Genomic DNA, 144,179 nt, shown 5'->3' on the forward strand with positions numbered 1-144,179 from the left:
ATCCTAATATCTCCCGGATGGGCTTCAGTAGCCTCCAGGAGATCGAGCCCAATTCTGGGAGACTCCCGGCCAAACTGGGAGGGTTGGCAACCCTAGCTAAGGATCAAGGACCTGCACTATTTATTTTCCCTTTTAAAATTAATGCAATCTTGAAATTGACCCTCTCCAAAGTAAGATAAATAATAATCCTTCATAACTCATCATCATAACAAATGTAATATATTCTCCTTGTTAACCCCCCCACACACACACACACACACAGCAGCATGGTCTGAGACCTTAGGGTTTGGGCCTTTGAGATGCTGGGCACCTTCTACTATTGTTTCGAGCCATTTTTACTTCTGGTTCTCATATCTCAGCAGGATGCTTCAGTATCTGGACTGTAAATACTGTGTGGTCAAATTATTCCTTTGCTTTGTTTACATTTAAATAAAATCTAAATTGGGGCCTAGATTGTCATACTGGAACCCCATTAAGAATCCTAGCTGCTGAAACAAACCCCAATCCTGCACACTGCTACATATAGGGACACCCCTGCACCCAGACTTTATAGGATTGGGGCCGCAGGGCTAATTTATGCAAATGTAATGACATGCTCTGTCATATCTTACTCTCCTTTCTTCCCAAGGAACAAACACAATATTGCAGGAAAAGCCTATTTTTATTAGCATACAAACTGCCCTCTGCCAAGATGATGATGTGCTGTTAGGGGTCTGAAGAAACAGACAGACAGAGTGAGAATGTGCTGTTGCCTCAGGAATAAAGACGAGCAAACATGGACAGCAGCTATGAATACTTACCAGCTGGAGCACAGAAAGAAACTACCACCACTTATGCAATGGCTGCTTTAGTGCTCGGCTCAGCCAAATTTAAAGGGCCACCCCTCTGAAAGTAACACTGGGAAAAGTCCCTATAAAAGGGCAACTCTAGCGTGGGGAGGCCATGGTTATTGTGTGTGACATACCCAGGGTAAAATCTAGAGCAGTGAATAGCTGTGACTGTCACCCCTTTCTTTTAACCTGCAGTGCCCTTTACACGGCTTTACTGTTGTTGCCTCCACTTCAGGACTGCTCACAAGCAGTCTCCAGCATGTAAGTTACTCCCAGCCATGTCTGCCTGTGACTGCAACCTTCCAGCTTGAAGGTGACCCCAACTCCTTCCAGGCCCAGATTTCCCCCAGAAATGTATATCTTGTACTGCCCAGCCCTCCCCTGGAAAGTACAATCTCATATAAAGTCCATCGTTCCATTAATAGAAATTATATGCACAAATCCTGTTATCCCAAATGGAGTTTCCCAAACCCTTCAATCCAAACACACTGGTTTAGATAAAACAATAAAACAAGTTGATTAACTACAATGCAATCTTAAGTGAATACAAGTAATGAGACAGAAAAGTCAGAAATGGTTACAAGAAAAATAAAAATTAAACAACTAGTGTCTAACTTAAACTAGGATATATTCAAAGTGAAGTTTTTCTCATCACATGCTCTCAGTAGTTTTACTGGCCAGGACCCCTTCTTCTGTGCAACAGCTGCTTCCTTTGTTCCTTCTGGTGTAGTGCCTCAACGGACAGAGAGCGAGAAAGGAGGAGAGGTCCTTTGGGGTGTTCCCCCTTTGCTAAGCATCTCCAGCTGAGATCATGGCAACAAGCAGTCTGTAGGGATGGGAACCCCATGCTGTTTCTTTGCTAAAATGTAGACTTTTCACCCACACCCCCTTTCCTGCCAAAGAATGGCTATTTAGCAGATAACGACCCATTGACCATGTTTAAACTGGCTGAGGTGTCAGCTCGCCCTTTGCCTCTGAGGAACTGGTTTGGCCACTCCCCTGACTTGGGACATGTTTTAGTAATATCAGAGTGAAATCTTATAACTCCACATACAATGTTGCTCTACATATTTTACCAGGACAATAATGACTGTGTATTATGAGTTTTCAAATGATACCTCACAGGGCATGCTTTGTACAAAGATTATTACAATGGTGTGCAAGGGGTGAATACAGGGGTAAAATTATTACTATTATTTAATATCTCCTGGAGGAGAGTTTTATAAAGTTTCACACTTAACATCCAGATATGTCCACTCTTAGGCAGTTGCCGAAAATAGCTGTCTTCAGAGACTCATTGTTTTACATAAACGCAAATGTGGATTTATTTTGCTTAGTGTCCCAAGGGTTGCATCCCCCCTTTTGTGTTCTGGCCTATCCAGAGTCCTTCAGCTTATCAGTGTGCTTTGTCTTTAGTTTCATTTCCCTCCCCCCCCCACTTTTGGGTGGTGCCCTGCGCCTACTGGCTTAGGGGTAGGGCCCTACCAAATTCAGGGTCCATTTTTGTCAATTTCATGCTCACAGGATTTTAAAAATAAGAAATTTTATAGTTTCAGATATTTAAATCTGAAATGTCATGGTTTTGTAACCATAGGGGTCCCAACCAAAAAACAAGGTCATGGGGGGTGGGGAGGGGTCACAAGGCGAGTGTAGGGGGGTCACAGTATTGCCACCCTTACTTCTGTGCTGCTGCCTTCAGAGCTGGGCAGCCGAAGGGTAGCTTCTGGCCAGGTGTCCAGCTCTGAAGGCAATGCCACCGCCAGCAGCAGTGCAAAAGTAAGGGCTGCAATACCAAACCACGCCACTCTCACTTCTGTGCTGCTGCCTTCACTGCTGGACTTCCAGCCAACAGCCACAAAACTGCCTGCAGTCGGGGGAGGTTTCCAGAGATGGGTCTGACCCAGCCTCAGTAGCGGCCTGTGCAGAGGAAGAGGAAGTCTGGGACTAGCAGCTGGAGCCCAGCGCACACTAGGAGCCCTCGGCTGGGGCACCATCACCCTGCTCCTCCCCAGCACTTGGTAGTTAAAGGGGCCTTGAGCTGCCTGTGTGTGTTGGGGTGTGTGTGACCACAGCAATCCTCTGACCATGAGGCCCTGGGCAGTTGCCTACTCGCCCACCTGTAAGGCCAGCCCCACCCCTGCCAAAAATTAAAGACCCCCCCCCAAAACCATGCCACCCTCACTTCTGCGCTGCTGCCTTCAGAGCTGGGCTCCCGGCCAGCAGTCGCCGCTCTCTTGCTTCCCAACTCTGTGAAATCTGGTCTCCCCTACAACAGCCAGATTTCATGGGAGAGATCAGATTTCACGTTCCATTGTGCATTTTTCATGGCCATGAATGTGACAGAGCCCTACTTATGAATGATTCATCTGTGGACAGCTGCAGGATCCAGGCCTTAGAGTTGATACTGGAAACACTTACATATGAACGGTGTATTATGCACAGCAAGTAGTACTGCTGAGGTAATAATAAAGAAGTGTCTTATATAATATGTGCCTAGGCTATTTACTGTGCATTGAATGTAAATGTTTTCTTTTCTTCCTGCAGATGTTAAGCACCGAAGTTATTTGTACCACTGTGGAAAGGGGACAAGTTTGGAGGGGTTTGGGGTTAAGGTTCTGGACTAGAATTCAGGGGGTCTGGATTCAGTTCACAGTTGTGTCAAACTCTAAGTGAAAACCTGCCTCTATTGACGTTGATGAGAATTTGAGTTGAATACAACAAGGATTTCATTCAGGGTGTGACCTTGGGTAAGTCACTTCTCTCTCTGTGCCTTAGTTCCCAATCTTCTGCTTGTACGATCTATCCCTTTCTACCAGCCTTTGTTGTGTTGCTTTAGAATATAGATTTTCAGGGCAGAGACTGTCTTAAGATGGGTTTGCATAGTGACTAGCATGATGGAGCTCTCATTTTGGTTGGGGAATGTAGGTGCTTCTGTCTAATAAAGTATTTGAAGGCCATCACTGAAGAGAATGTTCAACACAATTCAGATGTGCCTGTAACGCTGAATGCCCAACTGGTGATGGAACAGGCAGCTCAGGAGACTGATAATGGGATTTACTTCTAGATCAGCACTTTGAATGTTGTCCATGACAGTAGTGATAGAAAGGCACTGACAGTTATTCAGTTGCTTGTTTAAAATGACCTGGTGATCTCAGCCTAATTCTTAGTGGACAGGTGTCCACAGTATAGAAGCCCCCCCCCGGCACTCGTTTTAGAAGTGTCTGGAAACTGTTAACTCTTTGGGGCAGGACTATCTTGTTATGTGTTTGTACACAGAAGCACTAGAACCAAGAGGCGCTATCACACTACAAAAATAGGTTAGGGAAGGAATGGACAGAGACATTAAACTAGCTTCCTCCTGGTTTGGGTAAGTGTGGTGTTTAGATGCTGCTTGTATTATTAGAACTGGGAGCACTGGCTGTTGGGAGTCTGAAAGGACAGGAAACAGGAAGGAGGGGGGAGGAGCCGAGGGGGCTGAGGGAGAGTTACAGTGTGTGCAGCAGCAGCTTGGTAAAGAGATTTCCACTGTAAATAAAGTTCTGTTCAAGTTTGTTAATACCTGGCCTAGGTGATACAACAGTAGGTTAAAGATGAGACTCATTACTGTGGCAGCTCACAGGGCCCCTATGTTTCTCTTCGGTCGATCATTGAGTCCTAAACATCACTTAAAAAATGAAATTCACCTAAAAATAAATAGCAATGGGTCTTTGCAAACGTAAGGCCTTATCCTGCAAACATTTGTGTGTATGAGTAACTTGACTCGTGCGAGTCATCCCATTCAAGGCATACTCGGGCAGCTAAAGTTGCAAGTGTACGTGCTTGCAGGATTGGCCCCTTAGCTGGGAACCAGAGTATGGATAATACTATAGAGCTTTTCACTGTATTGGAACAATGGCATTAAACAGCCTAGAAAATAACCTCTCTCAGAAAACAGTATTGCAACAAAATGCCAACTGCACAGGAGCAAGTGCTCACATCTTTCTGCTACTGAACTATGTTAATTTAAAACCCAGGATTCTCTTGAAAAAAAAATTCACCCTCACATTTTGTAAATCAGAAAGTTTCCCAAGATTGTATCCATTTCTGCATTTGCAAAATATATTTAACTTAGAGGCATCCTCTTTTTTCCCCGACATAATTGCTTACAAGAGGAGAGCTAAAACACAATCTCAAGTGTAGTAAAGGTAATTGCTGCACTTACTGCTCATGTCATGTTGATGTATTACTATGTATCAAAGGTCACAGTTCTGTACTCATACATTATCAAATTTGAAAGAGCAATATTCGGTTCTGACCAACCTTTAAACTGCTCACAATGTGTGTGAAAATGGATGGAAGGCTACCTTGGGTTTAGAAAAAAAATAAATAAACCCATGTTTCGGAAGCTGAGAGGTCAATGAGCCAGACTGACAGGGTTAGATGGCAGTACTATGAATCTAATACTCTCTTAGATTATCAATGAGGTGCAGTGCAATGATCACAAGCTAAAACAGCTACGCTAATGAAAATGAAACAGTCTACAAAAATTAGGTGTTACAGGCCTGTGACATAGGGCAGAACCTTGTGGACAATAATGCAGAAATAAGGACATAAATCACCATTTAGAGACAATAAAACTGATAATACCTACCCTGAAATGTTTACGTGTCTATTGAAAGGAATATCCCAGGACAAAAGCCTGCAGCTTCACAATGCTGTACTTTCTTGGGAAGTTGCACTAAAGGCAGGTGAGGTTCTTGAATATCCCTAACCCCATCGCACACACAAAATTGAGTAGTTATTTGCCATCTTTATCTTAGAGGGTAGGGGGCTGTTCATGCCATGATCCAACAATTGTTTGCTGTACAGATAAATTGGTCTTATTAGAATCTACTCAACCCTGAACAATTTCTGTATTCTGCCTATACCTCCAATGCAATGGTAGAGGTGGGGGATGGGGAAGTCAAGGGGAAATCCCCATAACTGTGTCAATAGCACATATAGTCATTTTAAGAAGACATGAAATCTAATTGTATTTGATCACACACAATTAGAGGAGAATGGATTATTAATAAAGAACCACATCACCCCAGAAAGAGACCACAGATAATGTGAAACCATTGAGAGGAGAACTAAATATATGTGCCTATGAAAAATTTGGGCAAATCCCAAAGCCCTTATTTTGTAGCACAGGTAACTATTAAGCATGTACAGTGCATCAGCTTTGTTTCAACTATAACCATAGTTCAGATCAGATAATAAAACTTTCAATGGCCTTTCCAGAATCATTGTTCCTACAGTAAGATGACAGAAAAGGGAGAACACACATTTACACAGTGGACTAAATAATTTTACCAAGCTAGAGTGTAGGGGTATGTCTACAAAGCAAAGAAAACCCTGTGGCTGGCCCAGGTGAGCCGACTCGGGCTCATGGGGCTCAGACATCCGGGCTGTTTCATTGCTGTGTAGACTTCTGAGCTCAGGGGTCCCAGAGCTCGGGCTCCAGCCCGACCTAGAAGTCTACATAGCAATGGAACAGCCCCACAGCCCGAGCCCCACCAGCCCATGTCTGCTGGCATGGGCATGGGCCAGCCACAGTTTTTTCTTTGCTGTGTAGACAGACCCTAAGGGGGGACTGCTCCGGGCTACTTGTGCCTCATTCAGAGCTTTGTTGGGTCCTGATGGAGGACAGGTGTTCCCTATAGAAAGCCAGAGAGGAACAGGAAATAGGGAAAGTCGGCTAGCTAGATTGAACTGGCTGGTCAGGGGAGATGAAAGTGATAAATTATACTGAAAGCAGGCTAGAAAATGTGGACAGAGAAAGTATTGAGGACAACTCGATGCAAGCAAGGAAAAAGAAAAGGGTAGATTCTTTAGAACCAGCAGAAGGAACAGCAAGTGGGAAGGAAGGAATGGGACAGGCGGAAAGTTATATCATAGTAAAATCCCTAGCTAGGGAATGTCAGCTCCCTGAGGATTGCAGAGTGGTTCAAAAAAATAAAAATAAAAAAAAATTAAAAAAAAAAATTAAAAAGTGTTGGAGATATAATAAAAGCTAGGAAACTTCCTGGTGGAGACTTGTTAACAGAGTTCAAAAACAAAGAAGAAGAAGTAGGGAAGCTCCTTAAAAGAAAGATGCTAGGAAACCTAAAAATAAGCTGTCAGCTATCTATGTTCCTAATTGAAACGAGAGGGGTAGTATATGGTGTGCCACTTGAAATGTCAGAAGAGGACATAATGCCAGGAGTTGGTGAAGATGAGGGGATACATGCTAAGAGGCTAATCAGCAAAAGTGGAGGGGATAGCAAGCCCCCCACAATTATGCTGGTCACATTTAAGACAAGGACATTCTTCAAATTATCTGATACCCTAAAGTTACTAAGATGTATTTACCTCCTCCACTGGAATGCTTTAGGTGTCAAAGGTTTGGTCAAATAGGAAATAATTGCAAAGGGAAATTAAGGTGCAGCAAGTGTAGAGGTAACTATTCATATGATGGATTGTGAGGAAGGGACAGAACAAAAATGTTGTAGCTGTGGAGGAAGACACAGCTCAGCATATGGAGGATGTACTGAGGCAAAGCAAGCTAGAAAAATACAAAAAAACTAAAATCATTAATAACTTCTCATAACAATAACTGCTAGGAAACACCTGAAAAGGAAAAAAAGGAGGAAAAAAGAAAACTCAAGATGAGGACAGGGATTAGAAAGCAACAAATTACTGGAAAGAAGGCAATGAATGACATCAGGGTAAAAGCAGATGACGTGCTACTTACAGAAAAAGAGAGACGTTGCATTTATGACTGAAGTCATAAATTATACTTCTCAGACAGGAAAAAAAAACAGAGAAAATGAGAATTATAAGTAAAGCTGCTGAAAAGTACCTATAGGGGAGCAACCTATCAGCAGAATACTTTCCTAAATGAAGGAAGTATTCAAAGTTAAGAGAATGGGTGTGACTATTTTTTAGCTGGAATGCACATAGCATTATAGCACATGAGCAGGAATTAAAGACTCATATTATTGATATGATGACAAAGCCTGGTATAATATGCATACCAGAGACTTGGCCAATACAAAAAACCATGGATGTGGTATAGATAGATATGACAGAGAAATAGGACAGGGCATGGGTATCTGTACCCTTGTTAAGGAGAACCAGAACTACTTTGAAGTAGATGTTAAAAAGCTAAATCTCAAGTATAATGCTGTTGATACACTGACACAAATCAACTCTGCATCTCTCAGACCACATAATGCTTCTAACCCATGCAGAAAACTAGAGGCTACAAAACTGAAAGAATTAATTGCATATGTCACACTCCCATACATTATCTGCAGTGATCTGAACAGATGCAAAAGATTGTGGGGAAGCAGGACAAATGATAAGAATGGAAAATGTCTAGAGGAATTTTTTGAAGATAATGTAGTAATATTAAATAATGGAACACTTACCAGGTTCAATGCGGTGGATGGAAACCTCTCTTGCCTAGACCTGTGAATAGCTTGTAGTAACATAGCAAGCAAATGCTGCTGGGAAATTTACAAAGAGAAGGGAAAGTGACCACTTCCCAATGTTAATTACATATCCAGGAAAAGGAAATAAATACCACCCTCACCTGGAACCTAAAAAAAGCAAATTGCAAACTCTTTAGACACAAAAATGAAGAATATGTGGGCAAGCAGTGTGTAAGTGAGCATATTGAGGAATTCTGTAGTAATATTACCCAGGGAATTATAAAGAGACAGCCTGGCTATCCCTAGGATACCAACTTTAATTAAAGATAGGAAAAGTGTACCGTAGTGGAACAAGGAATGTGACAAGGTAGTTAAAGAAAGGAACAAGGCTTATAAGAAAGCAAAAAACTACATTAACTGGTGAGGAGTTAATTACATATAAAAAAGTAAGGTAGTTGCACAACGGGCTATAAAAAGGACGAAAAGAAAAGCTGGAGGAAATACTGTGGAAAAATAAATAAAGATACCAATACATCAGAGGTATACAAGCAACTTTGGAAAATGAACGGAATAAAGCGTGAAAGCAACACAGTATCAAGACTTGCGGTGAAAAGCCATGGAGAAAATAAGCACCAGCAAAGAACAAGTGACAGAGAGTCCTGTGGCACCTTTAAGACTAACAGATGTATTGGAGCATAAGCTTTCGTGGGTGAATACACTTCGTCAGACGCATGGAAAAAGTGGAAATTCTGACCACCATGTTTCAAAAAGTCAGTAATGACAAGGATCAGAGGATAGAAATTAGGGAAAGGAAAAGAACATCCCTTAATAATAATTCCGAAATGAAGAGCTGGGAGGCAGATGCGGATCTTATTTGAAATGAAAACTTCAGTGTGAGGGAACTCCAAAAAATGAAAATAAGGAGGAAAAGCACTGCCCCAAGCAAGGACAAAATAAGCTTTGAAATGTTCAAACACGTAGGTGACGAAAGCCTGAGGGGTAGCCGTGTTAGTCTGAATCTGTAAAAAGCAACAGAGGGTCCTGTGGCACCTTTAAGACTAACAGAAGTATTGGGAGCATAAGCTTTCGTGGGTAAGAACCTCACTTCTTCAGATGAAAGCCTGAGGGTAGTACTAAAATTATACAATAGCATATGGAGAAAATTGGAAATACCTGAAACATGTCATTATTGTTTCCGTGAGGAAACCAGGCAAGATGCACTGCAGGCCTGAGACATACAGGCCAACTGCCCTCACAGCACGTTTTGGTAAAATGAAGGAAAAACTGGTGACAGAGATTAGTAGCCTACTTAGAAGGAAACAGGCTCATAGATGGAAGTGGGTTCAGAAGAGGTAGGAGTGCAACTGACCACATTGCAAAGACACACACAGAAGAACAAAGAACACATGATAGTGACCTTCCTGGACATAGGAAAAAAACTACGTGTTATGGAGAGAAGGATTATTATATAAACTGAAAACCATGGGTATTGTAGGAAGAACATACACATGGATCAGAGATTTCCTAAGCAAAAGAACTATGCGAGTCCAAGAAGGGAAAGCCTTTTTCCAATGTATATCCCATTACAAATGGAACTCCATATGGGAGCGTCATTAGCTCATTCTTTTTAACATCATGATAAATGATCTTCTAAAGGGAATGAGTGCAGGAATAGGCATCACATTATTTGCTGATGACTGTGCCATATGGACCAAAAGCTGAAACCTTGAAAATGCCACCAAACAAATCAAGTATGTCCTTCAGGGGAAAACAGAAAGAGGAAGAAAAAGTGGGGCTTCAAGTTCTCCATTGATAAAGTTAAGGGAGTGATCTTCACAACACAGAAGATTCAAAAAGTCATAGATTCATAGATTATAGGACTGGAAGGGACCTCGAGAGGTCATCGAGTCCAGTCCCCTGCCCGCATGGCAGGACCAAATACTGTCTAGACCATCCCTGATAGACATTTATCTAACCTACTCTTAAATATCTCCAGAGACGGAGATTCCACAACCTCCCTAGGCAATTTGTTCCAGTGTTTAACCACCCTGACAGTTAGGAACTTTTTCCTAATGTCCAACCTAGACCTCCCTTGCTGCAGTTTAAACCCATTGTTTCTGGTTCTAACCTTAGAGGCTAAGGTGAACAAGTTCTCTCCCTCCTCCTTATGACACCCTTTTAGATACCTGAAAAATTATATTGATATGACTAGCAGATAAGGATAGTGAAAAAGGACAAATTCCTAGCTAGAATATTTGATAACCAGCCCATTTGGATGGAGCTTATTGAAAATATTATAGATAAGTGCAAAGGAAGAATCAACTTACTTAAAAGTACATCTGAAATCTCCTGGAGAGCAGATAAAAAACAAAACCAGTGATAAGGCTATACAGAGTGCTAATCACAACTATTAGCGAGTATGGCTGCCAGGCCCGTAGGTCAGCATCAAAAACAAATCTGAGAAATCTAGACTCTCTCCAAGTTTAGGCATTGTATATAGCATATAGTGCCTTCATTACTGTGCATGTAATGTCTATCATGTTTAGAATGAAGCTCCTAGACTTACCTTTTATGCCAAAGTACTAGGTAGTAGTGATAACACACCGAGCTAATATATACTGATTGCTGAGAATTAAGTGGAGAACGGGTAGGACAAAAACTCAAAAATCCTCCAGGTAAGTAGGGTAAATAAGTGGATAAAAGGAACTCAGTGAAAAGAAAAGCTTGAAAGAGACCACAATCAATAGCTATGGGAATCCATCCCTCTCCCCTTAGATAGACATGGAATTATATAATAAAAGAAACAAAAACAAGAAAAATTATAACAATACATGATATAGCAAATCAATATATCTGTGTCAGCTGAATACTGTAAGTGTACATACAGTACTGTATGTAATGCTGGTTCCAAACAGGAAGGAACGGGGAGAGTGGGAACAGCTTTGTGTACGCCTGCATTCAGACTCAAGAAAGCTATAAGCTAACAGGGATACTGATGGCACTAATCTGGGCCTTAGATGTGGAGTCAGACAGGACAGCCATGGCAGCTGACTCCTTATCAGGGCTGCACGCACTATACAATGGCAAGTCTGACAGCAGAAACAGTATACTTAATGAAATATTACTGCTAACAACTGAATTAGACCATAGTAAAAGCATGGATCCTGGTGCATATAGGAACAGCTGGCAACGAATTGGCCGACAGGCAAAAAATCCTATTAAGCATGAATGAATTGACCTAGAGATCCCCTGTTTAAACTGGAATTTAAACACTTCATCAAAAATGAGCCAAGGAAGGAATGGAAAGAACTGTGGGCACATGAAATGAGGGGGAAAAAATTCCATTAAATATGCCCAATAGTTGAAAATGTTAATGTTATCCAAAGCCCTGAGAGGAAGAGTGAAGTGGCTTTATTCAGAATTTTAACAGGGCATTGTGGATTAAAGTAGTAATCTATTTCTAATCAACAAGCATAAGGATGGACTATAAGAAACATGTAATGTCCAGGGAATGATAGATCATCTCTTATGGAATTGTGAAGACTGGATCAGTGAAAGGAGATATTCATATGGAAAAAAAACTTAGAAACCTTAAAGTAACATTTTTTTCTTTGTAACACCTATACAAAATACAAGGAAAATGGCTAGTCTGCAATTCTTTAAGAATACTGGGAAATCTACAAAATCCAGTGAATGGTGGTCATAGACTCGGGAAGTGAGTCTGCTGCACCACTCCCAAGAAGAAGGGCCAGGGAGAGGACGTTTAGGAAACTGCAGAGAGTGAGAAAGACTCCTGGAGGGAAGAAACAGCAGGAGAGTTTGGAAGGAAGAGCCAGTAGGCAGAGCTCCAGCCAGGGGAGAGAGACAACTGAGTTCTGTTTTGACAGACTGTTTCCAACCTGAGTGGAATGGGTGAAAGGCAAATCAAAGGGACCAGGGAGAAGAACTGCTCAAGCCCCAGAAGGAGGGCTATGGGTTCCATTAGTCAAGAAGGAAGGGTTTGGGTCTAGTGGGCCACTGGAGACTGTGAGCAAGATTAAATAAGTAGATCCCACCCAGGAGGTGTAATTTTATTTGAAATACTGTGGGCTGTGTAGTTCTTAAGAAGCCTAGACCAGGAGGAAACAAAGGCAAGGTGCTTCTCTGGCCATAAGGAGGCAGCTGACCCTATTACATAGAACAACTGAGCTTTACTGAAATATACCAGATCTCAACAGGTAAGCAAAAGCTTAACATTTTTGCAGATTGCAATCCACAGAAACTAAGAGAGAAAGAGGTATTTCATGGTAAGGCATATCTACCTTGATGATACATTCAGAGCATATGCTGGCAGATCCCTTTACAATTGACTTTACTGGGGGTCCATTTCAGCACAGAGGTTCACTTGTATATGATCCACTTGTATATAAGGACTGGGGGCCATAGCGAATCTGAATTACTTTTCTGTCCAGTTGAAAAACCCCATTTGATTAAAGCTATTGTTTATATAACATATTCTTTGAATGCACAAAACTCATATTAATGCAATGTAAAGGCTATTACAGCAATATGACTGGGCCAAACTATACATATGTTGTATTTTCTATCCCTGTTTCTCTGGTTAGAGATATAGTTCAATAAATAACTGTTTATGTACTAAAGTCCATACCATCCTATATCCAGAATGTGTAACATAGTTGACTTAACATTGCACTAGGAACCTTAACATTTGCATTTCTTGACTTTTTATCCTAAAGCAGGCAACATCATTATAGAAAGAATCAATTACAATTGAATTGTCTTGTTTTATTTAAAAAAGTTAATATGCACAATATTAATAATTAAATGGTTCTAATTAGGCTTTAAATGAATTCACAGCTCATTAATGTGAATGGGAAGAACAACTTTCCTCACTGAGATGAATGGGGTGGGGCAGAAGTCCAGTCTTCACTCTTCCCATTTTACCAGAGAGTTTTCTACAAGTCTAGGTTAGTGGAAGAAATGCACGTCCATTTTCTTTGGAAATGAGACAACCAAATTTCATTTTTAAGTTTAACTTTAACACTTACAGAATGCAACAAAACTGTGGAGAAACCCTAAAAACTTGTGAGATTCTCCAGTTTTTACAACCTCAATTTTCTCTTATCCTGGCTAGTTAGAGAATTTTGCTGGGTATATTTCAGTCAGCCAGTTGCAATCACCCTTGTGAAAGTTGCTTCAGCAACAAAGAACAGCAGCCACTGTCCCACAGTGCCTTTGGGCAAGGCAGGGAAAATGCCTAATGATCTCACAAAAGGGGAAGGCTTTGTTAGGCTGTGCTGGAAAAATATTAGTGACTTCTTACTGAGCATGCTCCCAAACATAGCATGGAAGCTTATAACCATCTAGCCAGATATTAGAAGTTTGCTTATTTCAAATACTGTGCTCACTGTGCCTTGAAAAGGAGAGAGAAATGCATGTGATGGGAATTGTAGGTCAATATTAGTACATTATGTGAACGAGAGGTGTATCGGCTTCTATTAATTCTCTTTGCAGTCCTGCAGAATCTCTTTGCAGTTTTGGTATGTTCTGGAGTAATCCTGAAACATGCTAGTCTTAGGCTTGGTCTACACTACCCCCCTAATTCGAACTAAGGTACGCAACTTCAGCTACGTGAATAACGTAGCTGAAGTTCGAAGTACCTTAGTTCGAATTAGTTCGAACTTACCTTGGTCCACACGCGGCAGGCAGGCTCCCCCGTCGACTCCGCGGTACTCCTCTCGGCGAGCTGGAGTACCGCAGTCGACGGCGAGCACTTCCGGGTTCGACTTATCGCGTCCAGACTAGACGCGATAAGTCGAACCCAGAAGTTCGATTTCCAGCCGTCGAACTAGCGGGTAAGTGTAGCCAAGGCCTTATACTGGTGGCAGGCCTTATGCTGAGTAAAAAGCATGTTAGGATTAGAAATAGTATTTTATTTTTTCTGGATACAAATAAAGAGACTGATTATAAAATGTTGTTATATAACCCAAAGATGATTAAAGTACAATGAAGTGATTTAAGTTTTGCAGTGTTGCCAACTCAGGATTTTATCATGAGTCTTGAGAAACTTCATTTTTTTAAACCGTCCTAATATTCTGGGGTTTATCTGACCTGACTGTGCACAAAAGTGTAAATTAGAATTTTCATGCCAAACCTGTGCACCTTCATACTTTAAGTATTCTTAAACAAGGATGAAATCAATCTTTCCGCATCGGTTTTATCATCCTACCTGCTGTGGTTTTTGTGCAGCAAACAAAGTCACGAAGCAAGTAATGGGCTCAGTTCGACCCCTCAATATTAATCAACAGGGAAAATGAAAGTACTACACTACCAAGGTCTTTGGAGGTCTCTTGGACCCCAAACAAGTACAAAAATTTAAATAAAACACAATAGGCAAACCACTGTCTCTTAGACTCAGACTTTAAGGCCAGATGGGACCATCATGATCATCTAGTTTGATCTCCTGCACATTGCAAGCCACAGATCACCACCTATCCAATCCTGTAATAGGCCCATAATCTCTGGCTGAGTTACTGTAGTCCTCAAATCATGATTTAAAGACTTCAAGTTACAGAGACTCCACCAATTACATTAGTTTAAAGCTGAAAGTGACCCATGCCCCATGGTTCAGAGGAAGGCGAAACCCCTCCGGGATCTCTGCCAATCTGACTTGGGGGAAAATTCCTTCCTGACCCCAAATATGGTGATCAGTTAGACCTTAAGCATGTGGGCAAGACCCACCAGCAAGACCCCAAACACATACAAATATTTAAATAAAACGTAATAGTCAAACCATTTTCTCTTCTTTCTTTAAGTATTCTCAAGCTATGATGAGGACAACCAGTCAGTATTGGTTTTGTCTGTATAGCGGTTGTACTTTTAGTGTAGCAAAAATGTCACTCAAAAGATATTGGTGTCAGTTAGATCCCAAATTAATTACTGTATGTATTCCAGCATCAGATAGAAATGACGACGATAAAAAATATGGTTTTTGTTTTTTTCCAAAATGCACCAAAAGGATCTCAGGGGACTGTGAGATGTCTGAGAACACTTGCCTCATGTATCATACAATTGTTCAGCCAATTGAGTTTCTTTGAAGATAACGTTGTCAAACAATCTCTGGGACACCTATACTTGCTATGAAGAGCTTCTGGGGAAGCCACAATTGTCAGATACGTTTTCTGGCAAGCCCACACTTGACAGCTACTGTTGCGGGGGCAAAGACTCGTTGCACTCTGCATGTCTGAATGCATACCGTGTTTGGATTTTGTTGAATTACACACAGCATAATAAATCCCTGAGTAATAAATCTCAGCGACCTGGATACCAAAATGGTGAAGCCACTGGTGCAGGTAAGGAACATTGCAGCTGTGCCTCAGGGTTCCAGAGAAGCAGCATCTAGTGTGCTGGGTACTGAACAGAGCCTAAGAAACCAGAAGATGTTACGTCTGTTTCAGAGAATGACAGAAAAACACATCAAAAAATGTTCAAAGTAAAACCCCAAACAAAGTAAAACCTGTGTATGTTCAGAACATGTCACCTATTTGCGCCATTTGTTCATAGTAGTAGACCATTTACTGCCACTTTGCTGTGCTACCTAGTTTCATTGTCTAAACCTGGGGTCAATTAGACCTCAACACCTGTATAGTTATAGCATTTTTAAAATGTGTTTGATCATGGGGCCTCTCTCTTTCTCTTCTTAAATCGGGGTTTTCCCTCTTCATGACTTGACCTTCTGGCCAGGTCACTAATATAATCCTCCCCTTCTAGGGTAACAGTCTTTCCAGGCCAGCTGTCCGGTGGCATTTCCAGTGCTCCTGTGCCTGCTAGGGGAACCCCCTGCCTACCACACTGGGTTCCATTCCAGGGACCCCCATAACAAGCAACCAAGATCTGCACAGTCCTACCCCCTACTTCTGTTTCCCTGTGCTTCTTCCTACCTTGCCCTCCGGTTTTCTTTCACCACAACTCTTCTGGGGTTGACCCTTCTTCCAGGGCTAGAACCACAATGCTTATTCTCCCTCTTGGGTTTTCTCCTCCCCTTCTCTCTGCTCCCAGAGAGTTGCTGCAGACTCTCCCCCTGCAGGCCCCTTCCTCTGCAAACACTTCCCAGGCACTTTTGCTGACAGTATGAAGGAATTAATGGGCAAATTATTCAGTGATGCCATTGGGACAGGGGTAAAGTACAGTACCGAAGACACAGGGTATGTCTACACTCTAATTAAACACATGCAGCTGACCCGCGTCAGCAGACTCGGGCTCATGAGGCTCGGGCTGCATAACTGCAGTGTAGACGTTCGGGCTCAGCCTGGAGCCTGGGTTCTGTGACCCCATGAGGGGAGAGGGTCTCAGGAACCTGAGCTCCAGCCTGAGCCCAAACGTCTACACCACAACTTTACAGCCTTGCAGCCCAGGTCAGCTGCAGGTGTTTAATTGCAGCATAGATATACCCAAAGGGCCCCTCTTTTACCCCTGTAAGACACAAAGTAACTTGTAAGGAGGAGTTATTTTAACTTCCGATTTTCTTTCAGGATTCCCATTTTATAGAGATCAGAAATAACTGCATGATGGCAGCAATAGAAATTATATTTTTTATGAAATAAAATATTTAAATTACAAAATAAAGGGGGTACAGAGTCAAAACACATTAAAGGAGAAGCAATTGTGTTTTTTGTACACCTGAAACTTACACCGGAATAACACAGCAATTAGGACTGTCTACTAATTACTTTTGGGTATTGACATTTTTCTTAAAGTTTTCAAACAGCCAAAAGCCATTTTTTTCCAAGCTAAATGTTTGAGCTTGTTTTTTCAATGAAAACCCAAAAACTTTCATTAAAAATTGACATTTCCCTTGCAAATATCAGTTTAGATGAAAAAGACATTTTTCTTAAAAAAAGAAAAAAAATTAATGAAAAATTTCAACCAACTCTACTTTTTATAACTATACCCCCAACCTTCAGTTCCATGGATAGGCTGTGCATGCAGCCCTAACAATTACTATTTTTAAGTGGTTCTAGGACACCAGATAAGTGCTCCATGAGAACAGGCACCTGCAAGAGGCAATTCGCAAAGGAGAATTCTATATAGGAGACCACTTTGCATGCAGGGACCTAAACTCATATCATTTTAACTTCTGAAACACTAACATTCACCTGTTGGCCACTCCACTCACGAGGCTTATAACCAAAGTGCAAACAAAACCTTACTCGTAATAGTGCTAAAGGAGGCTAGAGAAAATGTCTCAACTTGCTTAGTTAATTTGTGATAATACCTTGAGCTTCCTTTCTGAAAAGTAAGCTTTATATATACAAGTCACTGAAATACAAAGGAAAGCAGCAGATATAGGTATGTACTTGTACCAAGATAACACACTTGCGTTTTTAGATCATTTTCAGCCAAATAGTTCCCATAACACTTTACAAAAAATTAATTGATATTTTAGGATGGGAAATTTAGCATGTTGAACATATTTCTAGTAAGATGTATGTGTATCCCCCTTAGCACTTTACTTGTATACTGTATCCCTTTTCTCCTCCCTCTGGTCTGAGACAGTACATTCTTAAGACAGAGACAGTGTGTTTTATTTGGGAGCACATTTTGGATGCCAGCATGGACTAAATCAATATCTGCATATTGTGTGTATATGTGCTAGTGAAATGACGTGAAGCCAGTCATATGACAAACATTGCATTTATTATGCTCTTTTGACTACCTCATCTGCACTCTGCCCACGGGGCCTACTTCTAACAATCCACGAGCATCTTAAGGCAGCTGCAATTAACATGTTCCATAAAAATATTTCCCTGAAATATGGAGCTTCCCCTCAACACAACCCCTAGTCAATGACAGGTTCAAATTTGATATCTTAACCATGAAGGTAAAAAAATAGCATATAATTGAAAACTGAAGATTACCAGCTTTCAAATGAAACTACTTGTGTCCCTCTCACTTGTCAATATATGAAACCTAAAATCATATTTAGCAGGAAAGTACACTGTTTTTTGGGATAATTTAATCTATCCTCCAAAGGTGTACAAATGACTCAAGAGAAACTGGTTTTGCAGACAGAAAGACATGAAAAATGTTGTTTGCAGCATTGTTGTAGCCGTGTCGGCCCCAAGATACGAGAGAGACAAGGTAGGTGAGAGAATAACTTTTATTGAACCCACTTCTGTTGGTGGACAGGACAAGCTTTCAAGCTTCACAGAGCTCTTCCTCAGGTCTGGAGAAGGTAGTAGAGTGTCCAAACTAAATACAAGGTGGGACAGATTGTTAAGCAGAGGTTCTCTCACGTAGGAGACTACTTAAAATGAAGTGGAAAAATGCACCATGAAACTAACAATATAATCAATGATATTTTAATCCAGATGACCTGAACTCCCTCAGACTTCCACCACAACTTCAACCACCACTACCCATCCAATGAACTCTCTGGAATACTCCCACTCTAGCATCAACTTCCTGGACACCACAATCAGCTTCAGCAATGGAACACTACATACAACTATATACAAGAAACCCATGGATCACCATACTAATTGCCACACATCCAGTGACCACCCCAGATACACTAAGATATTTTATGTACAGACAGGCACTCTATTTGCTCCAAAGAGGAAGTCTGGGATACACACCAAAACTCACTAGAAATCACCTCCACCAAACAAGGACTCGCCCACCAGAGAAGTAGATCATATCATGGAATGGCCACCCAAATACCCTGGGAGAACCTGCTTCAATACAGAAAAAAACCCACTGACAGCACACCTCTAAGTTGTCACCCACCACCCCAAACTAAAACCCATACGGGGTATCAAATAATTACAATCCATACTTGATAGGGGCCACTTCCTGAAAGAAATCTTTCCCAAACCTCCTCTTGTAGCCTTCAAACAACTGCACACCAACCTGCCAAGCACATCATCAGAAGCAAGTTTCCCACAAACCAGGACATACCAATTCAAAGTGGAACCAAACCCTACCAGCACAACAGACAAAACCTGCAAGCCTGCACACAAAAACTGCTACGAGTATTAATTACTCCCCCCGCAAAACACACCTTTCAGGATCCATGGGTCCTACACATGCCTATCACAACATGGGGTGTACCTCATTCAGTGTATCAAATACCCCAACAACTACTATGTGGGTGAAACCACACAATCACTAAGCTCTCAAATGAACTCTCTCAGAAAAAATGATAAGAGACATAAAAGACAAAAACACCCCATTACCTGTCGGTGTACACTTTTCACAAAGCAATCACTCCATGTCTGACCTCTCAGTCCTAATCCTCAAAAGAAACCTGCAGAGAGAGCCTGGGAATTTAAATTAATAACTCTGCTGTACTCTAAAAAAACATGGACCTAACGGAGACACTGGCTGTATGACTCATTACAACAATTTGTAACACGCACTACTGCCTGCTAACCCTTAATTACCCACTTCATTCTAAGTTGTCTCCTATAGCATGCATGAACCCCTTATGCCTAACTATCTGTCCCAACTTCTATTTAATTTGGACACATTGGTTACCTTCCCCAGACCTGAAGAAGAGCCTGAAAGCTTGCCCCTTCCACAAACAGAAGTTGGCTCAATAAGAGATATTACCTCATGAAAATATTAATATTTTAACAATACTTGAAAATATTTTTTCTTTGCAACGAGGCACATACAGAGTACATGATGGTGCGGAAGAGGTTTGACTGACAATTATTTGGGATGGTCTGCATTACTCTGTGTCAGACACAAATGGTTTATTCAGGCCATCCCAAACATGTCAATAAGACTTCTAATATAAGAGAATACATAATAGTTATACGTTCGGCATACACAAACCAATGAAATATCACCACCTCGGGGGTGAAATGTGACATCAGCTTAACAGTGTAAAGCAACTAATTAAAACTCCAAGGATAATTTTAGGCAGGTAGAATATAACTAGCCAATATGGAAATTGGTTAGGATGATGTGGATCAAAGTCCCTTCTGCAAGTACTACACGGAATTTTTAAAGACCACCAACTACCAGGATCTCTGTTTTACATGCCACTCTTAGGAGGGCAGCTCCAGCAGTAGAACCACTCAACTGTGCTACAAGGTTTTGTTTTTAAAACATAATGGCAGCTCTACAGTAATCAGCTAAGTGGAAACAACTAAGGCCTTGTCTACACTACCAGGATAAGTTGACCTAAGTTATGCTACTCCAGCTATGACTATGTGAATAATGTAGCTGGAGTTGATGTAGCTTAGGTCGACTTACTGTGGTGTCTACACCACACTGCATTGACAGGAGACACTCTCCTGTCAACTTACCTTATTCTTCTCGGGGAGCTGGAGTACCGGAGTCGACTGGAGAGTGCTCTGTGGTCAATTTAGCAGGTCTTCACTAGACCCTCTAAATCGACCCTGCTGCATCGATTGCAGCAGCATCGATCCCTGGTAAGCGTAGACATGGTCTTAGTAATTCAATGTGCTGTTAACCAAAAAAACTGGAATTGTAAATTAGGCACATTTAGAAAACAGTGGAATGTATTAACATAACTCTACAAAAAGCTTCTAGGTTAATTACCAGCCCAGTTCAATTCTACCAGCGAAGTCACATAAGTACTAAAATACATGCTCTTTATAAAGCAAATTGACATATTCCTTCAAGAGTCTCCATAAACTGTTATAGTTGCTATATAGCACATGAAGTTTTCCCATGATTTCTGGAAAATACAAAGCAAATATTGTTGCTAGATAGTCTTTATTTTCCTTTAACAAAAAACACAAAGGCACAAAATTAACTTATATATTGTCATTATTATACAGGTATAAATAACGCTCAGTATTCAAGTACAGTCAAGTAGAGACTTCCTATACCTTATGTAAACACAAACTAATTTTGTATATCATGTGCCTTCGGCCCATCTGCACACAGGTAATGCCAAAGGAGTTACAATACAGCTTAGTGCTGTTTAACTGCATTCTGTCAAAAAAGTTCAGACAATGACTAAGCTGTTACAGTTATGACCCTTTCACACTGCTTAAGCTGAATGCCTAAAGACATTTTAGCCTGTAAACATCTAGATATTTAAAGTCATTCAATCAATTTTAATGGGTAAACATTAAAAAAAATCCTAAAAGTTCACAAAACCAAAACTCCACTAGATAAGTTGTTGCTAATTACTGCAGCTTATGTTCAATACCTAAAACTTAGTATGCATTTGGTTAAGTGTATGGAAAATAACCCTGTAGGTAAATTTTAGTTTTCAAATATACAAAACTAAGCTAAAGCGACCTGTGATTGTGTTAGACTTCAACCAACTATACATTCTGCAGTGCATTAGCTCACTGAAAGAATACATGCTTAATTTTCAATATCCAGTAGTGCACATAGCTTCGACGTACTGTGGTAGTGAGGCAGTCTGAGCTCAAGAGAGATTTTAATTTGTACCATTTTCAAAAAGCCCACCTGAAGAGTAACAACTGGCATGAACAAAGCTAAGGCACTTGAAGTACTTATTCTGCTTCTGGGACAGACTCATCACTTTGTTCAGTTGGAACAGCGGAATCGATTTTTGTAACTGAAGGTTCAGTTTCATTTGTTGTTTCTTCTTTCACAGCCTCTTCAGATAATTCAACCCCTTGCTGCTCAGTACTCGATGCCTCACCATCTATCTGGTCTGCCTCAATAATATGTGTAATTTGTTCTATGGGTTCTGAGAAAAAAAATGATTAAATTAATCATTTGATCACTTCCAGAAATACTGAATACACAGTTAACGTAAGGAAGTGTGGGACTTAGACTTGAACATTTTCTAAATCACAGGTTTAGGGTACTGTCACTGTATAGAAGTTCTTTATAAATACCAGGACCAACCTGCAGTGGGTTGATATTTCTCTAATGGTAAGGCCAAAAGTAAGAATTTGCAGAGGTTGTTTTTTTTTTGGGGGTGGGGGGGGAGAGAAAAGTAGACAATGGGAGGAAGAGATATTGAAAATTCAAAGCTATCAAGGTAGGCATTTATATATTCTAGCACATTTGATACAAGATTACACACAAGAATGTTATTATAAATTGCGAATTTAAGTGCTCAAAAATTAAGTATCAGAGTTAAGGTTTCCTATGCAACCTTAATTTAGTACCCTTGTGCATATGCATTATGATATAGTCTTTAATTACATATTCACATACCATTTTTTCCACAGGACCCCTGCCTCATTTCATGGACAGGACAGCCCAACTCTGGAACTAAATCAGAGCTGGGCAATGAAGGAGGCTGTTTGTAGGACCCTTTGCAGCTTCTGCAAGAGATGAGGCAGCTCAACTGGAGCTGACTAGGATCTGATTTTTATGTGTTCACATACCATTTTTTCCACAGGACCCCTGCCTCATCTCTTGCAGAAGCTAGGTGGTGTGTAATATTTATAGTACTGGAGGCAGGGGGGTTTAGGCCTGCCTATAACTATAGGCCCAACCCCTCAACAACGGGGGAGGAACCAATGAGCCCAGACTACAGTTGATTTCTGGGGACAACAAATGAAAAAACAGGCATGAGAGTGAGATCAGAGGTAAAGAATAAGAGATCCAGAGGGGGACACAAAGCAGAGAACCCCAGACAGCATCCACTGCTTCTCTAAGGAATTTAGGAAGTCAGTGGACACTGCCCAGAGGAACTCTGCCCAAAGACGTAAGCAGAAAAGGGACCGAAAATAGGCCCCATGGTCACAGAACACCCCTCTGTCTAGCTTCCTCCTCCTGGAATGATGGATGGCCAGCTTGGCCAGCACCAGGAGGAGGTTGATGAGGAGGTCCTGCAACTTTGTTGGGCCCCGGATGCGGTGTGCATAGATCAGGAGGTGTAGGAAAAAATGTGGCCAGAACCGGCTCCTCCAGAGCCTCTTGCTGAGGAAGAGGGGCTGCAACCTGATGTGCACCAGGGTCTCCTCGTTGCAGAAGGGGCAGGCATCAGGGGATTTCGTGAACTGCACCACGTACATGCCTGTGCTCACAGCTCTGTGGAGGAGCCACCAAATGATATCCCTGGCAGGCTGTGGGACCAGACTGAAATATAGACTGGCCTGCCAGGGTTCCTAACCCTCCTCTGGTGGCAGCAGGTCCTGCCACTTGGTGTCAGGGCAGGACACAAAGGTGAGAATGTGGATAGTATGAAGCATGAGCACATACAGATGTTCTCTGGGCAGGGTTCGGAGGCAGACTAGCTGGACGCTGTGCAGTTGGCTCAGGTAGCATGTTGGGAATGGCTGGGGAGGCTTGCAGGATAAGGGTCCAATGATGAGTTTTGGAGGGGCAGAGGTGAAGGATGGGAGGGAAGCACCCTCCTGCAGGACTCGCTCGAGAAAAGCGAGAGAAGCCGGAAGCAAGGCTGCTCTTAGCTCCTGGAGTGCACATCAGGTGATGTGCAGGATGAAAAGCCCCATGCACTGGCCTACGGTTGCAGGGTCCACCTAGCCCCTCTGATCAGAGTCCAGGTGTGTAATGAATGAGGCGGGGATGCAGGAAGAGAAAGGGTGGTGTCTCAGTTAAGAATGCTGCTCTGGAAAACACTGCATTCTATCCCTGCCTCTACACAAAGTTCCTGTGTGGTGCTAGGCAAGTCACTTAAACGAACTTTTCACAGGTGGTTACTAATTTTGTGTGCTTTATTTTCTGTATGCACAACCTGAGATCCAGATTTGAGTCTGATTTGCAAGAAGACTGAGCACTCATAGCTGCAACTGAAGTCACAGCTGTACTCTGATCATATGAACTGTTAAGTACTCTGAAAAATCAGATCCTAGTCAGCTCAAGTTGAGCACTGAAAGTTAAGGTCAGAAGTGTCCACTAATCGCCAAGCTTCCCATCTGTAAAATGGGGATATCACTTCCCTCTCATCTCTCACAGATGTTATGAAGATACATTAATGTTTGTGATGTACACAGATACTACAGTGATGAGCACCACAGAACGGCCCCCCGAGCAAATTAATAATTTTGTCTTCAGAGGAGAGTTTCAATACCGCGCAGTAAAGGCATGGGGACACTAACTGAACAATGAGGAGGAAACAAAATATTTAATACTTCTCATTAGCTGGGCATCATTTAACCTGCACATTGAATGAGGCAGGGGTCCTCTGGAAAAAACTATATGTGATCATATAATAAGGCTTTCACAAGGGAGCAAATTAAAGTTGGACAGACAACCTTAATTTTGGCATTTCCTAACTTCTGAGTGCTCAACTTTGCAACCTTAATATTCTTTTAATGTAGTTTTTTTAAAATATAATTTACTAGGTCTTTAAGAAAGCAAACTATAAAAAACAAATTCCATTATATGGCATCATACTGACACTCATGAGGTTCACCAGCAGCGTTGGAATCTTTAAAGCCACCACACTGATCTCTGCCACTTGAGCAAATGTTGTAAATGGTAGCAGTAGAAGGCTGTCATCCTCTACATGGATCAGCACCAGAGTGGTAAGTCATACTGATGGGGGGTTCACAGATATTTGCTGACCACAAAGGAATGGGGAGATTCAGGCATCTTGGATTCCATTCCAGGGTCTAGAGGGGAGTGTGGTCTAGTGGGCACAGGCTTTTGCACATTCCCTCCAATTTGACTCCTTCTGCTCTGTCCCTCTAACCAGTCCCTGTCTAGTCTCTTCCCCACCCATCTCATCATCCCAGCCTCATCTCATTGTCTAATGAGTCTAAGACTCCACTCCTCAGGCTTCTCATCCCAACCAGTTTCCTGGCCCAGTCTGTTTCATCTCCCAGTTCCTCATTCAATCTGTCTCTCCGCTCCTCCTTGGCCTCTAGTCCTTCCCGCCCGCACTGGTTTCCCAGTCCCAATTATTCTCCCCAGACTCCTCATCTAGTCTGTCTCTCTTATCCCCACCCCACCCCCTGGCTCCTTGTCCCAGTCTCAGTCTCCCAACTCCCAGTCAGATTTTCTTCCATACCTTACTTCAGTCCCTGTCTCAGACTCCTTGTTTCAATCTACTCCTTTCTTTGCCCAGTTCTTATCCTCTCTGCATTCAAGTCAGGTAGCTTTCTCCTCCATGGGCTCTGGCCCCAGGGTGGGTGGGAGTGCCATTGAAAGCACAGGAGAGACACCCTTCCCCTGCTATCAGTTCCAGTGCCCCGCCGCAACGTAGCCTGGAGATTTTAGCAGCGCCACCAAGAAGTCTGAGCACGTGTGAACTGCAATTTTTCAAAAGCTTATAGCAGCCAAATTTGGGTGGATTTTCAAAGGGAAAGCAAAAGGCACATTCTTGATACAGAGACCACTCCCCTGCCAAATTTCAAGCCCCTAAACTGAAGCATAGGGGCACACTAGAGGTCTCAAAAGAAGATTCCAAGCATGTGAAAAGGTAAGTAAAAAGTAAGTTTTTATCATTTAAAAATAATTCTGGCAAAGGGCTGAACTGTTTGGGCTGAAACTTTCAAAAAAAATATTCAACCTGAGGAAACGCTATGCATAAAAAAATTCAGCATAAATGCTTAAAAGTTGGCAAAGTTATATGCAACTAAAAACAGGGTCTTATAACAGCTCCACCTATTATATAACAAACTCTGATGTTTAAAGCTTTCATGTGCAAATACAAGGATTTAATTTTACATTATAACAAATTGGTTATGATTAATGTAAATGTCTAAAGTCATTTAGATCTCAGTAACACAATTTAAATGCTAGTAAAAGCTGTAATTATAGACGGCTAAAACTCTGAAAATGAAATTGAAAAGGACAAAATATTACAATGCAAATATCTTATTTAGTTGAAGTCTTTGAGTATTAGCAATTAGTCTTGATTGATTTAATTGAAGGAAAATACACCTACATATATCGGCCTTCCACACAACTGTTGTAGATTGCTTAAGACAGATTTTAATATGTCAAAGCCATTACCATATTATAGCACTCTTAACAAAAAACCTGATTCCAACAGCCATGCATTTCTTAACATCCTTGCTCAGCGTTTAGTATTAAACAAAAACATGTAAACAGAGCCTTCTTCACAGTCAGCTAATGAAGTCAACTGTCCTACCTTTGTGGTAGGGAATGTTTCCCCCAACAACCAGCGAGCTCACAATATTATGATTTCAGTTTGACTAAGGTGGTAGGCATCTGTTATGAGGGAGTTCACAAAAATCATGTAATAAGTAAATACCAAGTGGAAAGGAATCCCCCTATGACCTAACGTGCAACTAGTTATTTTTTAAGAAGCTGTGGTAGCAACACATGAAACCAGATTCTTAGATTTTGAGTGTGGGGAGGAACAGCCGGAGGAAGGAGAGGGGAAAAAGGAGAGAACAGAGAAACAACCTATTGCCTAGTCTCTCAAATTCTGAAGCAAGAGGCTTTTGTAACACTTCTGCAGCAGTGATGGCATCCAGCCACCTGTAATTCTACACTCAAGGAATCCACCACTAGCAGCAGAATTTCAAGAACTCTGGCTTTTCATAACTCTGTTCACAAAGGCTTAGAAGCAAGGGAATTTAAACCTTTCTGAACTAGAAAAATCAGTATATGATTAAATGGTTTCAAATTCAAAAATTCTCTGAAAACCTGGGTTATCAAAAGTGAAACAAGTTTATTTAATTCAATTCAACCTAGCACTCCACAGGATGTCAATTCTGTATGACAAGAATGGAGCAGCAGAATTACAGTTCAGGGATATACATAAAAGATATGTGAACAAGTTACTGTATACAAAAGCTTTTCTGCATTGTACAGTGCTTTATCTGGTATTAACAGTATTTCACTCTAAATAATAAAGGTCATCCAAAAAGTTTCAAGTTCGAGTCCGGGGATGCATATGTCTAAGGCCTGGTCCACACTAACCCCCCACTTCGGACTAAGGTACGCAAATTCAGCTACGTTAATAATGTAGCTGAATTCGAAGTACCTTAGTCCGAACTTACCGCGGGTCCAGACACGGCAGGCAGGCTCCCCCGTCGATGCCGCGTACTCCTCTCGCTGAGCTGGAGTACCGGCGTTGACGGCAAGCACTTCCGGGATCGATTTATCGCGTCTAGACAAGACTCGATAAATCGATCCCAGAAGATCGACTGCCTGCCGCCGAACCAGGAAATAAGTGTAGACCTACCCTTACTCACTAAGAGTGAAGTGTGACACAGGAAGGTAATATTTTAAAGTTTTCATCTAGTTACACACAAAGCAAAATGTCTATTTTCAACGCAGAATGCCAGGTTTCAGTTTTATAGACCACGTGACATCAGCATTGTGTCATGTAGTCAACTCCATGGTGTCACATTTAGATTGACTGGCAAACCTCATACTACCAAAGTGCACATTTTGGGGAGCTGTATGGAGTCTCTTTATTAAGTGAATTTTAAATGTTCAGAAGAACCAACCACTGGTTAAATAAGGATTACTGGGTTAAATCAACTCTTCAACTCCCAGCTTTAAAGAGTCTCATGCCCTGACTTGCAAACTACAGAACTTCTACTAGTAGTAAAAGCATGAGGGGCAGTGCATGCGTCACCTAGCTTGAAAACATTCTGAAACAGAGGCATAACACTAACACTAACACATACCCCAACCTTCTAATCATTTCTTTAGTAGTTCCTTCCACTGACAGAAGTTATCTCAGAACCTTCATTTGCTCTTTTGCATTGGGCATACTCATTTTTATTTTTATTATTCTTGGTACAATGCAGGATAGCTTAGGAGTTGACAAAAGCAACCAAAGGTCTTAAAGTAACTCAAGTTTTTGACCTTATATGAATTTTCTCAAAGGCTAGGTTTTCTTCTCCACTGTAGCAGACCCAGTGAAATAATCTGACTTTTAAAAATGTGTACTAGTGAGGTTTGCACTTTCCAGTGTCTCAAATACCTGCCTGAGGGATATTTGTCTCACAGGTATTCCGTGTGCATGGCTTTTATACCATGAGGAAGGAAGGAATACATGCATTTTAGTTTTTCTTGAAGGAGAAAGCCTAACATTTACACAGCAATTGCATCCATATGCCCTTTGCGGTTTTGCCAAAGAGGTAGATGAGAGCTCCTCAGCAAGTCAGACTGAACTGAGTAAAAGGGTCAACAACTTAGGACATTTTTACACTGAAAAAAGTCATATTAGAAGTAATTGAATCCAAGAAAAGCTGATTCATCTCCTCAGTCCTCTATGCCAGAGTCAGGAGGTCTGAAGAAAAAAAGCATATAAGACATTTGGAGGCAGAAATACTATTCTTCCAAAGAAAATGTCTTACGGGTTTAAGAAATGGTGCCCTAGTGCTATTCTCTTACAGAGCTAGAGGATGTTAAGCCTTACTGGTTAAGAGACAAGCCAATTCTTTGCCAACAAAGTTTGCTTTCAGATCTGGTTTCTTGATCAGTCATTCTGAGCGGTCATTCAAACCAAGCTAGATTTATTCCCCTATAGTAGTTATTATGTCTCTGCTGCAAGTATCTCAAAAAACATATCTGACATTTGAACCAGTCTCTATTCTTCTGGAGCATCTGGTAGGTAGCCAAACAATGAGGTCAGCACTTAGTCTTAGAAACATGCATGGTTGTCTGCTGAACTTCAGTCTACATTTCTGAATCTCCCTTTTGAAGGGTAGGACTTTTTTTACAGGTAAAATAGACGAGCCAGGAAAAATAAAGATATCCGATCATCTGCCACATTGGCCTATCTCCTGGCCTGCCCCAACTGCCATTAAAAAAAACTTTGAGCATCTTTTTGTTTCTAGTAGTCACCTCATGGAAGAGGTGACTGGTGGAAGAACCCTTCATGTTGGGGATCTCAAAACATCAGATACCTAAACCATTGTCAGATCAGCAGTTTAGGAAGGGTCATATGTGCAGTCATCCTCTCCTGCTTGATGTGCAGTGAGGACTGTGCCTGCCTACCGTTAGCTGCCCTGCGGCAGCGAAGACATCCTTTTCGCTATACTGCCTGTGGGGGCTTTGGTGTCTGGGGACTCCCTATCCCCTTTGCAGTGAGGCAGGATTTCTGTACTTTGGCAGTGAATTGTATGGGATGTGCTCATGTGTGGGTGTGTATACAGATTTTTGAATTTAATGGTTTTTATTCCACTTTTGATATGCAAGAAAACCAATAAAATCTCTATGGGGGAAAAAAAATCAGTCTTAAGATAGGATAGGGGATCTAGAGCTCATATGAAACTCCTTGACTTTCTCTACCTTTCTGGATTATTTGTTCCAATATTTTCCAGCACTGCAATCACCTTTGATTGATAGGTCTTGGAAGTTAAAGTTTACATTGAGTTAATGGCATATCAAAACCTAATCTCCTCTCCGGGGTCCTTCTAATAACAAGTTTCTAATGGATAACTCATGTTCCTGTCAGACAGAAGCCATGGAACTATAACCAGAGCTTTATTGGGGCAGAAGTTTTACTCCAACTGTCCTCAGGGAAAAAGATTTCTGTCCCATTTTTGAGCACTGAAAATGGAAAAAAACAGTGAAAAAAGGAAGTTTAGGATGGCTTCTCAGCAGCTAGTATGGCTTATCTGCTTTCTTCCATCCCTTAGTAAATGGACTCATTTTTATCTCCCAATTTATAATCCTATCAACCCTTGGAACACTTGTATGGCTCTGATTAATTTTACATGTTCCTTTCAGACACATTAGCAATATTACTAAGATTACTGGGTTCTTCTTCAGCCTTTAGGAAAAATAGTGTAAGACAACATGGCTTTAAATCCTCAAGATACAATTTTGCATCCAAAGTGGTCAGAGACTTCTACATAAATCAATGTATTCTGCTTCCACTGTTTCTTCCAAGACATGATCTCCTTGGGGAGAGGAGATTAGATCTCTGTTGTTAAAATGATTCAATTTTGTTTTATTTAAAAACTCAAATTTAAAAGACTGTCCACTTGGGGCTATGGATGCCTTTGCCATCAGCTAAATGCACAATACACAAGCCAATTACAAAAATAAAATCAAAATAGCAGAATTCTTCCACACACCAGTCACTAGTCAGCATATTACATATTATCTGCCAAACAAAAATCCTACAATCACAGCTCTATCCAAGTATCAACTCAGAGGAACTTTGTAGGATGCTTGGATCAGATCTGAGTTATTTTAGAATGAAGCTGTATACCAGGGGGGTTGGGGGGAGGATGCTTTCCCAAAGGACCCAAAGGTTCAAACTGAGTACCTATGCAGATCTCAAATTGTGGCAGTATGGTATAAGGAGACAGGAAGGTCCTTGGCCATTTAGGTTTAGGGCCTTATAGGTCAAAACCAACACCATAAACTCTGCCTGGAAGCCAATAGGCATCCAGTGCAGATACCGGAGCACAGGTGTCACATGTTCGCCATGAGATACCACACTTATGAAGCATGCTGATGAACCATGCACTAGTTTCAGCTTCCAAACAAATGTTAAGTATGACCACTTTGAAGAGCACATTACAGTATTATAAAGTACAGGTGACAAAAAACATGAAACAAGGACAAGGTCAGCATCAAAGAGAGGACTGCTATCTCTTAATCAAATAAAGAGGAAAAAAAGTCCTTATCACTGCCACTAGTTGATCATCCAAAAGCTGCTGGTAATCTAATCAGACCACCAAACTACAAACTTTGGTTACAAGTCTTGTAGATTCACACTCAATCAGGGGTACTGATAACTTCCACCAGCTCGTCTGCTTCCTTACTGCAACTTACCATTAATTACCCGAGTCCTCTCAGGACTCACTCTCATTGCACCCAGATACTAGGAAAAAACACTGAATCATACTCTCTGGATTGGTGAAATATGAAGTTGGGTGTCACTAGCTCTAGCAGCCCCATATATGCAATGAATAAGAGGGATGAGAAAGTAGATCCTTGTGGTATACCATGACAGCGCTTGGGGAGAGAGGGAGGGGTAAGAGCAAATCCAATACTATCTTCCATGATCTATCAAGAAGAAAGAAACTAAGGCAATGAAGTGCAGCTCTGTCCATTCTCTCCAGAGATCCCGGGCATGTTCAACATCACCTCATGATTTAAGGTACTGAAAAGCTGATTGAGGCCTATTTTAAAACGAACACCTGATCGGTTTGCATCAGGTGGTTGTCAATGCAATAAAGCATTCTGTGCCATACTCAGGTTGGAATCCCAGTTGCTCAAGGTCAAGTAAATCAGAACCACAGATCTTCCAAGATTTGTCACATTGCTGCCTTTCTACAGTTTTAATTGGATATAATGCTCCATTTTTGGTTATCAAATATTTTCAGTGTCAAGATTTGGCTTTTTCCAACAGGGATTAAATATGGTGCACTCAACAGAAACATTTGGAGACACAGAACAACAGCTGCTGTTCCCAACTAACAGGACAAAGAGAAGACTACACATGATTACTTTAAAGCACTCTGTGCTCGGTCTTCAAATGAAACCAGAGGAGCAAAATGGATAAAACTGTGCTTTGTAGCTTCTTAAAAATTCTGTTGGAGATTTAGTACTAAAATGACTCAGGTTTTAATCTACTAGAGGGAAGCCAGCTACCATGGTTTCCCTAATGAATTTCTCAATTACTGAGATATATTGAGGCTGCCATTTGGAGCTCAATTCAAACATTTACTAAGCACTAGTCTTTTGATTCAGATGCAAGATAAGATGGTAGGCATGTGAGAGCAATTTGCTCAACTAGTTTTCCTCAGGAACATCTCTGCTGGCTAATCTCTATCAAGTTGAGATCTGCAGAAGCAATTTCATGGAGAAAAGAAGAGCAATCACCTTAGTGTTCTAGTGTCAACAGGTACTTTAACCCTCTAGGTCTGTGACCATAAAAGATTATGCAGCCGGCTAGTGAATACTTGAACACAAAACTGGGGGGGAAGGGAAAGAGGGGCAGGGGAGGGAATTGGACCCAGTCATCTTTACTGAAGGTTGTTAGTCATTTTGCCCATACAACTGTGGTTTTGCTATGTTGGTAATGGCATTAACCTTACTCCAAGGCTATGGTTTATCAGGGTTACTGATCCAAATCATGTTTCTGAATGGTGCCAACATTTTGGTAGAAGTTACTTTCCTGTTGCCAACATCTGTTGTAATTATAATTAAATATGCCACTTTTTGCCAGGAGAGAACCGTCTTAATAGGTGATTTGCAAAAGCCTTGCTTACAGTTTATACCTCATTAAAAGGAAAGCTTAGTAGCTTAAGTTTACAGAGTTACATTAATTAAACCCTTTAAAATAAGTATGGGTTAAAACTATCTGTAAGCAGAGTTTATGCTATAAATTATATCTGACAAAAATGGCTTATTGAAAATGCTTTTCGACAGATTGAGAGAATATTATTTTCATAAGAGAGGGCTGCTCAAATGAAATGCCTTGACTCAAGTCATGGTCAGTTTGTGCATACTGACAAAATTACAAATTAGCATCAACCTATAGTGCACCATCTAATATGGGTACAAGAAAACATTCTTTTGCATAGTACAGTTAGAGAATTAATATTTTGTTTTATTATAATAGATGTATATCTTAAAAGACAGTAGGTACAGTATTTATCTAGTATATTATAGGGCTGAGATTTTCAGAAGATAAGGAAATTAGATGCCCACATTCCAGTAACAGTGGGTGTTGGGAACCCAATTCCTTCTTCTGTAAATCCCAGCCTGTTTTAAAAATTTAGTCCGATGCACATAGATTATACTTTCATATTTTACTTATTGACAATTAACTTATTGACAATGTGGATTGCATGTTTTGTTTTAGAACACCTTAATCCTTTTTCAATTATATCAATGATTTCCCTGCTTATCTGCATTCTGACTGCATTCTACACAGAGAACTTTGGAAAATAAGAAATGGTTAATACAAGGGAGGGATACTTTACAATTTTATCTGCAATAGCAGCAGGAAGATCTGGGTCTGCGTTCAATAAACAACTCAACGTTTAACTAATAATATAACTCAAGATCACACAGGCAGGGGTGGCATTTTTGTAGAAATTTTGGTGGTGCCCAGAACCCGCCCCTACCCAAACTCCGCACCCCCCCCCCACCTGCCCAAGGCCCTGGGAGGGAGTTGATCTGGGGTGCAGGCCCTAGGCTAGGGCAGGGGATTGGGGTGCAGGCTCTGGGAGAGAGTTTGGGGATGGGAGGGGTGCAGGGGTGAGGGCTGTGGGGTGTGACTGCAGATGAGGGGTTTGGAGTGTGGGAGGGGCTCAGGGCTCTGTCTGGGGCTGCAATGGGGGGTTTAGAGTGTGGGAGGGGCTCAGGGCGAGAGTAGGAGTGTGGGGATGAGGGCTCTGGCTGGGACTGGGGATAAGGTGTTTGGGGTGCTGGAGGGGCTCAGGGCTAGGGTAGAGGGTTGAAGGTGTGGTGGTGGGGTAAAAACTCTGACTGGGAGTGTGGGCTCCGGGGTGGGGCAGGGCTGGGGATGAGTTTGGGGTGCAGGCAGGCTGCTCCGGGACAGGGGACAGAGAAGAGGACTCCCCCGCAGCCCTTTCCCTGCCAGCAGCAGCAGCAAGCTGTGGGGGAGGAGCCCCCCTTTCGTGCCCCCCCCCAGCAGCACACTGTCACTGCATGTGCTCCTAGGGCCCCTCTCAGGTCCAGGATTCTCCCTCGCCTCCCCTGTGGTGGGTGCCATGGGGTGCTGCGTGCACCTCCTCCCCTGCTGTTGCCCCTGACTAACTTCACTGGGGGTGAGGGATGGGGCTGCCTCCTTGCCCAGCATGGGGCAGGAGTGGTGGGGGGGGGGGGGGGGGGAGAGATGCCCTGTGCTGCTGGAGGGTCCCATTGGAAAATGAAAAGGTTTGAGGGGTAAGGGCAGGCTCAGGGTCAGTCTGCTGCCCTGGCAGTGGAGCAGGGGGCACTAGGACCCTGCAGCAGCAGTTGCTGCAGGGAAGCAGCATGGAGGAGACAAAGACAGAGATGCTGCTCTCCGAGGACAGAGATGCTCTGCTCCAGCTGGGAAGGCGGGGGGGGGGGGGGGGGCGGCCGGGGGGGGCGGGGGGGCGGGGGGGGGGGGGAGGGCGGGGGGGGGGCGGCAGGGGGGGCCAGGGGGGACACCCGGCCCCAAATATTGGTGGAGCTGGGCCCCTGGGTTCTGAATATTGCTGGTGCTCGAGCACCACGTGGGTATGGAACTCGCTGCCTATGCACACTGGTAAAACCAAATTGATGGCCATCATGATTTTCATGATTAAAAAAATCAATTGAAAGATGATCCCATAGTTAATACATTTCAATATAGGGAATATTAATGTAACATACCTGAGAAAATACAAAGAAAAATACTTCTTTTCAGAGAAGCAGAATTACAAGGTATCGTCTTTAAAGACAGTTTGCTTCACCAGCAAGATTTTCTCTCTATGAAGATTGAGTTCACAGATAAAAGCAACTACACCCTGGGCTGCTTTAATCTATGCTGGGGACAGTTACAGTTACAGTCAGCTTCAAGAGCAAGTGGGAGCTGTAAACAGCTACTTTGGAGTTCCTTCACTTAGTTGCACCCAATAAACTCTGGGTGCAGCAAAGGATTGAGCCTGAAACCTCTTGGCTAAAGAGATTAAAAGGTAGGAAAGGTAGGAAGACTAATAAAGCCAATATGGCTCCATCAGGAGCTCTTTAATTATATGAAAAATCAAAAAGGAATCCTACACAAAGTGGAGAGATGGACAAATTGCATGTGTTTCTTCCTCCTTGTTGTTAATATTAATTGTTAAGCATCTGGCCACGGTTAACCTTATTAGTGAATGCTGAAGCAAAATAGGCATTAAACACCTCAGCCTTTTTGATGTCATCAGTTATTAGCTCTCCTTCCCCGTTAAGTAGAAGATCTACACCTTCCTTAGAGTTCATCTACACTGCAACGTAACACCATGCTTGAGCTCGGGCCTAAGCCAAACCTGACCAATGCAAAAAGTTTAAAAAAATTAGGCATGTTAGGCTCGAGAAAAGACGACTGAAGGAGGTCCTAATAACAGTCTTCAAATATAAGGGCTATTATAAATAAGATGATCAATTGTTCTCCATGTCTACTTCTTACCCTCCCCTCAGCTTAATCTGCAGTAAGGGAGATTTAAATTAGATAGTTAGAAAGGGTTTTCTAACATAAGTGTAGCTAAGTTCTGGAAGAGATTACCAAGGGAGAATGGGAAATCCCCATCACTTTTAAGAACAAGTTGGATAAACCCTGTCAGGGACGGTGTAGGTTTTCTTGGTCCTGCCTAAACTCAAGGTTTCTTCCAGCCCTGCAGTTCTATGATTTTATGATTAAGTAGGATTGACTAGAAACTGGAGAACACAACAAGGCCCTGAATAAGGGCTAAAGCAGCAGGAGGCACTCCCACATCAGAGCCACTGAGCAGCTCCTTCGCTGACCAATCAGAAAGGAACTGTCTGGAATGTTCTGGAGCCTCTAAGGTTATGTCTACACTGCGAAGAAAAACTCACAGTGCCAAATCTCAGAGCCCAGGTCAATTGGCTCAGGCTGTGGGATTAAAAATAGCAGTTTCGTCATCCCAACTCACGCGGGAGCCCTGGCTCTGGAAGACAGAGAAGGTGGATGGTGGTGGAGCCTGTGTCCCAGCTCGAATGGGATGTCTACACCTCTATTTTTAGCCCCGCACCCCAAAGCCGAGGAGCCCGAATCAATTGACCTGAACTCTGAGACTCCATGCTTCAGGTTTTCCTTTGCGGTGGAGACATACCCTGAGGTATGTGAAGTTGGAGCATATTCAGTAAGTTAGAACTCTCAAGCCAGCTTGCAGGTGCCTCACTGGATCAAATTTCTCAAGACCTAGAGGCAGTTTCCCACATGACTCATGCTGAGGCAGGAGACATCAGTAATGAGAATTCTGTACAAGTGGTATTTTTAGAGAACTGCAGCACTATTAGCAAGTAATTAGACACTAATTGTGTGTATTTTTAACCAGTTTAAGCCATTAAAGATCTTAATACACCACTACAAAAAACCCCAAATTTATTAATCTGTCCTCTGTGCAATGGCAAAGATGATCACCCTGCCTCTTCATGCCACATACAAAGTGAAAGACAATGCCACTCTGTCCCTGACATGAAAAGATTACAACGGAAGGGAGTTTTATTTGTTAAACTACTAGAACTATTTCCTGTAGTCAGCTGCCTTTTAAACCTCTTCAGCTAAGCACATAGTGACATGAACTGCTCCATACTCTCCAGCCCCACATGCTTTAGATCTTGTCTGGTTTTAACCGAACCGTAGAGAAATCCATACCTCTTTAGTAAGTAATCAAAATTAAGTCTAACTAAAGATTCTTTGGTTTTAATTACAACTATTTTCTAAACTCTCCTGAAAACATTGCATCTTCTTGTTGGTTGAACACTAGACACCTACTGTATTTGCAGACTATAAAACTTCTCAAAAGGAACTTTGTTAAATTAAAATTGACAATTTGTCTTTGAACTCTTGATTTTAAGCAAGGCAGTTTTACTAGATTTTCCTGCCCTGGGGAAAATAGCAAAACTAACTTAAGGAACAAAGGCAGGAATTTCAACCCACCTCAACCAAATGACCTACTGAAAAAACAGTGAAATGTAACCACTTAGGAGCAGATTGTCTTGTTAACTATGCACGTAATAGACAGTTTAGGTTTGCTATTTGTTTATCAATGATAAAAAACAGGGATTTCATTAGGCAGTATTTTCAAAGGGAAAATAAACTTGCCAGACATGAGTGAAGTAAGACTGAATTTTAAGGAGTTGTATAGCTAAAAATCCTTCAGCCATGCAGATGAAGGGTAAACTACAAACACTAAGGAACAAACAATGCAAAATACACACACTACAGGAGAACAAAAAGGTTAGAATACTTTAAAAACTGCTGCACTTTAAGGAAAAAAGGCTGAACCAAGAAGAGTAGTGACAAAAGGATTTCAATGAAAATTAATAATGTCAAGCTTCACAGGATTAGTACACACCTTCCCTTGGTGGATTCTCTTGAAGTTTTACCCCTCCAGAATGCAAAGGTTCAACCGTAGTCAGCAATTCTGTTGGCTGCCTCTTTTCACAGAGGAAGTCTGGGAGTCGTGGAGCTTGCGGTCTAGTTTTTCTTGCAGGATTCAGGAAAAAGCAGTATGCACACCTAAATGCTGCACAAAGGTTTACAAAAGCATACACAATAATAGTCTCACCAAGTTGACTTCAAGTCTCAACATACTAGTATTCTGAAACATATTTCCCAAGAAATAAAACTTTCTGAGTTTCCAAAAAATAAAGCAACGTGATAATATTAAGACGCTAAAGGACCTTTATTTTTTAATTTAAAAACAGTTTTAAAAAATTGGTTAATAGAGCTATGTAGCATGTCTTCCAACTTCAGCCTTAAGAGCATCACCACCAAACCTACTCGGGCCCCTCTATACTTCTTCCATTTTCCTCTGTGCACTGTTGAATGCATGTTCACTTTCAGCTCTGCTGCTGCTACTTGTGAACATTTCTGGAAGGCATTACTAAGGGTGTCACAAACATCAACAAAACATGCACCTCATGATACACACAGTATTTCCAAATGCATAAACTGAATCTTTTATCTATGATTTGGAGTCATTGGCAGATTGTGTATGGAAGAAAAGTATACTTAAAGACTTATAATATAAGACCATTCTCTTGGTTTGTTTGTTTTTTTTAAATAGTCCAGTATGGATATCCGTTGCCTTTAAATTATTCTGTCAATTATTACTCAGGCATTTTCTTCCCTGAGGGCTACACCTTGATGTGGTGGGAAGACTTGAGAGTTCTCATGACCTGGAGAGCTATGCCAACAGGAGTTTAACTTCTGGTAGGACCACTCCAGCCAGCCAGGTCAAAGACTAGGGACCAGACAAAAGGCAGTCCATTGCTGGAGTAGACAAGACTCCTAGCCCCAGTAGGCAGCTCGTCTAGGAGAAGACATACTCTGTATTAAAACCGGAGCTAGCCAGTCATGGCCCACAGACTTTGGCGGAGCAGCCACTTTCTTCTTCAGGCTGCAGCGACCTTAGCAAGTGAAACTGGCACAGCCCAGGCACTAGGCTGTGGTCACTTTGGCCATCAATGGGATCTGCTTTTGATTGTATCAATTGTTTCTCCTGCACCTCACAAAGTACTGCATCTTTGTTTGGCAAACCATCTTTACTAGCAGACAAAATGACCAAAAAGGATGAGAGAATTACGACCAACTTGCTACTACTTTGAAAAATTCTTTGTGTAGGTCTACAGTCCTTAAATGTACCTCATCCACCAAACTTGATGGGAGACTACATTATTACTTGAAAAATAATCTGCTCTCGTGGCATTTAGTAAGGAAAGCCACATTTGTGTTGGAAAAACATTATATGCTGTCCAATAATTTAAAATACACTTTTACAAAAGACCAAACCAAAGTCCCTTTCTTGCACATTTTGACTGTTTGTTGCTCAGACTGATACACAGCATGCATGCTGTAATATCAATCAGAAATAAAATAATATATTGCCTATTGTGTTGTATATTTTCTCCCAAACAGAGAGGCAGACCCCCACCATGCGCAATGGAAAGAAAAGAGAGATGCCTGAAACTATTTCTTAAACATTAGACTTACTGTAGTTTTATTTTGCCTCTTTTGTACATCATCTGTGTTCAATAAAGAACTGTGTCTGTCTAAAGTTATTGTCAGCCATAAATTGACATATAACCTCCAGGGCTTGTTCCTACTCCTGTTTTGATGCCTCCCTGAGAGCTTCTTGCCAAAACAAGATTTTCTTTAAGTTCTGGTAAAGCGGAGCATTTAATGTCAGATAGTTTTTAGTGATAAAACCCTTTTGAGAACGATTCATAGCCCGTAGTGATTCTCAAGGATGTTTTGGAAGAGGCTTATTTCTCCTGAATAGTTTTACACACACAATATCCTTGGCCTAAAAGCTGTAATAAAGTACTTTTTTAAAACTTAAAATGTGTCCTAAGCTACTGAATAGTAAATTACCATAAGTGGCATTTCTTAGCTTGTACTAAGTACTTAACTAGAATCAAAATGTTACAGTGCTGTAACAGTCTCTAATGAAGTACAAAACTTATATTTGAGAAGTAATTTTTTTTTTTTAAAAGAACAGACTATGCAAGTTAGTTCTTACCAATGTATTCAAATTCCTCCTTCAGAGCCATACCATTATGAGAAAAACACTGTTGACATATAAGGGCATACCTAAAAAAAAAAAAAAAAAAAGAAAAAGTAAAAATACAGGTGTTAAGTTGAAGCTAAGTATTGAGACAATGGAACTGCTGTATAGTATTTAAGCTGAGCAACTTTTAATATACTTAAAATATTATTAACAAGTAATGCCCAATTCATTTATGAAAAATGTACCATAAGCAGGGTCTCTTCACTTATACATCAGCAAAAGACAAGTTTTTAATCATAATTTTAAGAATTAAACCAAGATGGCTAGCGCTTAACTGGTCACATAGCTGCAATTTAAGCGTCTACCTGTTTCATACTAGACTCAATAGAAGCCATATCAAAAATACTGGTAATTCAACTTTTAAGGTGAAATACAATGATCTGATTAATAGCTCCTCTAACAGAGTTAGCAGGCCAGCTCAAGTGTGTTTGGGACAGTTCAGCAGGCAATTAGTTATAAGCAATTAAAAATACAACATATGAAAAGAAATTAAGAGTCTCGGATGTTTTTAGGTGATAGTTTAATTCATTCTCCCACTCACGCTTCAATAAGACTTTTCTTTTTCACCTAAGCACTATCATTTTAAAATTGCTCGTGCTAGAGTTTACGCTCCTGAGAGTGGGGTAAAAGAGTTCAGTTCATTAGGAAAACTGTATATAAAGCCAGCAACAAACATAAGCAGCAGAATTCTAGAATATCTAATCCTGCACAAACAAAAACCAGACTTCTAACTCAATGTGCATGTGCTTTGTTACTTACTATCATTAGCAAAATGTTACCTGTTCTGTGGACCATCACCAACTAAGTATTCAACAACTCTATCCAAAGCTCCCCTTTCTCGAGGAAGAATAGGTCTTGCTAAAGGAGGGCCTGGTGGATGGAGACCTAACAAATGAAGTAAACATAATGAATTGACTTTTAACTACGAAGTCCTACTACATAATGCACTAGTTTTACTGTACATGCTAATACAGTGTATTAATACGTGCAGTATTTCCAAACTGTCCCATTTGTGAAATCCACTAGGGAAGTTGTACCACTTTAGTTCAAGCTCAACGTAGTTGGACTGCAGCTACGTCTCTTTTTTCCAATATGTCATTCTTAAAATGCAATTGCTCTTGCTGTTTGAATGTTTCAGTTTTATCAAGTATCAGAGGGGTAGCCGTGTTAGTCTGAATCTGTAAAAAGCAACGGAGGGTCCTGTGGCACCTGCACTTGCATCTGAAGAAGTGAGGTTCTTACCCACGAAAGCTTATGCTCCCAGTACTTCTGTTAGTCTTAAAGGTGCCACAGGACCCTCTGTCAGTTTTATCAGTTACTAAATGTGGAATCAAAGTTATGATTTCTAAATCACTTATTTAAAACTACTGGTAAGTTTAATACTAAAGTTACTGTTTTTCAAAAATCAAATCTTTGAGGAAAAGGATTATTAAAAAAGCAAAAATCCACCCCTGTAAACTGAAGAACATTTGGAGGAATGTGTATGAAGACACAACATGCCCAATTCTCATTTATCTTAAGGCCCTTTAAAACAAAGGGGTGCTTACAGTGGGTGTAAATATAAGAGCACACACTGGTGCTTGTGTATTTGCTGGAACAAGGGATCTCACCTCAAAACACTTTTGCTCTCACTGCCTATATTAGCCAGACTAGACAGAAACTAGGGGGAAAACGTTCACCTGCCCCTCAAATGTAGATTACCAAAAATCCAAAAGGTTAGACCAAGTCAGTCTAGATAGCTCAAAATTAGATTCTTAAAAATATAATCTTGCATATCAGCATCTTAATACCAACAATGGACAAGACTCTCTCCTAGTACCAAAATGGCATTACTTAAAAATAGGTACTGCAGCGAACAGATGAGGAACCCAAGATCGAACACAAAAATGCTGTTATAAAACAAAGAAATTAATGAACCACTGCATCGTGATGCTAAAGAGTGATCTCGTTTAGCATTAGAGTAGTTGGGGAAGGCTATTGGTGCATTCTTCTCTGTTAATTTAAAGGATCAAACAGAAAAAAATTAAAGTAAATTTATGACCCCGAACTATTTTAGAGGGCAAGCCTTAACTTTTTGCATTGCCATTAATATTACAGGAAATTTATGAACACCTGTGGTAGAAAACCTATCAACCATTGCTTCAATGAAGTTTCATCTCTAATAGAGATACCATATTATGGATTATCTCCCTCCCATTTAAAATCATGAAATCTCCCTTTTGGAAACTATAGCAGTTGATGCAACATGAAAAATAGTGATGAGGAAAAATTTACGTACTTTTAGTCATCTTTCATAAGTGTTTTGTCCTCTCAAATGAATTAATCTCACAATCAGATTTTGCTTCTTTTTGTTTCCCCTCACATATAGAAATAAGATCACCCAACTCTCCATAGACCAGAGTTTGGGAACAGTGGGTCTGTTGTACAAGACATAGGCAACCTTAAAAACCTGCAAATTCTATTTCCTGTAGCTTTAACTCTTCTCTTCCTTACTCCTGAAGTGGTCAGCCACATAATGGAAAAATTCATGTCAAATTAACTTTTCAAGTCTAAGTAGTCTCAATTATACAAAACCAGTCAAGTATTAAAAATTATTTCATCTCCACAAACTCACACATTAGTGGTCAAGAGGCCAAATTTGGCCAAGAGCTTAATGAATAACAACAACACAGGTACCCTGTGATACACTGATAACAAATACTGGACAGATTTTACTACTGTCAATTCCAGCTGCCTCCTCTGCCATTACTGGATGCCTACATAAACACACTGAGTAGCATTCTATGTTTTAAAGGGAAATTTGCCTCCAACCCAAAATAGTTCTATGCCCTGAAATTTGCAATTCTCTAATCTTCAGAAATAAATCTTACATTGCCATATCATTCTTCTAGTGTCCCATAAGTGAGTTTGAAAGTGTGCCCAGACTTTATACTGAAGATTTTTTGTTCCAAATTTTAAGCAGTTCATCAGTCAGCAAAACTCAAACTGCTTTTGAAAACAGGGTAACAATGCAGGTGGTAAGGATGAACAGCTTTGGCTTAGACTTCGTCCACACTTAACTTTTATGTTTAACAAATCTGAATTGAAAGCATTTATTAATAGATTAAATGCTACAACCCAAATGCTGATTCATGAATAACCAATTTTAAGGTAAACAAAGTTAACTAACATTAATTACAATGTACTGTTACAGTACCATTAAATGTCAAGGCCCTAAAATTGAGACATCCTCAAAATGCAACATAGGAAAATTTCTGATGAAGTTTTTTTGGTAATGATTCACAAACAATGCACTTTGAATGAAAAGGGCCTTTGAAAACCCTACGTTTAAAGACAATAAAAAATGCTGACAGAAAAGGGTTATTGTGTTTTCCATAACTCCCCACTCCTGCAATAGATTAAGGGGTAGAAAAGTGACATATGTGTACTGAAATATAGAATGAAGAATTGCTAATGGTAAAATTAAGAGCTTTGTAAGCTATATTTTAATAATTTGTAATTATGGATAGTGAATGGGTTTAGATGAGGTAACACTTAGACCAAGGCCTTGCCTGGCATAAGTGTGGTTTTGCCAATGCTTCTTTGATATAAATTGCTATTTTGTTTAAAATGATATTATTGCTGGCAAGATACATAATGTGTCATGTTGGAAGATGTAAATAACATACAAATATGTAATGATAAATATAAAATCCCAGTTTTCTGGGAAAGCTAGGAACAGGGTGAGATAGAATGACATGACCCCAAAACTGCAAAACCAGCAGGAAAAATGCAGAAGTTGGGTAATTGAAGTTTGTGTGTGCATATTGTATGGGTTATACGCACACACAAAAATGAAGGGTGATGTGGTAAAAGCCTAGTGGATAAAATTAAGTAATATGTAATGTAAAAACGTATAAAAGACTCAAGTGAACAAAGCCCAAACTAGAGAGACACTGCACCAGAAACTGCAGGAATAGGACTGAAGAACTAGACCAAGAGATCAGAGAAGGTGATGATCATCATGGAAGGTAGAAGAACTTTTCAGTGCCCTGGAATGCAGTAATTTGGGCCCATTTACCTATTCCATCTGGTCTGTTATTGGCATAAGCATACATTCAGACATTATAAATGACAATACTTCTGTCTGAAATTGTATAAGGGCAAAAATTGATTAAGCCTAAATTGGGTGTACTTGTGACTCAGTTTCCCATTTTGATATCCAACATTGGTATCCCTGGGTGGCGTGAGTACATGATGTCTTGTTCCCACTTCCGGCTCTTCAAGATTATGAAGGCTCCAGATACTATCAAGGCTTGGAAGGCTGCAGAGAACAGTGCCCTGGCCTCCAGCCATGATGTTGTCCAACACCGAGACAAGAAAGTAAGTTCTCATAATCATAATGGAAGAGTATGTTAATATAATTTGCCACAGAGGGATTTGATAGAAAAGTCTTAGCCAAGGAAGAACCTTGGGACATAGTTAAAAAGACTTAAGAGTAAAGTTGGGAATAATAAGAAATATAAAAATTCCCATGAACTGTATATGGAAGTAGTATATTTAATAATTTTGTGTCTGAGGGACAAGTTAAAGAATGCTGCCAACAGTTAAAAGTACAGAATAGAGAAGTTGTGGCTAATGATCAAATGACAAATTACAGTATTTGCTCTTGGTAAAAATCACTGAGCTATGACAGTGAGAAACTAAGCACAACACAGATTATTGTGCAGTTATGGAAAGACGGAACACACAGTAATATGTCCAAGAATATAAAGTGCAATCAAACTAGAGAGAATTTAAGGAAAAGTAAGGACATTGGTACTAGTGAGGACTTGTCCTATCTGTACCTTTGGGAAGAAGATAATGGCTATTCTGATTTGTATTCCCCCTCCACCTATAAACCTTTTTGCTAAAATGCTGGCCAGTAGTAACATTAAAGATTATAGACCTCTCTAATTGTTAAAAGTTTGTGTTAAGTCACAGAAGGACAAATTCAGTGGTGGATGCCACTCACCACAAGGATCCATGAAAATATGCTTGTTTGTGCTAGAAACAGAGAAAAAGGCTGGGGGGGGGAGCGCTCTGGGCTGAGCCTGGGGCAGGGGGTTGGGGTGCAGAAGGGGGCTCTGGACTGGGGCAGAATGGTGGGGTGCAGGGTGTGGGCTCTGGGAGGGGGCTCAGGGCTGAAGCAGGAGGTATGGGGTGCTGGCTCTGGAAGGGGGTCAAGTCTGGGGCAGAGTGTTGGGGTGCAGTAGGGGGTACAGAGTGCTGGCTCTAGGAAGCGGGTCAGGGCTGGGGCTTTGGGTTCAGGAGGGGGTTCGGAGTGCAGAAGGGGGTATGGGGTACTGGCACTGTGAGGTGGCTCATGGCTGGGGGTTCGGGTGCAGGAGGGGGTTTCGGGTGCTGGCTCTGAGCAGGGGTTTAGGGTGGGGCTTGGGATGCAGGAGGGAGTTCAGAGTGCAGGAGAGGGTTTGGGGTACTGGCTCCGGGAGGGGGCTCAGGGATGGGGTGTGGCCTCCCACTGGGCAGCGCTTACCTCTGGCGGCTCCCAGTCGGCGGCGGGTGCCGTTAGGCTAAGGCAGGCTCCCTGCCTTCCCCAGGCCCACACCGCTCCCGGAAGAGGCCAATGCGCGCTGTCCCTCTGTGCAAACCACACCCCACACAACTCTCCCGGCCAATGGGAGCCGTGGGGGAGGTGCTTGCAGGCAGGAGCAGCGTGTGGAGGGAGACCCTAGCCCCACCCACGGGGCTGTGGGGATGCGCTGGCCGCTTCTGGGAGTGGCGTGGGGCCGGGGTAGGCAGGGAGTGTGCCTTTGTGGCAGCCACATTAAGCCACCAGAGATTGCGATCAACTGGGAGATCCTCTAGGATTGCCCAGTCGATCGCAATCAACTGATTGGTGACCATTGTTCTAGACTAATACATAGTCTTACTTCAAAAGTCAGCTTTGCATATAAACACAGACTAATGTATTATCATAATACATATATCTGATGCAATGTATTGTCCTAATAAAACAAAAAGTAGGTTGAAAAAATCAGAAAAAACAGAGTAATACTTTTTGTAAAACTCGGGAATTTTTCAGTAAAAATCTGTTTAAACTGAAAACGAAGGGGCTTATAAGTTACATGTTTAGTTTGTAATTTTTTGTTTTATATATTGTAGGCACCTGTGTTTTGAAGAGCTCAAAATATGGGGGAAAAAAACTTATGAATGGCTCAGCCCTCAAACCAAATACAATCTGAGTTTATATATTTGTGGCATAATTTGCCAATTGAGGAGCATCAAAAACCCACATTAATTGGTTAAAAATGTTTAAAGGGAAAACATAATATTGTTAATATTTTGCAAAATGGTTATTGGAATATTTTCTAAAATGCTTTTTAAATTACTAAATTAAACTGTATTAAAACAAACTGTAATTTTTAGGAACAACAGGCTTCTCTTGGGAGTTTATATCTGAATATACAGAAATAGTTGCTCCTTCATATAGTTTACTTTAAAAAGGTAATAGTGGGGAATGGAACCCATAAGTGACTGAAGCAGTCACTAAATTGAAAGAGGTATTAGCCTCAATTCCAGTGTTGGTTCAGCCTGACTATTCACAACCTTTTGTGTTGGAATTAGCTGCTACAGAAATAGCACTGGCAGTCGCCTTGGGTCAGCATAGGAATTCAAAACTCAGACCAACTGCTTACACATTGAGATACTAGCTCCTGTAGAACAGAAATACACCTGGTATGAAAGACATATGTTAGCTATATTTGGGCTGATAAGCATTTTGCTTATATTGTGGGACCATCATCTTTAATTATCAATATACACCCCAGGTCCAATTCTTGTTATTTGCCCAAGTATTAATGGAAACCCCAAAGAGGGCTAATCAGTCACAATAATGAGGAAGCTGAAAATCACACTATAGCTATAGGTAATGTGAAATGCAATGGGTACATATATATTGAGAGATGCTTGACAAGCTTTAAAAGATATCCACATAGGGAAAACGCATAGCCTCATTACCAACAAATATCTGCTGGACTGGTATAGGAATGAAACAACTAGTCACAGAGGTTAATATCCTCTGGAATCTAGCTGTGGTAACAATGTCACCTCTTAATTATAATTACTATACAAAAGGCTATTTTTGAAGTCTTTCCCCCCAACTTTCACTGCCAATAAAGCATCCTCAAAGACTCCAATTTTAAGGAACATGTCCAGCCATGTACCTCACATGGATGGTGGCAAGCACCTCTTCTGGACTGCTGCACAGAGGTGCAAGCCAAATGGATCTGTTGATGTGATGCCCTAGGAGCCATGCAACGAATCTGTGGTATAGATCATAATAATGAAACAGAAACCCAAGAAAGAAATGTCAACTGCCAGTACAGCTGAGTACCTAGAATAGACATAAAACATGTGCGAAATAAAGACCACTGTGTGGTTATACAACAGTAAAAATACAATCATTGAGGGAAAGTGTGCCCATTCAATCAGCTCAATTGGTATTTTATTCTTAAATTCAAAACTATAATTGAATTACTCAAAATTATACCTATACTCAAATTTGTTGAGCCAGTAATAGGAAAAAGTCAACTAAGCTTTGGCACTAAGGCTATGCAATTACTTCCTGACTTTAAAATACTTATTGTAAAATGAAATCTGCACTTAAAAGTCTTTATTAAAATAACATACAAACCATAGAATTCACATGCAAGAACATTAAATACAATAGATAATTAGATAGTGTGTTACAGCCAGTTACTGGGACCAAATGAATACAATTGGGGAACATCCAGATATGGCATTTAGTTTTAAGATAGTATTATGGATACAAGTGTTGATAATTGTAGTAATGCTTATAATGTGTTCAAGATAAAGTGGATTTGTGGCTCAGTTTCCCACTTGAAGCCCCAACAAAAATCAGTTAATCTGATGAAAGCTATAAAAATGAATAGTTATGCTTCCTACCATCTTCAGTTGGCTTGAAGACTCTATCCCATCCTTATGGAGGATGACCAGTTTTACTGTCTTTATCACCTCCTCGCTGGACTACTGCAATGCAGTATACTTGGACAAGAAGCCATCAATGTTTAGGAAACTCAGAGTATAGACTGTTGAAGCATGTCACCTAAGCAACATGGGTTATGATGAGCACATCAAACCTGCTCTCTGCTCTGACACTGGTTTCCCCACAGACTATCCAATCAAGTTCAAGATCTTGGTCCTTATCTTCAAAGTTGCTTAATGGCTAGGCTGAGAATATTGAAGAGACTGCCTAAAGCACCAGAAGGAAGTGCTCTCTCAACAACTCTGCTCCTCAGGCACAACAGAACTTACTACCTTTAGTATTACTACTTTAAGAGTAAAGCTCGCCTGTGCAGGAGATAAAGCCTTCTTTGGTAGACAGTCCCAGACCATGGAATAAACGCCCACAGGAACTAGCTACCACCACAAACCTGAGCATCTACCACTTAAAGTGAAATGTACCTTTGCCTTCCCTAACAAAACATAAAGCAGCATGTATTCATGTATAAGTATATAATACTAAACTGTACAAGATTTCACCTCGGGGGAGAAGGTGAGAGAAAAAGTTAACCACACATGACAGATATTCATCAGATTGCTCAATGCACTACTGCAAAAAACTCTCAGATACTACAGTGATGAGGCCTGTATAAGAACCTAAACAGAACACAATATATGGAAGAATCATATTAATGACATGCTGTGTCAAGACAGACAACCGCTATAATTATACACAGTAAGGAGGGCAACCCAAAAAAGACCGTTACCTCTTTTTTTGTAACTGGTGGTGTTGTTCGAGATATGTTGCTCATGTCCATTCCATTGTAGGTTTGTGTGCTCGCCACATACACCAGTGCTGGAAGTTTTTCCCTCAGCAGTATCCATAGGGGACCAGCTCTGGCGCCCTCTGGAGTGGCACGCGTATGCCATGGTATAAGGGGCGCTGCCGGCTCCCCCCACCCTCAGTTCCTTTTTGCCAGAAACTCCGACAGTGGGGAAGGAGGACGGGTCATGGAATAGATGTGAGAAACATCTCGAAGAACACCAATTACAGAAAAGGTAACTGTCTGTTCTTCTTCGAGTGCTTGCTCATGTCCATTCCATTGTAGGTGACTCCCAAGCAGTACCACCAGAGGCGGGTAGGAGTTCATGGACTTGTCGATTGCAACACAGCTCTGCCAAATCCAGCGTCATCTCTGGCCTACTGAATGATGGCGTAACGCGTCGTAAACGTGTGCACTGAAGACCATGTGTCCACAGATGTCCTGGATGGGGATGTGCACTAGGAAGACTGCTGAGGACGCTTGAGCTCTGGTCGAGTAGGCCTTCAATATAGGTAGCAGTTCAGCCTGTGCTAACTCATAACAGAACCTCCGGATACAGGAGGTGATCCAGTTCGAGATCCTCTGCAAGGACACTGGAAAACCTTTCATCCTGTCCACTGTCCCAGTGAAAAGTTGGGTCGACCTTTGGAAGGGCTTGGTACATTCCAGGTAGAACGCTAGGGTGTGCCAGAGATCCAAGGTATGCAGCCGCCTCTCCTCTGCGGTGGAGTGCAGCTTTGGATAGAGAACCGAGAGAAAGATATCCTGGTTAACATAGAAGTGGGGACACCACCTTAGGCAGGAATGCGGGATGGGGGGTCACAGCTGGACCTTGTCTTTGTAGAAAAGTGTATAAGGAGTTCAGGAAGTAAAGACTTTAATTTCAGATACTTGTCTCGCCAAGGTAATGGCTACAAGGAAGGCACCCTTCCATGACAGGTGTGAAATGGAACAAGAGGCCAGGGGCTCAAAGGGAGGTCCTGTGAGCCTCAAGAAGATGAAGTTGAGATCCCACTGTGGAACCAGATCCCAGACCGGTGAGAAGAGTGGCTCTAGGCCTTTTTGGAACTGGATGGTCATGTCCTGTGAGAACACCGATTTTCCCTGGTGTGGAAGGCCAATATCGCTGCCAATTGCATCCTGATAAAGGAAAAAGCAGGGTCTTGACGCTTAAGGTACAGCAGGTAATCCAGGATAGACTGCAAAGACCTTGTTGGGGAAATGCCACACAGGAGAATCGCTTCCACTTTGCTAAGTAAGTCGCTCTGGTGCAGGACTTTCTGCTTTCCAAGAGGACTTGCTGTACCTGGCTGGAGCAAGCCCTCTTCTCCGTGTTCAACCATGCAGCAACCAAGCCATGAGATGAAGGAAGTGAAGGTTCAGGTGCAGTACTTACCCGTGGTCTTGTGAGAGGAGGTCTGGGCAGTGGCCATAGAGGGGCCACTGCCAGAGCCATGAGCTTGCCAGTGTTGGCGAGGCCACACTGGAGAGATCATGATGACCCGTGTTTTGTTTGTTTTGACTTTTGCTAGGATCCTGCTGATGAGTGGAATCGGCGGGAATGAGTACATCAGATCCCCCTCCCACAACAGCAGGAAGGCATCGGAGACTGAGTCCCTGCCTAGGCCCTGGAAGGAACAGTATTGTTGGCACTTCCTGTTCTGTCTGGTGGCAAACAGGTCCACTCAGGAAGTTCCCCACCACTGGAAGAGCACTTGGACGATCTCTGGATGGAGGGACCACTCGTGGGGAGAGAAGAACCACCAACTGAGGTGATCTGCCAGCACATTCCAGATGCTGGGGAGGTCCGACACCTCAAGGTGGATGTTGTAGTGGATACATAAGTCCCGCAATCGGAGTGCTTCCTGGCAGAGAGCTGATGAACAGGCTCCCCCTTGCCTGTTGATGTGATCATCGAAGCTGTCTTGTCCGTGAGTATCAGTACCACTCAACCGGGTCGAACGGAACTCCTGCCATCACCACCCTGGGGTCGTTCCACCACTGCAGAGAAGCTAGTATCTTTGGTGGGATTGTGACAACCTTCTCCAGATGGTCTCTGGACAGGGCGTAGACTGTTGTCAGTCACTTTTGAAGGGGTCGCAGCCTGAGCCTTGCATGACAGACAACACAAGTACATGCTGCCATGTGGCCCAACAGCCTGAGGCAGACCCGGGCTGTGGTGAGGGGATACACAGAGACACTGGCAATGAGGCTCATCATCTTCTCGAATCAGTCTTGTGGCAGAAATGCTCTGGCATAGGTGGAGTCAAGGATCGCCCCGATTAATTCTATTCTTTGTACCGGGATTATCGTTGATTTTTCCTCATTTATCAACAGGCCCAGGGCACAGCACATGATCTGCAGTGCTGAGACATCACGCTGGATCTGAGACCTGGAGCAGCCCTTGATGAGCGAGTCATCGAGGTACGGGTAAACCTGGATAGGCAGCCACCGTTGTCATGCACACAGCCTCAGGGCTGTAGCCAGACTGAACAGGTAATGTGCGGGACCCACCATGAAACACAGGAATTGTCTGTGTCCTTGGAATATTGATATGTGGAAATACGCGTCCTTCAAATCAAGGGCGGCGTACCAGTCTCCCAGATCCAGGGAGGGAATGGAGGCCAGGGAGATCATGCGGATCAGCGACGGTGGCCTGGAAATCTACGCCTCATGCTTCTTGAGTGGTGCCAGTCCGTTGAACGAGAGCAGGAGTGTGTTGGCTGCTGAAACAGGGAACTTCAGCCCAACCATGGTGACCAATACCAGCACTCCAGCAACTGGTAGCGAGGCTCTCAGGACCATCGCCTTTGGTTTCCAGAGCGGTCCCGAACACTTGGGGAATGGCTAGGTGGGTCCTGGTTTCGGGGCTGCAGGGACGGGCACACCTCCATGGGCCTGCACCATGCCACTGGCAATCGGCGTCTTAGGCCCGACGAGCAGTGCCCTGAATCCAGAGACCAGTGGGAGCTCTGTTGGGCTGGCCTGCCGATGTCTAAGGTCTGATAGCTCCACACACACTATTACTGAAAAATTGCTTACCATTTTTACCATATAATTATAAAATAAATCGATTGGCATATAAATATTTTACTTACATTTCAGTGTATAATATACAGAGCAATATAAACAAGTCATTATCTGTATGAAACTTAAGTTTGTATTGACTTCACTAGTGCTTTTTATGTAGCCTGTTGTAAAACTAGGCAAATATCTAGATGAGTTGATGTACCCCCGGAAGACCTCTGCGTAACCCCAGGCGTACATGTACCTCTGGTTGAGAGCCACTGGTCCAAACTATCTATCTAAAACTACTTAAATTATCTAAACTAACAAACTACTAATCTATTTACATAAATTTAGAGTAAAACCACTAAGGGATGAGATTGCCTAAGCAACAAGCGGTTCCAGCAACCATCACAGGCAGTAAGAAGGAACTTAAGAAAGGCAGGGTAGGTGGGGCCTTATGCCACCACCCAGCTCTAAAGGCAGCACTTTAAAATAGTGTTAAATATAAAAAATATGTTTTTAACTTATAAGGGGGAGTCGCACTCAGAAGCTTGCTGTGTGAAAGGGGTCACCAGTACGAAAAGTTTGAGAACCACTGTTTTAAGGTCACTGAGGCAAAACACTCCCATTAAAAAGGAGTGGGCATAGCTGAATACAGATGTGAATATAAAGCTTTAGAACACTGACAGCATATATAGTCTGGAAGAAAAGAAACTGAACACCTAAAATAGTCTAGTAATAATACTTAAAAATTCAGTCCTCCATTTAAAGTATTATAAGACTCTCCATAACATTTTATATAGCAAGCACATTTACTTGCTACATGTTAATAGTCAATGCAGAGAAATACAAAAAGAAACCTAGAGATATTAAACATGAGAACATGCTCCACAAGAGCATCTTCAATCACTTGCATACTAATAACTCTCAAACCATGCATCTTAGTCTTCATGCTGTTATGGACAACAGTAATTAATATAAACATCAAAAGCAATCATTGTACGAAGACTGGTCATTTTTGCAAAGCTTGGCAAACTCTCAACTACCTGCTGGTTATTAATTTTCAAACATATGGGAGCTCTGTTGTGGTTCATGTTAAATTGATTCTCTTCTACAAAATACAGTAATAAAAATGAATGAATATTCTTACTTTAGAGATAATTAAACCCATTCATATTTGTTGCAAGTGATGCATAAACTTAGGTGGAAAGAGATTTACTCTGATATTGAATTTAGTTTAGACTAAAATGTTGTGGTTTAGAGTGTACATGCACAAAAGTCAGGAAATCCAAAGATATGTCTTCCACAGCAACCATGACATCTCACACAGTGTTTGCAATTTCTGTATATGAGAAATAAGTGAATAATCGTTTTATATTTTTTTTATATATTATATATTTATATATATTTATTACACACACACAGAGCAGAAACTACATATATGCAAGGGAAACATGTCAGTTACTAAAAGAAACAATTTGATTTGTGCATGTAAAATATTAGCCACAAAACTTTCATTAATTGTTTCTTTTTACTTAAAAGACCTAGCAACTGTGCATTGCAATACACCCATTAAATACCTATTTCACTGTCCTATACTTAGAAGCTCAAATTCAAATAAACACAATTTAGTTCAATGTGCCTACATCTTAATATTGCTAAGGAAAATTACACACACAGTTAAATAATTAAATATGAGCAAACATTTAACCAATTATTTCAGCAACCCAACAAGGAGCATATGCTTTAGATACATGCCAATTTTAAACTTGTTAAACACTGCCATTAAGTAGAGCTGTCTCACTGCAATACATTTATTGGTGGGAAAACTTCACTTTGGTAACTTAAGAAGCTAATCAGGATTTACTAAAAACTTTCCCCAACACCTCAGTTTTGTCTCAGAACCAACAATGGAAGTTTCACCATAAAGATCATTTTCAAGTAGTTAATTGTTCAAGAACAGGGCATTACAATTAAAGTGCCTTCTCTAATCATTCTATAGAATTTGCTACCATCATAGGTCAGCATAAATTAACTTAATATGGTGAGAAGTTTAAATCTTGCTCCATTTAAAATCTTATCCCACTAAGTTGTTTTAAAGTATAGTAAAAATCCATTTCAAAATTAAATTGCCCAAGTTTCTCCTAATAGAGAGAGAGAGAGAGAGAGAGAGAAAGATCATCAATGTACTGATATATTTTATTACCTAATGTAAGCCAAAAACTTAAAATAATCACTATAAACCTTAAAACTAAGGGGACATAAGAAGTCACAGCTAAAAAAACTTCTTGGCAACAGTATAAAGAGAACAAAAACTACTCCACAGAATATGGATTAAATTGCAAAGAATGATACCAAGTATTTTTCATGGAGAATTTCCATTCTGAGTTTTGACCCAGAACTAAGCTGAAAAAAGCATCTGCAAAACAGTAGGCCCATTCAGAAGTGAACAGTTTGAAGTATCTTGTGTAACTCACGATTTTTTAAACATCGCAACTGTTGCTAAACCCTTTTATTGGGCTACAGTACCAAATTAACATGCCATTTTTAGAAAAATCCATCTATCTAGCAGAAAAGATTTTTTTAGGGTACACAGTATTTTACACTATAACTCATGCTGCATCAACAACCCTGCTAGAATAAAATTTTAAATAAATGTCAAGATGCATAATAAAATATGTGCAGAGTTTAGTGAGAAACGAATGTATACTGAAAGTGTTTTCCTTTTTACCTGATTTATACAAAAACTAGAGCTTTCCTAAACCATGAACATAAAAAGGTATGTTATACTGTTGACTACAGAATACTGCAAAGTTTTATTGCCATTTAAACAAAGAAGCCATAACAGTTAAATGAGCTCAGGCAATAGGTTTCAGTATCACAAGGTGCCAGCTGTAAAGAGTTATGGCTAATTGAATATGGAACTCCTGCTTAATCAGATAACTGCTCTGCTATTTCCAAATGAAATGCCATTTCCATACTGTCTGAAAATGGCCTGTTTTATTGGTAACCAGAGAAAACAATATAAACTGTAAATAACATTAAGTGCTCTGTTTACCCATTCCAGGCATTGAAGTAGCAGGGGATCCAGGACGTCTTGGTAACACATTTGACTGTAAGGATGGTGCAACGGTTCTTTCTGGAGGTCCACCAGGAGCTGAAGCGTCCCTTTGCAGACCAGGAGATGCTGCTAGTGGACCTGGAGCTTTGGGAGATCCCTGTTTAGGGCTTACTGGGGTGGCTGCAGAGACATTTCTTTGAGCTGGGGTCCGCTGACGAATTTCTGACAGGAACATGTACACACTGAATTTAATATTCGATACCATATTGCAAGTAACAAAAACACAAAGTATTACTACACCTCTACCCCGATATAACGTGATGCAATATAACACGAATTCTGATATAATGCGGTAAAGCAGCACTCCGGAGGAGCGGGGCTGCGCACTCCGGTGGATTAAAGCAAGTTCAATATAACGCGGTTTCACCTATAACGCAGTAAGATTTTTTGGCTCCCGGGACAGCGTTATATCGAGGTAAAGGTGTATTTTAATCAGTAAGAGAAGTAATAAGCAGGAAGTCAAATACATGTATACAAGACTCCACTACAAAGACTAATCATACTCTGATTAAGCATGCACTTCAGTACAAGCAGTTTGATCAAATACACAATCCTATATTTTAATATAGCATTTGGTTAACAACTGGTATATACTCGGAACAAAGTGTCTCCAAAAATGCACTAATAGAGAGGTAATTGCTTAGTATACATATCTTAGTGTACAAAATGAGATATTAATTGCTAGAATTAACTTGCTATACTCAAACAGAAAATCTGAACACACTGACTGAAGTCATTTTGCCTGCAACTGGTAAAGTATTCAGTCTGAATTCCCCAGCAGTATTGGTAGTACACAACCTTCATTTTCCAAATTTGAAAATCCAATGGTCCCTTCTTGTTTTAATCTATAATTTCAGTTTGTCCAGTTTCATCCACCCTACTCTACCACCCTATTTTTTTTTTATTTTTTTTTGAGTGTGTGTTTGATTTGTTATTGCAGCACCAATGCATTGAGGGGGAATGATGTACTATGGTGCTCCCTTCCTGCCTTTTTTAAGAAAGAGAAAAGCATGCTCAGACTGAATTATAGGCTGGTCATCAATATGGCAAACAATTTAAGGGGACCTCTTCAGTCCTCCTCATTCAGACAGAACTCCCATTTACACCAATAGGAATTTTGTTTGAGTACTGCATTGGGCTTTGGGCAGTTACAACCATTTATGGCAGAAATGAATAGCTGCTGACTTAGCCATCCAGAAATTTGTTAACAAAAAAGTGATACAAGTCAGGAACAGCTTTAATAACGAAATAGCATTTTTCTCTCACACAATTCTCTCCCCACTGGTTCCTAATTACCACTGGTACAACCATCTTCAGGCATCACCGCCTGTCTCAAATACCTACGAAATAACGTACAACACTTGGAAATCCACCCTAAACACAATGACAAACTCCTTCACTCCATCCTTCCCCACAACAATTTCACATCCAAACCATGGGCAGTAGGACAGCTCACCAGTATGCCAACTTCTTCCTGGGCCATCCCAAGGAAAAATTACAGGAAAAATGTGCCATGAAACCAACGATATACCTGATATACATTGATGATACATCACATGTTGTGAAAGGCATGTGGAGATATCTCCCCCAGAGCATCAAACGCCCCCAACAAAAACAATGTGGGTGAAACCAGACATTCACTACGCTCTCAAATGAACTCTCACAAAAAAAAGATAAATGACAAAAAAGACAAAAACACCCCATCACCTGTGAGTGAACACTTTTCACAAAGCCATCACTCCATGTCTGACCTCTCAGTCCTCAACCTCAAAGGAAACCTGCACAACACCTTCAAAGATGATCTTGAGAACTTAAATTCATAACTCTGCTAGTCACTAAAAACAAGACTAAAAAGACACTGGTTTTAAGGCTCATTAGAACTGTAACACACCTTACTGCCTGCTAACTCTTAATTTCCCACTTTATTTTAAGCACTACATGTGAACCCCTCATGCTTAACAGTATGTCCCACCTTGTACTTAGCTTGGACATTCTGGTCCCCTTCCTCAGACCTGAAGAACAACTCTGTGAAGACTTGTCCTTTCCACCAACAGAAGTTGGTACAATAAAAAAACTTTACCTCACATATCTTGTCTGTCTTTAGAAACACACATTTAAAAAAAAAAAAATCCAGCTTTATTTATTGCTATAAACTCTCTGCAGTAGGGTGGATATTTACATGAAATCAGCAGATAATAGTTTACCAAGCCCCCTTCCAAAGTGGGGAAACTCACAGAACACCAGTGTCCACCAGATGAAAATTAAACCAGTTGTGCGCATGACTGATGAAGTGCATTGTAGGCACTTTCTTTTTGATGGTTTTTCTTGTTACCAACACGGATAAATTTTAGTGAATTTGGTGACAACAGCTTATTTGAAGATTTATGTCGGGGGTTAACTGAGATCAAAGGAAAACCGGCCACTTGTTATATTTAGGGAGTGAATTGTCCTGCAAAACCTCAGACTCCACAGATTACTGTATATTCAAATAATTAAACATAGGCCAGCTCTACATTAAAAATATTAAGTTGACCCAGCTACATTGCTCAGTGGTGTGACAAATCCACACCTCTGAGGAACGTAGCTATGCTGATCTAAACCCTGGTGCAGACAGCACTAAATTCACAGAAGAATTCTTCCGTTGACCCGGTTACCGACTCTTGGGGAGATGGATTACCTATGCAGACGGGAGAACCCCTCCCACCGCTGCGTGAGTGGCTACACTTAAGCATTACAGTGGTGTAATTGCAGCACTGCAACTGTGCTGCTAAAGAATTTTAAGTGTACAGGTAGGCTTAGACAACACTTGTCAGCCTCCAGTGCTGGCCAAAGGTTAATTGAACTCTGTTCACCCTCATTGGTGGTATAGGGGCCTACTGCTCTAGAAAGTATTGATAATTTTTATTATAAGTTGGTGCAATTAAGTTAATTTTAACCATGTTTTACATTCAAGTGCTTCTTCACCTTGTTACACATTTTTTTACAGAAAAGGGCAGGTCTAGATCAAGAGGTAACAGTGTGCCTGCTGCACATAGTGTATGGCAAGATCTCTCTCTCTCCTCTAAAGAGTGGAGACAAAAAAAGCCAAAGAGACTAGATTGAGAACAGACATTAGAAAAGACAGCTGTGATAAACCATTATTTACCAGGGATAAATTGTGCCAAACACGCTTCTCCCACTAAGCTCTCCACCTTCCCATCCCTCCTACATCTCCTTTGTAAAATCCTAATTGAAGTACACGTGTATCATATTTCAGCCTTCTCCTACCTCTCTATCCCATGCTTTTAGTCTTTCGCCGCCAGTGCCCTTTTGTCTTGCTTCTACATTCCTTAGTCCAAATTTTTTTTGGTAATTATCTTTTTCACCATCCTCCACTATACAGTCCTTCACCTCTCGCCACAGATAGTATTTTTTCACCACATATGCAGAACAAAGTCAGTGGGGCCCTTATTGTCAGGACTGCATTCTGCTTTGTGCTGTCCCAGGGGTTTAGGGCTCAGCCTATCAACCTCCAAAGGTTTTGCAGAATAGAAGCAAGAAGGGAGAAGTGGGAGGAGCACTGCTGGCTGGGGATACGGAAGCAGTGAAAGCATCTGGGATAGAGAGACTGTCAAACAATGCATAAGGTGCGCGGGAGGAGAATCCTTTTGCTAAAGCAGTTTCACTGCCCTGCTGCTCTTGTGGTGGTCTGCAGGCTTAGGGAGGACAAAGGGGCTGTTTAGCCTGCAGACAAAGCCATCAGAAGGGGGATGGAAAAGACAGAAAGAAAGACAGAATAAAAAAAAATACTATTTTCAGTGGTGTGTGTATGTGAGGCCTGCTTTCATCAGCTGCACCTCAGTCAGCAAGAATAGGGTAGGCCAGGGGTCTCAAACTCAAATGACCACGAGGGCCACATGAGGACTAGTACATTGGCCGAGGGCCGCATTTACTGACACCTCCCCCCTGCCGCCCTCAGCCCCGCACCCACTCCACCCCGCCCCTTCCCACCCCTTCCCTGTCCCCATTCCCACCCCTTCCCTGAAATCCCCACCCCAACTCTGCCCCCTCCCTGCCCCCAGGGGGAGCAGGAGGAGTGTGGGGTGTGGCGGGGGCTCAGGGCAGGGAGTTGGGATGAGGGTTGCGGCAGGAGGAGGGGAGGGGGCCGCAAGGTGCTCGCGGGCCGCAGAAAATAACCCTGCTGGCCGCATGTTTGAGACCCCTGGGGTAGACAATGCTTATATGCCTATCCTAGACCAATCACCACTTCTCTGCTAAATCTCTGAATCTTTCTATTCCTAAAGTACATGCCATAGGCAATTTTTCCTGCAAGGTTTCACAAATGTTTGTTGATTTCAGTGAAAACTATTCCCACTGGGAGAAGAGCATATTTTAGTAGCTGTAGTATTCAAGTCACATTCACCTTAAAAGATCATGAAGTAATTTAATGCTTGTGAAAAAAGCAGGAGTCCCCTTTGTCCAGCAAACAGGTATGCGTCTGACAGTGCCAGTACAAGCTCTCTCACATGTCTAATCTGCTTCAACTCTCTAGACGTACAAATGTTTCATTAGCCGTTCAATTTTAGGTGCTCTGAGATTTACAACTAAGAAAAGGACACACTTCCATTATGAATACTCCTAGGCTCACAAGCTCAATAGCTATCAAATGGGTAGGCCTAAATTCTAGCAATCTGGAATCAAGTCAGATCTTTCAGTGGTATATTACTAATTCCCTAATGTTGGGTTTTAGGTTTATTTGCCCTTCAGGGGGCTCATGCAATAGACTGGTCTCAACAGAAGACCTAGTAATGGTTCGGAGTGTTCGCCCCTTAGCAGGTGGTCTACAACTCCACTGGCAATCATACAGATACACAGGAATGAGATTGATGAACTCTGGCAGGAGAACTACCTCTACCCCAGAATAAGTATGGTAACATGTTAGGCCTGTGTGCCAGAAGGACCAGAATATTTCTGCTCAAGAGCCAGTGATATGTTTGGTCAAGCAAAACTGTTTTCTGCTGAAGTAGTAGGGATAAAAAGGAAACTAGAGTACTGTGACGAAGTGGGGGGGTTTCTCGTTTTCTGTGGAGTTTCAATGGTTTGCATGCAGAGGGGGTGGGACTCAGTTTCCCTGGGTGTTACTGGTTTAACGAGGTGAGGGAAGAGGGAGTGTGTTTTGCAGAGGACCGGAGAGAGGACGTGGGGACCCAGCCGATGGCTGGGAGGATGGATACCCCAGCGACCGGTGACATGGCGACCCAGAGGCCCAGCTGAGGAGATGCAGCCTTTTCTGGCCAGTGGGAGGACAATGGGCTGCAGAGTGAGGACCCAGTGACCTAACCAGCCGGTTCCAGCCAGAGGACAGAAGCGAGGAGAGGAGGCCCGGTTTACAACCCTGTTTACCTGGAGAGAAGACAATGGACAGAGGCGGGGCCTGCGGCTGGTGATCTCAGATACCCAGCTGGGAGCAGGGGAGCTCTGGGCTGGAGAGGAGGAGCAGGCAGAGCCCACCTGGATGCAGGGAGACTGGGATGTGCTGGGCTGAGGGAGGCCAGGCCTGAGGCCCTGAGAGTTTCCTGTGCTGTGTTCAACTCTCAATAAACCCTCCTGTTTCATGCTGGCTGAGATTAACTCTGGTCTAGAGAACAGGGTTGCATCAACCCCTTCGGGGTGGAGGCCCCGGGGTTCAGAGCAAGTGGACTCCCTGAGGAGGCCCACGGCAGAGACAGACATGCTAAGGCTCAGAGAGGTGTGGATCCAGGAGGTGGAGGGGCCTGACCCCGAGAGAGAGTGGACCCCCGAGAAGGGCAGTCTCACTAAAAGGGGCATCCCCCATGGACCGCACGGGGCCAAGAGTGGGCACGATCTGAGAGTCCGTGACAAGTACTAATAAACAGTTCCAGCAAATAACTGGATTTGGGCAATTAAGCTGGAAACAGCACATGTTGGCATATATTCTTGCCTGTAGTGAGACCTACACCCAAATATAGGGTAACTGCCAGAAGGAAGCAGAACTATAAGAGAGACTGGATTCTATATCCTCAACTAGTCTTATTCTGAAAATGGAATTTATCAGGGCTGAACTACATGAACACTTATTCAAATTCCAAATTTCTACACTTCCAGAAAAGTGCCACAATTTAATAGAATGATTGTGTCACCTGGATCCCATTTTTAATATGGAAGAGAGTTACCAAATTTTCCTTTATTTGAATATCTTGCAATTAATCAATTGAGCTTCTTCTGGGTATATGTGCAAACCAGTTATATGAAAACTAAATTCCGCATTGGGAATTATCTGTTTTAGGTCACAAAAAGACAGCCTTGATTTAACGTTTTGGTCTAGGCCACTTAGGTCCAAATTCTGCAATCACTCATGTGGAGTGGTACTCAGACAAGTAGGCAGGCCAATTTCAGAGTGGATGTGGTCCATTCCCACTCTCTTAGTATTGATACCTCCTTCTCAATTATTGGGAGTGGACCACATCCACCCTGACTGAACTGGCCTCGTTAACACTGATTCTCAACTCCCTTCTCTTCATGTGTCAGTATATTTATGCCTGCATCTGTAATTTTCACTCCATGTATCTGAAGAAGTGGGGGGTTTACCCACGAGAGCTTATGCCCAAATAAATCTGTTAGTCTTTAAGGTGTCACCAGACTCCTCATTGTTTTTAATCCTACTGTTTAAGACTAGAACTATTTATTTAAAAAGCAACCGGCATTGCATTATTGCCACACATTTAGACTAACTCTTTTCTCCAGAGAAATGACTGCTATACAATTGTGGATCCACTAGATCTTTGAAGTAAACAGCTCTTCAGCTTTATAGATAGTTTCCATTTTCATCTATTCAAATATATATATATTTTTTAAATCTATCATGAGTGCAACATTAAAGTTGAGACCAATCTGGCCACACTTTCATCATTACTTATCCTCTTTTTAAGGGGACAGAATTCACAAGTATTGACATTTAAATGATAATTGAGTTTCTGATATCTACTGCACTTCTGACCAGTTTAAGTGAAGAGAAAACTTAATTAAGGTTTGCACATAATTTAAATGTTTCATTAATTTAATTACATTCATGCAGATTTACATTTATCATATGGATCAATTTGAAATTGATATTTAGTTGCACCAATAGTGAATTATATACTGCACAAACCAGTAGCAGATACTGGTTTTGGCTTGGAACTACTACCTACTTTGAATTGTACTACCCAAGCCAAACTTGAGAAACTAACAATATTCTTCTTGATGGCCTGATCTATAAGGTGAAACACATCTATTAAAGAAAATCAGAGACTAACAAATTTAATACTGGGCTGACAGCAAACTAGTCCAATTTTCACACAGCACTTTGAGCAGCAATGCCTATAAAGAGACTAGGAATATGTTTCCAGGCAGCTTCACTCTTCACCCAGCACTACTCAAATGCTCAGGAGAGCAGTGATGATCTAGCTCTGGTGCATCTGCTGATCTAACTCAAGAAAAAGAATGAGGACTAAAAGGATAAAAGATATGGGGTAGCTCAAACAGAAGTTAGGACTTGTGACAGGAATCACACTGAAATTCTATGACTGGTGTTATTCAGGAGATCAGAATACATGATCATAATGGTCCCTTCTGGCTTTAGAATCTACGACTATGATTAGGACAGATAAACATAATGCAGAAGAGAAGACAAAGGCTGCTGCCAAGACATCAGGAAACCAAAGGAGAAGGCTGTTTGTGAAAACATTGTCACGACAACGGTAAGCAAGGATGGGCTAGTAAAAAAAAAAAAAAAAACATGATAATTTTGGAAGATTGAGCAAAAGAAAAAGTGGATTTTATTCAACTGGAAGGAGAATTATACAAACAGCTTTAGTGGCAAATTATAATCTATTTAATGTTGTACAAATATCATCACCAGCATTCCAGAAGCTGTGACATGTGAGAAAGTGACTTGAAATAGCCAGGCTGGTTTAAAATTAGGCCTCCTCGAGCTCTTTCCTACTTCCCAAACAACAGATCACAAGCAAGTGTGGGAAAAGGATGAAAACTAAACAATGGTTTGACTATGTAGGAGTCTTCCAACCAGACTCCATAAAAGTAGTCAGGGCTACCATGCAACCAAAGATGTGGGAGCTTGGCAAGTCTTATATATGTGCTCAGCTGGAAACATGAATCTGTGATTGAAAATCATATCCCTCTGATTCCATAATTACTTGTAGTGAACACTAGACCCTGTGCAGCCCCATTGAATTGACTTGCTTTAAAAGCAAATTAGTCCGTAAAAAAAAAAAAAAAATTCTGGGCAATCTTCAGTTATATTCATCCAACGACACATTTAGATTTGAAATAGTGGCATTATTATTGTAGCGTTTCAGATTTACTTAACGTTATCAATTTTAACCAGGAGAATCATTTAAGTTTTCCAAAAAGACTAGTGTATTTATAGTCCATATTTCTGAATTAGAGCCATTCTACTTGATATGATAAATTTTACCTTCTCTTTTGGGGTGGGAGAGTGCATGTTTCTCAGCATAAACCTTTTCCTTAATGATTTTTAATACATAATCGTTTTCTATTTCACTAGCATGCATAGTAGTACAACCTTTAAATGGAAAGGTCTAAAACAGTTAAGAACCATCAGGTTTTAGTACTGCATAAAATATTCAGGTGATCTCTGAATTTACTTTTATCTCTAAAACATTACTCGGAGTGTTTTGGCTAGGTAAAGAAAAATACAAATGAGTTGGTAGGAAATCCAAATCAGTCATTACATAAAAAACTCTGAACAAAACTCTTGACTGCAAACTAGTATTCTGAGGGATTGCCACCCAGAAAAATCTCACATCTGAAGATACACAAGATGCATTCTGGAGCCAGATTCACACTATATCAACATCAAGCAGCATTAAATACTTAACTGGCTGAAAAAGCATTAAATTAATTCATCAAATAACAGACCCACTACTAAATAAAGAGCAACTAATAGGCACAATCCAATACCAATTCCCTCCATACCCCAAAAAATTTAATCCCAGTTTACCACACAATTCCCATAAAAAAAAAAAAAAAAAAAAGACAGATTCCTCTAATGGAATTTGTTGCTATAAATACTGATCTTTCATAAAGAGCAGCAATTTCACAGAGCTAGTACCTTGTCCAGGTCTTGGAGTTGCAGATGCTCCAGCAGATGGCAGTTCAACCTCCTGTCAATTATAGTAATATTATAAAAGTGTAGCATCGAGAAAACATTTTATAATAAATTAGTATTGATACCAGATTCCTACCTTTGCCTTCTTAGAATCTGGATCAAACCTTTCAAGAATTAATTTAGCAGTCTTATAAGTTTCCTTTTCCATTACTTCTTCAAGCTAGAAACAAAGGTTTCACAGGTCAAGACAGACTTCTTTAAAAAAAAATTTTTTTTCAAATGTTTATTTTTCTATTTACAAGCATCACATTAAAATTTGCAAAAGTGCAAAGCCTAGTCCAACCAAGCATTACTGTGCTCAACCACTTTGATTAACTGCATTCAAATGAAACAAAATCTAGTTTTAAAAAAATTGTTTCTAACTTGTACTCAACTGCTTTATTGCAAGGAAACACCAAATATTTGTTAATTGTTTACATATAATGAGGAGAATAATTACATGCACCAACTTCAATAATGGAATGTGCAAAAATCTATCAGCTATCATTATTGGAAGTTATTAGACATGACAAGCAAATGACAGGCAATTCCTCAGATTTATTTCCTCATAGCACTTAATGCTATTAATTTAAAGAAGGTCGTTAGCCAAGTGCTTTACAGAATAAAGTCTCTGTGCCAATTAACTGCTGTCAGCATCGATTTTAGATTATTTATTAGCAGAAGCAATTAGCTTGCTGCAAATGCTGTGAACACTCACTAACTGGGAGAACAGCCATGGAATTTGCTCAAGTGACTTTAAAGGCTAAACTCCATCTTTACGGTTACATTCAAACTGCTTTTCAGAAACAACTGAACATGTTAAGAATTTAAATAAAAATTTACTGAGTATTATGCATACTTTAGGGAGCATAATTAAAACACTTCATTATTACAGCATTTTATTTACAATGCACTCAAGTGGCTTTATAGCTAATACATGGGCTTAATTAAAAAAGTAATCACTAGTAAAGTATCTTTTTAGCGGTTAATAGCCAACATCAGAGGAAGCTGAACTTTAGAACACAGATACGCATAGTTATGACAAATGGCTAATATGTACAGTGAATATAAAGTATTTTACAGAGCCTCAGATGGACCTTATTCCTCAGATATTCCGGTATCAAATAATATTTTGTTTAGAGTACTATAGTTTCATATTATGTTTGGTTGCTGGTGTGAACAGTTGGTAACTTAAAAGGTCAGTGGCCACAAAATAAGTTCTGTCAAACAGTCATTTATCGCTGCTAAGAAATAAATTTACTGAGACTTCAGGACCACTAGTTTGCAGAGGGTGGGATGTCTGCAATTTTCATTTCTCACCTGCAGATTAGTGATAATGGCTTACAACTATAATAGTGCCTTCTTATCCAGATAGATCCCAGAACATGTGTAAATAAAATTCACTTCATTCACAATGGAAATGAAGCATCTGTTTAACAGCTCACAGCAACACTCACAATGGTTTAAGACAGGAAATGAAATATTATCCAGATTGTACATTAAGCACAACTGAAACCACTAAATGATTAGGGAAGTAAAAAGCAATTCCCTAAACTGAAATTTGAGCAGGATATTGGGGTTAGCAAAAAGTGCAATGGAGCTTTAGTATGAGATCAGAAATAAGGACCTAGAATACACATCCCTCAATAACATTTCTAAGGAGAAGGAGAGTCCAGAAGGGAAATCTCAAAGTGGCTGAAAGATCTGGGAAAGGAAGCTTGGGAAGGAGCCAGTTATGGTGACATATCACATTAGGAAGGCCAAATGAAGGAGTACCTTTGTCAACCTCTGGCTCCTCCCCCAACTCAGAAGCCCTGAAACTGGGCTAATTACTTGTTCCTGTTCATGCTAATGGAGAGCCGTTAAAAGATGGGTGTCATGTTTTCATTGCTCTTTGGTAGCCACACAAGGGAAGAGGAAACTGAAGACAAGTAGCCAGCACCACAAGAAGGCCTTTTCCATTTCCCTCCAGCAGATGACCTTAGGAGAGGCTCCACAACTATTTCAGCTCTCCTATAAAACTGACCCAGCCATGAGAGCTAGTAGACACTAACACTATCCCATCACCAAGGGGAAGCAATATTCTCTCATTATGCCCCTCTGCTTTCCTTTGGGGAGCAATAGGGGTCAATCTGAGGGGTGGTGAAGAAACAGCACAGACTCTCCATGCAGTCAACGGGTTGTAGTAGCCTTCTTCACTCAGACCTCTTGCTGGGAGCACTGCCACTGCAGCTCTAGATTGCTGAAAATACACTGGGAAAGGTGGATACCTTTCCAAGGCCCTCCCTGCCTTCAGTCTCTTGATCTCTACCGCCACAAAAATAGTATGTGAGCAATGCAAGCCTATCCCTGACCCCCCGTCAACATCAGTAGGGCACCGACAGGTAAGCAGCCTTGCTCCAAAGCATCACAGTGGCTTATAGGTAGCATGAAGTATCTGCCTAGTAAAGTTTTTACATGGTTCCAGTAGACTACAAACCTGGAAGTCCACTTTCAGTGCAAGTCTGCAGTTAACAGAAGTCTGGATTAACAAGGCTCTATTGCAATCTTTTTATGGACCAAGAAGGATTCCCCATTCAAATGATCTGATGCTTGTCATTAACCATCAGTAAGGGAAAATCTGCCAAATAAAATAAATTCTAGACCATTTTAAGATTAGACTCTCACTTAGTTATCCTGTGAAGATGTCTGAAATGTATTGTCTGCATAAATTGCATTGCAAGCCCCCTAGATATGAAGTGTAGTGCTAAATAGTGCTAAAATAAATGAAATATTGCAGAGGATCTTGCAAGAAGTCAATGAGAAATAAATGTTATATATAAGGATATAAGGAGATTTGGAGAAGAGGAAATGAAAGGAAGGAGATAGAGAACACTGCAGGGAGAAAGAAGGAAAAGAAGAAACTGTCAAGGCAATGCAGGAAAAGATGCACTATAATCTATTACAGAAAAGAAAATATAGAACAAAGCCAGAAAGGGAAATAAGATAACAAAAGTAACATTTTTTTAACCTCAAGTAAACAGAGTTAATTAATGATGTTACAATTAAATACAATTGTGTACTGTATTTTTAAATTATTGGGGTGTGGTTTTAGTGACATAGCAGCACAGATATTTTTCACCTTGACTAGTCAGCTTAGTCCTCATGCCAGTGGGCTTCAGGAAAGTTTTTCACGCCCTGATTAAATGGATCTACAAACTGATCCAACAGTCCCAAAACCATTGGCTTGATGGGACGTCCAAATAAACTAAAATGAGATTGATTTTCAAATGGAAGAATCAATTTAGGTTATTTTTGGTGAGGGACAAGACCTCAAATTACAAATTGTAAACACATTACAAAAAGATAGTTTCCTTTCTTTCCCACCTTATGTTCTATAGTCAATCTCAGTTAGCAGAGCTGGAGAGGGAATGTTTAACAGGATATAATGATAGATTTATTTGAAAAAAATTTACTCACTATTTTTTTCTTTTGGGATTTTAGCTCTTCTAATGATTCACCTAAAAAACAAGACTTATGTTAGTTTTTAATATTAAAAACGTGATAAATATATTTCAGCATAGATTAATTGAATATGTCTCACTTGTGAGAGCCAAACAATATTTTCATTCACTGGCCCCAAGTAATCCCAGTACGTTAGCAAATCCTTCTTGTGCTTAGTTTATTCTCACATAAGAGTTTTAAATAAGCCACCTAAACCTATTGGCAGTTTCAAGTTGTATTATAAAACCTTTTAAAGCACCACTTAATTAAACAAACTAGTACAGCACAAGTCCTGTTTGGACCTACATTAAAATTGGTGCAACAATAGCAATGTTTGCTTAAATATGTTGATTCAGTTGACTACAGAAAATCTTTTAGTTTGAATTTTAATACAGCTGTTTGAGTCCCAGATTCACGTGTTTAATACACTTTCTACAGTGCTGTTGTAGTTGTGTTGGTCCTATGATATTAAAGAGACAAGGTTGGTTAATATCTTTTACTGGATCAACTTCTGTTGGTAAGAGGGACAAACTTTCAAGCTTGCCTAGAGCTCTTCTTCAGGTCTGGGAAATGTACTCAGAGTGTCACAGCTGCATACAATAAGGAATTAACACATATTTCAAGGGACCATTCAAGGTGAAGTGGCCTGTTAACAATTCTCCAGTCATGAGGGTTAGGGGCTAGTGTATTACAGATTGTTGTAATAAGCCATAAATCCAGCGTCTCTATTCGGTCCATGATTTTTAGTGTTTAGCAAAGTTTGTCTCTCTCACCATCTAATATATTTTATTCAAGTCTCATGCATGCTAGTTGCAAATACTAGATCATTTCCAAACTTATCAATGGGATCTATATATTTCATCCTGACAGCATTTCCAAAATATAACAAAATCCCAGTTTTATAAGAGAAGGTATGACTACCAGAAGTTCATCTCATTACTACAGAATAGAAGGGACAGTGTTACAGCCAGTAAGCACAACATCTAACCTTTATCTCTAAGAGAAAAAAAAATTAAGTCAAATGCATGTGGGATTTTTCCTGAAAGTCAATACTAGTAGTTCAGTACTTATGGAAAACTCACTGTAATAAGTCAGAATGAATTCCCTGGATACTACCAATTCTCTGCTACCTCCTTTATAGGTGAACAATGCATTCTAACAAGCAAAAAAATATAAAAGGTATTTACAGTTATTTTTCCTCCCTTAGTGTTATTTAACAGCTTGCTCGGTACAGCTCATTTTCTGGGCTCAAAATTTATTTTGCAGCATCAGTTTTTCACAAAGATAGTACATAAGCGAGAAAAGGCTATAGTGACAAGAAAACTAAAATTATGGAATTACATAACCATTATTTAAGCCATCGCAAATACATAAAAGAAGACTACTGGAATAAGATTACATTATCTATGAATTGTTACTCAAAATTTAAAAGAGTTTACATTAGTGTTTGTGTTCTCAGATGACATTTCAATTCTTGCTGATTTAGTAGGTTTCTTTCATCAAAACAAAGATATTTTATTTGTTAATTTATAACATCCACCACAAATGTATTTAATTGGGCACACATACATAATTTAAAACAATTTATACAAAGCGACAGCTATCACCAATCCAGTAACCTCGTCCTCAGAAAAGATCAATAGGTATGGTGCAAGGCCTAGAAACCCACTGTTGTTGGGCCAGCTGGGAGGAGTAGTTTCCAGAGCCATAGAGCCCCCAAATGATTAAATATTAAGGCAGTTTGCTCACACACTGTGACACTGACAGACTATGGACTGGTATGTGACCCATAACAACTTAACAAGAGGCACTGAATAGTAAACAGGGCCATTCCTTGTAGATAGTTATCAAAGCCATGTTAAGTAGACTTGAATCTTTAACATGTTTGCCTGTATTGCTGGAGAATCAAGAGTAGATACTAACTGTATTTGTCTGTGTTTATCTATATCTTGTTAGAAGTTTAACAATGTGATTTAATTTGTTTGTAGATGCTAAAATCCTGTTTCTATCTTTTAATGACGTGTTACTGTATTCTATTGAATCAAAGACCAAAGATATAATATATAAGATATTGTAGGAAGTAAACTATTTACTTTGTCTTCAGCTTACACTGTCTATGCCATAATGAACTGTCTTGATAGTTTGAATGGTTAATTGCCCTATGTTAATTAATACAAATAGTTACCTATGTATGCATATGAAGCATAAGATTAGCTTCAAAGCAACAATATACATTACCTAGTCTTCATCAAAGGAAGGCCCTTCTGTGATGATTGCTGTCAAGAGGCTATCAGCCTGATAAAGAACTATAAAGGAAGCTTTGGGCCTGATCCTTTTTATCTCACATCTGCTTAAACTTTGACAGGGAAAGTCTAAGCCACAAGACCTCCAAGGCCTTCAGGTTTACTCTGGGTTCACCCTGGAATTCTCACAGAAGGAAACTCTGCACCTGGACTGCCTATTGGACTATAACCTTTTACATTGATTTCAGAAAGACTTTTACAAATCAGCATTCTCACCATCTCTGCTATGAAACAAACGTAAGGTTTTTATACACATTTGTATGTATATTAACTATATATAACTCTCTTTTTTCTTTTAGTAATAAGTCTTAGATCTAGTTAATAAGGATTGGCTGTAAGAATGTATTTGGGTGAGATCTGAAATATTCATTGACCTGGCAGGCAATGTGTCCGCTCTTCTGGAATTGGTAGGACTAAGTATGGTGAATACAGTTTTCAGTAATCTCTCACTATATTAGACTTGGCTGTCTGGATAGGAGCCAAAGGGTGGATTGCTTAAAGGGGGACTGTATTTTGGCTTCTTGGTAACCAGTGTGATATTACAGAAGCTAGTTGGCTACCGGCTTAGTGAATCTAATTATAGAATAAACCACCGGTTTTGGAGATTGTCTGCCCTATTCCTTGCCATTTGCACTGAGAAAGCATTCTCAATATGACCCCTCCAGGCACCATGGTCACACACACCATTACTGAATTTGACTGCCACAGCAAATTACGAGAGAGGCAGCCTCCCAGATAGCCCACACCATTTAAGACTACAGATCAATGACAACAACTCAAACTGCACCCAGAAGCAATATGATGCCAGTACAGTTGAACAATTGGAAGATGTTCCAGTGGTTAATACTATATAACAGACAAGCAGCTACATTCTTCACCAAGAGCAACTTCCCAGTGGTCTTCAACTGCAGCCCCAATGAGCACTGCAGTATTTTTAAAACATAGAATCATAGAACTGGAAGGGACCTCAAGAGGTCATCTAGTCCAGTCCCCTGCACTCAAGGCAGGACTAAGCATTATCTATACCATCCCTGACAGGCATTTGTCCAACCTGCTCTTAAAAATCCTCAGTGATGGAGATTCCACAACCTCCCTAGGCAATTTATTCCAGTACTTAACCATTCTGACAGTTACAAAGTTTTTCCTAATGTCCAACCTAAACTGCCCTTGCTGCAATTTAAGCCCATTGTTTCTTGTCCTATCCTCAGAGGTTAATAAGTACAGTTTTCTCCCTCCTCCTTGTAACAACCTTTTATGTACTTGAAAACTGTTATGTCCCCTCTCAGTCTTCTCCAGACTAAACAAACCCCATTTTTTCCACTCTTTCCTCATAGGTCATGTTTTCTAAACCTTTAGTCATTTTTGTTGCTCTTCTCTGGACTTTCTCCAATTTGTCCACATCTTTCCTGAAATGTGGTGCCCAGAACTGGACAATACTCCAGTTGAAGCCTAATCAGCGTGGAGTAGAGCAGAAGAATTACTTCTTGTGTCTTGCTTACAATACTCTGCTAATACATCCCAAAATGATGTTTGCTTTTTTTGCAACAGCGTTACACTGTTGACTCATATTTAGCTTGTGATCCACTATGACCCCCAGATCCCTTTCCGCAATACTCCTTCCTAGGCAGTCATTTCTCATTTTCTATGTGTGCAACTGATTGTCCCTTCCTAAGTGGAGTACTTTGCATTTGTCCTTATTGAATTTCATCCTATTGACTTCAGACCATTTCTCCAGTTTATCCAGATCATTTTGAATTTTAATCCTGTCCTCCAAAGCACTTGCAAACCCTCCCAGCTTGGTGTACTCCCTTTGCCATTATCTAAATCATTGATGAAGATATTGAACAGAACTGGACCCAGAACCGATCCCTGTGGGACCCCACTTGTTATGCCCTTCCAGCATGACTGTGAACCACTGATAACTATTCTCTGGGAATGATTTTCCAACCAGTTATGCACCCACCTTATAGTTGCTCCATCTAGGTTGCATTTCCCTAATTTGTTTATGAGAAGGTCATGTGAGACAGTATCAAAAGCCTTACTAAAGTCAAGATATACCACATCTACCACTTCCCCCCTATCCACGAGGCTTGTTACCCTGTCAAAGAAAGCTATCAGGTTGGTTTGACACGATTTGTTCTTGACAAATCCATGCTGTTATTTATCACCTTATTTTCTTCTACGTGTTTGCAAATTGATTGCTTAATTATTTTCTCCATTATCTTTCCGGGTACAAAAGTTATGCTGACTGGTCTGTAATTTCCCAGGTTGTCCTTATTTCCCTTTTTATAGATGGGCACTATATTTGCCCTTTTCCAGTCTTCTGGAATCTCTCCCTCTTCCATGACTTTTCAAAGATAATTGCTAACGGCTCAGATATCTCCTCAGTCAGCTCCTTGAATATTCTAGGGTGCATGTCATCAGGCCCTGGTGATTTGAAGACATCTAACTTGTCTAAGTAATTTTTGGCTTGTTCTTTCCCTATTTTAGAGACTCCGATCCTACCTCGTTTTCACTGGCATTCACTATGTTAGATGTCCAATCGCCACCAATCTTCTTGGTGAAAACCGAAACAAAGAAGTCGTTAAGAACCTCTGCCATTACCACATTTTCTGTTATGGTCGTTCCCCCCTCATTGAGTAATGGGCCTACTCTGTTCTTGGTCTCTCTCTTGCTTCTAATGTATTTGTACAATGTTTTCTTGCTTCCTTTTATGTCTCTGGCTAGTTTAATCTCGTTTTGTGCCTTGGCTTTTCTAATTTTGCCCCTACATATTTTTGTTATTTGTTTATATTCATCCTTTGGAAACTCAGTCAAATTACACTTTTTGTAGGACTCTTTTTTGAGTTTTAGATCATTGAAGATCTCCTGGTTAAGCCAGGGTCATCTCTTGCCATACTTCCTATCTTTCCTACGCAGTGGGATATTTTGCTCTTGTGCCCTTAATAATGTGTCTTCGAAAAACTGCCAACTGTCTTCAATTGTTTTTCCCCTTAGACTTGCTTCCCATGGGATTTTACCTGCATGGGCAATTAAAGTGACCCAGGCAATAAAAATTAACAGATTACAAGTGGAAAGGAAAGTGATCCACAAGTTAACCTCACGGAGCACCTCCCAGTGGTGGTTAAAATGACCTCCCTGTGGCAATTCCTGGAACTCACTATTAGGAAAGTGTCATATTTTAGCGCTCAGCTAAATTTAGCAGATGAAAACAACAAGGACTCAGTACCATATAGCCAGTATTTTGGAACCAGTGTTATTTAAATAAAAAAAAATTTTAAAGTCCTAAGGGCTAGACTAGGTCCAGAGCAGAGAAAGCACATCAAATGTCTAACCAAACAGATTAAGAGATACTAGTGACATGGATCCCAGACACCCTAGAAACAAAGGTCTTAAAGTATTCCCAAATGAAGGCCTCTTGAAGGAAGAGTTATCTGCATTCTCCTGACACACATTTTAATAATGGACACTGAAATCCCCCCGACCACATCACCTGAAGATCCAATCTCTCAACCTATTACCATCACCTCTGCCTTAGTCAAGGTAATCTTCAACCATCCTACTCTCCTCCATGTTCTGTTTTTGGTCAAACGCTGAGAAAGCAAGGAAACCACCACGTGCATCTGATGAAAGTGAGACCAAGCTTCATCAAGCATATGATGGTGGGTCAATTCAACAGTCTCATTATCCGTCCTCCCCCAACAGCCACACACAGAATATCAAGCAGTATGTAAACCATTCACCTTCCCCTGCAAAATATAAATTCCCCCACTACAGCTTGTGGTGAGAGAGAAAGAGACAAGATAAAAGATTGGCCTCCCAGAATAGCCCCATCTAGAACAAAAATAGAAACTCCCACCCCACTGTCACTAGGATTAAGTTTAACAGTTGTACTCAGAAGGAAAAGGGTATGGAGGAAGAGAAGTCTGAGCTAGTCTGTTTAGTTTTTGGCCAAAATTGTTCAGTTTAAGATTACAACCTAGTGTCCTTTGCCCATTCAAATTCCCACTGCTTTCAGGTAATCCAAGCTCTATTAACAAATAAAATTTGACACTAGCTTTTTAATTAAGGTAGAGAGCTTTGTCCTTCCCATTTCCTGGAATGGTTAGACTTAGTTCATATTGGCATGTTCCAAGTTGCATAAAAATTCCCTCAACACACAGGTTTAACAAAAAGTATTAAGTTAGTCTGTTGAGTTTAAAACTTCTGTAAACTTAAAATATCCAGGCAAACTACACAGATACTGCAGAAAGTGAAAAAAGTGCAACATATTAGCACAAGACACTGATACACTTTCATCTCTAAAGAAAATAATCCTGGAACACATTGAAAAATAAAGCTATAGGTATATTTATATCTAAAACATTTAAGCAGTGTTGAATCAGAGGAAAGATGCTCAAAAAGTTATGTTGCTTAACTTGGTAAATTACAAGGAGTTTCAAATAACCCAAGTACAACTCTTGAATCTCCTTTGAGTCATAAGACACAGGGCCAAATCTCAATTCTCTTTACCTGTTTCGCATACATCAGTAAGGTGTGTTGAAGGCAATCTCGCCTTTAATGAAGAGGTCTCTTCATGAACTCTAAATGATATGGACAGGCCCGCCACCACAAATGCCTGTTTTTAAATTTTGCCTTAGAATTTATCCTTTTATTAGAACTCTGGCCATCCCTTTTGAACATTCTGAATTATTCTCATGCCACCTATCTGTACTACTATAAAAAAAAAAAAAAATCAGGAATTCCCATTGCAGTGGATAGGCAGCTCTCAAAATACAACATATTAATATTGCATCAAGAAAATGATGCTTGCCTGTCTCACTTTCCCATTTAGAAGATGCTGCTGCTTTTTAATAGCATACTATTACAGCCATGCTACAAACAATGAAGATTGCAGTAGCCTTAGAACTTATTTCATATAAACAGTCTCTGCCCTTACTCATAGCATGAGAAAGTTAAGACAGTCAAAATACCGCCAGAGTACTTGTAGTAACATTTTTGAAGCTCTATATTCAATCGAGCTTATATTCTAGTCAGGGGGCCATATGAGTCTCTCACACAAAATCATAGAGTTTAAGGCCAGAAGGGACCACTAGATCATGTATTCTTATCTCAAAAGTAAATGAAACCCAAAGGAGATTGGACTATTGTATGCCACAGGCCATTTTAGAGATGGGAAGAAAAGAGATTAAGTGACTTTCCAAGGAAGTAAGTGGCAGAAACAGAATTTAAGAGTCTACCAAGTCCCAGTTCTGTGCCTCAATCAAGAAGTCATCATTCCTCTCCTGGAAGTTAATATAAGTACCTGTATACCATTATATTGAGTCTCAGTCCTACTAATTAGTTCCACAGCATTTGAAAAAGACTGAAAAGATACTTACTGTTTCTTTCTGTTCTTTTGGAAAAGAAGAAAATGAGCACTGTTCTTATAAACCAGATTCTGCGGGGTGGGAAAAGAAGTTATTTTACTTTAAGACTAATAAAACAACTCAAAATAGTTGAATTTGTAATGGGAAGCTAACTTCACCCTCAATTATGGAGTGACTAGCACTCCTCCAAAACAGTTTACAAGTAGCCTATTCTGAAGGTTTAATAGAAACTCAAGTTTCACAGAACAGCTAGTGTCGAACATTTTCACAAAAGGTGGCATTGTTCCCCTCCAACATTTCTTGCAAATGTTGCAAAGGACACCAACAGAAAAAGTAACATTACTCCTAGGTCACATTTCCCTTGTAACACCTCGTTTTCAAAGTAGATTATCTATAATCACTTCCTTCAAGGAAAGCATCCTTAGCAACTATGCAGAAAATAGTGAAAATCTTCACAAATCTATTACAAAGTGGGAAGTTATGAATGATGCGCCAGCATTTCCTCCCATCACAGCACTGATTTACATAAAATCAGTCATGTTTCTATTAAAATATAATGAAACAAATTATTACTATGTGAAGAGCTAATGAAGAAGCAGCCACAATGGCAATGTCATATTTCATGGGGAAGTTGTAATATATACCCTCCAAAAGTAAATCAGTAAAACCTATAATAATAAGAATTTTAAAAATAAACGACTGGCACATATTTAGTCACATATTATAATATGTAAGGATTCAAGCAAGGATTGATTTTCATGTAGAAACATTATAAATTCAAGGACTATGCTGCTCAAGTAATCTGCTGCAAACAACTTCATTTGCAGGTTACTCCTTGAAATAGTTATCAGACATATACGAACCTGAGGACTAGACTTACCAGCTATACTCAAAAAACTGAAGATTTGGAAGGTTAATGGGGAGGGGTCATACCAGAAAGGTCCACAAAAAAACGTTATTGTGCACTTGCTACATTAAATCTTTTTCCAAGCAGAAGAGTAAACTGACATTATTCTTGTCAGAGTCCTGTAAAATTGAATAGCAGCAGTGATGCTGACCCACCTCTTGTCAGTTTTATCCTGCTGCTTCATAAGACTATGAATATTAGCAGAGACAATGGAGCAGTTTATCTGCACTCTTAGGAAGAAAAAACTGCACTGATTTACATTCATTTTACAGTAGTAAGGTTCTCCTTTCAGGCATAAGGATTAGAAACTATTATTTTAAAAAAATAACTTAAATACTACTTAAACTGATGCTTTCAGCCCCTCTTGCTTGTTGTCAGGAAAATCTACCAACTCCCTAGTGGCAAGTAGATTTTCAAGCCTCACTGAGAATTTTATATAAAACCCTGTTTGTCATAGGCACTATATAAAAATCCAAAGGCAGACACAGAATTAAATGAAGCCAATAATAAATATTAGAGGTCTGCACGAGGTTAAAGCAAAGAGTTACCAAAAATCATGTTTAGCATCACAAAGAATAAGCACATTTTAATGTAACACATTAATATCGCTGTTTGATAAGCACATACTTAGCATTTATATATTACATTATAAAAATGCTTACAACAATTAATAGGCACACAATCCCTGAGAGATAAGTTAGTTAACTACTATCCCAACTTTCCAGATGCAGGTGTCAAGGTATGTAGGTGAAGTGACTGCTGAAGGTCACAGAGAACAAATCATTGACAGAGACAGGATTAACAAAGGCATACTATACTGACATTCCGCTTTCAAATTCATGGTTTAATAACTATTTTTAAAATAGCTATAAAGTAGTATAAGGATTGCTGACATATTCCTTATATGTCATGTGAGTGGCACCTATTCTCTATAAAGTGATGATACAACGATGCATCATATGTCTATAGGGTCTTAAATTGTTTTGGAGAGTAGGCTATAAACCCAGAAGCATTAGTTCCTTTAACAATTATGTATTTTTTCCCAAGCCAAGTTTCTTTCCCCCAACCCCCACCACCTAGTACTATATGTTGAGCAACCAGATAGTGCTATTAATACTGAAGTTTCCACTCTAAATTCTCTTTTTTAGGACTATAAAATGTCCACTCCAGCTCTCAAATTTAAAAGGTTAAATGAAGAATCTTATCAATTTAATTATCAGAGAATTAAACTATTTAAAGTTTCAGCTGAAGGAATGAGACAAAATAATTCTGAATGGAAGTAGCTGCAGTTTCAAGAAGCGAGGCCTTCTTATGTGCCACTGTTTTTCCCAAGTCTTCAGTTATTTAAATGTAGGTATTTCAAAGTTAAACATGCTACATATTCCTAGAACCTAGCTCACTGTACCAGCATCAGTAACATGCTCAGACCTTGTGGGAGCGACATAACACAGTACTGTTATTGAGTGACTGCAAGGTGGGGGAGGCAGACATTTTCCAGTTTGCTTAAGGCAGAAAAATCTCTCGAGTTAGTACTGGATGGCACCAGGCATTCAACATAGGTTCACCTTTTGACTGAGAGAGAAGACATGCTGGCAGCTGCTTGCCATTCATACCTGCCAGAGAAAACTGAAGGGGACTGGATTCGGGGGGGGGGGGGAAATCAGACACATGCTTCCAAGTCATAAGAACCTAAATTTAATTTTAAACATTCATATGCTTGGTGGTTGCCTGACCCAGGATTTCATGGAAGCCTATCATTCAAAAATGAAATGTGTACTGAACTTAGAAAAACAGGAGAACAAAAGATCCATTAGAAGATCAGACTAGTAGAAAAAGACAGGCCCTTGAACATGGCAATACAGTAACTTCTCACTTAACGTCCTCCCACTTAACGTTGTTTCAAAGTTACATCGCTGCTCCATTGGGGAACATACTTGTTTAAAGTTGTGCAATGCTCCCTTATAACGTCATTTGGCTGACTTTACAAGAGAGCATTGCACAAGTTCTTCTCCTCCTCCCCCTCCCTTCTTCCCTCCCTCCCAATGCTTAGGACTTTCTGGGAGGAAGGGAGGGAGCTGCCCCGTCTCACAGGGCTGCATTCCGAAAGGGACTTTAGAACTGCAGGCCAGGGCCCCGGGGCCCCTTAGCCCAGGGCCTTGCAGCCCCTAAAGCCCCTGCATTCCGGGTGGCCCCGCCTGCCAGGGTGGCGGGGGGCAGCTCCCAAAATTGCGGCCATGGGGGTGGTGCTGTGCTGCACAGAGCCACCTGCACACCCGCTGCACCAAACAGGAGCTGCGCCAGGTAAGTGCTCTGCACCTTCTGCCTGCCCCAGCCCTGAGCCTCCTCCCACACCATCTTGAGCGCCCTCCCGCACCCTAACTCCCTCCCAGACCCCGCACCCCACCCTGAGCGCTTTCCCACACCCTAACTCCCTCCCACACCCTACACCCCCAGCCCTGAGCCCTAGGGTAAGCCGGGGTACCTCCCCACCACAGTACAGTATATAATGCCTTTTGTCTGCCCCCAAAAAATTTCCTTGGAACCTAACCCCCCGCATTTTTCAGGAACATAAGTACATCTTTAAGAGAGGAGTTACTGTACTCACTTCTACACTCATTTGCCACATTTGAATATGAGAGAGAGGCTGGCATAAATAGCAGGCTAGCTAAAAAGCCTGTTTCACAATACTATCAGGGAGGAAAAAAAACAAAACCTATTCATTCTCTTTTGTCAAAGCCTACTTGAGCCTTCATTTACAGATCAGTTCAGTCGGTGTATTGCCGTACATGTATATTGGTCTACATGTTTTATTTCATGAAATGCACATCCATTTTCAAGTGAACATCAATACTGTATAGCAACTTAGTACGTATTATGAATAGCAAGATTACTACATGTGCAAAAAGCATTTTAAAAGACTTTTGCATGTAGTTTTGCTATCCATAGTCTGCACAAATCAGTTGTGCTATAATATCTGTATTAAAGCCCCAAAAGGCTAAACAGACTTCATGCCTCTCTGCTCCCACACAAAGGTGATCCAAGGTGAAAATCCTGTCAAGCCTAAGTTCCTGCAGGGGTAAAATTTGAAACTAAACTCAAAAATTTGAAAACAAGACACTTAACAAGCAAAGTAATCAGCTCAAACAAATAGAACTAAAATAAACTTAGCAGCCATTTTTCCTACTGTATATTCAAAGAGTTAATAGCATTCTACAATAAGAAAAAACTCTGTCAAGAATACTCCAATAAAACAGCTCCTCATGTCAGACTCATGCACGTTAAAGGGACACTATCAACTTTAAAAAAAAAAATCAATTCAACTTGAACGTTCACATAGTTTTGCTAGTTGCACCTAAAATGAACTTAAACTGAAAAATTAGAACATTTTTCTTTTCCAGTTTTAGTTTCCAGCATTCCGACTACCTACAAAGTATTTTGTTTGTGCAACTGTTTCAGACAATGGGGTGAGAAAATTTTGTTAAAATCTAAAAGATAATAAAGCCATAAAAATGGTCCAGGAATTTTAGGAGTAGCTGTAGTACCCTAATAATTTAAATATTTTTAAAAGGACTAGATTTTGAGTTGATGATATCCCTTTAAAAACCTCAGAACAGGAGTATAACTTATCTTCAACCCAACTGTAAACTGATTTTAAAGCTGTTCAGATTTACATAACCCTACTGAGTATCATTCTGATAAGCTAAGCATCTTCAGATGTTGACACTTTTTGAACAGAAAAATCTTTCCACTCCAAACCCAGACCCAGCAGAGACATTTCCCTCAAAAACATAAAAAAAGCATGTGCCTAACTACTCAGATCTATTTTAAAGGGAAAATCCAGCAAGTTGTGATAACTCAAGGGTTGTCAAAAACAAATTCAGGCCCCTGCTGAGATTCACTTTCCACTTCCTTTCAACAAAGAGACAGCAGTTAGGAAAAAGGCATATTTTACTTACATCAATGGAAATGCAAAAAATGGAAGCATCATAATCAGCCTTGCTGTCCATTCATCAGGAAGATACCACAAATATACAATTAAACACGTAATAAGATAAAGAACTGATGAGTAGAGAAGTAGTCTTCCAACCCATAGCTTCTGTAGCCTCTGATTTTTCTCTCTAAATTCTTCTAATGCTTGGATTTCCTGTAAATAAAGGATTTTTAAGTGACTAGTGGCTGAAGTTAACTGATGCTTTATTAGGTTTGTTGAAGTTGAGGATTTCAGTATGACATTTGAAAACATTACAAAAGCAATCACGCTTTCTGTACTTGACACTGTTTGTCCAACAGATCTAACAGTTTTCATAGCATCAACTACACCTTAATACATTGGTTGTGGCATGGACCAATTGCCCTTCATTCATGAGCAGATAACATTCCTTGGGCAACTACAGGAACCCAAGAGTGATATTAAGAATATATAAAAAACAACAAGGAGTCTGGTGGCACCTTAAAGTCTAACAGATTTATTTGGGCATAAGCTTTCGTGGGTAAAGACCTCACTTCTTCAGATGCAAGTGCCACCAGACTCCTTGTTGTTTTTGTAGATACAGACTAACATGGCTACCCCCTGATATTAAGAATATATGTATTTTTAGCTGTCTTAATGGAATTTAGTAACTTGGAAACAAGGGGGAGAACCAGCATCATGGGACCAGGCAGCTTTTTGTGTTCACAGCAAAGCGTTCCGCAGTCCAGTTTGAGTACTGTTGCTTTAACAGGCATCTGTGAAACTTCAAAATATGTTTTTATATTTTAATAGTACCATCTCCTCCTGTGACAAAGCTGAGCTATTGCAGCCACTTCAATTTTTTATTTTTTTAGTACTCCCTCCCATTAATAATACAGTCCTGAATATTTTAACACTGTTTTGTTTTTTTGTCAGATGGATAAATGATCTAGCAGTGCTTTGTGCTTTTAGTGACAACAGGATTACGCACACCTTCATTAATTTGGCCAATGAAAATACAGACTGGATATTTCAAAACAGGTCATTGCTCCATAAACAGACATATTTCACAAATGCTGACCAGAATCATACAAGATCACTGAACTGTCTCTTTAGTTATTCTGTCCATGGTCTTATTTTACCACCATAATAAGAGTTGCAACAACCTACATTGAAGCTTTTTGAATGAGCCAAATGAATAGGACTTTCTTCTAGTGACATTTTTTGGAGAATATAAAAATGAAGGCCTAACCATTAGCCTTAATTAGATTCTCCAACCAGGCCAATTTAACATTCATTCACTTCACAAGTTGTTGAAATGTAGACTTAGACTATAACTTATGTAGCTATTTCTTGAAGAAGTACTAATGTTCAAAGTCATTTAATTTTGAGGTTCTGCTCTCTGCTTTCCTTCTCCTGAAACTCCAAGTCTCTAGTACATCAATGCTCAAGTCTGGAATCAGCACCATTATAATTTTAATTCCATTACAATTATGCTTGGAAGTATTTGATTTTCTTTATCAGTAAATGTCAGTAAACATCGATTTCACCTTATGCACACAAACCAACAAAAAATTATTTCCATTGATAATAATCAAAATAGACAGACAGGCAAAGTAAAAAAATGCTGCTTAAGAACTTAGATTTTGATTTAATGATATTTACTTTGTATATATTGACATGTGATGTTGACAATGTGTGTTTTAATGGTTATAAAGCTTTAACTTTCTGAATCTGTCTACTGAGGATTAAATAATTACCTGATCCCCCGCCGATAACTTCCTGCAACTTTATAGTTTTAAATAAATAAAAATTTTAACACATTGATATATGACAAAATTCTAAAAAGTTAAAATTGAGTTCTGCCAACACTAATTAAAATGTATATAACCTCCTCTCCTCCCATATTTGTAAAAGCTTGGTGATTTTAAAAAACTGCCCAGATGTTAGATGTCTATTTCTAAAGTAAACAAAACAGGAATAGTGCGGAGGCAAAATACATACCTTATCAATTTTCTCCAACACTTCTACTGTCGAAGGCTTTGCCTGCTTACAAGGGAGGGAAAAGAGGCGTCATTGAACTCTACAGTGATACCCAAGTTATTCTATTTACAACATCCTGCCAGCAGTACTCGTATGTGATAACAGATTAAGAGGTTTTCATTCAAAACCAAAAAATAAAGTGTACTTTTACTTTGTAGTATCTACAACCTACTCATTTTAATTGACTAGTTACCCACTTTCCATGCACATTTTTTGCTGACATTAGCTGCTCATAAAGGCTCCTCTCCTAAGCCACACACTAACAAGGATGTGCACGCTGCCAGCAGACCAAGCACTCAAAGACCTGATCTATACTACACAGGGTAGATCAACATAAGGCAATTTATGTCGACCTAATTATGTCAGTGTACACAATACAGCCTTGTCCCGCCAATGTAAATGCCCTACTACACCGACATAATAACTCTACCTCCACAAGAGGTATAGAGCTTATGTTGGTGTAGTCAGGGCAACACAGTCTCTGTGTAGACACTGCGTTACTTACATTAGCTGTTGGCTGTCTTGTCAATTTCAGGACTAGGTGCTGGAGCCCTGAAATTGACAAGAAAGCCAGGCAGCTAGAGCCCAGCTGCCCACAGCTCTCTGCCAGGCTGCACCTGCCCAGCTCCCCACTCAGATCTGAGACGCCCGGGCAGCTAGCCTCTGCTCCTGGTGGAGAGCTGTGCAGAGCTGAGAACCCTGGCTCTCAACCCCACCCCACAGTCAGTAGAAGCACTCCTGGTGAGGACACACACCACCAACAGAAGGAGGGTACTGTGGTGGTTGATGTCCACACTAATTACTGTGGGGCTGGAAGTTGACCTAACATAGGTCGCCTTAAGTCTGTAGTGTAGACATGCCCTTAGAACAGGGGGTCTCAAACTTCACTGCACTGCAACCCACTTCTGACTACAAAAATTACCCCAGGACAGAGAATCGAAGCCTTAGCCCGCCCAAGCCCAGCTGCCCCGGTTGGGGGGCCAAAGCCCAAGCCCCACCACTCAGGGGGATGGGAGGACAAAGGCCTGTAATCCTGGGCCCTGCCACCCAGGGCTGAAGCTCTCGGGCTTCAGCTTTTGCCCCGGGTGGTGGGGCTTGGGCTTCAGCCCTGGGCCCCAGCAAGTCTAACACCAGCCCTTGCAACCCCATTAAAATGGGTTTGAGACCCACTTTGGGGTCCCAACCCACAGTTTGAGAAACACTGCCTTAGAAGAATCTGCTTCAGTGCCTAATTTGTGCCAGGACTTTCCAGGGCTGATCCCTGACACCTCCAGGCTTAGCAGTTCATAGCCTCGACACCTCTGGGCTTGCTGCCAGTGTTCCCTCTAATTTTTCCCACTCATGTGCGGAATGCATTTTGTTATGTGCACCACTATGGAGACGGCATGTGATACATCACCTCCATATTGGTGCACATAATAAAATTAATATGGCAAGGTGGGGCCAAGGGGCTTGGAGTGTGGGAGGGGGCTCAGGACTAGGGCAAAGGGTTGGAGTGCGGTGGGGGGTGAGGGCTCCGGCTGGGGGTGAGGGCACAGGGCTGAGGGCCCTGGGGTGGGGCCGGGGTTGAGGGGCTCAGAGCAGGAGCAGAGGGTTGGGGTGCAGAGGGCTGAGGGCTCTGGCTGGGGGTGCGGGCTCTGGGGTGGGGCTAGGATGAGGAGTTTGGAGTGCAGTGGGTCTCCCCCGGGCTATGGTGAGGATAGAGAGGATTCCACCCCAGCTCTCTCCCCACAGCACCAGGGCGGGCTGGGGAAGGGCACCTGTCCCCCAGCCGAACCAGGTTCGGGGCCAGGCTGGGTCAGGGCCAGGGGAGGGGCACCTGTCCCCTGGCCGGATCAGGTTCGGGGCAGGCCGGGGGAGGGGTGCCTGTCCCCCAGCCGCAGCAGGTCCAGGGCTGGGCTGGAGCGGGTCTGGAGGAGGAGCGCCTTGGCAGGTCCGGGGCTCCCCACTGCAGCCCTGAGTGCATGTGCGGCACTAAATAGGCAGCTGCACTGCCGCACAGCTTAGCGGAAACTTAGCTTGCTGCAAAAAAAAAAAAAATTGGTTAAGCTCCGGCACCCAATTGCTTGAGCACCGGCAACTTTTTCTTTACAAATTAAGAACTCTGCTGTGCAGGAGAGCTGCCCTTCATTGTTCTCTGGGACTCACCTTTCCTCTACCCACTTCCAGTGCTAGTGATCTGGTATAAACATACAGTGGCAATAAGGAGGGAGGTAGACCAGACTTGGAGGAAGATTGAAAGAGAGAATACATGTGAAAGGCAGAACACCTGTGTAGGATCAGAGACAATTATGAATGTAGGATATGGAATAAATGAGGAGAGGAAGGAAGGAAAGGAAATACATTAATGAAGAGATGAATGAAACAAGGGAGGAGATGTGAATAGCAGAGACCAACCTCACATTCCAACAAAAAAGTCATGTGAACATGACTGCCTGTGTGTTTGTTTTAAATAAAAATTACTAGTAAATGCAAACAGAATATTTTCCCCTCCCAGGAGGATTCCTTTCAGGAATAAGCAACAGAGGGTCCTGTGGCACCTTGGAGACTAACAGAAGTATTGGGAGCATAAGCTTTCGTGGGTAAGAACCTCACTTCTTCAGATGCAAGTAATGGAAATCTCCAGAGGCAGGTAACAGGAGTAGAATCTTTCAGGAATAGATTCCATCTTCCAAAACACTGAGTTTTGAGAAATGAAGCAACATCTCAACCTGTTCATTATCTTGTTTGGGTCCCCCTCAAACTCAAGTAGAGGTGTCAGCCAAATGGCACAACATGAGCAGGAAAGTTATATTTTACCTTTAAGGGCCTGGTAAAACATCCATTATACAAATTTGACAGGTTAAATCTTTAGAGGACAAGATTTATGCGGTATTTGGTTAAAAACTCAAGACATTCTTTGGGCATTCAACACATTTGAGAAATATACAGTGAATTCAGGTTAGCTTTAAATAGTTTGCAGTTTACAAGTGTTTTGTAAAGGAAGCTTTCACACTTAGATATGCCAAAAAAACAAGGACGACCTAGGACTATGGAACTTACTCCTGCAAGAGGCAAGAATGACCAGACTTCACCATTCATGTCTTTGACCTAACTTTGCCATAAGTTCCTCACACATTCCAACAACAAACGTGTAAACTAAAGACGCTAGTTTTCCTTCAGACTGGGAAGGAAGGGAGACTCACTTCTATTTTTAAATATTTGGTAGGCGCTCTTATACTAGTACATATATTTAAGTCTCTAGACAGATAAAGGATTATACTCTCCTTGATTTATCCACTAGTACCTAGGTTAAAAGGCTCAGGAACAGCAACCAAATTACAACCTGTATGTACTGCTACATCTGTCCTGATCCAGTGTTAAGTGATTATTTAGCTCTAGAAAAGGATGTCTGAAGGAATCCCTAAAGTGACAGCCATCTTCACCACATTTCCAACAGTTACAAATTCAAAGCAAGGTCCAAAGGCAGGACAAAGAAAGCAGTAAAAGTTAAGTAAGGCACAAAAACAGCCTATTAGTAAAGACATGCCCTAAGTGGATTCTGAACTCAGGCCTATTCAGCTATGCAGTTTTCCATTTGGGTAGCATGACCAATGTTTATTTGATTATTGGTTTTCAATCAGCACATAGATGAATTACTAGAAATTTCAGATTCAGAACAGTTTTTTGACCAAAGTATCATGAACAAATACAGAATTCTATTCTAAACCATATCAAAGTATTTTAGTCTTCTGAACTACCTGTAAAAATTTTTATATTGTAATAAGATTTACTTACCCTCCATCGGGACACTAATCCACCCATTTTTTAATTTGTGGAAATAGGTTGTTTTGGTTGCTTATAACAATCTTCTGATGGAATTCACAGCTAAAAGTAAAGCATTACTGTTTAAGAATACGCCAAAAGTACATTTTAAGATGTTTACGGTGATATTTCACAATTGCATTCTAGAATATAAATTAAATAACACTGCATACAGGTGTCTATCATCTCCAAATTCTTCACATTATCCTGCACTCCAGCCACCAGTTTTAGAACCTCTTTGTATTGTTAAGTCATTCTACTAATTAGCCTACCAAGATTGTGGGCAAGTTTATGTTTTGCTTTGGAGATATCTATCTACAAGCAAAATACAAAATAACTAGTAGTCAGAGACCCAAGCCCTTGTCTTCATTAAAGTGCCACAAAAGTTATAATTTAGCAAATGAGAATTATTTAACTGCTATATAATTTAATTAGCCATAAATTAATTCCAATTGCAGATTATTTAAAATTCAGACCACATTAAAAAAAAAATCGAACTTGTCAAATTCAAATTTAATGTGAATTGAATACTCTTGTGATGTGTCAGATTGGCCTCTCTTTGTGCCCAGAAGATATACATTCCAGCCAGCAGCAGTGCAATGGTGCAGCGATAGGTCAGTCTCCAGGTCCAGCTGTCTGCCAAGACTGACAAGGATTCCAATCAGCAAAAATCGTAATGTAGTTTTTACTATATGGATGCTTCACTGAAAAATGGAATAACCACCAAATTACTTCAGAAACCAATGAACAGCAATCATAAACCAACAACCTTCAACCACGAGCTTGCTGAGATGGGTTCAGAGAGAATTACAGATGAAAGATTGTATATTTTGCTACCATTTTAGTCCCTCAATTTAGAATTTTTATCTATAAATAAGTGAGAAAAAATTAAGTTATAAATTCCTATTTGTAATAATCAGGGATTCTAGAAATCCCTTTGCCATGGAAAAACAAGGAATTTGCATTTTTATAGAGAATCTTTAATTTTTACATTTTATATATATATAAAAACCCCATATATCCGAGCCTCCATTATCCAGCTCTCCGTATTAACGGCACCACCAGCTGCCCGGGGCTGACAGTGATGGGGGCTTGGGCATGTATGGTTCAGATGATACAGAGAGGCAGATAATGGAGGCTCAGATAAATGGGGTTCTACAGTCCATCAATAAAACATTGTGTTCAACAGATAGACCTATATATATCATGGCTAGGGAAACTAAAGTTCAGCATTTCATTTTAATTGTGGAAAAATACGGATTTTTATGGAGTTTTTTAATCAGAGAATTTTGGGGAGGTTTTAATCACAGAAAGCTAGGATCCCTGGTAATAATCCCAAACCCAAAACAAGGGTTTGTACCAAGTGTTTTGAACTCAGGAGATTGAAGTGACACTGTCTCTAAGAGAAATATTCCTTCATTTTAGCAAAGGTATTAAATTACCATTACTAATTATCTTTGGCCAAATTAAAGATACAGAAACTCCATCTAGATCCAGATTTCTTCTCAAAAAGTTTAAGAGGTTGTCAGAACACGGTAATAATACAGTACACATAGCACTCACTACAGCTAATACTGCTTTAGCTAAGTACCTCTTCACCGTTTAAGAAAACCAAAAATGTCCATGGAAGCCAGAACTATGAGAATGCAGTTAAGTCTTATTTTCTGAAAACAAACCTTAAAGATGCTAAGAAAAATCAGTATTTGAACTACTGCCAAATTAATGCAAAAGAACAGATGGACAGATCAACTTTGCTGCTGCCAAATGACTAATCAAGAGGGGTGAGCTGCAGAAAAGGAAAAGCACAACTACTTTCTGGGTCCCTGTGGATAGCTACTACTACTACTAGAGACCACAATGAAAGGGTAATATATTTGTTTTTAACAAAACTTTTTTTAGCATTAAGTTTATATAACATCTACTTGGCAGTCACATGCAAGGCTGTGTATGCCAAATATGTATTATATATTTGGACCATTCTGAGCAGACACTTTGCTCTTGAACACTTCTAAAAAAGAGATGCAGTTTTTGTTGCAAAATCATATAAGAAGGGCTAAGCTACAATGTGTCTAATTACTCACCAGAAAGTTTGCATTCTTTAAAAGGACACAGACAATTATATTTAACTTAGCTTTATTAGTATCACTTATCTATTTTGAAACTTATTTGACAAATATCTGAGAAAGAAAGCAGGCTTGCCAAAATGCAGGTATGGATGGACATATGTTCATATGGACTAGAACTGTGACTTGCTTTAGTGTACTGTTCTGAAAAATCAGACACTTTTAAAGGAATGATATCTGATATGAACAGCTAAATTAGAGAAGCAAGTAAACTTACTACTCTTTATTTATATGACATGTATTCTATTTGAAAGATTAAGCATTCCCCATTGTTTTGGTTTGCACATGAAGTACATTATCTGCCAGCCCTTCCAGTACCACTCTTCTTCCCCCATGTCTTTCTTCTGCAGCTCTTTCACAAACAACCATAGGACAGGTTTCCTCCAGCTCCTCCATAAATACAATATCCAAGGGTCTTGCTCACTCTACTTCACACATACACCATTAACATCCTAATATCCACCATGACAAAACTTCCCCTTCCCTAGATCTGCTTCCTGTTCATGCCCTCATGCCAATAGCAAGTTACAGCTTATTTCCTCCTCTGTCTCCACCAGCACGAGTAGACTTCCTCTTTTCACTCCGAGTGATAGTCAGTGCTGTGATAGAACCTACTTCCATAATCATCATCACATATTACTGAAAATGCAACTGTGTTACCATGTGCAGTATTTGCTACCCCAATGCTGCAAAGCAATAATTTAAGTGTCAAACCTTATCAATTAAGATAAAAGTTATGTGGAAACATTTTACAGTAAATTCCTAAATTGAGAGATAAAATATGTTGACAGTATCCCTTCAACCAGATAAACTAGCTTCCGTACACTACTTTATAGTAATCAAGAAAATCTATGTGAAAACTGAATGGTTGTGAAAATTAAATGACTGAATGAAGCAGAAGGGAAAGTTTCAGATTAAGCTTTCTTCTTTTTTTTTTTTTTTTTTTTTTTTTTTTTTTTTAAGGGAAGCTGACTAGTCAACTACTGAGCAGGAAGTCCCACCCATATAAAACAACTGTAGGAAAAACTAATAGCAAAAATCAGAGGAATATCTGCATGCTTAATTTGGTGTTCTGCTAAACTTGTTTCGAGAATTGTGCACTTACACAGACTGCTTTCTTCAGGTAAGACTGAAATATGAGCATTTTGTCTTACTTTAGAACTCTAATAGAACGCTAACCTTAAAGCAAAGATGACAAGTGTCAGACTCTCCAACAGCCCTTCGAGAAAAAATGGCGTAAAAAAAAAATGATATAGAAAGTCCTATATTTTCAGCTTCAGGTTTCTCCACACTGCTATAATAAATAGGTGTTTTGTAAAATGCAGGTGATCTCAAAAATCAAGTTTAGATCCTTTAATTTTGCAACCTTACGCACAATATTCTCAAGATTTAAAGTCACCTCAATTCAGATAACGTACAAAAGGATGACTATTGAGAGTTTACAAAACTGTATGCAAGAGATTCTATTAGATGATTGCAAGGATTTTTTTCCCCTTCAATGGTAGACATACACAGTTTTGTTTGCAATTTTCACCAGAAAACCATTTTTGCCCATAATTCATCGATGCTTTCTCTTGACAATTCAGTGCCAATGCAACACCCACAAATGAAAAAAGTGGAAGCTCATTTTGAGTGGATTCCATTCCCTAAATCCAAATAAAATCTTTTAAAGACACCATTAACTAACAAAATATAATCCTCATAGCCTTGACTAAAAAGCCCCAATATGCTTTGTAATTAGAATCACATATGATTTGGTATTTATTCCAGATTTTTTTTTTAATCTTCAAGTACTATAAAAATAGTCAAGATTGCATAAAAACAGTTGACAACATGTTCAAATGTGGTGCCTAAATTATGTTCTTAAATCAATATTATGTCGTTGATTTAAGAGTCAAAGTTTTAGACATGCATTTTTGGCCAGTATCATCATAAGTTTTTAATTCAAGAAAGCCAACCCTGCAGAAAAGACAATTAGGTGTGGAACAACCTGAAACAATCCAAGCTTGAGGATGGATAGACCTTTGAGACTACAATGTTAACATTTTTAAATGTTTCCTTACCTATGTTGCAAAAACCTTAGATTACTAAACAAATTCTTAAAATCAAGTCTGTTTTTCACCATTATGGCTGCCTGTTTTTGCATCTCAGTTTGAGCAATGAAAAAAGACTCCTGAACTTAATTTTAGTTGTTTTTTTCCTCCTCAAATTTTAAGTTCTTATAGATTAGCATACGCGCCAGTGTTTGGGTTGCAAACCCAGTAGAGGAACATCTGCTAAAAATCTTTCTATTGATTAGTTTTTTAAATGTCATTGGAAATATTTGATGGTGTTAAGTTTTGTAAAACCTTATTTTAAAAACAGATTTAGGATCAAACGGGACTTCAAAGATCAATTAAGGAGTTTACTGGATTCACAGTATTGAGCCAGATCTGGGAACTTCCCTGTCTGGTGCAACAGCATCAACCATGGTCACTCTGGTTGGCAAAACGGTCCTTAGTAGACTGTGCATTTGATGATGAATTAATGAGTGGTTTGGTTAAACACCTTTTTTCAGTCTAGTTTTCTACAGCTGCCCATGAAAACAGACTAGCCAAGAGACACCAACGCTGCTGTGAGGCTACCTGTACTGAGATAGCTGTACTGGAAACTAATGTAAGCCACTCGCAACTATCTTTTGTCTGCAAATCACTTATGAAACATGCTCCCATAACACTGTGCCACCTGCACCGTACTTTACAGAAGCAGGAACAAACCCATAGAGGCTTTCCCGGGGCCACCCCCAACGGCACAACTCTCGTGTGCGGGCACATGGAGAACAAGCTGCTGTGACAAGCTGCAGCTCTCCTGTCCTCCTCCCCCAGCCTCCCGGGTCGCCCACGGCCCCGTGCACTGGGAGCTCACTAGCAACTAGTTATTGAACAGGACGAGACCCGCCCCTCTCCCCCAGCTCTTGCAGGGCGCGAGGCCTGCGCGCCAGGGAGAGGGGCCGCCTGTCAAGCCGGTTGCGGGGGAAGCTCCAGCAGCTGAGCTGAGCGCCGCCCCCTCCCGCGGGGCAGAGCGGCCAGGAACCAGGGCCGGGCCGAGGAGGGCCCCCAACCACCGGGCATCCGGGCCGCCTGCGGAACCGCCCCCGGCCGGCCAGCGCAGAGCCCCGGGATACGCTGGTACCGAGCCCCCCCCCGTACCTGCCGCGGGCCTGCCCCGCGCATCCTGCTGTCACCTCCGCCGCCTCCCGCCGCCGCTGACAGGGCCACAGACCGCCCAGCTGCTCTCCCATCAAACACCGCGCGCCGCGCGCAGCCAATCGCCGCTCCCCGAGCCCGGATCACGTGAGAGGGGAGCGCCGCCGCTGCTGTGCCAATGGCCGTCGGGGCGGCGCGGGAGCCTCGAGCCCCCCGCCGGGCCAGGGCAGAGGATGGGAGAGCAGAGGGGGCGGGCGGCTGGAGAGGGGGCACCCGGCGCGGGGACATGGCGGCTCCCGCACTCCGCCTGGCCTCGGAAAGGAGCCGGGCAAGGGGGGTGGAGGCGTTTCTCGTTCGCTCCCGCTTTTCTGAGCGTTCGCAGCGTTGCTTTTTAGTTAAGGAAGTCAGGGGCCACGCGTCGCGTGTGGGCGCTGGGAGATGCACGCGTGCTCGTGTTGACAGGTCTTTGCCGGGGAATAAATACAATGCACGTTGGTGGGTGGCTCTGTCGGCGCTCACATCTTGACAGCAGCAGCGCAGACTTCCGCCCGACCCTGCCCATCTAATGAAACAGCTGTAAAGCGCTCTACACCGGCACTTCCCGGACAGATACGTTTGAGGCCGGAGAGCACATCTGAAGAAGAGGAAAAGACGCAGGATAATTCAGGAGAGGAATATTGAGGGGGTTGTGACTGAGCAAAGTTAAGAAGGAGGAATAGCTGAGGTCATGCAGGGGGAGCAAAGGTTTGTAGAGTGCAAGGACATGGAGAACGTTCTAGGTATGGGGCAAATGAGAGATCTAGGAACATAGAGAGGGAGAGAAAAGGTCAGGAAAGAGATGAATGAGAAGAACAAGGGGAAGAAAAGGAGAAGTGCACAGGAGAGAAGTAAATAGGGACTTTTTAGGTAAAGCCTTTTAGGTGAGACTGAAGCTTGAATTTGATCTGGTGATGATGGGAGTGACATGGGAGGAGAGGGAGATGACTTCAGAAGCAACATTTTGAACAGACTTGACCAGGGTGGGCTGAGATGCAGTGAGGCCAGAGAGGAGAAGCTCACAGTAATCAATGTGAAAAATGACCAGCACATGGAGAGAGGAAGTTGGGGTTCGTAGGCAGTCAACTAACATTATCTAGTGCCTGCACAAAACTTTAAAGATGTAAATTGTATTAGTGCAAGCATTGTTAAGGAATTGCTAATATATCTCTGGAGTGAATTGTTACTCTGTCTCTAATTGGTAGCTATTCCTGAAAAATCATGCAGAAGTTTTGCCTAGTGCAATATGTATGTGCACTAATTGTTGGCAAATATAATAGATGCTTTTCAGAGGCAGCATTTTCTTGTGGCTGTAGTTCTAGTAATTGATTTTGAGCCAGAAATCCCTGTGTCCTTTAGAATCTACTTACCCAAGAAACAACCTCTCTCCCACACAGTTGCTGAAAGAGATTTATTAAGATAATTTTGGTAACAGCCCCTAACTCTCCCGGAGCTAGAGCCAGGGTTGGGGTTGCGTCCTGGACTTTGCGTCTGGGATTTGCTTTTTCACTGCTATATCAGTCACTATGGCAGGGATTCCAGTCTCTTCCCGCTCCTGGTTCATTGGAAATGTCAGCAGCTAATGAAAGGATGAAAAAGTAACATGGGCTGGGCTTACTCGGCAGACGAAGATCACAAACAGGGTGACCTTTTGGAGAGGGAGTACTATTTCTCAAGCATCCTGCCAACTACAGAGCAGTTATGGTTAGATACCAATTCCAGCTTTGGGAGTTGGTGGTATTTTAATTGTATCACTTTCCAGAGGAACAGAAAATGACGTCAAAGGAGCAGGTGGCTATAGGATGTGTAGTACCCAGTTGTCTTACAAGCCACTTACAATGCTTCCAAAATATTGGGCAGTGGGGTCACCTATTTCAGTTGTTAGTCTTGCTTCAAGTCATCAGGCTTTTTTTTTTTTTTTCATCTGATGCTCAGGCTCATGAAAAGAATCTCCAATTCAGAGGGGTAGCATCTCTTCAGAGCCAAGATGCTAGGGAAGAATGATAGTCTCTGAGGCTCCTACAGCTTTGTCAGAGGAAGAAGTCCTTCACATCACCTGCCTTCCAGTTCCAGGGCATTATTCTTCTTGTACTGGTTTCCATCTGCAGTATCTAAAACAGCAACCTTGTTATCAGGGTAGTGGGAAGCACATCAAAATAGGTCTGCTTTGATTTTACGCCCAACAATCCAGAGCATGTGTTAACATCTACTTTCCACCCTTCCTCTTCTTTCTTTGTGAACTGTTTAATCTTGGAGTATGGTGGAAGTTTCCTTGGGGCATGGAGTAGAATCACTATGGATCTGTCAGTCAGTTTGGCTATGCAATCCAATTCCACTCTATGCTGCCTTCCAACCAATCTAGCTTTTTTTCTGAGAAAATGACTAGAGGACTCTAAGATTCTACCTGAGGTTGGTGGGGTCATGGATTCCAAGGCTGGATGTGGGATTATTGCAATAATCTAATCTGGCATCCTGCATAACACAGGCCAAAAAATTTCCCAGAATAATTCCTTTTGAATTAGACCATGTCTTTTTACAAAATCATCCTGTCTTGATTTTAAAATTCCAGTGATGGAGAATCCTCCATGACCATTTGTAAATTGTTCCAATGGTTAGTTACCTTCACTGTTAAATATTCATGCCCTAGTTCTAGTCTGAATTTGTCTAGCTTCAACTTCCAGCCATTGGATCTTGTTGTACCTTTGTCTGCTAGACTGACGAGCCCACTATGAAATATTTGTTCCCTAATTATGGTACTTATAAACTGTGATCAAGTCACCCCTTAACCTTCTTGTTAAGCTAAATACATTGAGCTCCTTGAATCTATCACTATCAGACCGGTTTTCTAATACTTTAATGCATATTTCATAAACTTGATGCCTCCATCTTCTTTAAAATTCATGCTGCTACAACATTGGTAAGTGGCAATTCTGTAGAGGTAAAGGATATGGGAACACTTTTGAGCATTCCTCCAAAAATCCCCACAACCTTCTGTTTTTGGAAACTTGGTGTGCTGATATTAGATCTCTTTTTTTCTGTATTCCCATCTATTGTGGTCATGTGATATACATACAAGATAATCTAAGAAATCTCTTCCACCACTGATCAAGAGTTGTGTGGTTCAAATGCTTATTTCTTACATCAATAGATAAGGAGGTGCTTGTTCTCAGCTATTCTCAGATCTGTGGTTCACTGAGTATATCCCATTGCCTTACATCTAGTTGTCAAAAAAGAATTCTCTAGCAGATATCAGTCACAGAATTCAGGGACAACACAAGATGTCTCCGAAATAGACTGCTGTATGATTTAGCAGAAGGAATTGAGGAGTTGAAGCTATACAATCATTTAATAGCCTTGGCTCCAAACAGGTGCCATAAGAGGCTGCTTTCATGGCACCAGCGGACAGTGCTTTCCTAAGGGTTCCTGAAACTCTAACCCAGGAATCGGCTGAAATATTGGACTTTAAAGTTGTCATGCTTTCATATATAGAAAAACTACTCTAGGTCATTTGTAAAGTGTTTTTAGATCTCCATCTGAAACCTGTACAGTTAAGTTAATGGTAACTATACGGTGGTGTGGTTTGATATATGTATACATTTCCGTTTTGGGATGGCTCAAAAATGCAATAGCATTAACGAATTGGAGGAGTTCAAGCCTTTTAGACCAAGGAGCTGGTTGTTTGTCTTGCTGACGTTTGTTTAGTCAACACAATATAAGAGCTCAATCTGGAGATTAAAATAGGGATGCTGGGTCTGATCTTCTGCCAGTCATTTTCCTTTGCTGCTGACACTAGGGAACTCTTCCTTTCAGCCTCAAAAGGTGTTCATAGCTAATCTTATTGCTCATACGTAGGTATCACAGCAGTAGAGTACCAGCTGATTACAGTTGGGGCCCATAAGTAGGATATGCCTCAACTCAAAACTAGTGAAACAGTCAACAAAGAACTGTTGACCAAGATGGATATGGGATGGGATCAAGCCCAGAAGTAAAAACAACCTAGGCTGTATCTAGGCTTTACTTTTTCCTCAGTGAGCTCTGGTCACTTCCTTGAGAGTAGTCTAACATTCCATTGACTAAGCCTTCCCTTCCCCAGGGAGGCCTCTCATCTCACCAGCTTGCTGTAGGCTCCAGATCTGCTTACTAAGCTTCTTCTAGGGCTGTATGTTCTCCCCTCTAGCCCATTCCCTCCTGATTACTAACTGCAGCAGCCATGCACTCCCTCCTGGCTTGACATTTCTGGCAAAGGATTGTGATGGTGGAGCTGATTTAAGTTTGTCTCCAGGACAGGCCATTAACCTCTTTTTGCCTAGCCTAGTATGGGTTTGTATATCACATCCCCAATATAAATGTACACACAAAGTGAAGGTAGTATGTTTACAAGTTCTTTGGAATTCTGCAGCCAAAACGGTTTTTATGAGACCCTTCCACTTCTAACAGCAATACACATGTAGAATTATGATGGGTAAACAAACAGCCATTCCTGAAAACCATTCCTGTGTCAGATAATACCATCCATCGATGCATTGATGACCTTGTGTAAAATGTTCAGGACCAGTTGATAGAACACGTGAAGAAGAGTCAATATTTTGTACTGCAGCTTGATAAATCCACAGTCATAGCCAATATGGCTCAGCGTTTGTGTTTACATAAGGTTTGTACAAGCAGGTAAAACAGTTGAAGAACTTTTATTTTGCAAAGAAATCCCAACCCAAACAATGAGGAAATGTTCAAGATCCTCAGTAAATTCATAGCGGATGAAGACCTTAACTGGGCTATGGTTGTGGCAGGGCTGTACACTGTGGGGCTGCAGCAATGACAACTAAGGGGATTGCAGTATGAATAAAGAAAAGTGGCACAAGCAGCAATTTGGACGCACTGCATGATTCAGAGCCACGCTTCAGCATTAAAGTTGCAACCTGAAGTACAAAAGGCCCTCAACAAAGTTATTAAAATTGTTAATTTTATAAAATTCCAGGTAATGAACACACATTGTTTTAGTATGCTATGCAAAGAGTTGGGCTCTGACCACATAGCTTCTGTTTCAGAGTAAAGTCAGGTGGGTGTCACATGGGAAAATATTTTAATTGTTTTTGAATTGTGAGACAAAATCAGAATTTTCCACCATCTGATAATAGACCTTGCCAATTACATATATAATGAAACTTTTTGACGACGTTAGCTTACCTGGTGGACATATCTGGCAAATTGAATGCACTGAATGTAATGCTTCAAGGTTGGAATAAAAATATACTAGATATGATAGAGAAAATCAAGAGATTCAAGAAGATTTATCTTTGGAGATGCCACATTGAAAGGGGGTTACCAAGATGTTTTCAGACTTTTTTAAAAGGCAAGAGTGAAAGTAATCAAAATGTTGTTATAGATCAAATATTAACTCATTTGTCTGGATTGTATTCCTATTTTAATTAATACTTTCCTGGAGTTGAATACGAATCTCTAGATACTGACTGGATTCTAAACCCATTCTTGGTAACAGTTGGCTCCATTCCAATTCTAAGTATCTCAGCTCAAGAAAATCTCTTAGAATTGCTGAAGACCAAGTTTTCAAATCTAACAATCCAGGAATTCTAGATTTCTGTTAAAGGAGACTATGAAGAACTCAGGAAGGTATGAAAGTGTTGCTTTCAGTTATTTCTGTGGGTCTGGGTTTTCAGCAATAATTTCTCTGAAAAGGAAACATAGAAATCATTTAAACTTGGAAAATGGCTTACATTTGGTGCTATCAGAGATTCCACCAAACATGCAGTTATGCAGTTCGAAACAGGCCCATTCTTCTCATTAAACTCTTAGGCTATGTCCAAACACACAAAAACAATCCATATGTTCAAACTATAGTTTTAAAACCGTGGATTAGATCAGCTGATATAATTAAACAAAGTGCATGTAATTGAATAAAGTTGTTCAATCTTCCAAACTCTAGTGTCCTGAGGAAGTAAAAAAACTGTATTTGTTTGTGGGGAGCCACCAAGTTTTAAAATATCTAGAAGGGAGCCACAGTACTAAAATGTTTGGGAACCATGGACCTAGGGCCATATTGTGGCATTGATTTTTAAGCAGTTCTCTCCAATGAAGTTCTAACCAGAGGCATACAATTATACATCTAATTAACTTGTAGCTGGACAGCTGAGTCTCTCACATGCAAAATTAACCAATACTTTTAAAGTGCATGTCTGCTAGTTGATTGTACACTAGAGCAAAGAGGATGCCGTGTACTATCAGTCTTGATTTGCCTTTCTATGAGATTACATATTAAATAGAAAAAAGCAGTGTTATACTGCTAGTGAAGTTAATACAACTGAATACAGAATTATGATCTAAATCCAACCAGAGTAAAATATTCATTAATCTGATTTAAAACTGCCCCCTACAGAATATGTAAATTTTGCATATCTAAATAAATACCTCACTGAATATAGCTTCTTACCAGTGAGGAATTGTTTGGATATGTACTTCCCTAATGCTGTGTAACCAGCCTAATGCTAGTGTGTATTCGCATGTTTATTCAATTTGCATCATAAATAATTAGGGCCCTATCAAATTCACAGTCATGAAAACATGTCATGGACCGTGAAATCTGGTCTTTTGTGTGCTTTTACCCTATACTATACAGATTTCATGAGGGAGACCAGTGTTTCTCAATTTGGGGGTTCTGACCCAAAAAGGATTTGCAGGGGGGTCACAAGGTTATTTTAGGGAGGGCCATGGTCATAGGCACCGAGTTTTTAATCTGCCAGGGGGGCACTCCCCCTCTCTCTGCCCAGGCCCCTCTCCCACTCCATCCCTTCCCCCATGGCCCCACCCCCACCATGTTTCTTCCCATCCCCGCCCAGTTCCTCCCCCTGAGCATGCTGCACCCTCACTCCTCCCCCCATGCCACAAAACAGCTGATCCACGGCAGGTGGTAGGTGCTGGGAGGGAGGGGGAGGTGCTGATCTGTGGGGCCCACTGGTGGGCAGGAGGCACCGGGGCCGGCTCTAGGATTTTGGCCACCCCAAGCAAAATCAATTTTGGCTGCCCCCCCCTCCCCCGTTTTGTTCTTACCCAACCCCCCGGGCCCTGCCTCAACTCCGCCCCTTCCCCAAATCCCCAGCCCTGCCTCCTCCCCCCAGGCTCTCAAGGGAGGGAGGATGAGCAGCGGCGCGCAAATCAGTTGTTTCGCACGCCGCGGCCACTCGGGATCTTCCCCTCCCTCCCAGGCTCTCAAGCCTGGGATGGAGGGCGAGCAGCAGCGCGCGAATCAGCTGTTTCGCGCGCCGTGGTGCACAAGCAGCGGCAGCATCGGAGGTGAGCTAGGGCGGCCGGGGCACATTTTTAGGGGCGGCATTCTGGCGCCGGCCATGCCAGCCCTAAAAATGTGCCGCCCCAAGCACCAGCTTGTTTTGCTGGTGCCTAGAGCCGGCACTGGGGGGGCGGGGAAAGTTCTGGTAGGGGGGCTGCAAGTAGGTGCTCAGTACTCACCATTTTTTCTCATGGGTGCTCCAGCCCCAGAGCACCCATGGAGTCGGTGCCTATGGCCGCAGTATTGCCACCCTTGCTTCTGCACTGCCTTCAGAGCTGGATGGCTGGAGAGTGTCATCTGGTAGCCCAAGAGCAGCTCTGAAGGTGGCGCCCCACCAGCAGCAACACAGAAGTAAGGGTGGCAATACCATACTATGCCATCCTTACTTCTGCACTGCTACTGATATGCATCCGAAGAAGTGGGCTGTAGTCCACGAAAGCTTATGCTCTAATAAATTTGTTAGTCTCTAAGGTGCCACAAGTACTCCTGTTCTTCTTTTTGCGGATACAGACTAACACGGCTGTAACTCTGAAAACTGCTACTGATGGCAGCTCTGTCCGGAGCTGGGCTGCCAGCCAGCAGCCATTCTCCAGCTGCCCAGCTCTGAAAGCAGGGCCACCAGCAGCAGCAGCGCAGAAGTAAGGGTAGCAGTACCGCAACCATCCCCCCCACAATAACCTTGTGACCACCCCCGTGATAAATGAAGGGAAGGGGTAGTTCCCTTTTATGGACACCCAGCCAGTAGCTATAAAATCCCTCTTAGTAGTTGTTCTCTAATTGCTGTACCTGTAAAGGGTTAAAAAGTCTCACTCCGTAGGTAAAAGGAAGTGAGTGGGCACCTGGCCAAAAGAACCAATGGGAAGGCTAGAACTTTTTAAACTTCAACAAAGGTTCCCCTTTTGTCTGTCTATTGTTGTTCCCCCAGGGAGAGGCAGACAGGGCAACAGCTATGCTGTAAGAAGCTTTGAACCAGGTATGAAAAATCCTCGGTATCATACCTAGAAACTACTCATTTGAAACCCCAGATATATAAGTAGATCAGGAAATGTCTAGGAAGACACAATTCTCTCTTTTTTTTTTCTTTATGGCTTGAGGATTCCTCTGTGAATCTTCTGGGGTGCTTTTGTTTTGCTTATAACCTTCAAGCTGGACCTCAAAAAAGCTATTCTTGGTGCTTAATCCTTGTAGTTGATCTTTTAAAATCTAGCAATAGCCTGAGTTCCCAGATGTATTTTCTTTCTTTTTTTATTAATAAAATTTACCTTTTTTAAGAACAGAATTGGATTTGTGTGTCTTAAGAGGTTTGTGCACATGTAGTTTAATTAGCTGGTGGCAACAGCTGATTTCCTTTTGTTTTCTGTCTCCGCTCTTCCCCGGAGGGGGGTGATAGGGCTTGAGGGTATCCCACAAGAAGGAATTCCCAAGTGCGCCTTCCTGGGCTCTCAAAGGGGTTCTGCATTTGGGTGGTGGCAGCATCTACCAATCCAAGGTCAGAAAAGAGCTGTAACCTTGGGAGTTTAATACAAGCCTGGAGTGGCCAGTATTCATTTTTAGAATCCTTGTGCGCCCCCACTTTCTGCACTCGAAGTGCCAGAGTGGGAAATTAGCCTTGACACCCCCCAACTCCTTTTTGGGTAAGGACCAAAATTACAACACCATGAAATTTCAGATTTAAATAGTTACAATCATTAAATTTATGATTTTGTAAAATTCTATGACTGTGAAATTGACCAAAATGGACTGTGAATTTGGTAGGGCCCTATAAATAATACTTAACACTCTCTCCATGTTCGGAGTACTGAACAAACAACAACTTATGTTTTAAAAGAAGCTTTTTACAACAAAGAAACATTTTAAAATAAACTTAAAATTATCTGTAGCCTTTAGGACAAATTCTTTGGAAGAATTTTTCCCCAGTAACTTAAGAGTTGAACTGTGTTCTTACCCTTCTTCAACAAGGAGCATTTCCCTACATTCATAAAGCATATATGCATCAGCAATGTATGTATTAAACAGCAGAATTTGTTGTCTAAATAAATATATGGTCCCGTACGTCCATAGAAAAATGCCATTTGGTTAAGAGAAGCTTAGCATTGCTAACTGGGATGTTTACTTAATTTGAGCAATCTCTTAAAAGTAGAGCCTTTTAGGCTTTTCTTTCTCCAGGTAAGGAAAGCCATTTAGGTTTAACTCATTCAGAAGCAGAATAAGTTTTGATGTAGAACAGAACATGGACAATCTGATGAAACACTAATCAATGAAAGAGCAATTTGATACTTACATGCTACTGTATGCTGCATTTCTTGGACCACAACTGAACTACTGGATTTTATTCTCCCTTGTGCCAACAGGTGTCACACTGCCACTCATCACCAGGGCTTCCACAAGGGGCAGGGCAGCTTTCACTTGCTGATAATGCATAGGAGCCCAGTGGTGAAAGCTCCTCAAAATTTTCAGGGGCACTGTTCATACCCCTCTACTTCAGTTAGTACTTTACTTTTGGAATGACATTGGAACGGTGTCCGCAAAGCAAAGGACCTGGTGTTCTGTGTACCTTGTGCTGCTACAGCCTCATCTGGGCAGACATTCCACTGTTAACAGAAGCCAGCATAAATCAAATCTGAGTCAAGCCAATTATGTTAAATTTAAATTATATGCTCATCTGAGAGGGGCTATGTTTCCTTCAGGGTCTTATATAGCATGAGCACACTGTTGACACTTAAGACCAGAATTACTAGTTATCATTTGTCATACAAGGACATTAGCTGTGGGACTGGACATCTCAAGGAGACCCAGTCCTGCTCCCACTGCAGCCATAGGGAGTTTTAACAGAGATTTCAGCTGGAGTCTATAATTGTTGTAGAATCTGACACCTCTAAGTGAGTAGTTAAATCCAACCCAGATCCAAGGTTCTCCACAAGCAGCAAAAGATGGCAACTCCACCACACATTCATTTTCTCCCCACATATTCCCCCCTTGAAAGCTTCTCACTGTTTTTACTGGACCTAAAACAGGCGCTTGGTCTAGATGATCCAAGGGTTCCCTTGAACCTTACCCATCTATAAAGTTTATTTATCCCTCTTCAAAAGGAAAGCAGCATTATGTTATTTTTAGAAATGGTATCTTATATAGTAGAATCCAAAACAAGACTTCCAATCTATTAAAAGATGAAATATAACCACTTACAATACAAAATTGTTTGACTTCATTATAGTGAACAAGCTGCAAAACCATAATAAAAATATAGCTATTTAAAAGGAAAATCAATCATAAAATAAACACATTTATCGGTTTAGGATGTTTGGCAACAGCTATGCCATAGCAACAATTGAGTCCCTGCCCCAAGGAAAGAAGGAGCTTGAGCTTAGGGACTGGGGCTGGGGCTAAGAAGCGATCTAGAGGGAGTCTTTTCAGAAAGGCTGGGAGGCTGGAGTGGGACCGGCAGACAGAGCCGTGCAGTGGGACTGGGATCCTGCAGGTCCCGGAGGACCCACTCTCATATAGCAGTACCTGGTAAAATGTATTTTGTTGCAAGTGGGATTGGATGAGCAAAATAAATGGACTGTGGTAATTTGTGGGAAAACATTTTAAAACTTTTAATACTTAAATTTAAGCAAGGGATAGAAAGAGATTTTATGTTAATTATAATAGGAGTTAAGTATTTTTTACATAGTTTAAGCAAGATTTGTTTTATGCTTTTAGTGACAAAAACTACATCTGAATTCTGTTTCTATATAATTTAACTGACCTTTTTTGGTTTAGGGTTTGTTTTTAGTATGGGGAAATCTGTCTCTCTTGTGGTATTTGCAGAATCGAAGGTTTTTGCGGGTGAGAGCGGGATAAAAATGTAAGAAAATGTGGGAGCGAGTGCGAATAGGTATTGTGGGGCGGGATTAAAAAAAAATAGCCCCTGCAGGGCTCTACCAGCAGAGCTCCCTTGCTCAGAGGGAACTGGGGAGCAAAGACCTCACACCTTGAAACAAGGGCAAACTCAGTGGCGGATTTAGAGTTAGCGGGGCCCTGTGCGCAACTTTATTTTTGCCCCCCCCCCAGGACCCAGCCAAAAAAAGGAACATTCTCTCTTATCTTCCCCCCACCCCATTTTTTATTCTTTTATTCTTCATCCTCCTCCTATATTATAAGTAATGGGAAGTAAATGAAAATAAAGTGATTGGGTCAGGGGGTTGGGGTGCAGGAGGAGGATGGGGGGCAGGCTCGGGGAGGAAGTTTGGGTGCGGGGGCGGGCTCTGGGCTGGGGCAGGGGGTTGGGGTGTGCGAGGAGGGGTGAGGGCTCTGGGAGTAAGTTTGGGTGCAGGCTCTGGGCTGGGGCAGGGGTGCCAGAGGGGGGCAGTGGGGCGGCGCTTACCTCTGGCAGTGCGCCTCCCAAAGTGACCGGCACACACACTCCTGCGACAGCGGCTCCTAGGCAGGGGAGCGGGGTCAGGGGGTCTCCGTGTGCCGCTGCCTGCAGGCACCACCCCTGCAGCTCCCATTGGCCTCAGTTCATGGCCAATCGGAGCTGCGGAGTCAGAGCTCAGGATGGGGGCAGTGCGCAGAGACACTCCTCCAGCCCCAGGGCTGAAAAATGATAGAAAATTTTTTAAATGGAACATTGAACTGTCAAATACCAAATCAAATTTGCCCAGTTTTCAAATGAATTTTTCATGATTTTTCTTACTGCTTGTGCTGGAGTTCCACATGGTATCTAAAAATCAGCTATATTCTTTTTGTTTCCTACAGTATGGGCTTGTTTACAAGTAGAGTTATTCCAGAATAACTATTCCACTTGCAGGGTATGTCTACACTACGAAATTATTTCGAATTTATAGAAGCCGGTTTTATTGAAATCGGTTGTATACAGCCGATTGTGTATGTCCACACAATAAAATGCTCTAGGTGCTCTAGTCGGCAGACCGCGTCCACAGTACGAGGCTAGCGTCGACTTCCGGAGCATTGCACTATGGGTAGCTATCCCACAGCTATCCCACAGTTCCCGCAGTCTCCGCCGCCCCTTGGAATTCTGGGTTGAGATCCCAATGCCCGGATGATGCAAAACAGTGTCGCGGGCGGTTCTGGGTACATGTCGTCAGGCCCCTCCCTCCCCCGTCACAGTAACGGCAGACAATAGATTCGCGCCTTTTTACCTGGGTTACCTGGGTTACCTGTGCAGACAACATGGAGCCCGCTCAGCACAGCTGAGCTCACCGTCACCATATGTCCTCTTGGTGCCGGCATACGTGGGACTGCATTGCTACACAGCAGCAGCTGCTAACTGCCTTTTGGCGGTAGACGGTGCAGTAGACTGGTAGCCTTCATCGGCGATCTGGGTGCTGGCAGCCGTGGGGCTTGCCTTTTGGCAGTAAATGGTGTATTATGACTGTTAGCCGGCCTATTACAAGTCGGGTCATCGCACGTTAGCAGAGTCTTCCCTGAGCAGCAGCTCGTGCAATAGGCCTGAAGACCATCGTCATACACCGCCCCGTATTTGCTGCCAAGCACCCAGAAAGATGCCGAGGGCTATCAGTCACGCTGCACCGTCGTCTTAAGATGTAAAAAAATAGATTTTCTCTGTATTCATTTGCTTCCCCCTCCCTCCGTCAAATCAACGGCCTGCTAAACCCAGGGTTTTCAGTTTAATCTTTGGGGGGGACCAGTCTGTGACAGTTGTTTGTGTCTCTCCCTGATGCACAGCCACCGTTCTTTATTTTAATTCCCTGTGCCTGTACGCCATGTCGTCACTCGGCCCCCCTCCCTCCTTCCCCTAGGCCGTCAGATACTACGTTTGCGCCACAGCTCGAGCCGAGAAGCGGTTCGCGCCTTTTCTTTGAATTCTGGGTTGAGATCCCAATGCCCGGATGATGCAAAACAGTGTCGCGGGCGGTTCTGGGTACATGTCGTCAGGCCCCTCCCCCCTCGTCACAGCAACGGCAGACAATAGATTCGCGCCTTTTTACCTGGGTTACCTGTGCAGACAACATACCACGGCAAGCATGGAGCCCGCTCAGCTCAGCTGAGCTCACCGTCACCATATGTCCTCTGGGTGCCGGCAGACGTGGGACTGCATTGCTACACAGCAGCAGCTGCTAACTGCCTTTTGGCGGTAGACGGTGTAGCATGAGTGATAGCCGTGGGGCTGGCAGCCGTAGTGCTGCATTGCACCAGCCCCTTGCAGGCGATGGTATATTATGACTGGTACCCATCGTCGTCGTACTGGTATGGCTGTCAATCATGGCCACCTGGGCAGACATGCTACTGTTTCGATGATGACGGTTACCAGTCATAATATACTATTTTCTGCCAATTGCCCAATATTGTCTGCTAAGCACCCAGAAGAGGCCGAGGGCGATGCTGGGTGCTGGCGGACGTGGGGCTGGCAGACGTGGGGCTGCATTGCTACACAGCAGCAGCCCCTTGCCTTTTGGCAGATGATGGCATATTATGATTGGTACCCGTCATCGTCATACTGGTATGGCTGTCACTCATGCTGCAGCGTCGGCTGCCACCTTAAGATGTAAAAAATAGATTTGTTCTGTGTTCATTTGCTTCCCCTTCCTCCGTGAAATCAACGGCCTGCTAAGCCCAGGGTTTCCAGTTTAATCTTTGGGGGGACCATTCTGTGTGACAGTTGTTTGTGTTTCTCCCTGTTCCTGTACCTGTACGCCATGTCGTCACTCGGCCCTCCCTCCCTCCCGCCCTCCTTCTCCTGGTCCATCAGATACTACTTTCGCGCCTTTTTTCTGACCAGGCGCCATAGCTAGCACTGGGATCATGGAGCCCGCTCAGATCACCGCGGCAATTATGAGCACTATGAACACCACGCGCATTGTCCTGGAGCATATGCAGAGCCAGAACATGCCAAGGCGAAACCCGGACCAGGCGAGGAGGCGATTGCAGCGCGGCGACGAGAGTGATGAGGAAATTGACATGGACACAGCCTTCACACAAGGTACGGGCCCCAGCAATGTGGAAATCATGGTGTCACTGGGGCAGGTTGATACCGTGGAACGCCGATTCTGGGCCCGGGAAACAAGCACAGACTGGTGGGATCGCATCGTGCTGCAGGTATGGGACGATTCCCAGTGGCTGCGAAACTTTCGCATGCGTAAGGCCACTTTCATGGAACTTTGTGACTTGCTTTCCCCTGCCCTGAAACGCCAGGATACCAAGATGAGAGCAGCCCTCACAGTTGAGAAGCGAGTGGCGATAGCCCTGTGGAAGCTTGCAACGCCAGACAGCTACCGGTCAGTCGGGAATCAATTTGGAGTGGGCAAATCTACTGTGGGGGCTGCTGTGATCCAATTTGCCAGGGCAATGAAAGACCTGGTGATAGCAAGGGTAGTGACTCTGGGCAACGTGCAGTCAATAGTGGATGGTTTTGCTGAAATGGGATTCCCAAACTGTGGCGGGGCCATAGACGGAACCCATATCCCTATCTTGTCACCGGAGCACCAAGCCACCGACTACGTAAACCGCAAGGGGTACTTTTCAATGCTGCTGCAAGCCCTGGTGGATCACAAGGGACGTTTCACCAACATCAACGTGGGATGGCCAGGAAAGGTACATAATGCTCGCGTCTTCAGGAACTCTGCTCTGTTTCGAAAGCTGGAGGAAGGGACTTTCTTCCCGGACCAGAAAGTGACCATTGGGGATGTTGAAATGCCTATCGTGATCCTTGGGGACCCAGCCTACCCCTTAATGCCATGGCTCATGAAGCCGTACACAGGCAGCCTGGACAGGAGTCAGGACCTGTTCAACTACAGGCTGAGCAAGTGCCGAATGGTGGTGGAATGTGCATTTGGACGTTTAAAAGCGCGCTGGCGCAGCTTACTGACTCGCTCAGACCTCAGCGAAAAGAATATCCCCATTGTTATTGCTGCTTGCTGTGCGCTCCACAATATCTGTGAGAGTAAGGGGGAGACCTTTATGGCGGGGTGGGAGGTTGAGGCAACTCGCCTGGCCGCTGATTACGCGCAGCCAGACACCAGGGCGGTTAGAGGAGCACAGCAGGGCGCGGTGCGTATCAGAGAAGCTTTGAAAACGAGTTTTGTGACTGGCCAGGCTACTGTGTGAAACTTCTGTTTGTTTCTCCTTGATGAACCCTCCAACCCCCCCCCCACCCGGTTCACTCTACTTCCCTGTAAACCAACCACCCCACCCCACCCTCCCCTCCCCTCCCGCTTGCAGAGGCAATAAAGTCATTGTTTTTTCACATTCATGCATTCTTTATTAGTTCCTTACAGAGGTAGAGGGATAATTGCCAAGGTAGCCTGGGATGGGTGGGGGGGGAGGGATGGAAAAGGACACACTGCATTTTAAAACTTTAACTCTTATTGAAGGCCAGCCTTCTGATGCTTTGGCGATCATCTGGGGTGGAGTGACTGGGTGGACGGAGGCCCCCCCACCGTGTTCTTGGGCGTCTTGGTGAGGAGGCTATGGAACTTGGGGAGGAGGGCTGTTGGTTACACAGGGGCTGTAGCGGCGGTCTCTGCTCCTGCTGCCTTTCCTGCAACTCAACCATACGCTCGAGCATATCACTTTGATGCTCCAGCAGACGGAGCATTGCCTCTTGCCGTCTGTCTGCAAGCTGACGCCACCTATCGTCTTCAGCCCGCCACTTGCTCTGTTCTTCCCGCGATTCAGCCCGCCACCTCTCCTCTCGTTCATATTGGGCTTTTCTCATCTCCGACATTGACTGCCTCCACGCATTCTGCTGTGCTCTATCAGCATGGGAGGACATCTGCAGCTCCGTGAACATCTCGTCCCTCGTCTTACGTTTTCTCTTTCTAATGTTCACGAGCCTCTGCGAAGGAGAAACATTTGCAGCTGGTGGAGGAGAAGGGAGAGGTGGTTAAAAAAGACACATTTTAGGGAACAATGGGTACACTCTTTCATTACAAGGTCGCATATTTCGGCTTGCAGGCAGCCATCGTAGGCCACAGTGTTTTGGCTTTTTTAACCTTCTTAACATGCGGGAAAGGTTGCAAACAGCAGCGCATTTCCCATATCAAGGATGAATTGGGTTGTCCATTTAAAATGGGGTTTCAATGTAAAAGGAGGGGGCTGCGGTTTCCCGGTTAACATGCGGCACAAACACAAGTAAACCACCCCCCCCCACACACACACGATTCTCTGGGATGATCACTTCACCCCTCCCCCCCACCGCGTGGTTAACAGCGGGGAACATTTCTGGTCAGAAGAGCAGGAACGGGCGCCTCTGAATGTCCCCCTTAATAAAATCACCCCATTTCAACCAGGAGAGCTTTCTGGAGATGTCCCTGGAGGATTTCCGCTCCATCCCCATACACGTTAACAGACTTGCTTGCTTTTTTTTGTAATGTTTACAAATATTTACAAAGTTACACTCACCAGAGGTCTCCTGTGTGCCCTGAGGGTCTTGGGTGAGTTCGGGGGTTACTGGTTCCAGGTCCAGGGTCACAAACATATCCTGGCTGTTGGGGAAACCGGTTTCTCCGCTTCCTTGCTGCTGTGAGCTACCTACAGTACCTCCATCGTCATCTTCCTCGTTCCCCGAACCGTCTTCCCTGTGTGTTTCTCCAGTGAGAGAGTCATAGCACACGGTTGGGGTAGTGGTGGCTGCACCCCCTAGGATCGCATGCAGCTCCGCGTAGTAGCGGCAAGTTTGCGGCTCTGCCCCGGACCTTCCGTTTGCTTCTCTGGCTTTGTGGTAGGCTTGCCGTAGCTCCTTAATTTTCACGCGGCACTGCTGTGTGTCCCTGTTATGGCCTCGGTCCTTCATGGCCTTGGAGATCTTTTCTAATACTTTTCCATTTCTTTTACTGCTACGGAGTTCAGCTATCACTGCTTCATCTCCCCATATGGCGAGCAGATCTCGTACCTCCCGTTCGGTCCATGCTGGAGCTCTTTTGCGATCCTGGGAGGACTCCATGACGGTTACCTGTGCTGATGAGCTCTGCGTGGTCACCTGTGCTCTCCACGCTGGGCAAACAGGAAATGAAATTCAAACCTTCGCGGGTCTTTTCCTGTCTACCTGGTCAGTGCATCTGAGTTGAGAGCGCTGTCCAGAGCGGTCACAATGAAGCACTGTGGGATAGCTCCCGGAGGCCAATAACATCGAATTCCGTCCACACTACCCCAATTCCGACCCGCAAAGGCCGGTTTTATCGCTAATCCCCTCGTCGGAGGTGGTGTAAAGAAACCGGTTTAAAGGGCCCTTTAAGTCGAAAGAAAGGGCCTCGTTGTGTGGACGTGTCCAGGCTTAATTCGGTTTAACGCTGCTAAAGTCGACCTAAACCCGTAGTGTAGACCAGGCCTAAATCTACACCCTAGCTTATTCCAGAGTAACTTCTATGTTTAGACAAGCTCCATCACTAATAATATGTTTATTCTTCCATCAGAACTTTGGCCCTGTACATCAGCAAAGTACCCCTATTCCACTACACTTAAGCAGATGCTTAGGTCTCATTAAAGTCTATTTGCCTGAGGCAAAATAAAATGAAGTTGATTCCCATTAGTTCTTTTAATTTTGCTGTGCTGGTGTAAGCAGAGGATTTGTCCCACCATAGTAGGGAAATTTCTCTATGTATACAGTGCCTCAGCTGAACTGAGTGAGAAAAGGATCCGAGTCCCTGCCCTGATTCACGTCACCCCAGTACCAGCCCACCTTGACTTTCCCTCCTGGTACTGTGTGAACAGGACTCACATCATACAGGTAGGAATGAGCCCCGGGGTTCCTAGTTGTTTACCTCAATCTCTCCCTGGGCAGCTTGGAAAAGAACAAGGGTGCCCCTAACTCCAGGATACTCCTATTCATTACCCTTTTAACCCATAATCGCTGCAATTCACTTAAACATATATACAATTTATTTACAACAAAAACCTTTTCTTTGGATATTAAGGACATTTCATGATGTAAGCACTGTGAGGAAATGACTTGGGTAAAGTTCAATGCAGCAGTTTCTAAAGTGAAATAGACTTTACAGTTACAACACATCTATAAGTCCGGTGACTTCTTCCTGAACCTGGATGTGGTGCCGTGAGGCTGCTAGTGTGGCACTCCCCCAGGATGCATTTGGACTCTATGTGACAGATCCTGTTCTCCTCAAGCCACAGCCCCCCTCTGGATCTGGCCTTTTGACTGGTGACATCCTACTCTGGGTCTGGCACTTAATGCCTTTTCGACAGACTTGGGAAAGGCACCTGTTTCTGCCTCTCTCCCTCAACCGGTGCATACGACTCTGCTGCAAGAGCATGAGACTCATCCCACCAATCCTTGATGCTCTCTAGCACTTCAAGAATGTTGGGGTATCCCAGAACAACTGCATTCACAGCTTCAGCATTGGCACTCCACCGTGTCCCTGAGAATGACTTGGGCACTGGGCATCCCTTTGGTAGCGAAGCTCTAAGTATCATCCAATGACTGGTTGATGCAGAGAAAAAAAATTGTACAATTCTTGGACAAATCCAAAAAAAGAAACTGCTTCAACACAACAATCCATGGCAGACTGGCCAACAAGGTTGAGTGAGTGTGTAGCACATGGTATGTAATCAACCAAAGTATTGCACTCTTATCTTTGCCTGCTTCCCTGAATATTTGCCACTCATATTACTTGCATTGTCATAGCTTTGACCATGACAAAGGCTGATGTCCATCCCATTTTCGGTGAGGAAATCGAGTAGGTACAAGGCAAATTTCTCACCTGGGTGGCTGGTGATGTTTATGAAGGTCATGAAATGCTCAACTTGGACATTGGGTAGCACATAAGGCAAGATAACAGTCAGCTGATCTACACGTGACACATCCAGTGTTGAGTCGATGGACTCTGAAAAATATCCCACATATTTTATCTCATCTACAATGGCTAACAGCGTCGTCTTTACCAGCAGTGCAGTGAATTCATCACAAATAGTATTTGATAGATATGATGTATGCCCTTTTCCATGATTTGCATGTTCATTTGGGTCGAACTTAGCTATTAGCTCTAGAACACCAAGCTAACTGCCATTGTGTTTCGATCCAACACTCTCATTTAAGCTACGGAATGGCAGACCACACTCAGCAAGAAAAACTATGGTTTCAACTATGCTTCGGAGAATGTTCTTCCAATAAGCACAAGCTTCCAAAAACTGGTTTTCCATTTGAGTATCAATTCTGCCACTAACTTTCTTTTGGGCATGGTAGCTGCTAACTGACAATGTATGCTGCTCACTCATTGCATGATTGGTAATGTATGCAGCATTCTTCCATTGAATCATTGAAGCCTTTGCAGAACATTCCCCACTTTTTGGTATCAGAAAACAGATGGCAATAAAAACAGTACACTTTCTTCTTAGAAGGCGAATAGATGAGCCATTCTCGTTTGCCAATCTGTTTGTTAGGCTTCACATGTTCAAACATTGATTTGGTCAGATAACTATTCGGATTGGGGTACTCTCGCTTTGACAAAGAAAAGTCAGCATCTAGCTTCTGACATTTCTGTGGGCCCTTCTAAGTCCAATATGCAATGAGATCTTGAGAAGTCATGTCCCACTTGCCTGGATCATTGGAGAAGGATATTTTTGTATTACTATCACTGGGAAAGTCTTCAAAGGAGTTGGGTGAGACTGCAGCTAGAGAAGTCACAGGAGGCTGCTCCTTTTTATAGGCACAGGTGCAGCAGGTTCACTTGGGCTGGCATTTGCCTGGATTTCCTCACCACCAGACTTAGTAGGAGGAAAAAAATGTTAGGAGAGAAGGAGTACCTTTCAGCACTACATCTTGTCTTTGCCGTCTTTCTTTGGCCTACTTCAATTTCTGCCATCCTCCTTTCTTTGACATTGTTTCTATTGTCCAGTGTAGGCCTACTGTGTACAAAGTTAAATATTGCTTGGACCCACACTTACTTAGCCCACAAAGACAAAATCACAACCACCATAAATTGAATTCACAATCTTGATGGATTAATTCGTACAAGCAATATCTAATGAGACAAAAAATTTCCGATGGCCCCGTTACCATCGCTCAGCTGTTACTTCAACATGGAATGGAGGGCCTACAGTAGGGCCTAAAAATAGGAGGGCCTAAAAATAGGCTTTAGCTTCATTAGCCTATGGGTCAAGCCGGCCCTGTGTACACTGGGTTCATTGGTAAACTAAGGGCCAAATTGTCCTTAAATGCTGGCTTCAATAGGATTTGTACTTCATTGAAGACAACAGGATTTGGACCCAAGTAAATATGATGCTTGAGAGCCAGTTCTCCCTGCTACTGAGCATGTAACTCCCATTCAGGATTGCTACGTGTGTGTATAGAGCACAGACAAGTATAGAAACCAGATATCACCCTGACTGTATTTTAATGCCTTATTAGTCAAGCTGGAGGAGATAGGCAATGAGAAGAAAAGTCCTAATTAGTTGAATATATTTTACTGTTAGCTTTTGATAAACTGTTCAAGACTAGAAAGGTAGGTAGAGAAACATTAACATTCTGTGCATTTCATACTTGTTTCATAGAGTACAAAAGGTTACTTTTAAACACTGTTCTAAACTTACATATAAAACTGTTTTCAGCAAAATACTGAGAACTGGATCTGCTAATAAGCTTTGTCCTGGTTGGAAATCAAATGGAGCCATGCAGTACCAGAATGCCAGAAATAGGACAATAAATGTTTTTGGCACAGTTTCAAAGCTGCATAATACCAGACATAGACATGTAAAAGTAATGGCAAGAACTACAAAGATTATAAAAGAAATAAAATCACAGTTCGTAATTCATACGATCATGTTAAATTGCAGGCTTATAAAGCAATTTGCGTAATAAGAGCCACATGTAATTGTATCAATGTACTTCACTCAGTAAAAGATGATAAATATTAGAACTGCCCTTAAAAGCAAATTTACATTTTGAAAGCTGAAGAACAGTAACTGATTGCTTTGTATTTATATTTAGATGAATAGCTTCTGTTTGTCTTCTCACATACATCGACATAAAATAAACTTTCTTAGGGATTATGAAACTCAAAAGCATGCTGATGGTTAGAACGGGTTTCAACTGTTGACTGTTCTGTATCACAACTGTTACTATTTAAAGTTGCAGATAATTTAAGGCCCGGTCTTGCAATTCCTTCACATGTGGTACTTTCAGTGATGTCAACAGGAGTTTCATGTGTGGAGGGCTTCCAGGACTGAGCTCTTAATATATAAATATTTAATATGTGTCTGTGAATCAGAGCCTGATTTGAGGACTGCTGAAGCCAACACTCCTCCCCTTTTTTTAAAACAAATTTATTTTATTAAATATGGGTAGAGGATAGACCAAAAGAGGAATTTCCCATGTCAAAGTTTTTCACCTGAACCCTGGTCTTACAACTAAATACAGATTTCAAATATTAGAACTGAGGGTCAGTTCAAGACTACTTTGGTTACTCATAGAAACTTAACTTGATTTAAGACTTCTAATCCTTAATGCTTTAAAATATGTGGGGGGCCTACATGATCTAGCAGTATATGATGCTGCAACCTAGGGTGGTTAGGTTTAGATTAGCAGAAGTTAGGATACATTTTATATGCAATGAATTCTGTTTCCATGATATAAATATAGCACCCTTGTGCTCCCTTGCTGTCTGATTTATAAATTACCATTCATCAACCAACAGGGTGGGCTAGTGAAAGATAAAACCAAAGAGAAGGTGCTAATGAATGAAAGATGGAGTATAAGGCGGATGGGAAAGAGTAGTCTTAGATGAACTGTCAGTTCCTTAGGCAAAATAAGCCAGAATACTGCAATTGAAATGAACAACTCTGGCTCATTTTTACGAGAGATTGAGTCCCAGTGAGAATAAGGGAAATTACCAGGAAAGGTAATAACATAGGTAGATAAACAGAAGATAGTGGCAACATTTAAGGACAAAATATATATTTTGCATTAGGTCCAAATACGTATTTTTGTTAAGTCTGAGTTACTTTATAAAATAATATTTGTCAACATTGTATGATGGTATTTCTTTCACACCAGGAAAACAAATTGTCTTGTGATATATGTGCACAGCTCTCAGCGATTTCAGATCCTTGTGAAGAATAATCTTGTTCTACATATACACATATATTTTTGTTAATTCCAAGTGTAGATATGTTTTAGATGTGTATTAATTCTGAAAATTAAAAGCTAGCATACAACAGAACCTCACTAATTCTCATTCTGCTAATCAACATACACAATGGTTTCAATACAAAAGGTGGCAATCTCTCTGATTTCTTAGCAAAGATCTAATACCTGAGTGCACTAGTGAGGTCTCAAGAATAAAACATCAATATTATACACAATATTAACAGACCAATATTGTCTCATTGTTTCCTTGTGCTCCCCCATCTGTCTGTAAACTCTTGTCTTATACTCAGGGGTGAAAATGGGCCAGTATGGTACCAGCCTGTACGCAGCGACGTTAAAGCGCTGCCGTGACAGCACTTTAAGAAGGGTCCTTTGCTGCAGCAGCTCTTTAAGGACCCTCCTTAAAGTGCTGCTGCAGCCGCGTGTTAACGTCACTGCCCCTTCCCCCATCCCCGTGTCGGCAGTCCTGCTGGAGGAGAGGGGGAAAAGGGACAGCTGTCCCGGGGCTGACAATTTAAAAAGGCCCAGAGCTCCAGGCTGCTGCCTCCACTACCGCAGCAGTGGCTGGAGCCCCGGCCCTTTTAAATCGCCACCGGGCAGCACAGGCCAGGCAGCATGAATGGGCTGGCAGGAGGAAGCTGACCCCCCCAGCCCCGCCCCTTCTTCCTGAGGCCCCACCCCTTCTGGGGGCCTGCTCCAGGCCCCCATACCGGTAAGAATTTGATATTACTTTCACCCCTGCTTATACTTAGATTGTAAGTTTTTGGGGCAGGGACCGTCTTTTTGTTCTGTGCATTTACAGAACCTAACACAATGGGGTCCCTGATCCATGTCTAGGACTCCTAGACACTTCTATGATAAATAAAATAATAATAAATACATTATGAAGATATCCAAATTAATACTAAGAACTTATATAAATAAATTAATAATGCTGATTTTGTAATAGGAATTCTTTCTTATTGTGCTTGTCTGCTTACTCATTTACCAAATCCAGAAGTTCTGCATGGCCAAGATTTTTAAAAGTGACTCATGAATTTGAGTGCCCAACTTGAGACACCTTAAAATATTGTGAATCTCAGAAATTACTGAACACAGAACTTTTGAAAAGCAAGCCTCTTTAAAGTGTCCAAAGTTGGGCATCCCAAAATTAAGGCACCCATAATCACCAGTCATTTTTTAAAATCTTGGCTTATGTGTCTGCTTGTCAGTTATATGAATTAGCAGAATTTGTCTTGATTTATGTCAATTATTTCTTCGCGATTATTAATAATGTTTGTATTATAAATTCAAAAACAATAAAAATCCGTTATCGCTAGGAAAAGTACAGGCACCACATATATTCCTAGCAATCTATAAATGCATTCCTACAAACTTGTTTATTACATAAGTCTGGACATAAATTGGCCAGAAACACAGAACTTCATATGAAAAGGCCAGAACATTGAACAAAAACAGCATAAATCCAGAGTATTAAACTTAAAAGTTAACTGCAAACTCCTAAACATATATCCCAAAATTCACTATCTTTAAGATGTTACTTTATCATATAACTGTCTTAGACAGGCAGATCAGCGTTTAACTTGTTTATCTTTCAGTTAAACAAAATTCATATGTCTCTAGGGAAGACAATGCTATAGCATAACCATATAAGCTTTGCATATGAAATTCAATTTTAGCTTTAGTAGGGCCTGTCAAATTGAAAACTGTAGTATAAGGCCAATATCCTTAATCAAGTTCTATCACACAGAGATCAGGCATTTGTTTTTATTCAGTTTGTCCAAGAGTTTCTTAGCAGCTCCTCGGTCCTAAAATAGATACATTTTCCTTTGGTATTTTGCTTAGTTTTGCAGAGTACTTGATAGATATCACCTCAGTTTTTAATTAGAAAAGTCCACATTAATAGAAGAAAAACATACTCCATTGCTTGTATTTGGTGGTTCACATCTGGGAAAATCATGATTGTCTGTCCTTCTCTTTCCAGTAATGGTATGAATTCTTCTACCTGCTTCTTCTACCAAATGAAATCATGTGAGACCTTTCATTAATTTCAACTAGAACAAAAGCAAGCCCTTTATCCCCCGCACATGGAACACCCTTCTTGAACTGATCCATAAAACAACCACACTCTCTTATTTTAAGTGTCCCCTGAGGACACATTACTTCAATCAAAACCTACAAGAAAACAAAGTTTATTTTCTATCTAATCTCATTTTATATTTATTTTAACATTTTTTTGCTCCATCACAGGTCATGAGACTAATTCTTCATACTGGAAATATGCCTGATGAGTGGCAAAAGAGCACATTGGTCCCTGTCTTCAAGCGTAAAGGAGATGTGCCAGAATGTTGTCATTACTAACCCATCAAGTTAATGAGTAACATGTTGAAATGACTGGAAAGAATTATTGAGAAAAGACTTTGAGAGGAGCTGAAAATCAAGTATGCCACAACCAATTTGGGTTTATTCCAGGAAGGTCAGTAATGCAGTGTTTTCAGCCCGAACATTACAGGAGAAGTACAGGGGAAAAACACAAGGAATTGCATTTAGTGTTTGTGGATTTGGAGAAGATTTAGGACAGCGTTCCTAGATAAACGTAATGGTGGTGCATGCAGTCATGCAACATGCCAGAGATATATAGTCAAGCTATCATGGAGGGACCGTAGTAGTAGTGAGAACCAGCTAGTGGCTACAGTGAGTCATTCACTGTGAGGGTATGTCTACGTCAATGATCAGTCTTAAGTCCTTTCCTATTTGTAGCTGTAATAGATACCTTGACTCAGAAGATTAGGGAAGAGGGTCCATGAAGCATGCTTTTCGCTGATGACATTATTTTGTGCTATGAAGAGAAACAGAACCTGGAAAGTGACCTAGAACAATGGAGACCTGCATTAAAAGAAAATGGCTTACAAATCACCCAACAAAAGATGGAAAACATGCAATGCTTCATTGAGAGGGACAAAAAAAGTTAGTAAAATGAAATGGTATAAAGTCTTGCAACAGTTTAAATACAGTAACTTGTTTCAGTGTTGCACCATGATGGTAATGTGTATGAGCATATTAGGATCCACATGAAGAGTGCTTGGTGTAAACAGAAGGAGTTGACAAGAATTCTCTGAAATAAGTATATGCCATGTGAACTAAAAAGCAAAGTGTATAAGATTATCATTAGGCAGCCACGCTGTATGAGTCAGAATGCTGGCTAGTGAGGAAGAGAGATAAGAGCAACTACCAAAATGAGAATGCTCAAGTGGACACTAGGTAAGACAAGAGCTGATAGGCAAGACAATGAAATTATAGAAGCCACGATGCAGGTAACCCCCCGTCATGGAATAGCTGAGGGAGTATCAATGGAGATGGTTGGGTCATGTGAGACAGTAACACGTGGGATATGTTGGCCAAAGCGTACAAGAACTAGTAGTCACATGACAAAGACAGTGAGAAAGGCCTAGAAAAAGTGGCTCGAGATGAGGAGGCAGACATGAAGAAGGCTGGTGTCAGCTTAGAAGGTGCACTTGACAAGAATACTTGGAGATGAAGAACAGGAGCCAAGAGACAAGGCAAAGACAAATAATTTGTAAACTTTCACCTTTAGAGCTAAATATTGTCTTCAGATAAGTGCACACAGCTCTGTGATTTCAGCGGGAGTTGTGAGTGTTCAGAGAGTTCTATAATAAAAGCTGTGCTAATGGGCAAAGCCTCAATCCTGTGTCAATACCACGTAAAACACTTTGGTGAGTGGGGTGGTAAAGCCCCACAGGGGCTGGGGGAAGAATTCTCATCCCTGCCTCCAAGCCACCGAGTTGTAGAAGAACCACTACACAGCTGCCACCGCTGCAGCAGCATACACAGGATGTGTCCTCGTCATGCCTCTTCCTGGTCACTCTGGGGATTAGCTCTAGAGGCAGATGCTATGCCATCGTATGCCATCACTCTGACTCTGGCCTGCAGCCCCCTCTCGCTCCAGGAACCGCAGCGTCTTCTTTGTGACTTAGCCCTCCAGCTAGGTCACTCAGCATTCCCCCTTCCAGGATATATCAAAGTCTTTCCGTCAGCAGTCCTAGACAGTCTTCCCATTCACTGCCTCGGGTCTATGCCACACCTTTGGTGGCTGATAGGGGAACCTGAGCCCACCCTCCTCTCCAGTTTTCAGTCCAGGGACCCTCAGCTCAGCAGTTCTGGGCTTTCCTCTCCCAGCCCTCTTCCTTCCCTGGACTGCTTCCTACCATTCTGTTTCCCCTTCTCTCTCTCTGAGTGTACCAGCTCCCAACCCTCTCCCAGGGAGTGACTGAAGCCTGCATGCCTCTGCAGTCTACAAACACTCCTTCCTCTTCCCAGCAGCAGCCTGTGGAGTTAATTGGCCTAGCTGGCCATCTTAACACCTGTCAGTCCTAAGTGAGGTGGACACCCCATCACAGTCCCCTTAGTAAAGGGAATGGCCAGTGAATCCATGTAGCTGTGAATCTAGCAGCCATGCCCTCAGTCTGCCACCAAATCTTTGGTGGAGGTTTATGCCACCACAGAAGTGGGCTCCACAAAGTTCCACCATCCATCATAGGAAAACAATACTGATTCCATTGCACCCAGAGCATGCTTCACCCATAGTGGCCCAGAGCTGGATTTGCCCCTTAGTTATTCAAGATGCATGATAGGGATTCTTTCAGTATACCCAGACATAGTCACATGCCTTCTTTTATAGAAGACAGTATGTTATGAGGAGTTCATAACAGGCTGGCTTGCATTTTGAAAATCTCTTCCTTTGAAATCCGAATGAAATGATCCACCCAGCTGCAGACAATTAAGACTAGCAGCCTAGTATAATAGGGTGGGGAACTTTTAATGGGTGTTTATAGATTGGAAGCATCAATCCCTCTTTTAAATGAAAGAAGCAGAGGAAGAAATAGTAAGTGTTAAATGATAACTCTGAATTCAGAGAGCCCTCACAAGCAGAAGATCTGTTATCAAAGAGCTGTCAGGATACCACGCCTTCAAGAGAACTCTGCTCTTCAAGAATCAGTAGCAAAGGGAGGGGGGAGTTACTTAAAAAAAAAGTTATTTAAAAAGAATATTTCATTAGCATTTTTAGCCGTTTTAAAGGTTAAAGCACATGCCAGAAAAAGTCTCTAGCAATTAGGTATGAGAGACAAAAACAAATATTGCTCCATGAAATCACTACACTAGCATAAAAATAAATACTTAGTAGGCTTAAGGTGAGAATTTAGGGCCCTTTTTTTCTCCCCCCTTTTTTGACAGGAAATACTGTTTAGGCATTTTATATAGAGGGTTCTGCATTTGTGAAAGGATAATTTGCTCTAAAATATGTGGGCAACCAGCCTAAATTCTCTAATTGAGTAGTTTGCTCATAACCTAAGGCCATTAGGTGAATGTAAACTGTTACAGGCTTAGTAAAAAAAAAAAAAAAAAAAAAAAGTCCCATTAGGATTTTAGTATTTGTATGTGGTTGTGGGTTAGTGTGACTGTTTCCAAAATCATGGATTAATGAAAAGATCTTTTTTTCTGAGTTTGCAAATAACTGCTTTGAAATGCCCAAACTCAAATTAAGCCAAAGGGTTCTTTATTCCCAACTCCTCCTCCCCCGAAAAGGAAAACAATACTTTTACAAGTTCAAGGCTTTACTATGAGTTCCAGGGTGAATTATCCAGGATAAATCACAGACATATAGGCATTTTTTTTTTAGTAAATAATAAGAAAATCTCTCTCTTTATAACTTTTTATTGAAGGCTCCCATAGTGGTGCCTAGTTCAGTTTTGCTCTACAGTTAATAAACTCACCTTAATTTTGGGAGCCAGCTATGAGTACAATAAAAATGTCTAATGCAAGACTTACTTTCTCATCTAATATGAGAAAACTATGGCCCTTCCAGAAGTATAGGTATTTAGCCTCATGCTTTGTACATGTATTTCACTAGTTAATGCTCATGATCACACAAGGTGCTCATAATTCTGTAAGGAAGAAGACAAGTTTATATGCAGATTCTGTATGCTAACATTAAATCTTATGTTTTACCTACATTATACATGTCCTTAGTTAAACAGTCTGTTCCTCTTTCCATTCCTAAGTTACCTTTAGCATTTTGTTTTTACTAACCTTCACATATATGCAATATGCTAAGAAATTAAGAGGAACCAGAAAATTGTAATGAAAATTACCATGAATGAGTGAGCCTAAATCCAGCCTACTATTTATAAATGTCCATCTGGGTAACAGGAAAAAGTATATATATTTGTATTTTAATTCTCCAGAAATAACTCAAAATCATTTGATTTTAAAATAGTTACCTTTATAGTTTTCCATATACCTTCCTTTTTTCACACATCAAACTAGCTATAGTAGTGTTATGAGTAACAGTACTACATTCCATGCTACCATTCCCCTTAACTCTGAACTTTATATGTTAACATATAACTTGATAAGTTATTTCCTCTGAACTAAAATCTGGCTTCTCTTTTATTTGGTTCTAAAGAGTCTGAGCTCTTTGTTATTTTCTTTGTACCAAATGAGACATGTCCCCATTAGAATACACAAGTCCACCTTTTGCTCCCTTGAAACAGAAGCTGAAACAAAAGCAAAGATGACATTCATAAGATAGGATTGCAGTGTCATGGTCTTGGACACTACCTGACTTTTTCTTATAACAAACTGAACATCTGCCTGAAACCACTTTTACAGTGTTAGACTGAAATCCCTACCCATGAGATGTTTTAGTGCAGCAATATGGGTAAAGAAATATGAACTCCAAAGAAACAAGGTTCTAAAACAAACATGCCCTGAAAGAGACTCGCTACAGGAGAAGAGTGTGAAAAACTAGTTGTGGCAGTGGAACCTGGTGCTAAATATCAAGAGAGAAATCCTGGCCCCACAGAAGTCAATGGGAGTTTTGCCATTGAATTAAATAGGGCCGTGATTTTACCCCAGGAATTCCCACTGAAGTCATGGAAACTTGCAGGTGCTGCTCAGCATCTCTCAGGATTAGGCCTCAAAAGCACGGTTCTCCCTGCACTGGCAGCAGCTGTAGTGGTCCTAGATCCAAAAAGTGGTACAATTTCCACAACAGTTGGCAGATTTGCCAGTATAGTACAGGAAAACAGAAGAAACTGAGAGGAGAATCTCAGAAGTGGAAGACAAAATGCCCTGCAACAAGGCCAGGTTGGCATGCTCAGAGAAAGGATATGGTGACAATGAAAAAGAGAGTTGAACATTCTGAAAACCAGGGCTGCTAGGGTAAGCTTCATATTATACAAATAGTCGGATTGCCCAAGGGATTAAATGAAATAACCCCAACAGCAGCTTCCCCAAGGCATTAAAATTGTATGTAAAAGGGATTAATTAAATAGAATTACATAGCTTGTTCCATCTCCCTGGTGATTCAAAAAGATCATAGGTAATTATTATTATTTATATTGTGCCAATGATGTAAGTGGCACTGTACAGTAGATAAAGTGAGATAAATACCAAGTCCCTACTCTGGGGACTTTACAAATATAAAGGCACTGTGGGTACAATAAAGTACAGCACAAAACAAACAGAAACATGTGATTGTAGAATAGGTGGGTCTTCAGAAATGTACTGAAGTAAGGAGGGATCTGTTTGTTACAGCTGTCCCCCTGCTGGATTCCTTTTTTCCCTTCCTTTCTGTTTGTGCTGAGTGGCGCCCCTCCCCTCCCCCCCAGCCATGGAACTGACCAAAGTCACAGCCTGGCCCTGCTCATGGGAATGGCTTGTGCAGACTGACAGGAGCCATTGCTCTGCTCAGGGAGGTGAGGGCTTTTTCGCTCCTTTGTCTAGCTTCTTTGTTGGGACCCAGCTCGGTGTAGGGTGCTCTGCCCAGGTATGTGAGACCTAAAGTGGCCACATAGCTGAGCATATGAGTCATACCTGTGACTCAGAACTTGCCCAGACATGTCCTGTGCCTACCTGCCGTTTCCCTGCCTTCTCTCCTCCCTTGGATTAAGGGGAACCAATCAGAGTTACTGGCGGGAAACTGCCTGAGTTTGCCTTTAAAACCAGACATTTTCTGATCAGACCCCCGGGAGAAGGTCCTTGCTTTGCCACCTGGTCTGATCAGCTAGAGGTCTTTGGGGGGCCCTCTCCCTGCTCTCGTTTGTTTTTGAGCGTACCCCCGTTTTTAAACTCCCCTCCCACGAACAACAAATTTGTGCCTGGAGATCTCCTGATTATTGTAAGCAAATCGAGTCCTCTCTGCATCCTCTGATGCTGAAACTGCTGTTCCTGCTGCTGCTTTGGGGATTGGTAAGGAAAAACCTCTTGCACACTCCCCTTGTTCTAGCTGCTGGCTTTCTTTCCCCAGCAGGCAGACCCAAGCTAACTCCTTGGTCTGTATCTGTAATCTGCTTCTAGCTCCGCAGCGCCTTTGCTGCTAGAAATAAGCCTGCTTGCAGCCACCACTAGTTAAACCCCCCTGCCCCCTTGGAGCTGTATCCTGGGCACACACCACTCTGCCCTCTGGAACTACCCCTAGTATAAAGTGCACCCATTAGGTTAGATTTAGCCTTTAGTCTAGATAAATTGTAATTTCATTTTGCATAGCTGTCGTTAAGTTAGGTTTAGAAAATTGCTTGCATTGTACTCTGTAAGTTAGGCTTAAAGAATTGTTGCATTGTGTTTTGTTACTTGCTAATTTGTGTAGTCTTGGTTAAGTTAAATCATAGATAAGATTTTGCTGTGTTCTGCATAATTTGTCTCTCTGCTGTTTAAACTTGCAGCCTGTCTGCTCTCTGTCTCTCTCTCTCTCTCTTAATCCCTTCCCCCACGTGCTCACCCCGCTTCTACTGCTGCCAAACCTCAATTGTATTACTGAAGTCTAGCATAAAACCCCATTGGTTACCCTTTTTCTCTCTAACACCCCTCACATTTTACATTTACACCACTGTGACACATTTTTACCTAAAGTTGTTGGTTATTTAACACATTTTACCTATAACTGTTAGTTGGTTATATGCTGCTGTGACACACCCTTTACATAGAAATTGTTAACTACCTGTTACATTTATACTTCAGTGTTAATTGGTTACCAACTGTATTGTACCCCACTATTGAAACCCCCTATCCTATTTACTAAAAGAAATCCCTCCCCAATTGTCTACTTTAACAAACCCCATACCCCTCACTATTGAATTTTCCCTGTTTTTGCATTTTCTTAATAAAGTTTATTTTGCACCCCACCAGTGCAGTAGTTGCCCCCAAGATCCCCCACCTGCTGGCAGGGTCAGGATCTTGATGTACATTAAGTGATAAGTTCCTCCAGCCATATCAGGAAGGCATGGAGTGGACGAAGACGACAAAGGTAGCAGTCAGAAGAGAAGTGTGTACAGACCAAATGGAAGCTTATAATGAAAATCTACAGCTGAAGGTTTTGGAATGGGTCAGAAAAATTGGTCAGTTTGAAACAGCAAATACAGTTCTCAGAATCTGAGATGATGGTGAACTTTGGACATGAAGTGAAACAATTGGTGACAATCAGGAGATGCATTGCTGGAATTAAGAGGGTGCCTCTTCAAGTAGAAGGTTGCAACAATGCAAGACCTGTTTAAATCTGATTGTGCATAAATATAGAGGGAAAGAAAGAATCAATGAAATCCCTCCCATACTTCTGGCTTTAGTATGACATTTAAGATACTGATCTGATTCATGGTCAGATGCACATCACTTGAGTTTAACTCACGACCTCCCTCCCCAGTTTTTTTTTTAGCAGCAGCTGATGGAAACTGGGCTACAACCCTGATCTGGCATTTGTCAACAACAACATAGCTGTCTCATGTCACAAACCTTGGGTCCAATTCCACATTCACAAACCTGGCCCATTGCCATCCAGATCAATGCAGCCATAACACTGAACTCAGTACCATTCCAGCACCATTTTAATTTTAAGAAAGCAGAATGGAAGGACTTCACCAATGACCTTAATGCCATTGTAAGAAAGAACAAACCAACAACAGAAAATTATGACGAGTTTGTCCATGTAGCATGCACTGTCTCGAAGAAGCACATTCCATGAACAAACTATGTGCCAGGGCAAATATTCAAGTTATCAGATCAGTACACAAGATACAAGCAGAAATTTGAAGCAGACCTATTCACTGAGTATACCATTGCAGCTGGCAAAGAATTGGTCTCTGCAGTAAAGGTGGAAAAACAGAAGTCAAGGCAGAATCTCATTCAGAATGTGGACATAACCCACAGCAGCATGAAAGCATGAATAACTGTCTGGAAGCTTAACAATGACCCAAGGAAGGCAGAGCAACACTACATTACTGCAGACCAGGTCACACACCAACTTCTAGAAAATGGCAGGGTTGTTTGTTCAGTACCCAAGACAAGGCTTAAGCAGCAAGAAAACTAAGACATATACTTTGGGGGCACAATACCAATGACGAAATTAACTTCTGGAATTAACACCCTCAAGAATGGCAAAGCTACCAGTCTAGATTCATACTGAACAAATCAAACATCTGGGACCAAAATACTCAAGTTGTTTAACACATGCTCAACCACTTACAAAGTACCCAAGATCTGGCACTGAGCACATGTTGTGACACTCCTGAAGCCACAGAAGGTCACAATGGAGCCGAAGAACTTTAGACCTATAATCACTACTATGTCACCTCTACAAACCGTATGAGCATTTCATTCTAAGCCACCTGTCACCACTTGATGAAAAGCACCTAATCCCAGAGCAAACTGGATTCTGCCAAGGCAAATCATGCACTGGTCAAGTGCTGAACATCACTCAGTACATCAAAAATGGCTCTGAAAAGTATGGGAGAACAGGCACCGAATCACTGAAGACTCCTCACTAAAGTATATAACATGATGAAAGATCATCACCTTACATGATTGATGCAATCTCTACTAGAGAACTTACATTTTTAAAGTGAACTATGCAGGAAGCAGAGCCAATGACAGCAATGGAAAAACAGCCTACCTTAAGGGAACGTACTGTTGCCAATAATTTTCAACATCTACGCTAATGATTACTTAGGCCTTGTCTACACTACGAGAGTAGTTCGAATTTACTTGCATCGAATTTTTGGAATCGATATTGCAAAGTCGAACGTCTGTGTCCACACTAAGGACAGTAATTCGACTTTGTGAGTCCACACTAACGGTGAAAGCGTCGACATTCGAAGCAGTGCACTGTGGTCAGCTATCCCACAGTTCCCGCAGTCCCCTCTGCCCATTGGAATTCTGGGTGTAGCCGGCAATGCCTTCTGGGTAACAAAATGTGTCGAGGGTGCTTTTGGGTAACTGTCGTCATCCGTCCATCACTCCCGCCCTCCCTCCCTGAAAGCGCCGGCGGGAAATCAGTTCGCGCACTTTTCCAGTCATTGACAGCGCGGATGCCACAGCACTGCGAGCATGGAGCACGCTGCGACCATCGCTGCAGTTGTGGCCGCTCTCAACGCCTCGCAGCTTATCATACACCTTTCCCTGAGGCAGATGCAGAAAAGTCAGGCGAGGAGGCTACGGCACCGCGGTGATGTCCTGAAGTCTGAGAGTAGCACAGACCTCTCAGAAAGCAGGGGACCCAGCGCCGAGGACATCACGATGGCAATGGGTCATGTTGATGCCGTGGAACGGCGATTCTGGGCACGGGAAACAAGCACTGAGTGGTGGGACCGCATAGTGCTGCAGGTCTGGGATGAATCCCAGTGGCTGCGAAACTTTCGCATGCGGAAGGGAACTTTCCTGGAACTTTGTGAGTTGCTGTCCCCTGCCCTGAAGCGCAATGACACCCGGTTGCGAGCTGCACTGAGTGTACAGAAGCGAGTGGCCATAGCCCTCTGGAAGCTTGCAACGCCAGACAGCTACCGGTCAGTCGCGAACCAGTTCGGGGTGGGCAAATCTACCGTGGGGGTTGTTGTGATGCAAGTAGCCAAGGCAATCGTTGATGTACTGCTGCCAAAGGTAGTGACCCTGGGAAACGTGGAGGCGATCATAGATGGCTTCGCAGCGATGGGATTCCCAAACTGCGGTGGGGCCATAGATGGAACTCACATCCCTATTCTGGCACCGGACCACCAAGCCACCCAGTACATTAACCGAAAGGGCTATTTTTCCATGGTGCTGCAAGCACTGGTGGACCACAGGGGACGTTTTACCAACATCTACGTGGGATGGCCGGGCAAGGTTCATGACGCTCGTGTTTTCAGGAACTCTGGTCTGTTTAGACGGCTGCAACAAGGTATTTACTTCCCGGACCACAAAATAACTGTTGGGGATGTGGAGATGCCTATAGTCATCCTCGGGGACCCAGCCTACCCGCTAATGCCCTGGCTCATGAAGCCCTATACTGGCGCCCTGGACACTGAAAAAGAACTCTTCAACTACCGGCTGAGCAAGTGCAGAATGGTGGTGGAGTGTGCTTTTGGCCGTCTCAAGGGGAGATGGAGAAGCTTGATGACTCGCTGTGATCTCAGCGAAACCAATATCCCCATTGTTATAGCAGCTTGCTGTGTGCTCCACAATCTCTGTGAGAGCAAGGGGGAGACCTTTATGGCGGGGTGGGAGGTTGATGAAAATAGCCTGGCTGCTGATTACGCTCAGCCAGACAGCCGGGCGATTAGAAGAGACCTGCGGGAAGCGCTGTGCATCCGGGAGGCTTTGAAAGCAAAGTTCCTGAGTGAGCAGGGTAACCTGTGACTTTTAAGTTTGTGTACAGAGAAGCTGAACCTGCCCCCCTTTCTTTACCCAGTTAATGTTGACTATCCTACCCAGTTACATACCCCCTTCACCCCCTTCCAACACACGTTTCGAAATAAAAATAGTTCTACTTTGTTAATGCACACCGTTTTTTTTAATACTGTTTTCGCGGGAATTTTTTAAAACTGGGACGCAGACTGTGGTGCGGAGCGGGTGTAGTGTAGTGACGCGAATGAAGCTTCTAAACTCAAGGATTGACGGGCTCCGCTGCGGTGGGATGGTTGTTTCAACGGAGCCTGTCACCCCTCCTGATCGGGACTGTGTGTATGGGGGGGCTATGTGACTTTGTGGCAGGGGGAGGACGATTACAGATCCCCTGCTGCATGGCTCTGTGATCCTGCATAAGGACTGCCGCTTAAGATCTGTAACTGCCCTCCCCCGCCACAAAGTCACAGAGCAACCCACCCCCCACCACATAACATGAAAACAACCTCCCAGACTAACCAGGGTAACTAGTCACTGCATCACTGCACTGTGTATGTGCCCTGCTGCTGTGCCTGCCCCCGCCTATGTACCCTGCCAAAGGTGACTGTCCTGTCCAATTACCAACCCCCTTTCCCCTCCTCCTCCAAAAGAACATGATTGAAACAGTAGTTAACATGAACGTATTTTTTATTATCAACTACACATGGAACTGGGAGGTGAAACTTGGACGGGGGCTTGTGTCAGGCGGGAAGGAAAGAACTTTTCAAGTTTTGGGGAATGAGAGCCTTCTGCTACTAGAGCTCTCTGCAGGGGTGGAGTGAGAGTTAGCAGGGACTCTGCCGCCTCTCCTTCTTTGCACTTTGGGTGAGGTGGGTATGGGACTTGGTGGCGGGGGAGGGCGGTTAGAGATGGACTGCAGCGGGGCTCTGTCCTCCTGCCTCCGTTCCTGCAGAACATCCACAAGGCGCCGGAGCGTGTCTGTTTGCTCCCTCAGTAGTCCAAGCAGCGTTTGAGTCGCCTGCTGGTCTTCCTGCCGCCACCTCTCCTCCCGATCCATGTTTGCTTGCTGCATTTGGGTCAATTTCTCCCGCCACTGGGTCTGCTGTGCTGCCTGGGCTTGGGAACAGGCCATAAGTTCAGAGAACATGTCCTCCCGTGTCCTCTTCTTCCTATGCCTAATCTTCGCTAGCCTCTGGGAGTGTGATGCCAGGCTAGGTTGTGAGACAGTCGCAGATGTGGCTGTGGGAATGGGAAAAAGGGAGTGAATTCCTCAGAAAGATAAATGTAGTTGTGAACAAAGAACATAGTCTTTCTCTGTGAACAAGACCATGCACAGCACCTATCACATGCGCACTCAGCACAAGGTCGAATTCTCGGCCTTCGCATTCAGTGCCTGGGGTCTTCCACAGCACATTTGAGAAGCGGGGCAGCACAACGGAATTTCTGTTGCAGGCAGACATGGTAAGCCGTAGACTTGTGGCAGTTTAAAACTTTTATATTACCACTGGCCTCATTTCACATTTAAAGCAATGTCAGTACCTGCTGCCAGCAATCCGGCAAGCGGGAACTCTGCCCCTGTCCCACCCCCTCGCGGCTGTCCCCAGGAACGATCCCTTTCGGCAGCCCCTCTCCCGCCTCCACCGCGTGGCTGCAAACCAGCGGTTACAGTTCTGTAAAGGAACGAGCAAGCAGTCCCAACACTAACATTCCCCTACCTAATTCAAAGCAGGTCACCATGGGCGACATCACCCTGATGAGGATCTCTGACAGCGAGAGAGAGAGAATGCTCCGGGAAAGCCTCCAAAGACCAGGGCCGTATGCCGCCCTGCTGTGCAGAGCAATGATTCCCGAGTACTTGCTAGTCTCGTGGCGCGGCAACGTGTCGTACTTCGGAGGACCCAATAAGGCCGCTCTCCCCAGGAACCTCATGCAACGGCTTTCCAATTACCTCCAGGAGAGCTTCATCGAGATGTCCCGGGAGGATTACTGCTCTATCCCTGCACATATAGACCGCATCTTACTCTAGCTGCAGTAGCAGGGACTAAACAGTAGAGCGGCTTGGGCAGGACAATCACGGAAAACCGGACATTGCTAGATTTTTTTTCAAAACTTGCACTGCCCATGACTGAACCGTTAAGTGCCTAGGGCAAACTAATCATGAACAACCCATTCTTTTAATTGTTAATATTCCTGTTCTGTTAAAAATAAATGTTTAGATGTTTACAACACTTACTGGATGATCCTTCACCAGATTCTGTGTCCGGGGTAACGGCTGGGGAGGGTTGGTAGGGGATCTCTGTAAGGGTGATGAAGAGATCCTGGCTGTCGGGGAAATCAGCGTTGTGAGCGCTGCCGACTGCCTCGTCCTCCTTATCTCCTTCCTCATCTTCCCCGTCCGCTAACATGTGCGAGGAACCGGCCGTGGACAATATCCCATCCTCAGAGTCCACGGTCAGTGGTGGGGTAGTGGTGGCGGCCGCACCGAGGATGGAATGCAGTGCCTCATAGAAACGGGATGTCTGGGGATGGGATCCGGAGCGTCCGTTTGCCTCTTTGGTCTTCTGGTAGCCTTGTCTCAGCTCCTTGATTTTCACGCGGCACTGCGTTACATCCCGGCTGTATCCTCTCTCTGCCATGTCTTTAGAGATCTTCTCATAGATCTTTGCATTCCGTTTCTTGGAGCGCAGCTCAGAAAGCACGGACTCATCGCCCCACACAGCGATGAGATCCAATACTTCCCGATCAGTCCATGCTGGGGCCCTCTTTCTATTCACAGACTGCACGGCCATCACTGCTGGAGAGCTCTGCATCGTTGCCAGTGCTGCTGTGATCGCCACGATGTCCAGACAGGAAATGAGATTCAAACTGGCCAGACAGGAAAAGGAATTCAAATTCAAATTTTCCCGGGGCTTTTCCTGTGTGGCTGGTCAGAGCATCCGAGCTCGTACTGCTGTCCAGAGCGTCAACAGAGTGGTGCACTGTGGGATAGCTCCCGGAGCTATTAGCGTCGATTTCCATCCACACCTAGCCTAATTCGACATGGCCATGTCGAATTTAGCACTACTCCCCTCGTCGGGGAGGAGTACAGAAGTCGAATTAAAGAGACCTCTATGTCGAACTAAATAGCATCGCAGTGTGGACGGGTGCAGGGTTAATTCGATGTAATGGCGCTAACTTCGACATAAACGCCTAGTGTAGACCAGGCCTTAGTCCCATCTCAGCACAAGAAGTTTTATCTATGCTAATAATATATGCTTTGCTGCCCAAGCCAAGGACCTCTTCTAGATGAAAACTACATTAACATCGGTGCTCCCTGGGCTCTCAGTCTTTTACACCAAGAATCAATTTTGCGCCAACCCAGCCAAAACACAACAGAGTCTCTTCCATCTTTGGAATTGTGAGGCCAATAGACAACTCAGCATCACCTGGAATGGGGTATCACTTGTCCAGTACGGAAATCCTGTCTACCTTGGATGCTAGACCACATTCTCTACTTCAAGGCACACGAGAAGACAAAAAGCAAAATTAGCATCTAGAACAACATACTCAGGAAGCTTGCAAATTCAAAACAGGGAACCAACTCAGCTGTACTAAAAGACACCACACTTGCACTTTGCTTTTTGGTGGCCAAATACGCATGTCTGGTTTGGGAAAGATTAGCTCATGCAAAGAAGCTGGACCCTGTGCTGAATGACAGCTGCCACTACATCACGGGATCTCTAAAACCAACAAATGTGAACAGCTTTTATGTGCTTGCCAGACTAACTCCTCTGGATATTAGGAGAGCAGTCACAAGCTAAATGGAATATTTACGAAAGGTTAAAGATACCAGATGTCTGTTACATGGCCACACCGCAGCAGTTAGCTGCCTGAAATCGCAAAAAAGCTTCCTAACTGTAACAGAACCACTTTAAAAAAATCACTGATGTCTGCACGACTGGAAATGTGGTGCACCCGGCTCAAAATACGCAATGAAGACATCAAAATACCTGACATAGGAAATTTCCCCCTTAATGGTTTCAGTTTGGCAATATCACAACCCCCTGAAAACAGAGTCTTATAATGGGAAGTGTTGGGCAACATTAACTATTGGGCAATCTACACTACCTATAATGAACTTCTAATTCATTTGCAAACAGAATAGTAGTAGTAATCTTGTACAAATCAAGATTTTCCCTGCAGGAGAAGTGAATGAATTTTCATCGTTCATTAATCATTTTCAATGTTATTGTCTTCACTAGTGTCATGACTCCAACAAGATCAGCAGCTAGCTCCATTAGTGGTTCTGGTTTGTGTGACAGTACAATACAGCCTTTTCATATTCTCACCAGAGCTGTTAATACATTACGATGACTTGTCAAAGAACTGCTTTCTGAGTTGTTCTTTCACACTGTTTTTTTAAAAGTACCCCCCAAATAAATTAAAAGCAGCAGTATTTTATCACATTATAGATCCTGAACTTTGAAACCAAAAACAGAATGATGATTTTCTTATTAGTTGCATCAAATACTGTTGTTCTGAATTTAATTCAATACAAAATCAGGCTCACATTGAAAAAGAGTATTCCTATGCAACAGTGGAAAGAAATGATGATTTGATGGGATTGGGAAATTTGTTAGAAGGGATCCATCTCATTCCAAAAGAGAATAGCAGACCACGAGCAGCATCTGCTTTCCTCCCCCTTCCTTCTCAGCCTTGATTTCTGCATGTATAGGTACACTGCTTCCTGCTCCCATCTCCCAAACCCCAATCTGGAAGACCCAGCTCTATGGTGCTTCAGGAGTTGTCCAGTTTCCACACATATGATCTGGCTGTCTCTCCCAGCTCAAGGCTCAATCCCCTGCACACACACACGTGCGCATGCACACACACACACCCAAGCCCTGCTGTCTCCAAAGGGAAGACCCAGCTCTAAGGTGCTTCAGGAGTTGTCCAGTTTCCACACATATCATCTGGCTGTCTCTCCCAGCTCAAGGCTCAATCCCCTGCACACACACACATGCGCATGCGCACACACACACACACCCAAGCCCTGCTGTCTCCAAAGGGAGAAGCAAGATATTACAGGTGGGCAAGTATCTGGTGTGTATGTCGTGGGAATTCTGCCGGTATTCTAATGTTTAAATGAATTCTCTTTGATGGCATTCACAGGCCCTCTTCTGTTTGCATTCTTGACTATCCTAGTATAAAAATGGGAATTTTTAAGTAAACATTGCAGAATATCTGCAGAAAGCCTAAGGCTATGGCTACACTTCCAGCTGGAGATATAATTCCCAGTTCAAGGAGACATATCAAGGCTAGCTCTGATCTAGCTAGTGCACTAAAAATACAGTGTAGCCATGGTAACACTACCATGTTAACTAACGGGAGGGGCTACCCACCCCCAGTACTGTTGTGGCAATTAGTCTAACTTTGCCTTCTTAGGAAATTACCATGAAAAATAGGTCAATTTATTTTCAATAAAGAATGTTATAAACAGGTGCAAGACAGAGGGGCTGGATTAGTCCAAACAAAAATGGCCTATTGATAAATGCAAGGATGGTTGAGATTATACTTGTTAAAAAACAGATGATGTAGGTCCCCAAATTAATGAACCAAAATAGGTGTGTAGGATAGTAGGCCCAATTGGTGGACAAAGTAATGAGGGTATGGCCTATTCTACCCATCACTTCCCTTTTGGGTCCTTAAAGAAAGAGACTTGCAGGAGTGGGGGGTGTGGAGAAAATACAGAAAGAACAGAAGAAAAGACAAGAGAGACAGAACAGAAGAAAAGACAGAGAATTGAGCTTCACCATCATGGCTGCTCTCTCACCATCTTCTGGGATCCCGAGCCTTTGTCATCCTGATTCTGATCAGACCAGGCCAGAAAGAGGGATCCTGAAGACATCGTCACCTCTACCAGCTCCAGCTGAATCCCGTACACTACCTGGGATGAAACAGGATCAGATGTTAGCAGCAGCAGCAGCAGCTTCAGCTCATCTCAACTAAATTCTTCTCTTTTACCCAAAAGAATACTTATTACGTTTGATACCATTGAAAAGACTATCAAATAAGCCAGGGGGGATTCGTCTAAAAAAAAATTTCCAGGTAAAAAGAAAGGGAAACAAAAATGTTTTTAAAATGCCTCACTTAATACTTATGTTTCAGATGCTTTCACTGTTTTTTCTTTCTTTCTTTCTGTAATAAAAAGTTTAAAAGATTTTTATGGGCATGTTCGCCATGGTACTAAGCATGCTAAAGTCTCCATATGCCCAATCATAGGACTGGAAAGGATCTTGAGATGCCATCTAGTCCAGTCTCCCGCACTCATGGCAGGACTCTCCTCCCCAACAGGGTGTTTGTCTAACCTGCTCTTAAAAATTTCCAGTGATGGAGATTCCACCACCTTGCCAGGCAGTTTATTCCAGTGCTTATCCCAGACCTTGTTTAACACTGTTTAATGTTGGACAGGGACTGGGTTAATATCTTTGGCCCATTTATTCCATCTACGTTAATACAACAATACACACCATCTGAGATGCTCGGTACCTACGTGGGCAGCTAACTCCTCCCAGCACTCGGACTATGCTTGATTTTTAGATCATTAGCTCAACCACAGCTAGTGCTGGTATGTCTCCCTATGCTGAGAATTACACCCCCCGCTCCAAGTGGAGACCTACTCTACATTTCAGACTCAGGTTCCATGTGCAAATACTTGAGATTATGAATTTCAAAAAATTCACTAAATGTCAGTAATAGTACAAGAAGCATGATTCTAACAGGTACACTCAGTCAGGGAACAGAAATATACTATGTGGCCTATGGCCAAAAAAAAAAAAAAAATTAAAGCATGGGAACTAAGTTTAAGCATATACATGGCCTTATTTTTATTATCATGACCACTGATATGAAACTTCAGATGCTGAGCACCTCTGAAAGTCAGGTCACTTTTATTTAAGTGTTCAAATAGAGTCAGGGATTTGGAATGTAGAATCTGACCATTAAATAGACGCAAACAAGCAAAAGACAAAATTATTCTTAGCTATTATTAGCCAAAAATACTTAAATGTAAATAGAAAATGAAAAAATATATAATCTGTTGGTAGACATTTCATAAACAGAAAAAGTAGTAATATTACTGGAATAAGATACACATTATTAATTCTTCACCCATTTCTACAACTATGAACTGCCTTCCCTCTTTTCCAACACTGCCTTTGTGCTGGGAAGAGTGAACCACCAACAGGTTCCTTCCAGGAATGTCTCCAGGATGATATTCATGTCCTGTGCAATGGAGTTGCAGCAGGCCAATTTCATCCTGGTGCCTCTAGAGAGGGTTGGAACTAGCTCTGAATAGATTGTTCCATAAATCTTTGCTGTTCTAGAACCTGATCCCATTCTGCCTTCTCCAGTCTTTTCACCTTCTTTGAGATATCTCCCATCTGTTGTTGTCCTCCCAAGAGCTATGTTCTACCCTTGATCTCTTTTTACACATTTTGATATAAGTCCTTTTCAGGATTTAATATCAACAGTTTAAGCTTTATTAACAGCTTAAGTTAAATTTTATTTTAGCTTTAAACTATCAAATTCCTTGGATTTACATTGGAAAGGGCTTATAGTATGACCAAATCACAAGAACCCTAATTTTAAATTTTGTGGGTTGAAATAAATAGTACTTACTGAACTGTCCTGTACAATGGATACAGGAACAGAATCTAACAATTCCAGGGAAGAGGGGAACAGGATCAAAGCCAGGCTTCATAGACATTTTTAATAATGTATTTCTGGTAAAGCAATAAAGTTTACAATATGGCCCCTGTTTGCAAAAAGGACATTGTTTTGCCATGTTCTTCTTGTAAATTCCTTGTGAGACTCAAAGTGTTATTTTACATGTTATTCATAAAGACAACTGTCAGTTCTGTATGGGTGTACCAATGTGTTATGGGGATTAATCAAAAGGAAATGTATATGTTAAAATCATGTGTGTCATTAAGAATCCTTTGCCAATAAAGTGGAACTCATATTATGGTCAACAGAGTGAATGGCTAATGCATAAAGTTGCAGTGGATCTTCTGTACTTCCTGGAAAAGTGATACAGAATAATTTCCAAATGCAGTTGTTCATGCTTTTATTCAACCAAATATTCTGTAGAGAAAAAAAACCAAGGGAAATATTGTGTGAAGATTCCCCTCACTGCGCTTTTCTACTGCCCTGCAGTATAGAACATTGCCTTAAACACTAGAACAGCAAGGGAATGGAAGGGGGAAATAGTATTTTCCTCCCAAGCATTATCAAATAGTAAAGATCTATGTTGCTGACTACATAGGTGCATACTATGTATTGTATTTGAAACCAACATACATTTTAGGTTAATTAGATGATTATAGCTGTAGTCATTTGAATCCCCAATTTCATCCACTTATTGCTTTTGGCATGTAGATTCGCAGGGGCCCAAAGCCAGAAGCTGATACATGGCATGAGCCTCCTTGATGACTTCACACTTGTGAACCAACTTCTAAAAAAAACACATACATGGGATGTCATAACTGAAAAACAAAACTAAGGTTCACTGCACCCTTTATGTTAAATGGCAGAGGGAAATAGGGGGAGACAGAGATAATGGGGAGCGTGAAAAGAGACAGCTGGGAGATGGAAGTGAGATTTAAATTGTCCTCCCTCCCTCACCCCCCAAATACCAACCAAGCCTTCAGTAGCACTTTGCATTGTTAAAAGAAACCCTGAAAGGGAATTGTTCAATGTTCCAATTTCATTTTTTATAACAGAAAGTGAGTTAAACACAGCTATTGGGCCAAAAACTTCTGCTGAAAAGACCTACAGGGGTTAATGTTGACTGAAAATGAGAAGCTCAACAGCACATGAAGCTGGGCTGATGTACGAGTATTATGAAAGGGAATGCTGACATACCTCTGAAAGGATGCTACGGTGTTAAACACAACAATACAGGGAGCTTTGTTGTAATGCTGACTTATGTAAAGAGTAAATAAAAGGAGAATCATATAAAAATTGAATTAAAGTGATGTTAATGATCAAACAAACCCACAGGAAATGGAGAGAGAATTCTAGCATAATCTCCCATCCCATTGTATCTATGTACTGAAGCATACATAGCCCTACATCACCGGATCTCAGTCAGTGAATGAGCTTCCATAGCCTGCAACAAACGTGCATTGGTGAGTGTTAAGTGGCTAACAATGAGTAAATAATTATCCAATGAGGATTACAGGAAAATGAGGAAACATCCAGAAAGCAAAAAACCACAGCCCTAGTATGATCCAGGAGATCTCAATTGGCAATGAAGTCACTTAAGAAGCGTGAAATAAAGTTGTACAGAAAGACAGACAGGAGCAAATCAAGAACTTAATGAATCCTACTGGGCAAAATACTTTTAAAAATGCACATCTGCTTTCCACATCCACCAATGAGGAAACCATTGGCTCTACAAGCTGAACTAAGAGAAGATCTGGTGTAAATTTATATATGCTTTGAAGGAAACATTTCCCAACATTGATAAAATGAACTGCTTCAAAGTGTTATCAGTACTAAGTAATAACTTAACTCTGGTAAAGCTAGAAATATTCAGGGCTTGATTCTCCATTCTGATGCACCAGTGTCATGACACCAGTAGAACTATTTATTTCCATTGTAAAAACTTATGTAACAGATTTGAGACCTGGGCCCTTGGTTTAATGTATCTGTTTCCCTCACATGTGCACCTTAGGATGGCTCAGGGGAATTTACCTGAGAATGAGATCCTCACATCGTTCCAGTGAGATATAGAGCTGTCCCACAAGGGGGAAAAAAGTGGCACCATCCCTGGACTCTGTAGCAGCTTCATTTAAATTAAAAACGTAGAGTTTTAATTAACTGAATAAATAGTATACTCTGTACAGTAGCTACAATGTTAGTCATGTTTATATACAACGTGGTTTATTTTACACAGACCCCATATTTTAGTTTTCAATATGCAAAAGATTAATTACACAACTGCACCATGGAAATTGTCTTTGGGGGCAGCTGGAAGTTTGGGCTGCTTTTGGCATCTTCGGAGGCAGATTGGGGTTGTGGAATAAAACGGTTAAAATGAGCAGCAGTGAAATAGTCAATAGTGTTGATATTTAAATGGTCATTAGATAGCCAACCCCGCACTGAGACGGATCCTCTCATTCTGTTTCACTCCTCTTAGAGCTGTTGTCCAGTCTGTCTGCAGATTCTGGAAAACAACAATGCATTGTTTGTAACTGGTATTCACTTCTCGTTTTCAAAGTCGTCTTTACAGCCCTGAGGACTAGAAACATGATATTTTAAACATCAAGACTATAGATTCTTGAGCACAGTTCTGTGGGAGGAATGGATAATGGGTGGATTCTGTAGCTGCAGTTGCCAAATACATAGAGGCCACACCATGCTCTTTCAGTAGAAGAATGTACCTGAAATATAATTAAAAGGAACAGCTATCTTTGTCTGGTGCCAGTTGTTTTTGTAGGGTTGCCTTGTTTATATTGTAAACAGGGGAGCCAAAACATGTATACTTACTAGAGCCTATTTTTAATCATCCATGAGCTTTTCCAAAATAGCAAGTGAATCTTGAATTCATGTAACCCGTCATCTGGCATGGGGAAATCTCCCGTTCCCTGAATTTGGCTAAGCAGCATCTTGCTGTCATTAGGAGGTGCAAGATTAAAAAACTCTTTAAAATATCTAAATTAAAGATGGTGGGCTTAGAAATAGCAGAGTATTGAGAAGTAGCCAAGTACCAGTGGTTTTGAAGATTAAGGATATGCATCCAAAAATAGCCACCTTGCAAAAGCATGGAATACTACTAATACAATAACCCTGTCCTGTGACTCTCAGCCCATCCACAATCATACATGTTAGCAGGCAGCACTATCATTATAATGCCTGGTACTGCTTTGTTATTGGTTCACTGCCCTACCATCTCCCAGGTCTGTTAAAGCTACAGGGGGAGAGTTACTGCTGCTTAGGGCAGCAATAACTTGCAATGCAAATTGCACTATAAATTTTGCTGCCTTGACAGTGCAACGTGTCACATTGAACATTTCACCTCTATGTGGTTAAAAACAAAGGACCAAAATCTCTGTCCCAACTCACAGCCCTTTCACTTACATGCCACCACTTCAGTGGGACTGTGAAGGATGGAAGGGAAGTTAGAATTTGTCCCTAAATCTTAAAGTAACAGCGAGGCCATTCTAGATATAAAATAATTGCTGATTTCAAATGTCACTGACGCTGGCCCTGACTTGGTTCACCTTTTATACACATTTACCATGGACTAAATATTCACACAAGAGAACAGTAGTTTGTTTACACTGTGTTTGGAATATTTTTGAAGGCAGATCACTTTTTTTTTTTTTCTACCCTGAGTTAGAATTCAGTTCAGGTAAATGTAGACCATCCCTTAGGAAACTAAATATGGCAACTACTCAGAGAGATTAAATGAGATTGTATGTTGTTTTTGTAAGTTGCAATTAGACAGCCAACAGCTTCACTTGTAAATACCAGACTGTAAAGGATAAAAGACCAGTGCCTGCTTCCTTCAATAAAATGCCTGTGTTTTTTTTCCCCCCAAGGAGACAAAAAGCCACACACCTTTTTGCCAATTGTACTGGAAAATTATTTCGGTGGAGCCCCTCTAATTGGACACATCCCATTTATACCATATCTTTCTCCATTATGTGACCACAAATGTGGTCTTTGTTCCCTAATATGTGAAAAGCAGGTGCTGTAGAGTCAGAATGCTTTACTCTTGAGGTGAAACTTACCCCTCTTCAGGAGGGCTCCATGCTTCTGTTGGGATGAGGCTCTATAGTCTGTAAAGGTAGTGGAACAAGAATACTGTAAATAAAGTGCATGAGGTGTTTTACCAGACCATTTCCAAGCCCTGCGTGAGGATATAAAGTAGGTAGGAGCAAGTCCACCCTGCTACAGCTGCCTAAATCCCACTGTGGATATAACCCCAAAATCCTATTTTCAGACAAAGATTCCTAGTAATAAAATATTAGGAAACAAAATATGTTATTCACCTGAATCATCCCTGGAGAAAAAGAAAATATTGTTCAAAGTTTCTCAAGACATGTTTCCAATAGGTATTAAGAATTTGATGTTTTTCTAAAACATGAATTGTTTTCCTTAAGTGCCTAGAAAACAAGGGCTTTATTCAGGACAATCAAGTCTATTGTTGAGTGTGTGTGTATGGCTAATTTTATTTAACTCTCACATTTTGTTCTCCACCTCCCACCACTTCCTTGAATAGGGAACGCTCTCTTGAGCAAGTGAAGGAAATGCACAGCACCCTCGGAGAGCACAACCAGTGCTGTATTAGCAGAAGTGAATAGTGATGCACTTTACACTTGTCTCTCCAGGGCCTCATCCAAAGCCCAGTGAAGTCAATGGGAGTCTAGAAGGCTTGCACAAGCACCACTCAAGTCCTCAGAATGGGGCATAAGTGTCCTTTTCCATTACTCTTATAGACTACATAGCCTGATTCCAACAGTAATACAAAGCCCTCAGCACCTGAGGCAAGGAAGGAGAGGTCTGTGAGAGGGTTCCCTCACCACCTCCTCCTAGCTATCCTGACAATCAGCTCTGCCAGGTGCTTCATCCTCCTCCGTGGTTTCTCTACCCATCTTCTTCTGTCTGCACCTTCTTTCTCTCCTCTTCTCAGAGGAGCAGCTTGCAGTTTCTGGCTTGGCCTTCCAGCCAGGTCACTAAATTCCTTCCCTTCCAAGGAAGTCACAGTCCTTCCTGACCAACTGATATCTCCAGTACCCTGCACCACTAACCATAGTGGAACCCATCCCACGCTCTACACCGTGTTCCAGCCCAGGGACCCTATAATGTGCAGACTAGGCCTGTACTGTCTTAGCCCTTGTTGCTGTTTCCCTGGGCTTCTACCGCCATCACTAGATCCCATCCTCTCTTAGTACATCAGCCTCTCAACTCCCTCCTTTCAGAGAATAACTACAGCCCTCCTTGCTGCTTACAGCTCCTGGGCTTTTTACAGGTCCTTCCTATTCCTGCCCAGCTGTGCCTGACTCTAATTAGTGGCCTTCTTGTAGCCTATATCTCTCCCCTACTGGCTGCTTAATTGGTCAATTAGGCTCACCTGGCCTAATTTACCATCTCAGGAGCCAGTGTGGGGAATACACCCATCACATGGTCCCTCATGGTTCTGGCTCTTACTCTAGTATCCACACTCACTCACTTTGTTCCTCTACTTCATGCTTCCTTCCTGTGTCTTTTGTACCATCTGGGTAATTAATTAATTAGCCCTTTAACTCTCTCCAGCCCACCCCGATCTATCAGTTGAAAGCAGTTCCCACAGTCATGTGTGCAGCGGGGCAACTAATTGGAGTTGTAGTGAGCAGAGTACTGGCCCAGCTTCTGTTGCTCAGGGTGTTTTACCAGAACCCCCCAGCCTGGTATGGAGGGACACCAGAGACCCCTGAGACATGGTCCATCCCGACCAGACCTACACCATCCTGGGCTGCTCCATCTTTGATAACTTGTATTTGGTCTAGGACCTCCTGGAGCTCAGGTATAGGGATAGTCTGTTGTTTGCTCTCTGGACCAGGAGAAGGCATTCAACAGGAAGGACCATTGGTATCTCCTGGCACTCTGTGGGCATTTGGCTTCAGGCCCCAATTTGTGGGTTTTCTCCAGGTGCTGTACACCTCTGTGGAGTGTTTGGTCAGGCTCAACTGGACCCTGACAGAGGCGGTCAGCTTCAGGCGGGGGATGCATCAGGGGTGTCTGCTGTCAGACCAGCTGTATACTTTGGCAATCGAGCCCTTCCTCGGTCTTCTCCGTCGGAGGTTGATGGGGTTGGTGCTCTGTGAGCCAGAGATGCAGCTGGTCCCATCAGCGTACACCAATGACGTGCTCCTCGTGGTCCAGGACCCGGGCGACCTGGTGCGGGTGGAGGCCTGCCAGGTGATCTACTTGGCGGCCTCCTCCATCCGGGTCAACTGGGTCAAGAGCTCTGGCCTGATGGTTGGGGCAGGGTGGCAGACAAGCTCCCTCTCAGCCGTGCTTCAAGCCATTTGGTGGAGCATGGGTCCACTGCTCTATCTTGGTGTTTACCTTTCCATCACGCATCCTTCTCTGCTGCAGAACTGGCAGGATGTGGAGGCCAAGGTGGGTGAGAGGCTGCGGAGATAGACAGGACTCCTCCTGGGCACTAGGGCACTGGTACTGAACCAACTAGTCCTGTCCATGCTCTGGCACCGGCTCAACACCTTGAGCCCGGCCCCGGGGCTCCTGACCTGGCTCCAGAGGATAGCTCTGGAGTTCTTCTGGCCAGGACTGCACTGGGTCTCTGCAGGGGTCCTGAGTCTTTCCCTGGAGGAGGGAGGACAGGGCCTGGTCTGCCTTCGCAGCCAGGTCCACGTCTTCTGCCTCCAGGCCCTGCATAGACTCCTTTATGGTGCAGGTAGTCTGACGTGGAGCACGTTGGCGCACGCCTTCCTCTGCCACCTTCGAGGGCTCTGATACGACCGGCAGCTCTTTTTTCTCCACCCGAGGGGTCTTCCGCGAGACCTCTCCGAGCTTCCGGTCTTCTACCATGACCTCCTCCGGACCTGGAAACTGTTCTTGGCAACCAGGTCCATTGTGGCCACCAAGAGGGTGGACCTCCTTGAGGAACCCCTGCTACACAGGTGTGCAGGTGGCAGAGTCCCCCTCGGTGTGCCGGAGGCTGGTCCTGGCAGAAACCAACAGAATCTGAGACCTCCTGGACTACGACAGCGGGCACTGGTCGGCGCTTGGGGCTCTCCACCATTCTGACCCCCCTGCACGTGCTCCATGAGGTGGGGGCAGCCTTGTCACCCACCTCTTGGGTTTTCCTTGAGCGGATAATATGGGAGGATGCTTCCCGCCCACTCCTCTCCCCAGGCCTTTCGGACCTTTTCATCGGGCCCCTGTCCTGTGAGCCCTCCCAGCCCCGGCTGTTGCACAATCCGAGCCAGCTGCATGTCTTGCTTCTGAAAAGCGCCAAGGAAACAACTTTACATATTCATGCTCCACACATTTCACTTCCTCACCCTCGTGTTCCACCCTGATACCAAATGGCGGGACTATCTACCACCTGTGGAGGGTGAGGAACCCCGGTGGGCAGCCTCTATTCCATCCTGGTCCCACAGCCCACCAGGGATATTGGCAGCTCCTCCATGGAGCCATGAGCATGGGCATGTATCTGGCGTCCCCATCCCCGATACCTGCCCCTTTTTGCGGCATGAGGGAGAACCTGGCACATGCTTATCTCAAATGCGCCATGTTTCAGCCTCTATTCCGGCCCCTCCAGAACCTCCTGTTGAGGTTCTGGCTGCACTTTTCCCCACACCTGTTTATATTCGCACACCCTGTCCACGGCCCCACAAAGTCACAAGACCTCCTCGTCAATCTCCTCCTGGCCCTGGCCAAAGTGGCCATCTTGAACACCAGGAGGATGCTAGACAAGGGGATACTCTGCGACTGTGGGGCCTATTTCTGCTCCTCCCTGATCTCACGCATCTGGGCAGAGTTCCTCTGGGCAGCGTCTGCTGGTTCCCTAGACAGCTTTGAGGAGCAGTGGGCACTGTCCGGGGTTCTCTGCTCGGTGCCTGCTCTGAATCCCTAGTTTTGAACCTGTGATCCTCACTCCTGACCCTGTTATTCCTTAGTTGTTCCCCTATTCAGTTGGTTTCTGGGTCCAGTGGTCCCTCCCAGGATTTCCAATAAGGCCAGAGACCCCTCAGACCTGGGAGGGTGCCAACCCTGTCATCACTGGCATCTCTGGCCACCTGGTCCCCACTGACACCCCCTGTCTTCTTCTGCCTGATACCACTTCTGCTCAGACCTTGGGGCTAGCGTCCCTGTCATGCCCAGACAAGTGGGTGGGCCCCACCACCACTGTGTGCAGTCAGGCCAACCCCACAAAGGAGGAGACAACTGGGCCAACTCCGGACTTGGAAGAGGGTCCACCCCACGGGGAAGTCTCCCTTCCCCCTGTCATTCCACCCCTGCCTCCCTGATGCCATCGCTCTCGCCCCCTGGACCCACCTACATAGGCTAGCCCTCCACTGTCACTACCACCTTGCAGGGCTGAGTGCTTTTTCAGGGGAAGCACAACAAGTGGAAAGTGTGAACTCAGCACCTCCACCTTGGTGTGGAGGGGGAGGAGGCCTCTGTAACACCATGAGCGGACTGCTGCTGCCGAGCCCTCCGCTGCCTTCCACCCCCACAAAGGCCAGTGGATGGAACCAACCAAGGAGACATTTGGCAGCAGATGGGGGAAGGTGTCACCCCCTCCCAGAGACCTTTCCTGAGGAGGCCTTGGAGGGAGCCCCCTCCCTCCGCCCTTCTGTCATTCATGCCCTCCAGCAGCACCAAGCTAGAAATTGCCCCAGTTGCTGACTGGGAGGACCTGTGGTGGTGGGTGGAGACCTGCACTCCATTTTCTAGGAGATCGAGGCCCTGGGTCTGACCCCTGTCTCTCCGGGAGACGACAGTCTGGGTAATGGCTTTGTCGCACCACCCTCTCTTCCTCTCTCCCCCTTTCCCCAGGCTGCCATCTGCACTCTCACTTTTGGGGCACCCCTAGCCTCACCCACCTGCCTGGCCATAGAAGGCACTCCGTTAGAAGCTGCCAGGCCCATTACACCGATGGCCGGTGCCAAGCAGCTAGGCCCCAAGCCTTTCGGTGTGTCCCTCTCTGAGGCGGTGCAGCTGCCCCCTTTACAATCTGGGGGCCTGGACCTAAGCAATCCCCTGCCTGCTGCCACACTGGCATTGTAGAGGGCCTCCTTCCCACACCTGCCCCCTTTACTCCCATGCCCGGTCAAGTGGTGCCATATCGGTGGCCTAGCTGCTGGGGCCCCTGCTCCCGGTCCTGCTCCCATCCCTGGTCCCCATCCTGCCCCTTGTCCTGATCCTGTCTCCCCTGCCATTACTCCCACCCCCACCCCTTTCCCTCTCCCCCTGCTTCCCATGTCACTGCCACCCCCGGGATTGTCTTGTTTCCCTTCTCTCCTGACAGCCCCCGGGAGGCAGTGTTTGTATTTCCCTCTCCCAGCCCTGGCAGGACTTCCACCTCACCCTCTGGGCCATGAGGACCATTTTGAGGGAGGATAAGGGGACCAGGAAGCAGGATGCTGCAACCTATCGGCAGACCTGCTGCTTCCATGATTCCCTGATCACCTTGGGGTTGATTGTGGGTTGCTGCAGGGCCCTGTGAGGGCTGGTGGTGCTCCTGCCCACGAGGATCCTCTCCTGCCCCCATGATGAATCTGACGACCTTTGGTACTCTGAACATCTGGGGCAGCAAGCAGAAGATCTTGCTGACTGCAATTGTGGGGGTTTTTTTTGTTCTGCTCAATCATTCCACCATCCTCTAGGCCCAACCTTGTGAGCTGGTGATTGTCTATTGCAAAGTGATGAGCACCTTCCACTCCCACTGAGGAAAGCAGTGAGGTCAATGAAAGCTGAGATCCTCAGAAGTCCACATGATTGGGCCCTGTAGACTTTCATCATCGGTGCTGGTGAATAAGGTCCCAATCTCGGGGTCATGAACTGACATCAAGAGGTCTCAACAAGACTTGGGTGGCAGGTTTGTAGAAATGTTCGTGGTGCCTAGAACCCGCCCCCTCCCCAAACTCCTCCCCCCACATGCCTAAAGCTCTGGGAGGGAGTTTGTGTGGGGGGAGAAGGTCTGAGGTGCAGGCCCTGGGATGGAGTTTGGGTGCTGGGTGCAGGCTCGGGGCTGGGGCAGGGGGTGGGGGTGCAGGAGGGGGTGAGGGGTGCAGGCTTGGGGATGGAGTTTGGGTGTAGGCCCTGGGCTGGGGCAAGGGGTGGGGGTGCAGAAGGGGTGAGAGGTGCAGGCTTTGGGAGGGAGTTTGGGGGCAGGAGGGGGTGCAGGGGTGAGGGCTGTGGGGCTGAGGATGAGGGGTTTGGGGCGTGGGAGGGGGCTCAGGGCTAGGGCAGAGGGTTGGGTGAGGGCTGTGGGGCTGAGGATGAGGGGTTCATGATGCAGGAGAGGGCTCAGGGCTGGGGCAGAGGGGTGAGGGGATGAGGGCTGGGGTTGAGGGGTTTGAGGCATTGGAGAGGCTCAGGGCTAGGGCGGAAGGGCAGGGTAAGGGCAGCCTGCCCTGCCATTAGTGGATGTGGGGCACTAGGACCCTGCAGCAGCAGTTGATGCTGGGAGCCGGCAGAGCAGAGTCAGCCTGAGCTGCAGGCTCTGGGGCCTCAGGGGGCAGCAAGTGTGAGCTGGGGGACACTCAGGGGAGGCGCGTGGGGGCGGCAGATGGGGCAGGGGGAGAGGCCTGGCCCCAAACATCGGTGGAGCAGGGCTCCCAGGCCCTGAATATTGCTGGAGTCCAGGCACCACGAGTGTATATAACTCGCCGCCCCTGTCAACAACCCTGCCAGTGCTAAATGGTAGAGGGTCCCCAGGTAGGGTGACCAA

The 144,179-nt window shown here is 42.6% G+C and overlaps 1 protein-coding gene across 5 annotated transcripts; it reads right to left on the reverse strand.

Annotated features, from left to right (window-relative positions):
* Positions 1-20,997: 20,997 nt before the first annotated feature.
* Positions 20,998-90,759, reverse strand: LNPK (lunapark, ER junction formation factor). Of its 5 annotated transcripts, none has more exons than XM_034785429.1 (13): positions 90,663-90,759; positions 85,325-85,414; positions 81,509-81,550; positions 79,512-79,699; positions 74,661-74,719; positions 66,953-66,993; positions 63,591-63,674; positions 63,458-63,509; positions 54,262-54,486; positions 40,146-40,251; positions 39,319-39,389; positions 37,150-37,320; positions 20,998-21,971 (listed from the first exon to the last, which is right to left on the reverse strand). In XM_034785429.1, exons 2-13 carry the CDS (start codon positions 85,349-85,351, stop codon positions 21,772-21,774), a joined length of 1,266 nt encoding a protein of 421 aa, XP_034641320.1. In that variant the 5' UTR covers positions 85,352-85,414; positions 90,663-90,759; the 3' UTR covers positions 20,998-21,771. The 5 variants fall into 5 exon arrangements, with proteins under 5 accessions (XP_034641320.1, XP_034641318.1, XP_034641321.1 ...); XM_034785427.1 differs by having other exon boundaries at positions 81,509-81,553; XM_034785428.1 differs by lacking the exon at positions 90,663-90,759 and adding an exon at positions 85,883-86,157 and having other exon boundaries at positions 21,772-21,971; positions 81,509-81,553.
* Positions 90,760-144,179: the final 53,420 nt, after the last annotated feature.

This window comes from Trachemys scripta, chromosome 11 (assembly GCF_013100865.1).
Source record: "Trachemys scripta elegans isolate TJP31775 chromosome 11, CAS_Tse_1.0, whole genome shotgun sequence".
NCBI lineage: Eukaryota > Metazoa > Chordata > Testudines > Emydidae > Trachemys > Trachemys scripta.

Excerpts from the sequence above, each read along its gene's own strand:
- LNPK (XM_034785427.1), bottom strand. The coding sequence starts at position 85,351 with ATGGGTGGATTAGTGTCCCGATGGAGG. Across the intron at positions 81,554-85,324 it reads GATTAGTGTCCCGATGGAGG|CAGGCAAAGCCTTCGACAGT; the intron begins GTAAGTAAATCT and ends CTCCCTTGTAAG. Across the intron at positions 21,972-37,149 it reads AGAGAATCCACCAAGGGAAG|AACCCATAGAACAAATTACA; the intron begins GTGTGTACTAAT and ends TTTTTTTCTCAG.